The following is a 144179-nucleotide window of genomic DNA, read 5'->3' on the forward strand; positions in this document are numbered from 1 at the left end:
TCCCCGTAAGGAGAGGTTGTAATGGCTTCTACTCCTCCTATTTAAGTGAACATGGATAGTGGAATCCTTGGAGGTATGCCCAAGGCGGGGACGTAGGCTGGTTTGACCGAACATTGATAACGAATCTTGTGTCGCTCTCTCTTTTTCTTATTTAAATTTCTGCACTTTAATTTCAGCATATGTATAAATGTTTATTTAATATCATAATTATTTGTATACACACATTTGATTTAAATAAGATATACTGCACGCGTGTATGTTTGCTTTGTTAGGAACCTGTGAGCAAAAAAAAACACTCCAGAAAAATACATGACACTAGAAATTACGTGGTTCGGTCTAGATTGACGTACGTCCACGAAGTACACTACAATCCATTATAAAACTAGGAGAAAAATACAAACTCTCAGGTAGCTCTCTCTGCACTCTTCCTCACTCTCTTTTCTGCATTCTACCTCTCTTCTTCATACATTTTTCACTCGCACACACCTCTTTATTTATAAATGGCTGGAGGAATTACATTAAATTGGAGGACACAGCTCAACGCGGCTCCAGCTTGCACGCGGCACCATCTCACACACATGGGGTGAGGAAGACGCGTGGAGCGCGTGCGGGCACATGGATGACAGGTCGCCGGCGCATGAAGACACGGATGACTCCGAAATGGCTCGTGTTGGCATGTGTGGTTCCGTCTGGGCTCCTTTCGAGCTCCAGTTTGGACCATTGGTTTCGTCTTGACGAGATGAACGTGATGGTGGTCTCAAAGTTCAATTTTTAGACACTGGACATGGCTCTGTTTTTGGTGAATTTCTCCAATTTTGTGTTTATGCTCCGAACCAGTCTCTGCTACCACTTGTTAGGAATTTATGAGTAAAAAAACACACACCAGAAAAATAGATGGCACCAGAAATTACGTGGTTCAATCTAGATTGACCTACACGTCCAAGGAACACACCACAATCCACTATGAAACCGGGAGAAAAATACAAACTCTTAGGCAGCTCTCTCTGCACTCTTCCTCACTCTCTTTTCTGCATTCTACCTCTCTTCTCTATACATTTTTCACTCGCACACACCTCTCTATTTATAGATGGCTAGAGGAATTACATTAAATGGTGATGGAGGAATTACAATAAATCGGCAGATACAACTCAACGCGGCTCCAGCTTGCACACGACACCAGCTCACACACGCGTCTCCTGGCTCCAGCTACTCATCATGCTTTCATTGTTAAAATTATTTTATATACACACGTGTACATTAAATTGAGATATGATATGTGATGAATTGGCGTAAATATTTAATTTGGCCAAAATATTTTTAAAATCCAATTCACTCCCTCTTGGGATCACACCAATTCCAACAATATGCTATATATAATATATCTATGAACTATATACCATATCACTTAGACAATATAAAAAAAAATAACAAAGTATGAATATATTAGTCAATAATATTATGAAACTTGATTTCTAACTTGTTTAACTTCCCCAGTACCTTGAACTCGATTTAAACTTCAAAATTGAGTTGATTGAAGCTATAGAGTAAGTTAAGCTTAAGTAGTAATGGAGACAAAATCAACACTTGTCCTGGGAGTTGCACAAAAATCGTAAAGGACATCCTTAAGCTTCGTAAAGTACATCCTTAAGGTTCGTAAAGTACATTTAGTAGCAGTCACCATTGAGGAAGTAACTTATTCATAATTGTGGGATGTCATGAAAGTGTAGCCCTTTAAATGTCAAAACTCACTCCACATTAATTTTGGGTTTTTTAAAACTCATTAGAGGAAGCTTAAGGGAGGGGATTAAGGAGCACGTAATAGATACTCTCTAAGATTTCATCGAAGATAACTATGCCCGCATTATCTATATACTCTATCCTAACACTAACTTGAGCATTAAAAAACGCTTTTGGAGGCCACTAGAGACTCCCAAGCTTTTTATTTTTCCCTTGATTACAATAATCGTTATAATTTGTGGACGCAAGAGATTCTATTTTTGACATCAGTGATTTGTGAGCTAACTTCACTATTTTATGCTTTCAAATAATGACAAAATAATATTTTACCCTCATAAAGGGATTGATGAAGCCCAATTTTCATTTTATACCCTTTCTTATTTTTTGCAAGACATAAAAAAATTTTTAAACCTCTAATATAAAAAATTTGTAAGTTTTAAATTGTTTGGAGTAATTGCTTTTTAAATGCTAATTTTTATATTAAGAACATAATTACTAATTCTACTTCTGAATAAGCACACCATAAATACATCATAAAATCACTAGCCATGGCACCGTGATGAGTGTGCCCCACAAATTTTGAATGATAATTATAATAATATAATTTTAAAAAATAGTAATAATAAATATATATTTTGAAACTATTATTTTAAGAAAATTATGGATGATTAAGACTCTTTTTTGGAACATACATGAGTAGTTATAGGGATTTTTAAAAAAACATTATAGGTAGTTGTGGGAACATTTTGGGATATTAAAAACTAGTCCAAGAAAGGCGAACTCCTTTTATAATATTGTAAAAAATATGAATTTAGGAAAATTATGGGTAATAGGGGTATTTATACGTAGTCACAGGAATATTTCAAAAATATATATGGGTAATTATAGGGATTTTCTTGAAATTTTTATGGGTAGTTATAGGGACATTTTGGGGTTATTAAAATATAAATGGGTAGTTATAGAGGTATTTTTGAAATTTTTATGCGTAGTTATAGGGACATTTTGGGATGTTAAAAACCAAATCAAGAAAGGGGATACCCTTTCTAATAGTACATCTAATAGTATAGATTAGGTTTTTATGGTCAATAAAAATACACTAAACAATATGAGTTACGTAATCGAGCCCACCTATAATATGAAATGACCCCTTATTTGGTATATTTTTATTATATAGAAGAGTCTAATGGGAGGACCATGTTGGTCACTTTGGAGGGCTTAGAGTAACAATTATTTCGAAAAATTGTAATCTAAAAAAATTTTATTTTATACATTTTTTGTCACAAAAAAATCACATTTATTTTTTTTGAAAGTATCTAATATTTGAGTTCGAAGATTAAAATACTCCTTAAAAACAAGGATTTTCAGGCTAAAATGTAAAATCATATAAAATTTTTAAAAATTAATATAATTTAATATGAAATTTTATTTAGAACTATCAATATCCATACCAAATGTAAAGTCATTGGATGTCCCCCAATTTCCAAACGCAGTCATTGGATATCCCATTTTAGAGGCTCCATATGGCATGTGGCAACATGTGGGTTTCCTTAATGGGCTCTTATGGGCTTTCACTGAAAGCTCTATCTCCCATATTGTTATTGGGCTCGCATGGGCCCACATTGCAATAACTCGGATGGAAGGCGGCTGAAAGTAGCAGCCCGGCCCACTTGCACCACCACGCGAGAAACGGGGAGTGCCTGCCACGCTCCTCCAAGGGAAAAGACGCCATTCTGGAACTGGCGACAGTCCCCACGGCCTGACCTCACCCCGTTTTGTGTTTCACAATACAATTGCAGGTAGTTTGCGAAGCAATCGCACCTCCCCACTCACAACAAAGGCACTTTCAGCCTCCCAACCCAAGAAGGGAAAAAAACCAAAAACCAGATAGCTTTCTGTTCCCAAAATCTATCCAAAATCAAGTGTCGCTGAGTAATTTGATCAACCATATCTCCGCCGTCGTCTGATCTCACTGACCCTTTTCACCCTCACTCTTCACAGTTCCGACCAAGAGGATTGAGTTCAAAGAAGATAGAAGAGGAGACCCAGGAAGACTTCAACTGGGTCGTCTGCTTTCCTCGTGGGAGCTCGGGTGGGGGGAGGTATTTAATGATCGTTCTCGAAAATTTCACTTGGGTTGTTGTAGGAAACGAAATTCAGGAATTTTTTTGTTTTTGTGGCGACTGTTGTTTTTTCTCGACACTTTGTTGGTGGGTTTTCTGGTTTTGGTTTGAAATTGGAAAATTTCGAGATATTTTGGATTTTTTTGGTTGTTTAAGTTTGTTATTGAGGGGAATTACGTGATGCGGGGGAGCGTTGAGGGTAATATTTGAAGTCTTTCATTGTTTTTGAAAGCGAAAATTCTGTTGAAAATGGAGAGAAGTAGTAACAAAATGCTAAGGTGTTAAGGGAAGTGGGGCAGTCTTTTTGGGAGAATATAGGCCTGATTTTGGGCCTTTTTTTTTTATATTGTGTTTCTGAAGATTCTTTTTGACGTAATTGTTCATTTTTGTTTTATGATCGTGTGGCGTGTTGTGTGCAGACACTAAAGAATTTAAAGGTGTCGGTAAGATTGTAATGCTGAATGTTGCTGCCCGTTGGTGCTTTAGGGATGAATTCTGCGATGGATGATATGAACCTGATTCAGCAGGCTCAGAGACACCATCTGGTGGTTAGGGAGCTTGGAGAAGAGATTGATTTGGAAATTGGGCCTGGTGATGATGATCCTTCTTTCGGGAACACCACTCTCATCAGCGGTCCACCTCGAGAAACCTCCGCAGAAGAGCATGACGAGAGCAAGCAGATGGTAATGGTTCCACAACTAGTCAACGAAGATCAGGATATGTCAAAGCTACAACCAGCAAAAAGAAAGAAAAAGGTAGTGAAAAGATGGAGAGAGGAATGGGCTGATACATACAAGTGGGCTTATGTTGATGTGAAGGAAGGGACAGCTAGGATATTTTGTTCTGTTTGTAGAGAGTATGGAAGGAAACATAGAAGGAATCCTTATGGGAATGAAGGCAGCAGGAATATGCAGATGAGTGCCCTGGAAGAACACAACAATAGTTTGCTTCATAAAGAGGCTCTTCGTCTCCAAATGGCCTCCAAGGATAAGATAGTAATTGAGAGACCCGTGTATGCAAAAGGTTTGTATTCTATTTCTGTGATGTTTTAGTTGGGCTGTCATGAATGTGTTCATGAGCAGACCATATTTTATCAATGCTTTCTTAAACTAAACTTCTTATAGCTTGTCAGAATATGTACTGGGCTTTAATTCAGTCTTTCATCAGTATTAAAGTCTCCTGAACTGCAAGAGGTCTATATATGTTAAGAAGTTCTTGTGGTCTCTTTGGCTGTAAAGGAATGCTAGTGTTTTTAAAGATCAAGACTTCTCCAAGATTGCTTTGGGAGAAAGTTATTTTTTTTTTCTTGTTTTTGGGCTCATCCTTTTGGGGTTCCTGGGGTCTTTTTTTGCTCAATAAGATAATCATTGAGAGACCTGTATATGAAAAAGGTTTGTGTTCTATTTCTGTTATGTTTTAGTTGGGCTGTCATGAAATTGTTAATGAGCAGGCTATATTATATCAATGCTTTCTTGAGCTAAATTTCCTATAGCTTGTCAGAATGTGTACTGGACTTTAATTCAGCCTTTCATCAGTATTAAAGCCTCCTCAACTGAAAAAAAGCTCTATATATGTTAAGAAGCTCTTGTGTCTCCTTGACTGGAAAGGAATGCTAGAGTTTTTAAAGATCAAGATTGCTTTGGGAGAAAGTTATTTTTCTTGCTTCGTTTTTTGCTCATTCTTTTGGGATTTTTGTGGGTCCTTTGCTGTCCGATATTCAAAGGGATTGGAAGGCAGATTTGACATAATTTGTTTTTTTTTTTATGTGGTTTTTCTTGGAGGATTTTTTGTCCTCATTTCATTTTAATTATGTTTTATTTTTTAATTGACTTGTTGTATTATCTAAAACAAAAAATGTTAAGAAGTTGAAATGCTGATATTCTTTCAAGCTTGAATGTGATTATGGAACTAATTAGTGATACTTGTGAAAATTTTTTAGGCAACTGGATTTGTGATATACTAATGGAGAGAAAGCACAGTCAATTTTTCATTTAGAATTTGTTAGGTTTCTTTTCTTTTTTAACCTTCTCTTTCTTGTTGTTTTCTGCTTCCGAGGATCTCACTTCCTCTCCTAGTCTGTAATTTCACTCTTCTCTCTCTTAATATATTTCATCTGTTATCTAAAAAAATGAATTATCTTTTTCCTACTGTCATGTTATTTGAATCAAGCCTTGTTCTGAGTCTTGCATTGGAGTATGATGGTAAGAAGAACCAGTTTTGGATTTTGGAAATATGAGACTTTATGGTGGATGAGATCCCTAAGTAATCTTCTTGCTTCTTTGAAAGCAAGCATTGCTGTTAAGAAACATGCATTCTGTGATGTGTCTTGGTCATCCCTATCCCTCATCCACTCCTTTCAAGGGGAAATGAAAAATAAAATGCAGATGATAAAATATTTTGTTGCAGCCTCAACATTTTTTTTCTTCTTATACCATAAAATTTTTAATCCCTCATGTACAAACTCTTAAAACACTGACATAAACTTTTCATATATATATTGTTCCGTTGATCATGCTTAGTGTTAGTTTTTTTATTGTTATTTGAAATACAAACTCTCCTTTGAGCTGCATGTTCTGATATACTTTGATGATATTCAAAGTGGATATATTGGATATTTCAGACTCAATCTTTTGTGTTTTCTGTCTTCAATAATTACCCCTTTGAGATTTCATTTGAGAGATTTCCTCATGAATTTAGATGCATGCATGAAGATTTTGCCCCTTACTTTCTCTTTAAGAACATAATTATTAAGGTGTCCTCTCACAAATTTCCTCCTTCTAACTTTGTTGTGATGATTCTCTTAAACTGAAGCACTAATGTCAAAAACTGCTGGATCAATTGTTGAAGCTGTGCTGAGGAGGGATCCTCATGATGTTGAGTTCATACAATTGGTGCAAGAAACCGTTCATGCTTTGGAAAGAGTGATTGCTAAAAATTCGCAGTGAGTTGCCTTCAGTTGTAAGCGATATATTGTACATTTCATTATCTGTAATGTGCTTTATTATATATATATCTTATATTTCTATTATATATTAGTTATGTTGGCATCATGGAGCGCTTGCTGGAGCCAGAGCGTGTGATTCTTTTCCGAGTTCCCTGGGTTGATGATAGGGGTGAAACACATGTTAATCGAGGCTTTAGGGTACAATTCAACCAGGCATTAGGCCCATGTAGGGGTGGTATCCGCTTCCATCCATTGATGAACTTAAGTATTGCCAAGTTTCTTGGTTTTCAACAGGTATTTCTTGACCTTCTTGTGCTCTAGTTGTTCTTGCTATGTAGTATATTGTAACTAAGCTTTTTCTTTTTGTAGATTCACCCTCTGGTTGATTAGTTTACCTGCATGCTAGGTGAATATGGAAGCTTTAAAATATTTGTGAATAAGATACCATGACAATCTCCTTAACTGACATTGCAAAAGAGAAAAGGGCTTATTTTTAACTGATGGTTGGGCCTGTTAGGTACCAGGTGTAAGATCTGAACTTATAAGAAAAACAGTTGTAAGTTGTCAAAACTGATAATTGTTTCTTATATGTGGTGCATTTTATTACAAGCACAGAAAAAACATTTCAAAAGGGTTAAAAATATAATGTGAATAGGACTTGATTGAAAATTGGACATTTAATTTTAAATGTTCTGTGGCATTGGATATTCTGAGTGGCTTTTTTCCAATTGGAAATTGAAAGCTGTTTGCCACAACTAAACAAGCTTTAATTGTTTTAAACTCCATGAAAATAAAATGGAGCAATGCCATTTTTCAAAATAGGAAGCAGTTCAAGTCTTGTGAGTTGTGAATGCATTATTGATTTATTGCTTCATATTTCTACTTCTTTGCAGACTCTAAAGAATGCGTTATCACCATACAAGCTGGGAGGGGCGGCAGGTGGAAGTGATTTTGATCTAAAAGGAAAAAGTGATACTGAGGTATTAATTTTCATTCTTTAATATGACGAGTTCAAAAAGTGAGTTCTTTGGTGGGTTTGGAAAGTTACCCTCATTACTATTTCTTAAACCAAAACTGACAGATCATGCGCTTCTGCCAAAGCTTTATGAATGAACTCTATCGCTACTTGGGTCCAAACCAGGTAACCATAAAATTCTATTGTTGCATCCTTTTCATTCTCTCATTAGGTATAACATAAACTTCTAAATTTTTTGTATGTACACAATGTATCATTTATAATTTAGGATCTTCCTTCAGAGGAGATGGGTGTTGGTACTCGAGAAATGGGTTATCTCTTTGGACAGTATAGACGTTTAGCTGGTCATTTTCAGGTAACTAAAACATTGAAACAATAACTACTGTTACCTAAACTGCAAAATTAGTTTCTGTTTTCTTCTTTTCTTTTGACACTTAAATTGTTAATGTTTGATCGAATTCTCATAAAATTTTAATCTCTGCTGGATATTTTTTATTTTTAAAATTTATGTTATAATTAATATTGTTATCAATTGTGTACAACATGCATAAAACTATGGTTGAAGCACTTGTTTAAATTTCCATGAAAATTTCAAAATTTCTATTGAAATTTCCAGTTTCTTTTGGCCCTTGAAATCAAAGAGGAGAGCAATTACCATCTTGAAGAATTCATTGAGACCACTGATCATCCAGAATTTTTCTAATCTAGCATTGTTGAAAATTAGTCTATGAAACAAAGTTTCCTTAAAACTGAAATTTAAGTTTTGAAACCTTCCAATTTTAAAACTCAATATAGTATCATTTTTGTAAAAAATTGATGATTATTGATAGATTTGATGATTCCTGTATAGAAAATTTTGAAAAAATTCAAGAGATTTCATTAAATAAATCTCTCAATTTAGATGGGATTTTAATTATTTCAAAATTGAGAAATCTCTAATAAAATTTTTTTTTTTGGACAAATCTTCAGCTGCATTGTAAGGGCCCCTTCTCATGAGCTTTGGGTTATTGGAAACTATTTTTATTCATTGAAAGTCTTGTATTGAGTTTTATTTTCACCTTACAATTTAATAATTTGTGCGAACATTTTTTTTTAATCAGTTCCCATAATTTGATAACTTTTATCTCATTAATAAAAGTTTGTCATAACAATAAATGAATACATAAAAAAGTGAAGCATATTTGTTAGATTATAATATCTAGATTTGACCATAAATTGGCATCTAATATTTGATCAATATGTTTGTGTTTCTAAATGACCTCGTCTCTTAATCAATCTTTTTATATATAAAATCTTTATATGTATATAAAAAAGATTTGATTCTTTGCAATTCTCTTGCACGATGATTCTACCATTAGGCCGTTCACAGTTTGGGTATGTAAACCGAACTGCTCTTTACTGAACTGGATTGATTCTATTGGTTCAAGGATTTTCTGAACCAAAACCGAACCGAATACTTCGGTTATCCGACGATAGGGTTCGGATATCCGATCAGAACCGACTTGTCATAAAAATTTTATAAAAATTAATATTTTAAATAGAAAAAAATTTATAGGTGGAGATATATTCAAATTTAAAAAAATATTCAACAATACTAATTCTTGTAATCAAGATACAAACTTTATAAAAATACAACAACTAAAATAACATTTAACTTAAATAATAATCCATAGGTCACTTAGATACATGAACTTAATAAAAACTCAACAAATATCCATAAGCCATATGCTCATAATAAATTACACAAACTTCTAGCTTTGAAGTCTTTATATAGTCCAACAAAGCATTAAAAAGAAAACATAAAATTGAAATTAAGCAACAACGATGTTCATAACTTAAGCCTTCCTTCCTTCCACAAGTTCTTCATCTGTGGAGATGAATCCGGACTCTATGATTGTAATTGACATCCTTGCCAAAAAATAAATAAATGAAATTAATGCTTTATTCAAATATTGTTTTTTTTTTGAAAAAAAGGAGAAGTTTAAAGAAAATTTAAGAATATTACCTAATCTTCCTCCCGAAGTGCTTAATCATCAAGATTGATGAGCTTGGATTCCATGGTTATGGTTGACAACAACTCTACAAAAAAAAGAGAGGAAAAAGTATATTCTTAACAGTAGTACACAAGTAAAGTTTTATAAAAAGTTGAAAAGAAAATTTAAAAACTAACTTTGATTCTATTCTTTCAAGTTCATCCAAGCACTCCTCCACAATAAGTGGACCAAGTGTAGTTCGTAGCCAATCTTGTGCACAAATGATTGCTTTGACCATTCGTGGAGTCAAAGAACTATGAAAAGAATCAAGCACACATCTGCCAGCACTAAAAGCTGACTCAGATGCAACAGTTGAGACGGACATAGCTAACAAATCTTTTGCTATCAAAGAAATAATACGATATTTTGCACCATTTGTTTTCCACCAGTTCAAAATATCAAAAGATTTGTCATTGTCATCCTCACACTCATCTCTTAAATATTTTTCCAACTCTGATTTGATTTCTGTACATCCATGACCCACTTTTTGCTTTTTAAACAATGACTGCATGAAATTATTAACATTTTCCATGTTATCAAACTCCATTTCACTTGGTTTTTGAAATGAAGTATTTGATTGCATGTTAGTTGATGCTTCTTGTGAACTATAGAACTCAAATATGGATTCAAAGTTAACTTCACTTTATCACGCAATTTATTAGCCTTTTCAAGTTCATATGATTCACCAATAACCCAATTCACATGGATCAATTTATAATGAGGCTCAAGCACAATGGCAATAAAGATCATCAAATTCACATCATCATTGTTCCCCCAGTATTTATTATGTTTTTTCTTCATCCTTGAAGCCATTGAACTTACATTGAAATCATCGCTCAAACATCTTCTAGAAATTAGCATCCCTAATCCATAAATTTCTTGCATATATGCATTACTCATCACATATAAAGAACCTGAAACTTTCAAATTAGCATCATAAAAGATCCTAAGAAAAGGTAGCAAAGCACGAGCATAATCCCAATCCTCATCATTAGGCAACCCTTTTTGTTTTCGTAGTTCCTCCCTGTACTTGCAATCTTGAGTCTCTAACAAATCAAATGCCTTTTGAAATTTTATGGCGGACTCAACATCAAGTAAATAAAATTCCATCTAGTTTCAACATCCAAACAAACAAGACTCTTGTGATTTTTTCTTGCTCCACAAAAGCCTTAAATTTTTGTAATCTAGCTGGAGATGACCTCACATATCTCACCGCCCCACAAATTTTAGAAATGGAATCATCCTTCTTTTAATCCATCTCTAACAGTTAAACTCATAATATGGGCAACACATCTCATTTGTAAAAATTCACCCTTCAAAACACAGTCTTTCCAATTATTGAGTCTTCTTTTCAAATATTGAATTCCAAATCATTAGAACTCGCATTATCAATTGTAATTGTGAAAACTTTATCAATACCCCACTCAAGTAGGCATCTTTCAACTACTTTGCCAATTACTTCACCTGAATGGCTAGACATTGGACATAAGTTTAAAATTCTTTTCTATAATCTCCAATTGTGATAAATGAAATGACCAGTCAGACACATGTAATTCAAATTTTGAGATGATGTCCATGTGTTAGTAGTAAGACTAATTCTATGCGGAAAAGTTTTAAAAAACTTCCTTAATTTGCTCCTCTCTTCTGAATAGAGACCATACAATCTTTAGTCACTGTGGAGTGAAGGAACGGTAAATCGTGGTTGCATCACACCACAAAACTCTCGAAACCCAGACCATACAATCTTTAGTCACCGTGGAGTGAAGGAACAGTAAATCATGGTTGCATCACACTACAAAACTCTCGAAACCCTCACGCTTCACATGCCTAAAAGGTAGTTCACCTTTGATGATCATTTTTGCAAGGGCTTTCCTACAAGCCTCTTGTTCAGATTTCCAAGAAGTGAGTGATTGTGTACCAAGTCCTGTTTGAGCATTTGGTATTGGTTTGAAGGCCAATTCCTTTTGTTTCTTGTCCACATTGTTATTTGGGTACTTTGAACACCTGCCTAAATGATTAATCATTGCACTTGTACCACGTTTACTAGAACACCCAATCATTTTACCATAGTAATTACATGATACTTTTGAATCATCTTTATCTTCATTGTCTACCCTAGTAAAGTGATATCATGTCCAAGATCTTTTTTTAGGATCCCTAACCTTTGTACCACCAGATGCTGAAATGGATGCTTTTTTTTTTTTGATAAATCTTCAACATCTTGAACTGTTGGATTAGGAGGAACCATAGGACCAACAGTCTTGTTGCATAGACCCACTGGTGTTGATTTAGTATTCTCACTAATAGATTTCATCTAATAATGAGAAAAAAAAAATTCAAATTAGAAAACAAAATTCAAATTTGAGTTCCAATTAAAAGACAAAATCAATGCACAAATGAAGAAAATTAAGTTCAACAGTACTTTATATGTGCAAAAATGAACATTATTTTTGTAGAAATTAATGACAACTTTTTTAAAGAACAAAGAGATATATGCCATACTTTGATGTTGCAACACCATACTCTTGTACCTCCAAAATTCATTTTTTACTGCACCTAGTAAATTTAGAAACACAAACACGTGTACAAGCACTTCAAACAAATGCTACCAACTCCAAGTTTACCTTTTTTTTCATCCATTTGGTACAATTTTATACCTTAAATTCAAACAAGAAGCTTGAATTTTCAAACTTGATGTAAAATGTGCGAAATTTAATAATACCCTATATTAATTTATACTAACTTTAATTTCAAATCTAACAAATTCAAATTCAAGATTTGAAGTTTGAACTCTCCCAAATTTTTTTTTTTTTAAAAAAAAGAGCTCCAGTGTTCAAAAGATACACTCTGAATAAATAAGTGAAGAGGAGCTAAAATTTTCAAGTATTTAGCAAAAAATGTGAATTTAAACTGAAAGTAAGGTTATCTTTTTTTTTTTTTTCATATTTACACTTTACTTATACCACTCAAATCGCAAGTGAAAGTTCAATCTCCGAACTCCCAAATTAGATTTGAAAACGTAAGTTTAAAGCTTAAAAAATTTAATTATGTAAATATAAAGAAAACTCATACCAAATCTAAGTCCCAACTCTGAGCTAACTAGTTTAAAAGTACCTAGAAATCCAAATCAAGATATCAAATCCACATTCCCATACAAATATAAGAATTTGACACAGCTCTCCTATCATAAAGAAGCAACCTAGGGCATTATTGCAGCCCATAGAGCTACCAACCAAAAATAAAATTGAGAGGAAGAAAATAGCACCCATAAAATAGCTACAAAATTTTTTGGCAACTTTACCTGTAGATCCGGTTAGAGAGTTGACCCGGAAAGGCGACGATGTGGCAGCAACGGATGTGGGCTGATCTGGCAAGGCCAAACAACGAAGTGACTGATCTGGAGGTCTTAAACGAGGGACTGGCAGGCTGTGTGGTTGCCTGGTTGGAGAGTGGAGAGAGTGGAGAGTGGAGATGCTGAGATGGAGAGTGGAGTGTGGAGAGAGTGGAGATGGAAATTTGAGAGTGTAGAGTGGAGAATCTGGAGGTGGAGGATTGGAGATTGGAGATCGGAGTGGAGATTTTGGAGAAGAGGAGAGATTGAATATGGAGAAATTGAATTTGGAGATGCTGACTGGTGTGAGACGGGGAGTGGAGAAGTTTTAGCTTTTAGGGTTTGCTTTATTATATTAATTTAAAATATAATTATATTAATATAGTTAAATATTTATATAATAATATATATAATTATTAGATTTGGTTTGGTTCGGGATCAACACAAACCGAAACCGAATTGATATCTGAAGCATGGTTCGAAATCGCGGCCGCGGGTAACGTCGCGAAACGGTCGCGGGTGTCGCGGGAGACGCGGGTGTTACGTAACGGGAAGCGGGCGTAACGGTCGTGAATTTTTTTCACGCATGCACAACCATGCCAAAATTAAAAAATAAGCATGAAATCCATTAATACATGATTTTTAATGAATTTTGAAGGCTTTCATTCAACCTACAAATGCTTTTAAATAGGCATTATGATTTTTATATTAATTTTAGTGCGTTGTTTACAAAAAAAGCATATTTTTTTATAGTTTACATTACTTTAATGAGTAAAAAGATGTAGAAATGTAAGAATCAATTAATTAAAGTCATAAAGTTACTAAAAATGAATCAATACTCAATAGACTTAATACTCAATATACACATTACACATACATGAATTTAAAAAGTGATTAATATCAAATATCAATAAATAGTTGAAAATTCTTGAATACAATATTACAAATTTATAACATAACACATGTCACCACCAAAAAGAATGACATGGAGGGTCTTCATAATTTGCATCTGTATCTTGAGATTGGGATGGGAAATTATCTCCCCATCCTTGTGGAAATACATAGTTGAATGAACCCAAGTTTGCGTCATTTTGTTGTTGCTCTTGAAAATGTACTGGTGATATAAATTCTCCTGAATAATGTCTATAAGTTAGGGCAGGGGCAGGGGATGGCTCTGGGTAGTGTGTAGAAGAAGACTCACTAGATCCTGAGATTCTTGATCCACTGGGATAAAAATGTGAGTCACGAGATACATAATATGGATATGCTGGATGAGATCCATATGATTGTGATGATGAACCATCTAAACCAAAGTCGCCAAAACTACGAGCCACACCATATGAATCTTGAGTAGAATTGCTAGGGTCACCACGAGCACTCCTTCTCCTGGGTTGTGAAGATTTGTTCCCTAGAGGAATACCCAAGTCATAATGTTCAGGTATGTCATGTAATCCATAAGGATCAGAAGGATATATATCCCTTCCAAATGATGTCCCTATATCATATCCATAATTATATTCTACACCGCCGCCTCCACCACCACCACTGCCACCCCTCCCAACCCCAGCGCCAGCACCACTATTACCATCATCATCACTTGGTGGGCTCAAACCAAGATTGTCATCACTTTGTGTACGTTCAAGGCTTGAACTTGAATCATCATGCGCGTTTATTGGTGGTTGATCACCTCCTTCTGTAGTACCACCAACCTCTTCATTTAACCAATTTGAATTGTCCTGATCGTCGAGTAGTGGTGTCTCTCTCTCCTCTAACCATTGACTTAAAGGATCATCTTCTTCGAAAATGTAGTCCAAATTGATAGGATTGAAACCCTCTTCAATTTCTCGTTGGCTTCTTCTCATTGTACATCTTAACTTTAACCTCATGTTGTAATGTACGAAAACAAGTTTTTGTAGTCTCATGTACTTTAATCTATTTCTTGTTTTCGTATGGATGAGGCTAAAGGTGCTCCAATTACGCTCATAGTTCGAAGCTGATGTGGTCTGACTAAGAACTCTAATTGCTATTCTTCGGAGCTCAGGAGCACACAAGCCATAATGAATCCACCATTCAGTTGCATGAATAATTAAAAAGAGTTTTATGTTTGTATAGCGTATTTCAAAAGTCAAATTTGAACACAAAGAGAGAAAATAGAGTCATTCTCCATTATTTAGCTATATAGCCATATGTACCAGGGTTTGTTTGTTTCACTGCCCTTTGAGCCAACGGGGTTCCAAAAGTCTCCTGCCTATCTCGATATAGCAACAACTAAAAAAGGATGATTGTGAAATATAATTAATTAATTAAATGTATTAATAATTATTCTTGAAAGTATTACAAAATACTAGAACAATTCATTATTCAATTTAATGGAACCAATACTTACTTGATTAATAGCCCGAATTTGAGTATCTATATTGGGTACCAACTTGGTTATCACTTTTTTAACTCCATCCATGACTTCTCTAGCAACTTCAGGAGAGGGTGGGGCACCATAAAGAAATTGTGGGTTCAAAAAATACCCTACAATTAAATTTAGAAACATATTAATCAATAGTTTTCTAATGCAACTATGCATAATTTAAAAGTTAAAATAATAAAAAATTGTATTTGATTTACACTTACTAGCAGCGTGCAAATCTTGGTGCAACTGAAAACTCCACTGGTTGTCAATAATTTTCCAATAGTCTTTGTAAAATCGGCAATCTTTTTGAATAGCCAACTTTGCCCTATCAATTGCCTCGTATATGAAGCCCATGGTTGGTTTTTCATCACCATCAACCAATTTAAGAACTTTCACCAAGGGTTCTTCTACTTTCATTATATCAGAGGCCTTTTGCCAAAACTCTTTGCTTAAGATAATTTTCTTTGAATCATATGCTGGGGGCCTGATTTTGCCATTCCAAACCTTGAGTTTTTCCAAGCATCAGATGTAAACATTTCCCTTAGTACTTGTTTATGCCTGACAATAGTCTCCAAAGCAATGAAATTTGTGGCAAATTGAGTGATGGCAGGGCGAAGTAACTCTCTATTATTTGTGAATTTCTTCATGAAATTCACTGTCCATGTGTGGTTGTAAATAAATGAGGTTATTGTTCTTGCATCTTCTAAGACCTTCTTCACGTTACTTTTCTTACCAATATCTTCAAGAATAAGGTCTATGCAATGAGCTGCACATGCTGTCCAATAGAGATTGGGCCTCTTCTGCATTAATAATTTTCCTCCTGCCTTCATTGCAGCTTCATTATCAATCACTACTTGAACAACATTCTCCTCTCTAATTTCTTTAACCACCTCATCCATTAATCTGAAATGAAATTATAGATTCAATATGAGGACAAACTGTTCTGCTTGGCACATCAGAGGCATCTACTGATTTATGAAACACGGTGCCTCTATCGCAATAAATTAAAAAGTTTATAATGTGTTTTCTAGTTGGTCCTGACCAACCATCACACATAAGTGTTACACCTCTCTCCTTCCAAATTTCAGCAAAAGAAGCTATATAATTTTTCATTTCTTGATACTCTTGCTCCAAATAAATTTCAGATATCTCATAGGGTGATGGACCCTTCACCCCCTTTCCAACTTCTGCAGCAATATCAAGCATAGGCTGCATAAATGGAGAGTCAGCTACATTCGTTGGAATCCGATTATAAATTAGGAATTTTCCAACCGCTTTTCCTAATTTACTTCTTAAACCTTTCAGTAACTTTGTGTTGATTCTTGGTTGTTTCGCACTCTTGCTTCTTTCTAAAATAGGATCCATTGCCTTTAGTCTAGCTTCAGGGGCATCAGGATTGATCCATTGTCGTCCACTACCTCCAGCTTCTCGACCACTATAAGATCGAGCTCCTACTCTATTAAAACCACTGGTAGCACCACTGCCAGAGCCACCTCCCTCTTCATAAATATTACCCCTTCTAGTTGTTCTTGCTTGAAATCTTTGTCTCTCTTTCCATTATTGTTGTGATCGTATGCTTTCTTGTCGAGCAAATCTCATACTTTCTTCTTCCAAGTCTTCTTCATCGCTCAAATTCTCAAAATCTCCTCTAATTTGGGCTTCTGCTTCTTCTTGACGTTTTTGTTTATCTCTTTTCTTCTCAGCATACTGTTGTAGATGTTTCATCATTTGTTCTCTTACTTGTGTGGTCACATTTGAGCATCCAGCTACTTGATCCTTTTTATGTGCGAAGTGTTGTTTTAAGCGTGTAATGCCCCCTTTGATTATCTTCCCACATAACTTACACATAATAACATGTCTATTACCGTCCACTGCAGTACCAAAATGCCATCCAATATCCTCACTAGGTAAGTTTTCATTTCCTCTATCACGTGACATATTGATAGACTTAATTTGATGATCTCTACACAAAACATAAAGAAAATACAAAGTTACAACCTTCCTACAATGACAGAAATAATATAATTAGTAATTTAGTAAATATTAAATAATAAGTACTAAATAGTCCTAATTTTAAATACTTATTACGTAAAAATAAAGTATAATATTTGATTAAAAATAATATGTAATGTTTATTATTTTTATATTTAAATAAACAAAATTATAAAATATTAGATATTTTATTACAAAAAAAATATATTCCTTTATCTTTAAAAAGATATTTTTATTATTTTTTATAGCTTGATTTTATTTTCATATATAACTATAAGAAATTAACATTATAATTTTAAAGGTGAAAAAGATTTTTGCTCTACTTTCGTATACATCACAGCATCACAAATAGAGATCCATACATTACAAATTGACTATTTAATTTTTTAAGCATTTTCTCAGTATATGGATTAAAATTAAATTTTTCTACAAATTCTAGTAGTAATTAGTAAAAATCAGATTTATTAATGTATTAACTATTAGGTTAATTTTTTTTTTATTAAGTTATCAATTTTTACTTTATTTGATAACTAAAAACAAAAAATAGATGTAAATATTTATTTTACCTAATTTTAAATTTAAGCTCAAAATGATGTTTTAAAACTTAAAGAATATTAATAAACAGGGTCACCCTACTCAAGAAATGGCAAGTAGATACACATGTAACATAAAATGAGTGACAGATGTTATTTAATTTTTTTTTCTTTTATAATATGAATATTATTTAATATTTTTTCAATAGATGGGAGTGAATATGATAACTTCTTTATCAAAATGACCACTTTGTCCTGCTGACATAAATAGTATGTTAGCCAATTGGTGCCATGAATTAATTTTATTTCTATAAGTTTGGCAAATCCTAAGACTAAATATTATAATAATTGTGCAGAGTATTCCTTGGAATTTTTTAAGAATGGTGAAAAATAGAGCTCAATTAAGCCTAGATAATATAAAATGCCATCACATGGATGTCTTGTGTACATACATTATTTTAATGCTTTATTTAGATGGTGAATGCAGTAGTGGATATTCAAATATTATTATAAAAAAGGCTTCAATTATTATTGGTAAATATTAATTATTTACTAACCCTAAAAAATATTAATTATATACTATTAATAATTGCTTGCTATGTCATGGAATTAATTTTCATAATTATCTTTCAAAAAATATAATACAATTAAAATATTTATAAATTAAGAAAATTTTATTTTATATAATTATTAATGATTTCTAATTTTTTTAAATATAATACAATTAAAATATTTATAAATTAAGAAAATTTTATTTTACATAATTATTAATGATTTCTAATTTTTTACTCTATTAAATTATTATTTTTTAATTCAATTAACAAACCTATTTTACAACAAAATATAATTTTAAAAAAAATAACATAATGATAAGTGCTGTGGGTGTTGAGTGTTGACTGTTGAGTGTTAGAGTGTCTCATACGCTGGGGCTGGGAGTCGAGTCAGACCGAGAGAGGGGAGGGATTCGAGGGAACTTGGAGGAGCCTTGAAGGAGCGAAGGCTGCGAAGCACAAAGCAGCGATGACTCCAAGCTCCGAAGCTGAAATCGAGAGGCTGGCTGGTGGTGACTGCGTTGACTGGCGGGGGAAGGCGCCGACGGGCTATCGGCGACTCGCAGGGGCGGCGGAGCTGCTGCAGACCTGTCGTCGGTGACTTGCCAAGCTGCTGCAACTGCAAGTCTGCAATTCCTGAGTCCTGGAAGGCTGCGAAGTGCGAAGATGAGTAGATTTGCTCGGTGTGCTCACTCTCAGGCCTCGAAGCCTTCTTATTGCTTCGGCCAACAAATTTTCAAGGTCAGTTTGTAACTTTCCATTTTACCCTTTGAATGGCAGATGGGTGTGGGGACTGGGGAGAGGGGCAAAGCAATGCTGCTGCCTGCAGCAGAAAGCCTTCAGCGAATTTGCGACCTGTCGGCCATGTAACGGTCCGTAACGGACCTTTACGACGTGTAACGTTGGGTATCGGCTGTTACGTGCCATTATGTCTCCGTAACGGCCGTGAATTTTTTCCGAACCGCATTATCGGCCTGTATCGGTTTCGGGGCCTCCGATTTCCGTTACGTATCGGCCGTTACGCTATGTAACGGCCGTTATTTAAAACCATGATCTGACGTTTTAAAAATATTTGAATTGAAACCGAACCGAACAAATTGGTTAACTGAAATTATGGTTTGGTTCAGATTTTCGGTTTTGGATCAATTTTCAGATATTTTTGAACGGCCCTACTTTCCAGCTCTCATCTTGCTTTTTCTTGTTATAATGGTACTGTTAGTTATTGATGACGAGGTTTCATTCTGTATCCTTCGATCTGAGACTGGGTAAAGTAGGGAAGGTTGGAGCTCTGTTTGTTATTAAGAAGAATCAGCAATGTTGGAATTCATCTTCCTTCAGAGCAGAAGCAAGTTGTCTTCAATTCAGTGCTTTGCTCATCTTCTAATAAGATCCATGGTGATCAAGAGGAGAGAAGTATTAGCTCTGAAAACAAAAAAGAGAAGGTGGAATTAGAATGGTAGGTTTCTAAAAATTCAACTAATGAAGTATTCATAGTAGTCAAAGGCGCAAGGCTCACTGAGGCGCAAAGGGTACTTGGAGCCAAGGCGTGAGACGCGCACCTCACTAATTATTAAAATTGTGTACAATGCCTATTTGGTGGGTAATTGATATATGAACACATCAATAGTAATATTAGAATTTAAAATGCCAAAATATTCAATACCAAAACATAAATGCATAGAAATTTTGACAACCAAGTAACAAGTTCCAAGTGAAACAAACATAGTTCAACATTAAGTAATTACGCATGCAAGAGTTCAAGCTTCAAATTAGAAATGAAATGAAATTGCCATGCCGAAGGCCCAAAAGCATCTTCAATATGAAAAGAAAAGAGTTCAATAAAAGATTTCAAAGTCTAAAATCTAAACAAAACAGCGGCTAAATTCTGTAAAAAATGTTATATATTAATTATAAATTTGCAAAGAAGAAGCGCATCCAGGGTGCGACTCACTGTGCCTGGAGCATCAGTGCGCTTTGACCTTTTAAAAGGTAAAAAATTTCAAGGCTTGACTCACTGCGTCTGGAGCATCAGTGCGCTTTGCTCCTCTTGAAGGTCACTTTGCCTCAACCCTGATGAGGCGCTTGCCTCATCGCCCCACTGCACCTCGTGCCTGAGGTGCGCTTTTGACTACCATGGAAGTATTAGCTCCGAAAACAAAAAAGAGAAGGAGGTGGAATTAGAAAATTCAACTAATGTTCTAGAGGCTGATGTTTCTCCTCTTCAGGAGAAGAATGTTAACGGTGGGGGCTTCAGGGATGAAATTTGAGGATTTTCTTCTAAGAATCTTAATTCTTGTGGGGCTGAAATCCTAGGACTTTATTGTTGGTTCGGAGAGAAAGAAAGGGAGCCAATTTGGATAAGTTGAGGAGTCGAAAGGTTTAGGTTCACAGTAAGGAACTGCAAATGGGTTTTGAAAGGAGGAAACATACTGATGATAAGTGAGATTTGAAAACAAAAAAAATTCTTAAGAGAGATTCTAAAGGTGTTAAGTATAGTGGAGGAGCCAATTGGTGAGAGGGCTAACATGAGCAAGGATTGCGAGAGATAGGGGACATTTTGGATGATGACAGCGTAGGCAGTAGTGATTTTGAATGTGACAGGGCTTACTTTTGGATCACATTTGGGATCATGGATTTTCTTTCGATATTTTTTCTGATTGCCTTGGGAATTTATCTTATGTGCTGCCTGCTCCTCTAGAAGGTTTAGATTGAATTAATAATTTTGTGGATGATGTTTCTAAAGAAGAGCAGAAGGTAAAATATGGAACTCTGCCAACTCTGGTTTAAGAATTTTCTGGGAAAGACCTTGAAACTCACTAATTCAGAGTTTGTTGGATAACTTGGGCCTCTTTTTGTCTCATCTTGGAGGAAAGGAAGCTAGGTTTGATGGTGGTAAATCTAAGGTGAAGAAGGGTCAGAGTGGATTAGCTAATTTGAAGTGTTTGGTGAACTATGATTGGAAGGGATTAAAGATGGGTTTTTCATGGCTTATTTTAGATTAATATCCTTGAATCTATCAAAAGAAATGGTCCATGATCGCATAAATTAGCGGAAAAGGATTCATATAGCCGACCCCAGTTAGTGGGACTAAGGCTTGGTTTTGTTGTTGTTGTACTTTTATATTTTCAAATTTTTTTTCTTGCTTTTTTTTTTTTCCATTTCTTTTTGAGGATTTGTATCCTTGCACTTGTTGTATATTCTCTCTCTCTCTCTCTCTCTCTCTCTCTCTCTCTCTCTCTCTCTCTCTCTCTCTCTCTCTCTTAATATATCTTCTTTTTCTATCTTGAAAAGAAAAAACAGTGAGGTAAGGATAGCAATGATAGCTTTAAGTGTTTTGAAATTATGTGGAATACTGAATGCATATATAAACTTTGATGTTTAAGTCAGCATTTTATGTCTAAATTAGTCATATTTGCATATAAGATAATATTTTGTTGATTTATGAATTTCATTTAGAAGATATTTAATCTGCTTATCGTTTTTGCAGTGAGTCTGTGAGTGCACATTATACACCATATACTTGTCATCTGTACATTTTATTTGGTATTTAGTTATTTACGTTTTTTAAAATAAATCATGTATTATTAGTTCTATTAAGTTTCCAAAGTTTAAAAAAAAAAATACATAATTTTTTTCCACCTGAAATCAAAATTTGAATAAAAATTTCTATTGAAAATTTTGTTCTGAAGCCTTGGTATTTTAGTCAAAATCAAAATTTATAAGATTTGGGCTGAAGCAGCAGTAAAGAGAGTTGATGCACTCATAGTCACGTAGGTGGTATACAAGTACCTTTTTATTTTTTATTTTTTTTTGAAAAAAACAGGAAATTGAACATTTAAAAGAAAATATCAGTTGTTCTATCTTGTGCAATGCTAGTTTCTTGCTTAGTCACCTGATGCTGTAATACTAATCTACTATATTTAGGTGTGCTGGGTTTGAACTTTTCTCATGGTTTAAGATTTTGTATCTGAGGGTATACAAATTTCACGAGATCGGTTTAGAAGAGTAAAGGTTTTGTTGACCACCATTAGGCAATTTGTGGATTATGTTGAAAGGAATGGTCATATAGACATCTTCCCCGGGGGTTGTAATTTTAGTGGTCTTATAAAGTTCTTTGGGGGATCTGGTTGGAACAGAATGCTTGTATTTTTAGAGGGAAGAGGATGCCTTCGGTTATGCTTTGGGATATGATTCAGTGGCCTCCTTGTGGGTTTTTGCAGCTGGGTGTTTCAAAATCTTCTCGTTTTCTGATTTACAGCATAATTGGATGGCTTTGCTCTTTTCATTTATTTTGTTTTTGTTTTTGTTTTTGCTTTTGTTTTTTGTTTTTTGTTTTCGCTTTCTTCTTGTATCTTTTAAGGAGGATTTCTTATGCTCCTTGATTACTTCTTCTTCTTAATAAAGTCTTCTCTCTTGATAAAAAAAAAAAAAAAGAGAAGATGGTTTTGCTCTATCTAATTCGGATTTGCCACTTCTACTTGAGAGGACTTCTTCTGTCTTTTCATGACTTATGGGGGCGGGGCTGTACCAAATATGGCTTTAGGTAGATGAACTTGTTGACAATGTAATTTGGGTTGTGGCATTCATTATGATTTCCTTGATGTGTATTTGCCGAAAGATTGGAACCTCAGAAAAAGAGAGAGAGAAAGGAAAAGAAAAAAGAAAACACAGGAGAATAAGAAATCCTCCCTTTATATCAATAGAAACTAGTGACAAAGAACACAACCTTAAACCAGAACCAAACTCAGTGTAGCAGGGCCAGCTAATCCCGCTGTAAATCTTCCAGTGAGACGTGACAAGAAAAAAAAAAACATTTGCCGACACCCACAGCAGTGCAAGTAGCCACACCTCTGAATATTTTAGGATTCATTGTCAACAAAACATACCAAATAATAGCTATAACTGTGCATTGCCATGGAGCTTCCTTATCATTTACGTGCCAAAACCCCTAAAAGTAATGGAATAAAAGGATTTCAAAGTGTATGGACAGACCCAATTTTCACCAAATATACCAAATAATTTATTCCAAATAGCCAATGTAAGGGCAATGAAGAAACAGAAGTGCACAAGTATCTTTACTCATACAAAGGACACAAATGTCATAGGACGGGGCCTTATATTGCGGTCCAAGTAAATGCTTTTATTTTTTGGGGAACTTTAGCTTTCTAAAACAAGGGATACAAATCAAAAGGACCCGCAGTAGAATCACAAGTCAAGTATTTACAAGAGAATTCCCCAGAAGGAGTCAAACTCCAGCCATTTTAGCACTCCACTATTGAACATGAAAAGAATTGAGCAACCCTGTCAAAAGAGCCATCTCATTAATCTCTCTCATTCATATTTCTCCCAGAATGGAAGTTCCAAGAACGGCCATCTTCTTGCAAAAGAATAAAAGCAGATACAGGGGCGCCATCAAGATGTGATAACCAAAAAATACTAGGGAAAGTACTGGCCAAAGGCTTCTCCCTCAACCAATGATCCTCCCAAAAGTGAATATGGTCCCCATTACCCACTGTATAATGGACTTTAGGAAGGAAATAATCATAAATCTGAGATACAAACTTCCAAGGACTCAAATAAGTTAAATTAATTCCTGCTTTAGCATCTACCTGTTTTGTAATATTCCAAATTTACTGTGAATTACCTTATGCCAAAGAGAATTAGGTTCTAAAGGAAAGCGCCATCACCTTTTCCCCACCAAAGAGATGTTTTCTGGACACCAAGTTACCAAGATCCACGCCTGTGTACAAAGTCTCCAATCTACAGGATGTTCTTTATGGTGTGTTGGTTTCAGTTGCTTTAAGGGAATTAGTTTTCGGCTTTTCAGCGAGAATGGAGTAATCTTTGCTCTGATTACTATGTTTGTTTGTTTTTTTTTTTCATTTTTTAGTTTATTTTTTTCTAGTTTTTTTCCAGAATTTTGATGGGGGAATTCTTTTTCTCCTTTTTTGTAAATTCTCCTCTTATCAGAAAGCTTTTTTTTTGCAATAAAATTTATAAAGCGACCATAGTAATTCTAATAATGAGGAATGCAGTTTCCAAATTTTTGTTTTTGTGGGATACTTGTCCATTGTCCCTCTGGGAGGGTTCCTTTTTGGAATTTTGGCGTTTTAAATTTTATGTCTCATTATTGCTAATCTGAGTTCTGTCTTAATTGACACAGTCTTTCATTTTGCAGATTAAATATCTTTAATCATAAAGGTTTCGTATATTTTTGTATGAAATATATTTGAATTCTGACATTTATAGATGTTTTAAATTAGCGCTTACATTTTATTGGCTGAAAGGAACTCAAGTGATTTGTTTAATGGTTTCATATGTGTCCCTCATTCATGCAGGGAAGTTTTACAGGGCCAAGGATATTCTGGTCTGGTTCCAGCCTTCGAACTGAAGCAACTGGCTATGGGCTGGTAAGTACATATTTCTTCAACATTGGTACTCTCTTTGTATATGGGTGAGTCCTGACTGCTGACTGCTGACTGTGCCTGTACGTGTAAAGTATTCATTGTTTTCCTTTATTAGTTGCCTTTGTACTTGGTGTTAGTTATAAATATGACTTCTCTTGGATGTATTTCAGTTTGACAAATTCCCCAATTCCTCTGCAGGTTTTCTTTGCCCAGCTTATGCTTGCTGACATGAATAAAGAACTCAAAGGACTGAGGTTTGTTTCTAAAATTTGAAAAAAAAAAAAAAAAAAAAAAAAATATATAGCCAACATAGTTACAAAGGAATCTTTTTTTTTTTTTTTTTTCTTATCACTATTATTTGATAGGGGAAAAGAAAAGCTCGCACTAAGGCTACCAATGGGGTGCAACCCAAGTACCAAAACTGGAACTATAAAGAAGTTGTTTCAACAAAATCAGTGGCTGTCTGGGCATTAACAAAGTGCTGCCACTTGAACCGAAAATGCAAGGTTTTTGAGCCATCTACCTTATTAGACAAGATTTAGTCATTTCAAAAAGCTCTTCTATTTCTTCCCTTTGCATCCAGAAAATGCTTGGATGCATCAGCTCAAAAATTTTCTTTCTAGCTTTGTCTGATGTCCACTGCTCTTCCTCAGCTGAATCTGCTGCCATCCAAAAATTTCCTATCATAGCCAAAGTACTATCCCACATCTTTCTGGACCACTCTCAGCTAACAAGAAGATGACTCTTTGTCTCAGGCCCTTCTTTGCATAGATAGCATCTTTGTGACCATATCCCCCTTCTGTGCAAGAAATCCTTTTCCCCTCTTTGGCATTTGAGCGCGTTGGAGGCACTTATCATCTTCCTTTTATGCTCTGCCCTTCTGTGAAACTCTAGCTACATAAGGATGACATTTATTTCACAAGCTCTCAGCTGCTCCAAGGCCAAACCCTCGCCGACATAAGTGCAATTTGGTAATCCTCAGGGCTCTTTGCTGCTCTTCCTTCTCCTTTCCAACCTCCTTTGGTCCCCTTTCTTTGCTGGAAATGCTTGGCTACCAAACTCCTTCAATCAATTGACAATCCGCAATCACCCTTTAGCTTTGAATCACTCAGGGAAAAGCATCGACCTCATTTCCCCATCATTATTCTCTAGCAGGTCAAGAAATTTTTGTTTCATATTTCTCTTCCTGGAAAAATATCAGAGTTTGATCTACTTCTCGTGGCCTCTTGAATCACAGCCTCTCCATGTGGGTGCACCATAGTTCTACCTGAATTTATCATTTGAATCTTTCTGCATCCAAATTCAAGGGGATCCTTGTACTTATCTCACTTTCTGACATCTGGAACATATCCTTGGTTTCTCCTTTGAGAGTGAAGTTAAAATATTTGCCATCCACGGTGACGAACCTTCTGCTTCCATATTAATTGTGAAAGTTGGGACAGGCTCTTTGTTTAACTATGTAAGGGAAATGATCCTGGAAATAGATTTGAGCATGGTGGCTTGATTTCTGCTCAAAGAGATTGTTTTCCTGTATTCTGATCTTATAATAATATGTATGACACTATGGTGTTATTTTCACCAATTGGTATCATGAACTTTCTGAAGCTATCTCTTCAAGATGAACACTGTTTAATTCTTTATTCTCATTTGTGCTGATAGAAAGCTTTATACTCCCCTTGAATATTTTTGTAATTCTGTATTTTCCTTTTTTTTTTTTCAAATGTTTAATCTGATTTATTGTAGAAAAAATGTTGAATTTGGTTTACTCGTCATAATTACTGCGGGAACTTAATTGTAATGTTGGAATTCGTTATCTGTGAATGTTAATTTGCTAATTATTCTGTTTCCAACTATTTTCGTGTGAATTTTTTTCCTGTAGATGTGTTGTAAGTGGGTCTGGGAAGATAGCAATGCATGTTATTGAGAAGCTTCTTGCTTATGGTGCTATTCCCATTACAATATCGGGTAAATCATGAGATTCCTTGTTGAGTATTTTCAGAACAATTTAAAATGCAGTGTGATTGACCATTTATGGTAAAATTGCTACTTGATCATAGAATGCGATCATATCCTTGTCATTTTGTCGTTTGTTATCCTTTTTCTCCTGGCCTGAAAAGTTTTTCTATTTATGCTTGTGCACATGAGCATTTGCTTTGTTATTAGGGATTTGGATTTTAATGACAAGTGACAACAACTGTCACAGTAGTTGTAGCTGGCTCCATGAATCCTCTTTTGCCATTCTGAATGATCAGGGGGAAATATCCTTGAAAAGTTGGATTGTTGTCAAATCCTTAACTCACTGTCTTAAGTCCAAGTTATTCTACGTCTACCCCTTCGCCTATTACCACTAATAACAACTCACCCCCCAGTGTGTTGTTTGGCCTATGCTGCAAGTGCCTAAACCATGTTAGTTTGTTCCATTCTTTTAAAATGCTACAAATGCTAATTTATCTTTTTATACTGCTCATCCATCTTGGTTTTCTCGAATGTTTTTTTTTTTTTTTCTTTTTTTGTAATTCCATAGAGAAAAGAATTATATTAACAAAAAAGAAAATAGTACAATGAGGGGAGAACAAGATGTTCTCCCAAGAAAAATGTGAAGAACAAGCAGAAAAATTACATAAACCAATCCCTAGCAAGATCGGGCGGCAGCAAACCTGTAGAAAACCTGAAAGAATGGGCCGATAAAGTGGCCATAAAGGCTGCCTCATGTCTATCAATATATGTCTTCCATGTATCTTCTCATAACGTCATGACCATTCAAATATGCTCTTATGAGTATTTTCTCACTCCTGTATGTCTTATGCAATATTATCTATATCTTCCCAAAAATTGCCTTTTAAAGTTTTCCATTAAATCTACTTGATGGGAAGGGGGGCCTTGGCGCAATGGTAGAGCTGTCTCCGTGTGACTTGGAGCTCATGGTTTCGAGGTGTGGAAACATTCTTTTGCAAAAATGCAAGGTAAGGCTGCGTACTATAGACCCATCGTGGTCTGTCCCTCTCTTGGTCCCTACATACGCAGGAGCTTTGTGCACTGGGCTGTCCATTAAATCTACTAGGTGGGCAAATACTAATGACACTTACTATCTCTTATCTCGTCGTAAGATCATCTTAATTTAAATAATTCTATCCAATACACTTCCAAATCCACAACACTATCTTTAGGCCTTTGTACATAATGATGCCTATCCTGTTTTATGTGTTACTTTCTCACTAGGAAGCACTGGCACTCTTGAAGCCTCCAATGTCAGTATCTAGTGTTGGACAGCAACACTTGCCCAGCACATCCTTACACTTGTCCGACATGTGTAAGAAATTAATTTAATTTTTCTTTTTGGATGTGTGTAAGACGTGGCTGGACACAATGAGACATGTCCAGGACATGTATCATATGTAAAACTCTGCCTTTTGTTCTCCCCTTTGTTGTATAGGAATAACCACCCCCCACCCCCCCCCCCCCCCCCCCCCCCCCCCTGTCTCTCAAACACAAAAACAAGCAAAAAATAAATTGTGAGACTTGAGTGAATGCTTTGAGTTTGAGCCCTAGCATCATTATTGCCTTGCACTGCTGGACCTTTCAGGCTTCCCTTGTATCACCAGACCAGCAACGACTAGAGTAGTCACTGGAACAGTGACAGACCAGAGGGGAGTGGGTTGCTGGAGGAAGATTTTCCGTCTTCAGTTTCAAGCTGACTGTGTGAGCTTCTCTCATCTCCCTCTCTCTCTCAGACCCTCTCACCCTGACCAGCCATCACTCTCCCTTTGTCTTTTTTTTTTTTTTAAATTAAATTTCTTGATGAGACATGGCTCCCATCAGCCCTGTGTGAAAGAGCCTCTCGTTTTCTGCCTGATTGCTTCTTTCCCTTTTCTTTTCTTTTTTTTTCTGTAAAGTTTGATGGCGAGCTTAGTGAATGATGCCTATAGTCACTTTAAATTATGATCACCTCAATATTTGTTATCTCGGAAAAACTATGCCTATATATATATATATATATATATATGTATGTATGTATATACATGTATTTTTTCAAGATTGCTGTATCATTGTGTTTTTATCATGTTATCTGTATCTCTTGTCGATATTGATGCTTCTTAGCTTTCCCAATGTATTAAAAGTTTGAAGCACTATTTTTCAAATTGTGTAGGTTTTTCTCCTACCTACCCACCTAGTTTCTTAAATATAGACTTGATTTTTCTTCCTATTATTGTGTCAATCACCTTCTTGCTTATGTTTTCGAGCTGCTAATCTAACTTTAATCTCTTAATCTAGCTTCTTTACTTTCACATCCAGAATGATGTGAGATCCCTTGCATGTTTGACATCATACGCAGGCGCTGGCATATAGTGTCGCTTCAGGGCGATTAGTCTTGCTTATTTTTTGTTACATTCAAGTGCTAAAAGTGCTGCGCATTGCTTGTGGGGAGTGCCCCAATGTCAAGTGGGGATTCATCTGACATGGAGCCTTAACAAGTTTTATACTGGTTGTCATCTACCTGATACAATCCTCCTTTACCAGGCTTGAGTTCAGCTGTGAGTGGAAAGAGTTGAGACACACAGTACAACACATGCGGAGTTAGAGTTGACATGCTTGTAATGATCAATAGTTCTTGCATGTATGCATGCTTATTTGCTGGATGACTCGGGGAAATTAACTTATGGTTGGGGTTTGTGAGAAAAATGGAAATGTATTTAATTTGTACTGGAGAACCAGGATTCAGAATTGGTTTAGGACCAAATAATTAGAATAGCCAAGATAACAAAGCATATAACTATTAGCCTAACACTGCTAGATTCTAGGAATCATTCTTATGAAGAAAAAAAGGTCTCAAAACATTCTTGGGTTTTAAGGTAATAAATTTGCAGTGATGTTATGATGACACCTTATTAAGTTTTAGTGAAGGCAATACACGGTTTTAATAGAACTGTTAGTAGCTTTATGCTAATAACAATTAATTTCATCAGGGAGTTAGATGTGGTGGGCGAGGAAGTCAGCAGTGGTCAAGGTCAGATTGCCTCCATTATTACCAATTTCTTTCAGAACATGTATTCAGAGGACCATTGTAGACCGATGTTAGAGGGGTTCAGTTGGAATCCTATATATGTTGATTAGAAGAGTTGGTTAGAGAGACTGCTTGAGGAAGTGAGAAGGGGGGGGGGGGGGGGGTTGGTATGGAAAAGGATAAGGCCCCATGCCCGGATGGGTTTATTAGTGCTTTTCTCAAAGATTGTTGGGCTGTTGTAAAGGGCGATTAATGGAGAAGTTTAGGGAAAAGAAGAGGGACTTGCATATGGTTTTTATTGACTTAGAGAAAGCCTATGGCAGGGTACCTAAGAAAGTTCTACGGTGGTTTTAGGAAAAAAAAAGAGTATGTAATAGTATAATGTTTCATTCAGGATATGTACGATAAATTAATGACTAATGTTAGGATTATAGATAGAAAATCTAGGGATTTTCCAATCACAATAGGTGTACATCAAGGATCTATTTTTAGCCCGTATCTTTTTGCACTAGTTATAAATGAACTTACTATTTGTATCCGAAATGAGTTCCATTGGTGTATGTTGTTTGCAGGTGATATTTCTTGATTGATGAAACTAGGCATGCAGTATAATCTTAGTTAAAGAGTTATGGAGAGAAGCTTTAGAATCTAGAGGTTTTAGGGTAAGTAGAAATAGGATAGAATATATGAAATATAATTTCAGTGGTCGGAGGAATATTGGGAAAAAAATATTAAACTTGATGGACAAGAACTTAATAGCACTACTAGTTTCCGATATCTTGGATCCATTATGCAAATTGAAGGAGAAAACAAAGATGATGTTATACAATTAAAGGAGGGGTAAAATGGAGAAGTGCTTTGGGCGTGTTGTGTGATCATAGAATACCTCTAAAATTAAAAAGGAAGTTTTATAAGATGACTATAAACTAGCTATGCTATATGGATTGGAACACGGGACAACTAAGAAAAACATATCTAAAAAGTAAAAATTCTTGAAATGAGAATGTTAAGGTGGATGAGTGGTGTATATTATCAAAAAAAGGAAAAAAAGGTGGATGAGTGGTGTAACTTTAAAAGATAAATTAAGGAATAAACGTATTTGTGGTAGGTTAGACGTAGTACCTGTAGAAGATAAGATAAGGGAGGGATGACTTAGATGTTTTGTGGACTTGCAATGGAGGCCAAATAGTGCTCTAGTTAGCTAGTTATTGTGAGTGGCAGTAGTAGGGGTAGGGTAGACCTAAAATAACTTGGATTGAGATAGTGATTAAGGATTTAATAGCTCTTAAGTTGTCGGAAGAAATTGCCCATGATCATGTAAATTGGTGTAAAAGTATTTATGTAGCTGACTCCACCTTTGGACCTAACACTTGGTTTGTTGTTATATTTTTTGTTGTCATTGTTGGCTGATGTGCAATAATATAGAAGCAAGGCCTTAAATGCAGTGTTTCTTAAAAAACTTGTTGGCCCTGTTTGAGGAAGTTGGCTTCAAAGTTTTAGCAAAATAATACATCCATTTGAAGTTGAAATATCAACATCAGCTCACTTCTTCTGGTGGAAGAGAGTACTATATCCCATGTTTTCATATTTGTAGTTGTAGCAGAGTCAAAATGATATGAAGGGAGTATTTATTCATTTCTTTTCCAATTTATTTCCTATAACTTGTAGGAGCACATCGTCTTATTCTTAAGTAGATTGGTGAGGATACCGGTTTCTTTTCCTTTCTTTTTCACTAGTTTTGCACTTTATACTGCTTTTTGTGAATTCTATTCTCTGCTAAACTTTAAGGACTTAAAATTGCTATGTTATTTCATTAGAGTGGTCATGTGCCCCTTGTATAGGCATTTAGTCTATATTGAATGCTCTTTTTCTAACAAAATATTGTGCAGATTCAAAGGGTTATTTGGTGGATGAGGATGGATTTGATTACATGAAAATAACATTTTTGAGAGATATCAAAGCTCAACAAAGAAGTTTGCGGTGTGTGTTTTCCTTATCATCTTTCATCTATCTAATTCATTGCAACCTTCATGTCTCTAGATTGATTCTGTTCATACGTGTGGTATATGCAGAGACTATTCAAAGACCTATGCTCGGTCAAAGTACTATGATGAAGCGAAACCTTGGAATGAAAGGTGTGATGTTGCATTCCCCTGTGCTTCACAAAATGAAATTGATCAGTCTGATGCCCTTAATCTGGTTAATTCTGGGTGTCGTATACTCATAGAAGGTAGTAGTTCTCGAGATGATACTTTGTGGCTCTTCACAATTAAATTTTGCTTTAGTCATGTTATAACCATATGTTTCCATTTGTTTCATAGGTTCAAACATGCCTTGCACTCCTGAGGCAGTTGATGTTTTAAGAAAAGCCAATGTTCTTATTGCTCCTGCAATCGCTGCTGGTGCTGGTGGGGTATGGTGTTCTCTTTGCCCTACCTATCCATGAAATTTACTTTTTAATATGAGAAAGAGCGATGCAATTATGATTTATATTTGTGCTCTTATTACACTTAAGTCATTGTGTGTTTGTGTATGTATAAATATTTTTATGCTTAATGTTATGGTATCAAAGCTAACTTAGCTAAGCTCAATTTATCTAATAAATAAAAGGCATGTCTGCTTAGGCAACACTGCAACTGCTAGAGCTTTTGTTGAGATGAAGTACATGATTGTCTGCTTAGGCATCCTGATTTTAAGTGTCTTTGGGGTTTGCTTGGGATGCCACTAGACAACAAACTAGATAACAATTTTTCCCATTAATACGATGTTTTGTTATCATCAAAATAGATAACAAAAGTTGGGGCAAAGAACTTGCCAAGCTGTACAATGTCTGATAGATATGGAAAGTTTATTAGTTACTTTTGGATGAGACTTTGCAAATCGTGTGGCAATAATTTGATGGTTTCTTTTTTGTTCTTTTCTCCCACACTGGTCAAAATGACATTGTTAATCCTAGTTTAGGTGATTTCTTTAGGTGTTTTGTTGGAGAAAAATGTGACAATTGGAACTTGCTTATAAGTTATACATATTTACAATTATGTGAATAGGTTTGCGCAAGAGGCCATTTGAGCATGACTACAATCCCTATGCTCTAGCCTTGCAGGAACCACTTCCTTTACCACATGATGCCTGTACTTTTAAGCCTGCTGAGTAACATTTCTTGGTTCATGAGTAATATTAATTAAACTCGTTCAAAGCCCCTCGAAATATTAAGGTTTTCATTTGAATGACTGGGCTTGGTAGAATTAATAGTAATAATATGTTGCAAACCAGGAGACCTTTGAAGGCTTTATCTCCAAATGTTTGTGTGCTTTGTTATTTGGATTCTGAGTCGGCATCTCACTTGTTCTCACATTGTGATTTTTCGTGGAGCATCTGGAATAAATTATTTGGTGTGTTGTGAGAAGCTTGGGTAAGGAATGTTGGCTATTTCTTTTGAGGGTTTAGGAAGAAGCAAGGGTAGGGCTGTTCTTTGGAAATGTGGTATAGTTGCAGTGCTTTGAGGTTTATGGTTGGAGCACAATGCACAGATGTTTTCAGGGAAAAAATTGAATAGGTAGCTGGTTTGGGAAAAGATTCATTACTTGGCCTCTTTATGGTGTGATGGTTTTAGATGCTTTAAGGGAGTGAACTTTTCAGAAATTTAGTGAGATTTGAGGAATTTTTTGCCTTGATATTTCAAAGTATTTATTTGTGTTTTCAGTTATTTTTTCTAAATCTTCCAGAATTTTATGGAAGATCTTATTCTCTCCCCTTTGTAAATTCTTCTCTTTTTAATGAAATCTCTTCTTTTGCTATAAAATATATATATATATATATATATATATTTATATTAATTAAACTCATAGGAATGGATTTCAATCTAGGTGATAGTATCAAGGTATGCATTGGTCCTAAACACTATTCCAAGAACTCATTTGGAAATTGCATGCTTGTGCCGTTGAGACATCCTCTATTATTAGAAAACTTAGATCTAATGCATTGTTACTTGATTTGCCAAATCATATGATTATTAAGTCTTGTTTTCCATGTGGAGGACTTTAACACCTTACAGAGGCACCTTTAAGCCTCCTGCATTGTCTTCTTGTATTGTAGTTTCTCAGGCAGCATCCATCGCACGGTAGTAGGAAAAGATTGAGGCCATATTGGATAAGTTTGTGACTACTTCCAAAGGAGGATTTTTTTTGTTGATACATTAGCTTGTTTAGTCAAAGTAGTCGCCCTAATTCAGACTCTACTTAGATTCTTGAAGATGGTTTGTGAACTTAACCTTATCTCGTAGAGTTGTATTTGCAATCTAACTCTAAAGAGTCGAGTTCTTTCTATCTAGGGAGTGACGAAGGGCTTCATCTTTTGATCATCTTCTTTTATACGAGGCATTAGCTTAGGAAGTTTGGGATTTTATGTTAGTGTGTTTGCTTATTTAAGGAATTTTAGGGCCTGTTTGTATTGTTGCTGTTTTCTGTTTTCTATTTCTATTTCTCCACAGTGAAGACACAGATTATAAAAATGCGTTTGTTTATGTTGTTAACTTTCTGTTTTTGTTGCCGGTTTTCAGTTTGCCAAAAAATTGAAAACTAGATTTTATGGTTTTCAGTTGTTTTGACAACCTGTTGCTAGAAAATTTAATATTTAGAAATAGTTGTTTTGGGTTAAATTATTTGCTTTATACACTTTTAAATTAAAATAAAAACAAAATGATCATATGAATTTAAATATAATTAAAATAAAAATGTACATAAATTTCAAAAAATAGTAATAAAGCCAATTACAAAATACTTTTACTATTTTTCAATTGTCATGCCCAATAAAATTTTATTGTAAAGTAAAATTTGAAAGTAGAACAATTAAAGTAAAATAATTATAATAATTTTCTTTTTATCATAGTATTTTTTTTAATGTGTATTATTTGTAATTTTATTATTTTAATCATATTTTTATAATATCATTTGATTTAAAGATGAAAATGAGAAATTTTTGATGAACTTTTTAATTTATATTAGTTTTATAAATGTTAACCAAATAGGTTTCTGGTTTCTAGTTTTTGGTTTTCATTTCTCTAATTTTTGATAGCGATACCAAACGACTCCTTAGTTGTTTTGGTTTCTACTCTGGGGTTATTGTTTGTGTGTGTGTGTGTGTGTGTGTTTTTTTTTTCTTTTTTTATTACTTTGGAATTATTTGTAACTTTTGATTGATTTATCTTTTAGGTTTCTTCATTGCCTATAAGTTTAAATTCAAGCTTATGGACGTAAGGGGCCATTTGGTTTACGACATCTTTCAACCTTTCTAGGAATGTGATGTACATGTCATTCTATTCCCACGTGTGTTTTAGGGCTGGAATTTGATGTGGCGATAATCTAACATCCCCTTGGAATGAAGGATTCCTCTAGAACATGGGAATCCCATTCCTATGCTCCTCCCACGGGTAAGTTTCATGAGAATCCAATCCCATGAGTGTCATATTTTTGAGACCAATTTGCTCTCTACTTTGGGCACTTGGACATTAATGCCCCCATACTATAGTGTTATTAATAATAAAAATTGAAATCAATAAAAAGTAAAAGTAATAGTTGTATATTATAAAAAACATAAAAAAAAAATGGTTGAAAATTTTAGACCATATTGCCCCCATTATTTTGCTTACTTGGATTAGTGTGCTGAATTTTTCTTTAAAAATTGTGGTGGTTGTAATTTTTAGGACATGAATTTAGTTTGGTACATGTTCTTAGTAGGCTTTTGTGCTGAAATGTGATTATTTTTTTATATAGTGTTCATACACAGGTAAAGGGTATAATGGTAATTTTTTTGAAATGCCTACTAGAGATTTTCTTGTTGGACCAAACACTGTCATGGACATCCACATCCTGAAAATCTTAACAGTACAAACTGAATGTATATATATATATTCCCACAAGGCACGCATCATCCCATTTTTAGGAATGAGATTCTTGTGAATATCATTCCATGAGAATATTTTTGATCCCGCAAACGAAACTTTAGTAAGGGATTATTCATTTGGATTAACTGAAATGCCTGCACTCTTCTCTCTCTCCCCTCTCTCTGTCTCTCTCTCTCTCTCTCTCTCTCTATATATATATATATATATATATATATATATTATCTTCCATTTCTCTCTCTTCATTCTACTTCTTCTCCTCTCCACTCCCCTGCATCTATGGAATAGTAGGTTTTCATATTCTTCAGTTGCAATGATTTGTCAATTTGTTTTTTCTCAAGTCCAGTATGTAAAAATTGGTTCAAATGTGATTGGTTATGATCTGGTCTGGGCACCATGGCACATTGGAATTGTGGAATGCAGGGTTTTTACATGGGAACTGGGGACAGATTTGTGGTCATAGATTATAGATTATAGATCAAGGTCATTAAAAAACCTTTTTTCATGTAATTGTCATGTTAGCATGTAAAATAAGAGCAAAACTTGTGGATGTGATGTTCTGTGCAGATATTGATGGAAAAATAACTCTACTAAATTATGGTGCTATATGATTTTTCTATACCTTTTGAAAGTTTTTCTGGTTTACAATTAATACTTTTACTCGTTTACATTCCTTTTTGATGTTTGTTGACACATTGGAAATCCTATGGAATTCCTCATATTTAAATTGAATTGCAGTACGGATTCATTATATTGCTCTCACAACTTTACAATTAGATTTATGTTTAACAACTCTATCATTTCAAACCTACTGTTTAGATGGAAAAATGTGACTAGATCATCTCAAAAGTTTGTATGATTAGATTGTCATCCATCTATGCTAATATGCCCTCTTCTTGATTAATTTGTTCTGTTATCAACTTTGTTACAGGTTGCAGCTGGGGAACTTGAATTGAACCATGAGTGTAATTTAATGCATTGGTCTCCTGATGATTTTGAATCAAAATTACAGGTGAGGTTCTTTGTATCCTTCATTATCATTTATATGAATTCATGACTTCAATATTTTCTGGAGTTGAACTAGCAATTCCTTTGCCTTATGTGTTGGTGGTATGTCATCAAACTGACTAAATTTTATCACATTACTCCCTTTTGTGGAAGTTAAAGAGGATCCATTTTCCATTCACGGTCTGCAGTGAATGTAATCCCAGGACCGATCTGCCAAAAAATGATATCAGACTCTGTTACTTGATGTTGGTTTTTTTAACCCCCAAATCTTGATTAGAGGCCACTTCTATGAGCAAGGTTGATGGGGATGAATAACACTACCACAGCCCAATTTCACAATATTTGCTGGAGACTGATGTGTTACCTAGTTCTCTCAAATGTGTCTGTTGTTCAACTGTACTCCCTTGAATATTTGACTGTAATGGTGATGTAATTATTTGTTTCTCTGCTGTCTCTGGCTTCACAAAAGGTTGCTGGTGATTATGAACCACTTAATAAACCTGGATGGTAAATGGGCTGAGAATGGTTCAATGTTGAACTGAAAAGTGAAATTTATGAGCACAAGGCTCAACACTTGATCTATATTAACCCGGCCTTTGGGGGTCAAAATATGACTATGATCTTGTGAAGGTCTAAAACAATAGAGCTAGTGTTGTTTATAGACCTTTATGGACATGAATGCTTTGGTGGCTCCATTATTGCAAATTAGTAGGAATTTTTTGTGTGGCTCCTAATTCTCCCCTCGCTAGAAGAAGGTTCTTGATGGTGCATGAAAATAAATAGAATTTTTTGTAATGAGAACTGAGTATTTTGGGGAGGGAGGGGGGTGTTACAAATGAATTATTATTTGAAAGAAATCAGGCATGAAGGTTCTTGATGGCAGACGGACCTAATCTGGAAGGAAACAGTATCTGTTTGTTTTCCAGAGACTAAAAGAGGGTTTCATTTGCCAGAGGGAGAGCTACCTGTAGAAGGTAGGTGCAAGGCTAGAGGAATCATGCAGATTGTGGCAGTTTGAACCAATATTTCAAAGTTTTCCAATTGGATTTACGAAGTTTATCTTGCTGGAGCAAGATAAACTTTATGGAAATGACACGGCTGAATTGCTGAGCTTTGCTGGAGGATAAATTATTTGCTCTAATTTTTATTTATTTTTAATAAATAAGGGGATAAATTATTTGCTCTCATGAAGGATGAATTTATTTATGAGTGTCAATTATAAAGTTGAAATATCTCCCGTAATGACAGTTGCCACTTATAAGGGGCAATAAACTTGAAAATATCACTGATGAAAAGAGCTCCCAAATAAGATGCTTTTAAAAAGAACTAGTTACTATAAATACATATCAGGAATATAGCCAAACAGTAATTGTACATAGTACATAACTGAAGTGATTAGCTCGACAATTAACTTTGTTTAGGTGGGGCCAAAGGGGAGCTTAGGGTGTATTATCATGTCAACTTTGGGGCCTTTAGCTGGTCAGCCTTTCTATATATTGAGTCATGTTTAGAGGTTTTGTAATTTCTTCTCTACTTTCACTTCTATTGGCAGGAAGCAATGAAACAAACGTACCAGAGAGCCCTCAAAGCAGCAGCCGATTTTGGTTATCAGAAGGAGGGTCCTGAGTAAGTGCTTCAGCATGCAACATGATTATGGAAATAAGTAACTTATATTTTTTTGCATATTATACTTAATATTGTAATTATAGAGATATTTCTGTTAGACAATTGGACAGTGCCCTGTGTGGGAAGTCATCGCAGTGATGAACTCAATTTTCACTCCTTAATTAGATTTGGGCACTGGTGAATGAGGCCATCCTTTAGCACTCTGAAAAGAATTCTTTTGAAAAGAAGCTAGTGAGAAGGAACTGATTTGGATGGCTGTAAAAGGAGCTATTAGCTGTTGAAAAGAAAAATCTGATCCCTGGTGTTTGTTGAAAAAACTGTGAACTGACTAATTTGTCTAAAATGACAAAATGGAAATGCCATTTTAGGAGACAAAAATAATGTGAATAATTTTCTAATTATCTTAGACAAAAAAATAGGGACAGCTATGGAGTGGAATAATCTGCTTAAAAGCTAAAAGTTTGCTTTTTTAAAGCATAAAAAATTATTACCAATATATTGCACCTATACTTTCAAAAAAATTCACCCCAAAAAGGAGGCGGGGGTGGGGCTGCAAACTCATCATAAGTTTCTGAACTTGGATGGCTCGTGTTGATTTAAAAAAAATATATATATATATATATGGTGGAATATGAAATCCTGCTGCAACATGCTTGTGGCTATCTGCAGTTGCAAACTGTGGAAGTAATGGCAACTGGGTATCCAGAACTCCCTGTTGTGGACAATGCCAACCCCTTAAAAATCATTGTCCTATGATTTTTCTGTTTTTTGGGACTATCAATACCACCCCACCTCCCACCCAATAGATATTTCTTGTTATATAATCCTTCTGTTTTCCTTCCATTGGCAGGGCTTTATGTGGAAGTTATATTTTTTCTTGTTATTTATTCCTTCAATTGACAGGGCTTTGGTACATGGAGCAGCCATCTCTGCTTTCTTGACTATTGCTCAAGGTATGGCTGATCAAGGATGTGTATAGTGCAGATAGTGACAAGAACTGATACTTTATTATTCGGATGTGCTTACCGATGATCTTCAAGAAATTTACATACATATTGGCAGTGAGAAATTTACATCGTATTGCCCTGTGGATTTTTAGATTTCATACTTGTAAGCTGCTGCCTTGAACAATGGTTTAGAGCAGGTGATCTCTCTGTATCATATTGTAATGTAATGCCCAAGGCTTGAAAAATTCCAATTTGTGGATTATAATGCCAGGGTATATACATGGAGTAGTTATATAGCATTAGAGTAGGGGTGTTTGGGGGGGGGGGGGGTTGGTGTGGTGTTGGGTGGGGAGATAATTACATGGCACATTATGTTCAGGCCACTTTACATGCCTGTATGCCTCTTCAATGTTGTGAACAAGTTTGGTGGTACTCAGTAATAAGATCTTTATTCTTTGTATAAACTTGCAGGATTCAACCCCTCTATCCCCTCGTTCTGCTTAATGTGAAACTTTCTATTTTATTTTATTTTTATTTTTTATTGTCAAAGGAACAATTTGCTAGTGATCTCTCCTAACACTTGGCACCGAGTGTGTTGAGCTGTTGTAAAGTGAATCTTTCTAATTTCTTACTGTTGCTATCATTGTACATGTACTAGAAAATGTTCAAATTTTAAATTTAATTTTAATTATATGAGGTGCCTTTCGTACGTCCGGTGGCTCAATGAGGCAGAGGTTAAGCAGATGATACCTTGTCAAGAGTAGTTCCACGGGAGAGTGGGTTACTCCGATGACATCAGGGATTGGATGCGAATCAGCCCCGGTCTCACAATGGACATGTAAAGAAATTTTAAGCTCATAAATGGTTTAACCTTATTTTAAGCCTATAAATGGTTTAAACTTCAATTACTTTGGGTATCTTTTATAGGACAAGAATAAACCAAAGCAGACAATACTCATCCGAGCTTAGAACTTCAATCTTGAATTTGAACCTTTTTAAAAAGATCGAGTAGAACTAATAAAAAATTTGAATTGAATTTTCAACTAATATAAAACAACATAAATCTAAGGCTTAGAATTAGCAAATCACATTTTAAGATTTCTTATTGGTACAAATGTTACATTATATTGATTGTGTTTTCATCTGCTGGACTTACAAACCCCGATCTAGGGCCAATTTTTAACTAGCATTTAAGTTACAAAGAATCACATGCCTAAAAATAAAAAGTAAAAATAAAATTTGTGGGCAACTTAGGATCCAGGAAATATCAAGTACCTAACTCAGTTAGACACAGGATTTCTGAAATAGATGCAACATGTAAAAAGCATTCACTACGCATTTTCAAAATTAAAGATTTCTCGAGCGAAATGACTACAAGACTATCCCACCCACCCGCGCCATTAAAATCAGGTCCAGACAGCCCACCAAGCAAAGTGCGCAAGCTGGGTCTGATTGAAAACTTCCGAGGTTACAAATTTTGTTCAACAGCCAGTCAGCAAAAAATTCCCTCCACAGGATTCGTTGAATTTTGCAATGCCAGTTCTGTTTCAGGAGGGTTTCCTTTCGATAATACAATTTAATACTATTGCTATGAAGCAAGCTTTAGGTCTCGGATTTGTTTTAAAATTTCAATCCCCTGGAACACAGTAAACCAACATTACCACTTGGGCAACCACCTTCAATAATGATGTACAAATGTATGAAATCCTAAAACTCGAACAAAAAGAAGGGAATAACTATGTAAATATAATTCCCTTATAGAAAATACTAAGAATACTATAAACAAGCTCTCTCTCTTCCTCTCTCTCTCTCTTCTCTGGGATTGTGCATGCAAGGATGTGGTAGAGATGTGAACGTTGCATTCTGGTCTGCATTAACATACCAGGAATGAGCTAAAAATAGCAGTTAGAACAATGAGTCTGATTTCTCCATACCTTTAGTTCATATTTTTGAGGTATTATGTATTCTTCACTTGACTCTGGTGGAATGAGAGGATGAATCAGATTTCTCAGCAAGATAGTGCTCAAGCATATCTTCTTCATCGTCTGCCATTGCAATAATGAGTTAAAGGATCATCAAATTTCCAGACTCTAATTATTTGGTTAATATATTCATGTAATGCCAAAAAATAAAGTTTGTTTTTGGAGGGAATAATTCACCTTCAAAGTCATCGTCAAATTCAATGTCTTCCACATCTTCCTCGTCAGATCCTTCAGTGATAGGTGCCGCACCTTTCTGTCAAAGAAAGCATCACCCATTTTAATTTATCATTCTTCATGAAGGTGGATTAAATTATTCAAAAAAAAAAAAACCCAAAAATACCAATCATCTTAGTTTGCACAAAAAACTAGTTTTAGTTCCAAGTTCTTTTACCCTTGCGTGCCCATGCACATGCAGCAAGAAGAACTTTATGCCCCAAATTCTATGTTATCTACAGTCCCAGCTTGACAGACCAACACAAGCTGCATAAGAAAAAACCTATAATAATTTCAAGGGAAAGAGGTAATTTCATGGGCATGGTTCCATACTTCTATGAGAAGGAGCTGAAGATCCCTGAAAAGTTGGATCCATTGGGTAAAGGACCATCTTGGGATCTGTATGAACAGATCTTGTGTTTCCTTGTGTTTAAGTTCAGTGTTCTACGGCTTCTTATCATGGATTTGAGTTGGCAAAAATCACTGCTCTTTATAAGTGCTCAATGAAAGGGGTGATTTCATTGGCTTGGTTCCATGATAAGGAGCTGAAAATCCCTGGAAGTGTAGACACCACTAGTTAAAGGTCCAGCTTGGGATCTGTGACCAGTGTATGCACCCCTTTTTGTCCAAGTTCAGCATTCTCTGGCCCCTTATCATGGAATTGACTCAGTAAAATCACCACTCTTCACAAGGACATCTTAGGATTTCATGAGTTCGGCACCAGCTTGTCCTTTTTCTGCCATACTACAAGTTCGAAGAACAGGAGTTCCATCTGTGAATAATGTGACGAAGAGGAAAGTTTGAAGAATGAAAGTACCACTTTTCCGCTTTCAAACCACTGTCTTCCCGAAAGCCTTTTTTCCTTGGGTGCTGCAAGTGCAGACTCTGGCATTAGCCTGAAACATGCAAAGTTGTCTATCATGAAGATAAAGATTGACACTTGAAAGCGAATAATTATCTGAAGTACTTTTATTATTAAAAGCATCTACTGCCATGATATATAATAGACAAATATTTGTTTTTTTTATCGGCAAGGAAGTTTTATTAAGGGGGTCAAGGAAATCAAGGATTACATTAATATCCCTTGCAATGAGCCCATTATACCAAATTTAAAACCATAGTTATCATATGCTCCTTGACAACTTGAATGGGTGAAACCGATCCTTCAAAAGCTCTCCTGTTTCTTTCCCTCCACACCACCCAAAAAATGGTAAAAGGGGGGGGGGGGGTGTGAGGGGGAGAGCCTTCCATCTTTAATGGAGTGGACCCCTTTCCAAGCCCAAAGCTCGCCCTCCACAGCTGCTGCAGTGACCCACTTTTTCTTGATCATGGAAATGCCCAAATTCTGTAAGTTTCTATCCAAGGGCAGTGCAGGAGGATGTGCTCAACTGATTCAGCTAGCACCAGAAATAAGAAAAGACTGTTAAAAAGAGGCAAACCTTTTCTCTGCAGGTTATCAATGGTCAGACTTTTTCTAAGAGAAGCCTCCCAAGTGAAAAAGGCTACCTTTGTGCGGGCTGCTGTTTTCTAAATGAGTTTCCAGAGGAATATGCAGTCATTTTCTATCAGAGAGATGACATGTTTATAGTGGGATCTAACTGAAAAGTTCCCATCTTTATTCAGTGTTCACTTGGGCTCATTAGATGTGTTACGCTGCTGGTTTCATAGAGGCTGCACTAAAATTCCATGAAATTATCCAATCCCAGTTGAAGGCATTCTTAACCAACAGGACATTCCAGGCATAAGAAACACTGTTAAAAAGACACAAACCTTTTCTCTGCAGGTTATCAATGGTCAGAATTTTTCTAAGAGAAGCTTCCTAAGTGAAAAAGGCTACCTTTGTGCGGGCTGCTGTTTTCTAAATGAGTTTCCAGGGGAATATGCTGTCATTTTCTATCAGAGAGATGACATGTTTATAGTGGGATCTGACTGAAAAGTTCCCATCTTTATTCAGTTTTCACTTGGGCTCTTTAGATGTGTTATGCTGCTGGTTTCATAGAGGCTGCACTAAAATTCCATGAAATTATCCAACTCCCAGTTGAAGGCATTCTTAACCAGCGGGACATTCCAGAACATCCATGATCAGTGAGCTAAAGGAGCTGGCTAATAAGAACATCTTTGTGCTGTGTTCAGAGTTGCCGCACCAGATACCATGCCAAAAGAACACTTTCTCTCTGTTCACCACTTGAAAATAAATGAGAAGAAATTTTCCCATCCTCTCCAGATGAATTTCCAAACATCTACTCTGTGAGCTCTATTCAAATCTTTTGAGGCCCAGCCATTATGATGAAGGCCATGTTTGGTAGCAATGAATTCCTCCTCCACCTCCCCCCCTCCCCCCCCACCCCCCAATTCTTTTCTTTCATATATCTCCAAAGCCATTTTCCCAAGAAGGCTTGATTGACATTAGGAAGAGATTTAAAGACCTAGCCCTCCCTTATGCGTAGGTTGTTCAACACCCCTCATTTGATCAAATGATACTTGAAATCCTCCCTTGTTTCCCAATAAAAATCTCCTTTGAATACTCCCAAATCTCCTGGCAACCAAGGAGGGGATAGGGAAAAGAGACATAAAGTAGACAGGGAAACTGGAAATAGTGCTTTTGATGAGTGAGTCTTCCTCCTTTTGACAAGTAATTCCTCTTCCACCTGGTGAGTTTTCTTTTGAATCTTGCAACAATGGGGTTCCGAATTCCCTTACCATTAAATTGGTTCCCTGAGAGGGGCCAAGGTATGTATGTGGTGGGGAGAGAATGACCAAGAATTGTTGTGTTAAATCCTTTATTATTAAAAGCATTCATTGGTGTCATTTCATTGCATTTTTTGTACCATTTATACAAATTTATTTCATGAAAAATATTTATGACGCAGGGAAATAATAATAACAGTTATGGAACAGAAATATTTCTTGTAGTCCAGCAAAAAAGGGAGCTGCGGACTCTCTCTCTCTCTTTTCCATTTTCTTTTAGGAGACAGGAAACCAACCAAAGAAAAATAGAATGCAGAGCATTTACAAAAGAGTACCTACTGGGAGGTTGCACAGATTTGGTGGAGGCGATCAATGGTCGGGTGTGCACTACTAAACCATGTTAAGGAAACTCATTCCTGGAATATGAGGGGATTAAATGAAAAAGATAAAATGAGCCTATCAAATCCTTTCTTAAAGAATGAAGACGTGACATTGTCTGCTTACAGGAAACAGAAGTGGAAAATATGGATCAATTCTTAGCTAGAGATCTTTGGGGATGGGAGAATTGTTGATGGATCCCCCTTGGTGCTGCGGGCAATGCAGGAGGCATCCTTATTTTTTGGAATCTCAATGTGGTGGAGATGATCGATCATTCCATCAACTCCTTCTCTGTCTCATGCTTGTTTAAAATCTAGATGACAATTTTCTATGGGTGGGTTTTTTTGGGGTCTAAAGCCCAAACGAAGGACCTCACAGAAATTTGTTCTAGACTGAGCTCTTGCAGAATGAAGGCCGTTGGAGTGCACCTTGGGTTACTGAGGAGACTTCAACCTGGTGTTGTACCCCCATGAAAGAAGTGGGGGTGGAGTGGAAAACAAATGTATGAGAGCTCCTAGATTTCACCAATGTGAAGGCCCTCATTGATCTCCCTCTCATTTGTGGTGCTTTCACTTGGTCCAACTATAAGGACCCATCTTCCTTCTTGAGAATTGATAGATTCCTTATCTCAGTGCATCAGAGGACACTCCCTAGTCATTGTAAACATGTTTAACTTACTTGCCTCCCTTGCTAGAGACATTGTTAACGGAGTTGTTGCTTTAATGAATTAAATTGCTTCGATGTTTACTGCTTGCTTGCTACTGCTCTCATGAATTGCTTCATGCTTCCGTTTACATTTCTCTCAATGACAATGAAACTATTATGTGGGTAAACCATGATAAACTTTTGGCTGGCTAGTTAAATAGTGTGCTTTAGCTAGCAACCGCATGACCCTTTACAAAAGTGTGAAATACTTGGTCCATGACACCTATTTTCAGAGCTCAGTTAATTGTTGCATGAATTCAGTTGTCTTCATTGTGGGATTAGGAAAGCTTTGATAAGAGAGCATGACAACCAATGCAGAGATAATTGGGGTGCTAGAAGCACAGGCTGAGACGATAGCCAACAATGTGGTCGTAGAGATGGCTCGACCTACTTAACGAGTTGATGAATTGGATGGATCACAAAAACATTAACAAAGTGCTATAATGGAATTGTCAGAAGACTTTCACAATACTGTAGAGACCTTGCAGGCTAAGATAGTTGATCTCACTGCGAAGGTGAATGTGCTGGTTCTTGCTATGGAAAACTCTTAACACTTCGGAGTTTAGCAGGAGCAAGGTACTAGAACCCAAGACATATGGGGTGCCCGTGATGCCAAGGAAGTGGAGAAATTCTTGTTTGATATGGAATAGTACCTTCACATTATTAGGATGAACTCAGAACAAGTGAAAGTGAATTGCAACTATGTACTTGGTTGGTGGCGCTAAACTGTGGCGGCTTAGCAAGTACGATGAGATTGAGATTGGGCGTTGTATCATTGATTGTTAGGCAGATTTGAAGAGAGAACTCAAGGTGCAATTCTTTCTTGAGAATGTTGAGTACAGTGCCAGAAGAAAATTAAGAGACCTCAAGCATAGTGGGTTAATTAGGGAATATGTGAAACAATTTTCTACTTTGATGTTGGATATTCGAGACATGTCGGAGAAGGGCAAGTTGTTCTATTTTCTTGAGGGGTTGAAACCGTGGACAAGAACAAAACTTCATAGATAAAGAGTTCAAGACTTGTCTACTGCATAAATTGCCTCAAAATGCTTGACTGACTATGCTGGAGATAATTCTGCTTCGTCCAAAGAAAGTGACGTGGGTGGAAATACCAAGGAGACTTTCAAGAAGGGTAAATCGAAAAGTGAGGTATCCGACAGTAAGGCGTCGCGTCAACTTCAAAGGAAGCTCCGTCATCTCGAGCATCCAACACACCCAATGGTAAGGGTAAGATTACATGCTTCTTATGTCGAGGCGCTCATAGAATTGCTAAGTGCCCTCACAAGTCATCCCTTAGTGCCTTACAAGCTTCCATTACGAGGGGGCACTAAAGGATGATGAGGATGAGAAAGATACCTCGAGGATGGGTGCAATGCGGCTAGTGAATGCATTGGAGAGGCAAGCGAAAGAACCGAAAGTTACACAAGCAAAAGGGCTGATATTTGTGGATTTTAAGGATCAATGGGATGAGCACTTGTGCTATGTTTTATACCAAGGCTACCCATAACTTTGTTTCACAAGCAGAAGCGAGAAGACTTAACTTATCCTTGGAAAAAAGATTTAGGATGCATGAAAGCGGTGAACACTGTAGCCCAGCCTACTTTGAGAGTAGCCAAGCAAGTCACTGTGAAGCTTGGGTAGTGGACAGGACATGCAAATTTCATAGCTATGCCATTAGATAAATTCTAAGTCATTCTTGGAATGGAATTCCTGAGGGAGACAAAGACAGTTCCCGATTCTTTTTGTTAGTTCCATGTGTATAATGAGAGATCACCCTTGCATGGTGCAAGTCGTTGCAAAAAAAAAAGGTGACGATGAGAAGTTCATTTCTACCATGCAACTCAAGATAGGATTGAGGAGGGGTGAACAGACGTATCTAGCCACGGCGGTGGTAGATGAAGTAGGCAAAGAGCCGGTGCCTACGACCATCCAAGTTGTATTAAATATATATAAAGAGGTGATGCCGGATAAGCTACCTCGCAACTTGCCTCCACGACAGGTCATGGAGCATGAGATCGAGTTGTTCCCAGGAGTGAAGCCACCTGCTAAGGGGCCATATTAGATGGCGTCTCCAGAGCTAGCAAAGCTGAGAAAACAACTTGATGAATTGATAAAAGCGGAATATATTCATCCTTTCAAAGCATCGTTTGGAGCACCAGTGTTGTTTAAAAGGAAACATGATGGGAGCATGCAGATGTGTGTAGGTTATCTCGCACTAAACAAGGTGACAAATGTGCAATAAGTATCCTATTCTATTGATTGCCAATCTATTTGATCACCTAAGTAATGCAAAGTACTTTCCAAACTTGACTTGAGGTCAGGCTACTATCAAGTGAGAATAACTTATGGGGGATGAATTGAAGAAGACTTGTGTGACGCAGTATGGGGCATATGAATTCTTGGTGATGCCATTTGGGTTGACGAATGTGTTTGCAGCATTCTGTACCTTGATGAACCAGGTATTTAGTGAGTACCTCGACAAGTTTGTTGTGGTATACTTGGATGATATAGTTTTCCACAGTTCCATTCTAGAGGAACATATAGAGCATCTATGGCAGGTGTTTGACAGCTAAAGGAGAACAGTCTATATGTTCAAAAAGAGAAGTGCTCTTTCACTTAGTGGAGCATAAAATTTCTTGGTCATGTGATTGAACAAGGTCATATCAGGATGGATATGGCGAAGGTAAGAGTCATTCAAGAATAGAAGATCCCGACAACAGTGAAGGAGCTACATTCTTTTCTTGGTTTTTCCAATTATTGTAGAAAGTCTGTAGAGGGTTACTTGAGGAGAACTGGTTCTTTAATTGAACTACTGAAGAAGGGTATGGGGTGGAACTCGACAGAGAAGTTCCAGAGATCCTTTGATGACTTAGAGGATGCCATAACAAGAGATTCGGTACTTGCTCTTACGGACATCATGAAATCCTTCGAGGTACATATAGATGCATCATACTATGCCCTTGGGGGAGTCTTGTTATAGGAGTGATATCCTGTTGCGTATGAGAACCATAAGCTTAGTGAAGCTAAAAAGAAGTACACAACTAAAGAGAGGGAGATGCCAGCATTGATCCATTGTCTCAGCGTGTGGCGACATTATCCACTTGAGTCAAGGTTCGTGTTGAAAACGGATAACTTAGGTGCTAAACACTTCTTTACCCAACCAAGATTATTACCCAAGCATGGCCGATGGTAGAAATTCTTGACAGAATTTGATTTCTCATTTGAGCACAAGGCGCCTCGCATGAACCAAGATGCAAATGCACTCAGTAGGAAGGCCGAGTTGGCGGGCTTACAAATGGTAACACACTTGACACCGAGTACAATTGCTATGACGATGCGAGAATGCATCAAGGAGAACTTGGCTAAAGTTTCAGTTGCCCAAAACCTCATGAAGCTGACAAAAGAGGGCAAAGCAAGTCATTTCTAGATAGGATACAGATTGTTGACGACCCATGATAGTTGACTCTTTGTGTCACGAGCTTGAAATATGAGGGAGACACTGTCAAGAGAATGTCATGATACCATGTGGGGCAGAAATCCAGGATGGTAGCGCACTTTGGCATTACTATGGAGATAATATTGGTCACACATGTGTGATAATGTGGTTGATTATACCCGAACTTATCTCACTTGCCAATAAGAGAAGGTAGGGCAAAAGAAGATTGCAGGACTACTAGAGCCCCTGTCAATACAAATCAATCTATGGGAGAGTATCTCATTGGACTTCATCACCAACTTGCATAGAGAGGGAGATGCAGGGTTTGTGCTTGTGGTCATATAGATAGATTTTCAAAGCACGGTACCTTCATTCTAGCACCAAAGTATTGTTTAGAAGAGGAGGCGGCGCAAAAGTTTTTTAAATATATTATGAAATATTGGAGCGTTCCCCTAGACATGATCTATGATCAATACTCAAGATTCATTGGCAACTTCTGGACAAAATTTTTAGAATCCTCGGTTCACAGCTTGACATCTCTTTGAGTTATCATCTACAAACAAACGGACAGATGAAAAGATTCAATGGGCAACTAGAAGAGTACTTGCGCCATTTCGTCAATACCAATGAGAAGAATTGGGTGCAACTACTTGATGTGGCTCAGTTCTGTCTTAACGCCCAAAAGAGCTCAACAACCAACAAGAGTCCTTTTGAACTTGTTACAGACCAACAAACATTACCTCACACAGTGGACAAGTTGTATAAAGGAAAGAGTCCCAGAGCGTACATCTTCACCAAAGAATGGAAACAAAATGTAGAGATGCTTGAGCCTATCTGGAGAAAGTTTCAAAGCGAATAAAGTGGGCAGATGAGGTAAGAAAACAGTTGTACTTCAATGTGGGTGACTTGGTGCTTGTTAACTTATCCAAAGCATCAGTGAAGACAGTGCAACTTGACAGAAAATAAGTTGAAGACATCTTTGCAAACAGAGAGTTCACATCCTCTAAGGAAGAAGCGGTAAGAGTTCCTAGTAAAGTGGAAAGGCCTTGGCGATGAAAAAATTAGCTGTATTTTTGCAAAAGATATGCAACCATTCATGGACAAAGTTGAAGAATAGCTAGTATCAAAGTCTACGAGGACATCGATCGCATAAGTGAGAGAGCGTCATGAGCCAAGCTTGTTCAAGGCATTATGCTTCCTTGTGACCGCTTGTCTTGTGTGCTTAGGATGGATTACCACTATATATATATATATGTGTGTGTGTGTGTGTGGGTGTGTGTGTGTGTGTGTGTGTAGGTTTATTTTTCAAAAATAGTTTTGTTCTAAGCTAAATATGGGAGTATGACTCCTTAGACAAATTGATGTTTCCTAGTGCTAGAGTCAGAATTGCATAGAAAGTTTTTGGGAGAGGGTAAGTGTTCATCAATTTGTAAAACCCCCAAGACATTATAAACGTGTTTAGCCTACTTTCCCCCCTCACTAGACACACATTGTTAACTGAGTTATTGCTTCAATGAATCATGTTGCTTAGATGTTTATCACTTGCTTGCCATTGCTTTCATGAATTGCTTAATGCTTCCGCTTACATTTCTTTCAATGACAATGAAAGTGTTCAGTTGGTAAACCGTGGTAAATTTTTGGTTGGCAAGTTAAATAGGAGTGCTTTAGCTAGTGCCATACGGCCCTTCGCAAGAGTGTTAAATACTAGGTCGTGACACATTAGGATACCCACTTTCCCAAAACTCCCAAAACCACTCATGAGCTCCTGCTGAGGCCCACATTGGATCATTTCCCTATCATCGTGACATGGGTGGAATCAAATTGGGACCGACCCCATTCTGCTTTGAAAAAAATGTAGTTAAAGCATAATTGCTTCGGGGACCTCATTAAGCTCCGATGGTCCATGCTGCACTTTGAGGGGAAAGCCAACTTCATGCTAGTTTCAAAACTAAAGGGTTTGAAAAAGAAGCTCAAAGTTTGGAATAAAAGCACTTTTGAGAACACTTGGGTGAAGAAGACCATTATTCTAAATGACATCAAGGTCCTTGATGAGCATGAGCTAAGACAAGGGCTTCGTTCTAATGGAAGGGCCAAAAGAGTTTTGTTAAAGAAGGAGTTGATTGAGGCTATTAGACTTGAAGAGATCTCTTGGAAGCAGAAATTTAGAGCCCCATGGCTCAAGGAGGGAGACCATAATACCAGATTTTTTCACCAAACTGTGAATTCACGTCATAGACTGAACACCATTTCCAACATTGAAATCGGATAGAATATCTTAACTGAGGAGCTAGACATTGAAAAGGGAATATGCAACTTCTATAATGCTCTTTACTCTAAATCCGAAAGTTGGAGACTTGTAGTGAATGACATTGATTTCAAATCTCTCAATCCCTCCACCGTAGAGTGGCTTGAGAGACCCTTTGAAGAAGCTGAAATCCTCCACGCCATTGGAGATTGCAATGGAGATAGAGCGCCAGGGCTTGACATATTCTCCCTTTCATTCTTTTAATCAAACTAGGGCGACCTTAAGTAGGATTTTACTAACACTTTTGAGGAATTCTTTAGATTGGGAAGAATTGTTAGCAGCATCAATGCCACTTTCCTTACCCTCCGAAGAAACCTAGGGCAACAAACATTCAGGATTTTCATCCAATTATCCTGGTGGGAAGTGTCTATAAAATCCTTGCTAAAGTCCATGTCATGAGGCTTAAAAAATCCATTCCAGCAGCCATTGGGAAATATCAATACGCCTTTGCGGCAGGAATACAAAGCATGGATGCAGCCCTAATTGCTAATAAGGCAGTGGATACTCACTGAAGGTAAAAGAAAAACCAAAGTAATGTGCAAAATTGATATGGAGAAAGCTTTCAATCATGTCAACTGGAACTTCCTTCTCTTTACTCTTAGGAAAATGGGTTTTGGGGAGCGTTGGTGTAGTTGGATGGATCATTGCATCAACACACCAAGCTACTCTATGTTAATCAATGGGTGACCCACTGATTTCTTCTGCTCCTCCAGAGGTTTGAGACAAGGGGGGCCCCTCTATCCCCCCTTTTGTTCATCATGGTGATGGAGGTGTTGAGCCTTATGTTGATAAAAGCTACAAGAGAAGGGCAGCTCAAAGGCCTTAGAGTTGCAAACATGATAGGTCTTTGGAGGGCACGCACCTCCTATTCGTTGATGACGCAATCATTTTTAATGAGGATGACCCTCTTCATATTCTGAATTTGAGATGTATCTGGCAGGGTTTGACACGGCTTTAGGTTTGAGAGTAAACCTTGGAAAAAGTAAAATCATTCTGATTGGAGAATATGTAGATGAGCGTCTCCTTGCTGGTCTTTTGGGCTGCAAAATGGGTACTTTCCCTATTAATTACCTTGGGCTACCTCTCGACGCCAAATTCAAAGACAAAGGAGTGTGGGATCCCATATTGAGAAATTTGAAAAAAGGTCGGCTGGATGGAATGCGAGTTCCTTAACAAAAAGTGGCAGACTCACTCTCATCAAAGGCACCTTGACAAATCTCCTTGTTTACTTCATGTCTCTCCTCCCCATTCCAACTTTAGTTTCCAAGAGACTTGAAGGAATTCAAAATAGGTTTGTTTGGGGAAGCTTCAGGGCGGAATTCAAATTTCACCTTGTCAAATGGGGAATGGTGAAACAACCTTTTCATTTAGGAGGCTTGGGTTTGAAGTCCCTCCACACTTTTTCTGAAGCCTTATTATGGAAATGGTTATAGAGATTCATGATTGAGAAAGATTACCTTTGGCGGGGAATCATTGCTGTGAAATATGGACTTGAACATAACATTTGCATCTCCCAGCCTAACAGAGGACCACATGGTGTATGGATGTGGAATTTCACCAGGAAAGGCTGGAATGATTTTGCTTCCTATATTTGGCATGACTCGTGGTGCGATCAAGAAGCCCTTAGTGTCCTATTCCTAGCCATCTATAACTTGGCTTGTAATAAAAATACCAGGGTCAATCAACATCTTCAAACCTTAGATCAAGGGCTCTTTTGGAACATCCCTGTCCTTAGAAATGTAAATGACTGGGAACTCAACCAGCTCACAGATTTCTACAGCTTTCTCTGCAAGACTACAACTTCCAACACCGTAGTAGCACCAATCTCCCTATTTGGACCTTAGAAGTGAAGGGGGCCTTCATTGTTAGATCCTTCTACAAGAAGCTCTTCCTTTTTGTGTCAAAGAACTTTATTTTCCCTTGGACTAAAATTTGGAAGACTACAACCCCCACAAAAGTTGCCTTCCTTGCTTGGGAGGCAGCCAATGGTAAGATTTTGACCATGGATAACTAGCAGAGAAGGGGTCTGTCAGTTGTCAATAGATGTCCCCTTTGCATGGTTGACGCAGAATCGGTTGAGCACATCCTCCTTCATTGCACTTGGACAAGGAATCTCTGGAATACAACGCCAACTCTAATCGAATGACGATGGGTTACTGGGTGGGCAGGAAACTCTGGGCCTAGAAAGGGATTCAGGCCACAGAGGCAAAGAAAAAGGCTTTGTCCCTCAGTCCCCTTGCAATGCAGTGAAACCTACACCCTCCCACTTCTATGATAGTTCCTCCCACTTTTACTGCAATACTTCCCACCCGCCCCCGTTTGGATTTACATAGCCAGTTAATAGCACTTGTACGACAGCTCCTTCCACCTCTACTGAAATCCTCCCACCCTCCCTCATTGGGATTTACACAGCTAAAAAACCGCAATTTTCGATGATCCAGTCAACTGCAGTAACCCAATTTCCTTGCAGCCAGTGAGCTTGCCGGTGCTGAAAAAGTGGAATTTCCTCCTGTGAGTTGATTTCCCACACTCTTTTTTTTTTTTTTTTTTGACTTTTTTTAGGGCAACGTTATTAATTTAGATTTATTGCTAACATGTCAAAATGTTGCAACATATTTGGACCATACACCAGCATTTTCCCATGGTAGACTCAATAGATACCCTCAAGATAAAAATAGAAGCAGGGTAGCTTAAAATTGAGGGATGTTTGCTATAATTAAGGTGTGTATATATACTTATATACATATACACGTGTGTGTGTATATATGTATTTCATAGAAAGAAATTCACTAAGATAGAGAATCTAAAGAGGACAAGGAGTCCTGCAATTAAAAACAGAAAATAAAACAGAGAGAGAGAGGAGAGAGAGAAACTCAAACATGATCTAATTCCAAAAGAACCCTCCTTAACTCCTTTCCATGAATTCTTCAAATTATCTAGCAAAAACATTGCCCTTTTTTCATCTTACTATTACCACGGTACATCCGAACTACTTGTCCTCCAGATGCAGATAACCTCAAACCCAACTGATCATAGTAGTCAAAGGTGCAAGGCACACTGAGGCGCAAAGGGTGCTGGAGCCTAGGCACGAGGTGAAGGCACACGCCTCATGGAGGTGAGGCGCACATTTATTAAATTTGTTTGTAAAATATCCTACATAATATATTCTTGATTACAAACACATTAGGGACTAATATTTGAATTTTAAAATATCAAAAAATTCAATATTAGGAAATAAAAATGAATACTATAACACAAGTTTTCAATAATATGCAATGTTCATGCCATAAGTTGCACAAAACAGAAGCAGCAATAAGCAGCAGGGAAATTAAAAATAATAATAAAATAAAAAATAAAACAGCAAAAGCAGCAGCAGTGAAACACTGACTGATGCCAGAAATTCCAGATCACAGAAACAGAAATGCTGAGAAAAAGAAATGCTTCCAGGAAAAAAGAAACAGCTCATTTTCCAAATAAAACTGCAAAAAAGGGCAAAAAAGAACATTAAAAAGGTGGCGCAGAGCAGCAGAGCAGCTCAGAAGAAAAAGAAGAAGAAAATTAAGGAGCAGCAGAGCAGAAATTTCAGGAAAAGGAAAGGGGGGAGGGGGGTGTCTGCAGCTTTGACTGAGAGCAGCACAGCAGGCCAAAAGAAGAAGAATAAAAGAAGAAATAAGTCTGAGAGCAGCTGAGTATATATGTCAGGAAAAAGTGGCAGCAACTCCATAAAAAATAGCAAAAAATAAAGAAAAAAGAAAATTAAAAACAGATGGTTGAGATTATGAGCATGTTTGGAACTCGAAAAATATAAGGGAAAGGAAAGGAAAACATATAGGAACCTATTTTTGCATGTTTGGTTATCGAGGAAAATAAAATGTGTAACAAATCAATGAATAAACCTTTGATTTAATACACGAATAATACTTTATTTTTCTTAATTTTTAATCATATTATATTAAGTATAAAAAATTTTCATTTTCAATTTTATTTGATGTAGAGAGAAAATATGATAAAAAATGCATTTCCTTTTTATTTTCCTTTCTTTCTTTTCCCCAAACAAAATTCTAGATCCAAACAAGGCCTAAAAGAAAAGAGAAAAACAAATTATAATCTGAAGATTTGTGAGGTGCACCTCACTGCCCCTTGTGCCTTGGTGCTCTTAAAGGTCGCCTCACCTCAACCCTTGTGAGCCGAAAAGCCTCACCCCCTCAGTGTGCCTTGCACCTTAGGCGCGCCTTTGACTACTATGCAACTGATCATGCATTTGTTGAGCTTCAATATCTTTCCAATCAATCTCCTTCACATGAAGGAGAAGAGTTGGAAAAATACCTTCCCTTTTATGAGCACCTACCTCCTCTGTGTTCATCCCATCTTCCTTAAAAATAAAGACATCTTCCAAACCCTCTAACAGAGTTGTTGGCACAAGAGAAATACCACCCATAATATCAGAGGAATCTGAAATATACCAAAATGATCTTGAAATTCATCCAATAATAATGAGCTAATAAACACATTCACTATCAAAATTATTCTCGTCATCAGACTCATCACCCCATTTCTTGTTTGCCTTTAACTCACCTCCCTCATTAAGCTTATCATCTCATTCCATTCTCACATCAACTGGGATCCTCATTATACGAAAACTACTGTCATTATTATGCTTTAAAGTATTTATCATCTGCAGATCAGAATTGGGTCATTATTTAACCTTTTCGCACAACTCAGAACTTGATTGAAATAATTAAGAGGCTGTAATTTCCCCTTCGTTTATTTACTTAATAATTTATTTACTATTTATTTTAATTGCCATACTCATCTTCCAGTGACGACTTCTGTAAATACTTATACAGCATTTTTGTGTTTTGAGAGGAAAAATGGAATTCCTCCCACAACAACAAAATATTTCAAAAATGCTAGATGGCGTGCCAAAATTTTGACCACCATCTATGTGCTTCGCTATAATTAAATGCTTAGTGGTAAAATGAAAATACCAGCAGAAGATATTGCCTATTACTCAAGAAGCTTACTTGGCTCGTTCTAAAGCCAACTCTGCTTCAAATCTCTCTCTCCAGGCAAGAAATGTATCAACAGTTACTGGTTCTCCATGCGGCACAATTACCTGGAAAAAAATGTTAAGCAACTTCTCAGGTACAAGCCAAAATAGAACCTATGCATGCAATGGTCAAAGATTAAATAATGGCAATACCATAAAACCTGTCCAAACAACACAGCCAGATTTCAATTTTCATCCATTCAGTATGTGTGCTATTGATGCAAATACATGTCAACCCAGGGAAAAGGGAAATGGACAAAGGAAGATTGAATGTAATTTTATTAGTTTCAGGATACATGGAGAATTTTCTTATCTATGGTTACTTCATATAAACTTTGTAAAGGAAGGCAATGTCTAAGCATAATTAGTTTCTACCGCCCATTCCCACACTCCTCCCTCTACTTTGCAGGCATTTTTAGGAATAAGAATTGAGGGTCTTGAATCCTAATTCTCTACCAATTCTACTAATCCCAAACCCTGATTTCTTCCTCCCCCCATTTCTCTACTTCCACTCTTCTACTTCGCCTCCCATGCCTCACATTCCTTCCCTCCCCCCAAAACAAAATTTATTTTTTCTCCTCTTGTTCAACAATAAACAACAAAAAGGCCCTTTTTTGTTGTAGAAGCGTCTGGATATTTTTAAATGCTTTCAATTTCTTTTTCCATGGCATCATGGGCTCTTTTAGATTTCCAATGGCCATATGATGAAAGAAGCAATTAACATGCAACATATGCAAGCAAGCTGCAGATGTTAGAATCAAGACACTTAAAGCAATGTAGATATTCACTTACTAATGCTGCTCACATCAAAACAAACAATCCATGAAGTGCCTATTGTTTGGAGCGTGTGATTGGATTAGGTGCAGTTCTGATAGATATCACAATGCAGGGCATTTCCCATGGGCAAAAGACAACATCTCAAGGAGAAAATTGCAAGGGTAAACACTACCAATCAAGTAGAAGACGAATAACAATTCCCAAAGTCTCTCTCTCTCTCTCTCTGTTTCGGTTTTTTTTTTTTTTTTTTGCTTGTTTGAATGAAGAATAATTGGGTTTTATAACTGGGTTTGGTCCAGATCCTTCTGGGTCAGAGCTTGGCTCACGATTGAGCTTGGGCTAAGAAATTGGGCAAGGTGATGGCTTAATGAAGAGGTTGGGCTAGAACAAGCACTGGTTGGGTCTGGTTAAAAGGGAATACATTTATTTTATTAGGATTCACAAAGGGCTTTGAATTGCAATTGTAGCAGGGGAAGGGTTCTGCGGGTCATGATCAGACTTTCAGCACCAATAGCAATGATGGTCCTTGCAGCAGTGATGAGGGGTGAAGACAGTATGGTTCCAGCAAGGGTGGACTCTGCGAGGCAAATCAATCCATGGTCAGTACTTGCGTCAAGGGTCTTGATTTGGTTTGCCGTAGTGAGACACTGACAACAAAGGAGAGTTTCTGTAGCAGTGAAGTTCTGTGAAGATGTGGAAAGCAACAAGGTTTCAACTGGTTACTTCCTAAAAGACAAAGTCTACATGTTATCGGCTTCATGCCAGGGTCACAGTTTCCAAATCTCCCATACTATGCATTGAACCCTAGGAAGCATGTAAAAACAGACCGACCGACAGGTTGCTTAATAAGGGAGTTGGGGCACATTCAGTGAGTCTTGATCTGGATGCTGTCCCAGCTCTATTGACTACTAAATTGGAGGATACATTGGATTAGCTGTCAGGATCTAGGATCTACTTGAAGCTTGATATGCATAGCAGTCATACATTAGCATGCATATGGCATAAACAGCTCCAGTAACAACCCACTCATTTGTTTGAAGACCATACTCCTAAAAATGGTATGCTAAATAGAATCAGGCCAGAAAGGGAATCTCCACAACCAATAAAAATTGATTCTCTTATTCATCATAGTTACATTACAGTCTTCTTCATTGCACATCCTTACCAAAATAGTACCTTTATGATGATCCTCAACCTGTTTAAAATTTTAATATATACCTACACTACAACAACAACCTAAAACATAGGCTTACACTCATAACATACGAATTTATGTATGTGTGCATGTATCTATGTATGTATATATATATATATATGATAAATTTTTGTTCTAAATATACTTCAGTGCATGCCCTTTTAAACTGTAGGCCAACAGTCACCACCTCCAACCATCGCCATCAAGTGCAAATCATTTTGAACACTAACCAATACAAGATTGCTTAGGAAAGGGGGCAATGAAAGATCACACACACACACACACACACACACACACACACACACACACACACAAACAGAAGAAATTCTTAGCAACCCCAATTTGTGCACTTTGAATTTTAAACTATATGACCAAAATGCAGTAGAAATTACAGAAGAAGAAAAGGTATACATCATCTTTTTCTGTATCATCTTCTTCAGCATTCGTTGCACTATCATCTTGACAAAATCTTTCACATAGCCATTCCTTAACTGATGTAACCAATGTGTAGACCATAGCCATACCAAGATTCTCAGATGCCTGTGGAACATGCATATCAAGTAAAAAACTGGATACTTAGACAACTGCACATCTTTCATTGGCATTCGACATCATGGTACAAAAATGCAATATATGTTATGCCCCCGTAAAAATAACCCCTCCAGTTGTTCAAACATGTTGGATGCAAAGCAATTCAGTTCTCTATTGCTTCCATCAATATTTCTACGATCTATAGGCATGTTCTATGTATTATCTCACTTTGTGAAATTCATATGGGGTTCAAAGCTGAACTGTAAATCTCAACTTCCAAAACAGTTCATGGTACACAATGGATTTCTTTGGGTGCTTCAAGGCACTTCCAAGCCTATTTATTGGGAAGATGATTTGGACCTTCAGCCTTCGTGAAAGGGAAAAAATACATAAACAAAGAACAAATAAAAAGTTCCGCATCATACCTCTTGTTCAAGCTTTTCTTTCAAAATTTTAAGATCCCCTGCTGGTATTCCTCGTAAACTGAATAATTATCAGAATGAAAAGAAAAATTAAAATTCGTTGTCAACAACATGCGCAATTAATCAATCAGCAGTCCAACAGAATAAAATCAATAAAATAGAGCTCTCGTTATCTAAATGTTTGCACCATAAGGCTCACTTAGAGTTTGCATACACAGGAAAAAAGATCTCAGGAAGGCCCTACATGCTCTATGAACTCCAATTATCTAATTAAGAGTTCATAAGGCCCCATCAATACTCATCACTTGGTTGGCAAAATATTAAACTTTTATGAGTATTTCCCACTAGTGCTAATTTGTCATCAGGGAACCTCTCAAATAGAACACCAAGATTGTCAAGAGCTCAACACTTGGAGAAATAGCTATGCAACACCCTACAAGTAATATGAACCCCAATTATCTAATAACGAGTGCACAAGGCCCCACTAGTTCTTATCACTTGCTAGGCAAAATACTAAAAAACAACCATACAAGCAATTGCAACCAGTGCTAAACCATTATTGGTGGAGCTCTAAAGTAGAACACTGATGTCGTCAAAGGTTCAAGACGCCCTTAAGGTGCCAAGGCCTCCTTTACTTGAGGTGTTAAGCACCAGGCTTGGTGCTTGCCCGAGTAAACTGAGGTGCTGGTTACAAATAATAATGAAATTTTTTCATAAACGTTAGCTAATGTAGAAAAGCTCTCTTCCCTCTCTAGGGACGCTTGACTATGTACTGAGATTTTCCGTCCACCACCCCGCCGACACCATCCGCCTCCATCCCTTCCGGCCACAACCATCCTCTATCCTCTTTCTTCTTCATCACCACAGGTCATCCTCACCTTCGGTTTAATTGTGGATAAATTGACCTTCGATCAGCACTCGCACATCCAGATCTATTTCGTTCAAAACCCTAGGTTGTTCGTGGACAACTAAAGGTGTGGTTCTTGTTCACGCACCATCCTTCTTTCCCTACCAAACTTCTTTCAATTACCCCTTTCATGATCAGCTGCTCTCCACTTGTTCCCCCTTCCCTCTGCTCACCTCACAAACTCTTCTTCACTTCCCGACCATTTGAAGTTTTGAAATTTGAATTGTCTTCTTGAAATGGTGCGTAGAGGGGCACAAAAATCAGGGAGGACCCCCCCCCCCCCCTGAAGGATCCAAATTTGAAGATGGATTTGATTGCTGCCCTACAATACATCAAAGATGAAGGGGGTAAAATTGATGTTTGGATTCACAAGAGATTAGTAGAGGTTTTTGCTGAGGTTAATCGATTATCGAAACTGCCATCGGGTAAAAGCCAATCTGAGACGAGTGGATCGAAAGGAAAAGAGGTAATGGAAGAAACATTATAAGAGAAGCAAGGAGATCTAGGGATCACAACTATGCAAGAAGAGGAGGTATAAAGCGAGCCACGCCCTGTTAAGAATAAAGGTCGAAGAGGTGGTGAACTCCCTCGGTTCTGAAACCCGTGGCTCGGAGGACACCAAGAAGGAACCAAAGACTAATGAGGGAGTTGAATCTGTGAAAACATGTATGTCTCAAATTCGAATCGAACAGATTTCAGAAGACATCGTGAAGGATCAACAATAGGAACAGAAGGGTAGAACTTTTATGAAGAATAATCAAAAAGTCCCATGGGTCAGCCTGTTCGCAGATAATAGGACGAGGCAAAGTTGTGGGACAATTCCCTCATTTTAATCTGATGGTTCAAGAGCACATGTTCCTGCAGCAGATATGGATGACCTTGAAGGAACTTGGAGTAATAGCCTTGTTGGTTATTTTGTTGGTAAATGCCCAGGAAAAACAGCCCTCCAAGAGGTAGTTAATGCCTGGACTGTGAAGGTGGAAGTCATGCATCATGGAAGTGGATGGATAATCTTCAAGTTCAATAAGGAGGATGACTTGAGTGAGATATTGCAAAGAAGACCCTATTTGTCTTATGGAAAGCCTTTACTCCTGAAGAAGATGCCCAAATTGTTTAAATTCGATGAAAAGGAAATGAGTACGATACCTGTGTGGGTTTAGCTGAATAACTTGCCACTGGAGCTATGGACACCGAACGCACTGGGTAGAATCTGTTCAGAGGTGCGGCCCCCTCTCTATGCAGATAAGATGACTACAAACCGAGAAAGTCTTACATATGCCAGAGTCTTGGTGGAAGTGGATGTGGCAAAAGAAATTAAACGTAGGGTGAAAGTCTGGCTGCCTAATGAGAAGGTGATAACCCAGGAAGTTCTCTATGAAAAGCTCCCTAAGTATTGTAAGTTCTGCAAGGTTCTGTGGCATTCTGAAGAAGGCTGTGAAGCTAAGAAAGCTAAAGAATCCCCAAAGTTAACAGATATCCTGCCAACTGATACTAAGAACCCTTATGGAGGTGTGGAGACTTCAAAGGGTGGGGATGCTACAGAAAAGAATGACAAGGATAAGGCTCACGGCCAAGATCCTATGAACCTCACGATGCAGGAAAAAGCTATTACAGGCAAGGAAGCTAGGAAGCCTGTAGCTGAGAAAGAAAGAGGCAAAGCAGTTGCTTCCACCCCAACTGGTACAAAAGGAGCTGGAACGGGTGTAATTCAGTACAAAGAAAAAAACAAAAGCTCAACCATTGACCACACAGCTCAGTCAAAAGCAACCTTGCCTGCTACAACTGAAAACAGAGAGGAGAGGTCAAACAGAGAAGGTGAAAATGCAAAGGTGACTGTACCTGGTGATAAGACTGTCACAGGCTTGGCTTCTGTCAGAAATACTAAAGGTGAGACAGACAGGGGCAAGGCTATAGAAGAGGACATGGATGGATTTATCCAGGTGAAGAGCAGAAAGAAGATCAATGAGGCCAGAGGTCTCACGTTATATGAAAGGAAAGAGGGCCCTGCCCTCCTACCTGACCCATGAAGATAGCCTCCTGGAATATCAGGGGTTTCAATAAACCCCTGAAACATAATGGGGTGTTTGACTTCATTAAAAAGAATAAGATTGATGTGCTTGGCATAATAGAAACTAAACTCTCCCAGAACAGCCTTGAGGAGATTATGAAGAAGAAATTCCTCAATTGGGGGCAATTTACAACTTTGAGCATCACTCTGCAGGTAGAATTCTGATTATCTGGAACCCCCAGAAAGTTTACCTTCAACATGTTCAGAGCAATGCCCAGGTCTAAGAGTTTTTCTTTGAGTTTTATTTATGGTTTTAACGCAACTGTTTCAGGAAGATGTCTGTGGCAGGTCTTGTGTCAGTTTTGTGCTTCCTGTCAAAGGCCTTGGCTCCTCCTGGGTGGTTTTAACAATGTCCTGTCAAGGGAGGAGAAGAAAAATGGGCTCCCTGTGAAAACCCATGAGATTAAAGACATGCTAGACTGTTTCATTGAAACAGGGATTACAAATTTGATGTCATCAGGATGCTTCCTCACCTGGACTAATGGCAGGGTCTGGAGCAAGCTAGATAGAGTGATGGTAAATTCAGTGTGGGCTCAAGCTGATTTCAGTGCTCATGCTCATTTCCCTCCTCCTGGCCACCTCTCAGATCCCTCCCCCTGTATTGTTTCATTACTTGGAAATGAAAGTAAGGGAAGAAGACCTTTCAAGTTCTTTAACATGTGGGCTCAACATGATAATTTTCAGGATGTTGTTAGAGAAGCGTGGCACATCAGAATTCAGGGTAGCAAGCAGTTCAGGTATGTGATATATTTCTTTATTATTGGTCATGAAAATAGTGTACTCTTTTGTTGATTATCTGGGTGGTTATTAATTTTAAAAATTTAAAAATGGAAATTTTTTGTTGATGTCATGTTTGTTCAAAATTTTTAGAAAAGGTTTCAAAAGTTTTCTAGAAGTTTGTGTGGTTTGCATAATTGATTTTCCTTGCATGTGCATGTATATGCGTGTGTATACCCCAGTGATTGGAAAACGTCAATAGGAGATGAGGAAATGCCGTCTCTCCTACATGCCTAAGGGAAGGGTGCCTTGGCATCCTTTACACAATGCATTTGGTTTGTATTGTTTCATTGAAAATAATTATTTAAATAACCCAATGACGGAACTCGAAAGCGGGGCAATGGCATCCTTTCGAGATTCTATAGGTGAGGATAGCCCCTACAATGGCGGGGGGACTTATCTAATATTTGAAGGATCAATAAATAACAAACATGAAATAATTAGGAGTCTTAATTAATAATCAAACTGAGTAATCATAGGCTAGCAATTACCGTCTGTTAGGACGGGTGTATAGGAGGTGCTGAGACCTTCTCCTGACATAACTATACTCCGGAGCCCTACTTTCGTTACACAGACCAAGACTACAAGTTTCCTTGACCTAGGTCTAGTTTAGAGACTAGGAAATCTGTAGTAATTGGGTGATCTAACCACACCTTGGAAATAACAAGTTAGTGGCGACTCTGTTGAATTTTTAAAAGACTCGGTTAATCTCAACAACCACTCTCTCGACTCGCCATCCAAGTCAAGGCCCCCGGTCCCAGGATGTGTTGATAGGGATCATCATCCCTTTAATCACTTGATATTTAGCCTTGCATTTCCTTTTCTGTTACATTTGGATCAGCCTCCTCATCTTCAACATTTACTATTCTGGAACTTGAAGCCTTTGCACTTACTTTTGATAGTGTTTGCCACCTTTATGTACGTCCTCCTCCAATCCCATATGCCAATGCCACATCACCGTTTGTCATATTATAATTAAAAAACAAATCATGCTCACAGCAACTAAAGTATTGGCACTCTAGGACAAAACTCCCTAATCAAGCATTCATTGCTGTCATCTAATTTGATAAGAGAGATAGGATCAAGGATATTGGGCAAATCACAATGGACTTTAAAAGTTTGGCAAGCACCTTGGTGCCTTTTAACAACATTATTGAACACAGAAAAATATAACATTGATAACATAGGTACTCTGACTGGCCCCAAGACCACAGTTTTCACATGTACAAATGCAGCTTACCCTATGAGGCTATCGTTGTGGGTTACAAAGCAAGCTAGTCAAACATGAACTCAACAAAGTCTTCATTGTGAGCCTTGACTAAACGTTTGGAAAAATTATGGATTTTTAATTAAGAATCAGCAACTTATAGCTTTTTATCACCTTTTCCTTTGTCAGAGGTGCCGTCAGCGTAGGAAATTTCTGGTGCACTAAGTGGAGGCAATGGTGGAGGAGGCACTGTCGTGTGTGTAGCAGAGAGAATGTGAGGAAAGTGGCAGAGAGAGAGAGAGAGAGAGAGGGAGAGAAAAAAGAGAGTAAATTACCGTCATGCCCATAAATTGTTAAAATTTATGGTCATGCCATCATCTTTCTCTAGTACACCCATGTATGAGCGCCCAAACAGCAATCTTGGATGCTTTTCCATGTTCACTTAAAAGGTTCTTTGAAAGTGGTTCTTCAAAAGTACTTTAAAAAATTACTCATTTTTATACAAGCTCGACACCACTTTTTAACACAAGTACCTATTTTAAGTGATAAGTTCTATGAGCACTTTCTTAAAAGTGCTCCCATACAGAGGCTCAGTCTCAAGGCAAGCCTTGATTGAGCCTTTTTTAAAACATTGATTTAATAGCTAATGGTTATACTTTGAAGGCAATTTATTTCTAACAAATCTTAACCTCATTTGGAAACGCAAATGAGCATGGAGTTATCATGTGAAGTATTGTGGAAAATAAACCATACCTAAATGGAAATATATTAGAAAAGATGAAATAATTGTGCATCATAATCATGTGATAGAGGCAGAACAATGGTTAAAGTAGTAGAAATGGTGCAATTGAAAGGACAACAGGAAGAGTATGCAACATTTGAGGTACATCTGAATGAAGCCATGATATTGGGAAAGTTGAGTAAAGCAAACATGAAATGAAGCTTCATTAAAGAGGTAAATACGATCTCCTGTCAGTACTAATAATGTAACAGTGAAGAAAATAAACTCACTCACCTTTTCACATTCAGAAGTGGTGGTTCATCTGGATATTTTTCTGTATGCGAGAAAATTAAAGCCAGCTGAACTGCAAGAGTTTTGGGAAACAGCTTAAATTCGTATGCAATCAAAGACTCCAAAACCAAGGAAAGCAGCACATAAGGCATTCAAAAGCACACAAATCAAGAATTTTCTTTTCAACTGAATGTAACAAATATCCTTATCTTTTGAAAGCAAGACAAACAATTTTTTACAAAATATATATAATCAACCAAAATTGGATTAAAAAATTACTTTAAAAATTTTTTTATGCTTTGAACTTAAAAAAGATTACATTTAGTTAATTAAAAAATGGAGATGAAGATAATAGTATCATCAACGTCGATATTAACTAAAGAAGAGCATATCCTTGAAAACAAAAAAAAACAAAAAAAAAAGGAGCAGGATGTGTGAACCTTTTTGGCATATTTTATTTTCTAAAAAGAATAATTCAACTAAAATTAAATAAATTACATTTAGAAAGTTTATTTAGATGGGTTAATGTTTGAATTGAAAAAAAACAATCCAGGTAAACCCTTTTAGCATCTGTTAAAAAATTGTTCAGTGTTTAAATCTACATACTATATATGCAGATCATTTTACGGGCAGAAAAATGCCCTTAAATTTATTTTATTTTTTAAAAACATCTTTAAAAGTTTAAATTAAAAAAGTTTACAAAAAATTACATTTATTATTTAAATGTTTTTATGATTTTGTTTGCTCCCTATAACAATTAAGAAGGATATTATTTTCATCAGAGAGCATTAATAGTACCTCATATATTACTCAAAAAAAAAAGTTAAAAAATGATTGAGAAAAATATAACCATCGAAACTTGAAACAACTAAAATAATTAATTTTCCAGCCAGGTCCTACCACAGAAGTGAATAATATCCGAAAATAATAATCTAATAATACAATTTAAATGCACGCCACAATATAATATAATTTAGACATTTTTTTATATTATATCAAAAGTATGACATAGAAGTTGAAGTAATGTGTTGCAGTTAAAATTTTAAAAGACCAATAAAAGGGATGATAGAAAGCTGATAGAGCAATCATTATTGCAAACTAACAGAAAAATGACCAAACAGTAATTACACTTACTGATAAAGAGGGCAGAAATACACCAAAGAAAAAAAAGAAGAAAAAAAAAAAAAGGAAGGAGAGAACCCAAAATAAATACGAAGCTCCAATAACTCAAATAAGTCCCAAAACCATAATTTTTCATTTTGTTACATATTAACATAATAGTAAACACAAGAAGCTGCGAAGTGTTGTGCAGAAGTTAAGGACTCTCCTATTCAATACCTCAGCATTCATAAATTGGTGCACATAACGGAACAATATCAATCAACTAGAAGTAACCTCACCAATCAATCCGCCCTCGGTTGTGTTGCAAGTGGTAAGGTATTTACTATCAATTTCATAAAATAAACAAAAAATGAATACAGATAAAAAGTAAATAGAACTAAAAGCATGTCCCAATTACTTGTTTTCCATTGACACAATAAAAAACACACCATTGTGAAGATGTTATTCAAAGAGAATTTTAAAATTGCAGTTTCTTTGGTATTAGCCAAACAATGTAGTACATAAACATAATTGGTTACATTATACAACTCCTGTTTAGGATAGTTAACTGAAACTAATTTTATGCAGCAAAATTGAAGTTAACCTTTAATCATTTAGACCAATGGTTGAGGGGTTATAGTGGAATCCCATTTCTGGATGGCAGATGCAATGGTTAGATAAGGAGGAAGTGACGAGTGTATTTTTTGGGATGGAGAGGGATAAGACTCTAGGACTGGATGTCTTTAACATAGCTTTGTTTCAAGATTGTTGGGATGTGATTAAGGGAGATTTGATTGAAGTCTTTACCCAATTTTATGGGAACGGGGTTTTGATCAAGAGTGTTAATCTTTATTGCTTTGGTGCCAAAGTAGACTAGATCTGTTAAGATAGAGGACTTCAAACGCACGAGTCTAGCTTTTAGTGTGTATAAGATTATCACCAGAATATTAGCTAATAGGCTGAGTGCAATGTCTGATAAGGCCATTTCTAGTGCTCAGAGTGCTTTTGTTCGCAGTGGGGGGTAGACAAATAGTTGATGCTTTTTTGGTGGCTAATGAGGTGATGGAGGATATTCAAAGGAGAAAGAAGAGGGGGTTCATTTTATTTTTTATTTTTTTTAAAACAAGGAAATTTATTAGAAGACATAAGAATGTACATCAGAAGTAGGAGGAAAAATAAAAAGAAAAAAACCGTGAGAATAAGAAATCCTCCCTTTACAACAATAACAAAAAATTACAACAAAATATCATCATAATCTGAAAACCAACTCAATGAAGCAGAGTCGACCAATCCTGCTGCAGGCCTTCCAAAGAAACATGATGAAAACAGCCATTAGCCAACACCCAAAGTGACGCAAGATAAACCACTCTACTCCAAACCAAATTATTACCAGTGGCCACCCCTTCAAAATTTCTGGCATTCCTCTCCAGCCAAACACATCAAATAACAGCCATAATAGTGCATTGCCTCAAGGCTTTCCTACCCTTCTCTTTTCCAAAACCTCTAAATGTGATAGAGCAAAAAGCCTTCAAGGTGGAAAGGTAAATCCAGTCTTCACCACATATACCAAATAATTTATTCCAAATAACCCAAGTGAAGGGGAAATGAAGAAACAAGTGTAAGCCTCCCAACTTCTCAAACAAAGGAGACAAACAGAGTTAGTTGGAGTTTTTAAATTGCATATCGAGAAATCTTACAACATAGTTAGTTGGAGTTTCTTGGATAAACACTTTGTGAAAAATGGATTTGGTGAGAGATGACGTAGGTGGATAAGGGGTTATTTTTCTAATGTGTGGTTTTTGGTAATAGTGAATGGTGAACCTAATGGTTTCGTGCCTCGAGATGTATTAGACAAGGTGAACCTCTTTCGCCCTTTTTTTTGGTCCTAGTAACTGATGTTTTGGGTAGGATGGTGGATAGGGTAGTGGATAGGGGCTTGGTTAAAGGGTTGGTAGCGGGGTGAGAGGGAGTGGGGGTTTCACACCTTCAATCTTATGATGACACCATTTTTATTTTCGATGATCATGGTTTTCTTTCAAGCGTATTTTGGGTATTCTCCATGTTTTTAAGAGGGTCTATAGGCTTAAAATTAACATGGGGAAGAGCAGTTTAGCAGTTATTAATGTGCCTATTAAGCTCGCTAAAGAATGGTCCTCTGATGTGGGGTATGGTTTATTGGGTTAGCCTTTGACATGCTTAGGGGTCCCTTTGCAGTGTAATCCAAGATTTGCAGACTTTTGGAATCAAATAGTGGAAATGGTGGCAAAGCATTTAGATGGCTGGAACAAGATCTTAAATTTCAATTTCGACTAAAATTTCGAAGCTTCAAAAGTACGGAAATTTCTGTGGAAACTTCAATTTCAAAGTCAATTTTGATTTCGATTTCAAAGAATGATGGAAATTAGTAGTAAAGCATGGGATTCTTTTATGAAACTTTAGAAATTATCAATAGACATAATAATGTAAGCTCTAGGACTAATATCTTACAAATTAAATGCATCTATGTTGTGTACCAGATGCAATAGTTGTAATATAATATGTGTATTGAACATATTAGGTTAATATAAATGAAGTTCATAAATCAATTAAATATTATTTAATATATAAATAAAGATAATTTAGACATGAATGTTTCAATAAAACGTTGTTGTAAGTTTAATTTTTCATGTAATTTCAAAAGCCCTTATAATAATCTTTCATTTCAATAAAAAATAAGATAAATTAAGAGAGGAATTTCACTTTGTGTCTAAATCTCACATATGAATTCTAAAGAAATCTTTTTTTTGTAATTAAAATTTCAACAAGTTTCGCTAAAATTTCGAGATTTAGATAAATTTTCGATGATTCATTGAAATTTTGACTCAAATTATGCAAGATAGAAATCAACTGCGATTTTGATTTCGAGGGTGGTGGAAAGTGGAAATTTCAATGCAAATTTTAATAATTTTGTGGAAATTTAAAAACATGGGCCGGAAGGGGGCTCTTTTCTCTCTTGGGGGTAGAATCACACTTATTCAGACTTGTTTGTCTAGTATCCTACTATATTACTTGTCTATTTCAAGATTCCAATGGAGTTCATAGGGATCATTTAGGGAGTTGGGAAGAGGTGCAGTTCTAAATTGGAGGGTGGGTCTTGGAAACTCTATTTCTAAAAGCACATGTCTAGAAACACCTCTCTCTTAGCTAAGGAGCCATTTGGTATCACCATCAAAAATTATGAAAAGAAAACCAAAAAAGAAAACTAAAAACCAAAAATACAAACTAAAAACCATAAATTAGAACACTGTTTGTTTAATATTTGTAAAGCTAAAACAAATTAAACTTAATTAAAAAAATACTCTTTTTCATCTTTAAATCAAATAATATTATAAAAATATGATTAAAATAATAAAATTGCAAAATAGTACACATCAAACAAATACTATAATAAAAATAAAAATTATTATAATTATTTTACTTAATTTATCATACATGACAATTGAAAAATAGTTAAAATGTTTTGTAATTGGCTTTATTATTATTTCTTTAGAAATTTATGTATATTTATTTTAATTATATTTAAATTCATATGACTATTTTATTCAATTTTAATTAAAAGTGTATAAAATGAATGATTTAATCCAAAAAAAATATTTTTGAATATTAAAATTTCTAACAGGTTACCAAAACAACTGAAAACCATAAAATCTAATTTTTGATTATTTCACAAACAACTGAAAACCAACAATAGAAACAAAAAACTAGCAACATAAAAAAACACATTTTTATAAGTTGTTTCTTCACTCTAAAGAAACAAACAGAAAACAAAAAACCACAACGATATCAAACAAGCCCTAAATGAACTTGGCATTTTCCCCTAGAAGATTCTTGCCTTTGCATAGAGTTATTACTAGCAACTTTAGTTTGAGTGAGAATGGTTGGAATGCCAACTCAAAGTTCAAGATGTTCTTTGAAGAGTTCATGGAGATGTATATCTTAGATTCATCTGTTGTTCACTCCTCACACTAAATTTGTAGTCGGGAAGATTCTTATACTCATTTTTAGAAAAGGCTCTTGGTTAGGGAATGGAGTCTTATCCACATCTTTTCCTCATCTCTTCTAATTAAGCTTAGGGCAAAACAGCGTTACTTATTTCTTTGCTAGTGTTCCAGTTAGTACTTTGGCTTCTTGGAATTGTCACTTCAGGAGACCTCTTAATGATAGAGAGCTGGTGGAACTATCCTCCTTATTGACTTTATTGAATCATTGTCATCTTTCTTTGGGAAGGGATGTTCATTCTTGGTCTTTAGATCATTCAGGGGGTTTATTCTTATTAATCATATTATGAGTTCTTGACCCATTCCAATTCCTATTTTCCTCTCTATTCTATTATTTGGAAGGCCAAAGTAACACCAGAAGCTAAGGCATTTATTTGGTTGATTGTGCTTAATAGAATCAATACCAATCACTTGTTGCAGGTTAGGAGACCTTTGAAGGCTCTTTCTCCAGATGTTTGCGTGCTTTGCTATAATAATTCAGAGACAACATCTCTTTTTTTTATTTTTCATTTTATTTTGCATTGTCATTTTGCTTGGAGGGTTTCAAACAAGTTATTTGGTGTTTTGGGAGAAAGTTGGGATTGTGCAGTATCGATAGAGGAATTTTTGGCTACTTTATTTGTGGGTTTGGGAAGGAGGAAGGATAGCTATGAGTTGTGGAAATGCATATCTTTGCAGTCTTGTGGGGGTTATGGTTGGAGCAAAATGCAAAGATCTTTTCAGGGAAGAAGTTGAATTTTCTGCTGATTTGGGAAAAATTCACTGTATGGCCTGGTTGTGGTGTGTTGAAATTGGGTTTTTCAGGGAACTAAGCTTTCTGGAAGTTCACCGACATCAGAGGAACCTGATAGCTTGATTTTTTTTTCTTTTCTTTCCATGTATTTTAGTTTTTTCCTTCTGGTTTGTTCCAGATCTTTTTGATAGATGGTTTATTTTTCTTTTCTGTAAATTCTTCTCCTATTAATGAAATTTTTTCTTTTGCCATCAAAAACAAAAATTCATAAAATCATTGCATGACACATGGCTGTCAAATCTTTCCCCAAAGTTTATTTTAGAGTAAAAATCGTTTTCCAACTTATTGCATGTTATCTTTAAAGTAAATACTATTTGTTAGCTATATTACGTAGTCCCCATCTGAAATAGTTTTTCAACGGAGTTAATTTTATAGTGTGACCTTATATTTAAGTCAAAAATAATTTGGTTAGTAAATCACATTTTGAGAGTTGATTTTAAACCTAGAATCTTTATGACATGGAGTTGATTGCCAAAACTTCATCTTTGTGACATGAAGTTGGTTGCCAAAACTTTCTTCAAAATTCATTTTGGAACAAACATCATTTCTGAGTTAAATTATTGCAAGCTATCTTTAAAGCAATTTTATGTTCTAAAAATTATTTTAATTTAAAGGTCTGAAAAATAGACCATAAAAAACTTGAACTAGTTCTCGGGAACCAAAATAAATTTGTAACTTTCATCAATCATATTGCAACAATGAGTATATCTAGAGTCTAACAGATACCCATATATAAGCTTCTATCTAATTTTTTCCTGAATTTCATCTTGTGGATCATTACTTTAGAAATTTATTTGATATATTACTCACTAGCAACAATTCAAATGCAGTGCAAGTGAGAAAAATTATCAGTAAATTTTAACCAACAAAAGGAAAAATAAAATGCTCCAAACTTTAATATTAAATCAAATGGTAAACCTGGAGTGGTCACTGACTCATCTGCCTCATCATCCTGTTGAACATAGGGGGGGAAAAAGTATAAGAAACACTACTTTTGAAATCTAAGCCAATAACATAAGAAGCAAGAACACTGTCCCAGACTCTGCAAGCATATACACATGGAAAAAAATTCCAGTTGCAATTTCCTTTTAGCAATAGCCATCCTAACAATCTCTTTTAATAATTGCAGTTCTATATGTATGGTATGCATGATACAATGAACTCATAAAAGATCTGCAAACTGGTCTGTTATTAGGCTTGAAGCTGAAATTTTTAAGTTTAACCATCTTCTTCTCAGATGTCTCTTTCTATAAGTTGGGTCTTTTTGGCTGATGTCTGATGCAATTTCTAGAGAGCTTTTGGCTCTCTGGGAGTTAGAACTTGCATATAAAAGAGGAAATTGTAAATTTAATTGCTCTCAATATATTTGGGGCCATGTGGAGGGAAAGAAACAAAAGAGCATTTGACAGAGAGAAGGTGTCCTTCCCTGAGACCTGAAGATAGATGGCTGAAAACATTACATTTTTAGTATGATGGGGTTTGTGGTATTCGTGTGCAGTCCCCAATAGAGCTAGACAGCTAGTTGATTTTCTGTAATTTAAATGATTTTGTAGATGGGTTGGCACAAACTAGGTGCCACTTAATGCTAATTTCTGTTTAATATCAATAAAAAAAAAGGTAGAGATGCGGTTAGTGTTAAGTCAACACCTCCATTAGCTGGTGGGCCAACAATGTATATGAAGCTATCCAACACTCCCCATTTCACATGAGCCTGTTTACCAACAATGAACATTAAGCTATCCTACAAGCTCCCAACCCCCCCCCCCCCCCCCCCCCCAAAAAAAAAAAAACAAAAAAACCAGAGCAACCCTGTCTTGTATGTGAAGACAAAACTCAAACTTGAGCAGTTGCGAAAATACAAACAAAAGCAAGTATTATATAACAAACATAGCAGGGAAAAGCACATACAACAAGATTTGAACCCAAGACCGGCTAGGATCAGAGCTCAGATACCATGTTATGTCCCACCTCATCAAAAAACTTAAGCTAGTAGATGGTGGGGCAAACAATATATATGCTATCCAACTATAAGAATGTCATTCAATAAAAAATGGTGATGATGGTTTTGGAAAGTGAAAAGGATAAAACAATTGAATTGATGCTCAATTGGTCAATGAATTTTTTAAAATGTTCTTTGCTGGTCACTGTATTTTTTTTTTTTTATCTAATGTGGTCATTCTCTCAAGCTTGAATAAAGGAGGGTTGCATTACATCAACTAGCGTAAAACTTGGCAGATCTCTATGATGCGAATACTAACCGATTATTTTCTAGGGCATCTCCTATAAACGATAGGTTGCATCTATACCACCTGGGTGTAGCAGAAAATGGGTGAGAATGTGCTAGGTTGTTGCCATGAAGTGACACATCATGTCGATGCCTGGGTACAATGTCAAATATGTGAGGGTTCCCACTAATTTTGGACATGGTTAGGTAAAGAAGTTAGTTGAAGAGACTAGGGTTAAATTAGCAATATGGAATATAAGGACACTTGTAGGTAAAACATGGAGATGGTGGGCACAATGATTAGAAGAAAAATCAATGTAATCTGCCTTCAAGAAACTAATTGAGTAAGAGACAAAGCTATAGAAATTGAAAAATTAAGATTCAAACTTAGAAACACCAACACTAAAAATGTAATAATGGGTTAGGAATCACTGTAGACATAGACTTAAATGATAGTGTCGTAGATGCTAAAAGGGTAAGGGATAGAATATTAGAATCATAAAAATCAATATGGTTTTAGGTCAAGAGATAATAAGTATCATTAATGCTTATGCACCTCAAAGAGGCTTCGAAGAAAAACCTTAAAAGATAGTTTTAGGAGAATATGGAAAGTATTATACAAAGGGTATCAAGAATTGAGAAAATATTCATAAGAGTTTATTTGAATGGACAAATGGAAAGGATAATGAAGGTTATTAGAGAACACATGGAGGACATGAATATGAAGATAAAAATGAGTCTAGGGATATGATCATAGGCTTCGCCATGTCATATAATCTTATTACAATGAATACTTGCTTTAAGAAAAGAGAAGAAAAACTTAATAACCTTCAAGAGAGGCCAAAATAAAGGCCAACTAGATTTTTTCCTTAGCTAGGAGAGTAGATCTGTAAGGATTGTAGAGTTATTCCAAATGAAAGCTTAACTACACAACATAGAGTTTTAGTGTTGATATATGTATTAAGAAATGGAAGAGAAAGGGTAATATAAATCACTGCAAAAGAACTACGCAGTGGAAACTAAAGGTGGAAAATATAATAAAATTTAAAGATAAAATTATCAAAGATTGTGATTGGACAATAGGGGACAGTGTACAAACACTCTTTCGCGTAGAACAGCTAGCTCTGTTAAAAAGATAGCAAAAGAGATTTTTGGTGAATCTAGAAGAAGATTCTCGGATAGCAAACAAAGTTGGTTGTGGGATTAAGGTGTTCAAAAAGCTGTAAATACACAGAGAATTTGGCATAAAACATGGCAAAAATGAAGAAACATAGAAAACTTTGAAAAGCATAAAGAGGCTAGAAAAGATGCAAAAATAACCGTTAGTGAAGCTAAACATAGATTATATAATAATTTATAGACTAGACTAGATACAAAAGACGGGGAAAGAGATATATTTAAACTTGCTAGAGTTAAAAAAAGAAAGAGAAAGGATTTGGGTAATGTAAAATGCATAAAAAAATGAGGATGATATTGTCTTCATTAAGGAAGAAGACATAAAAGAAAGATGTGAAATTACTTTAATAATTTATTTAATGAGAACCAAGTATGAGATTTGAACTTAGAAATTACAAATGAGGAAAAGGCTATAAATATGAGATTTATCCGCAAAATTTGAGTTAACGAAGTTAAGCTTGCATTAAAAAAAATGAAAAATGAAAAATAAAAAAGTTATAGGATCGAATGACATCCCAATTGAAGTTTGGAAATGCCTAGGTGATAACAAAATTATATGGTTAACTAATTTTTTTAACACAATTATAAAAACTAAAAAAAAAAAAAACCGAATGGAGGAAAAGCACTTTAATACCTATGTAAAAAATAAAAGATATGTCCAAAATTGTAATAATTATTGTGGAATTAAACTTATGATTCATACAATGAAATTGAGAGAAAGGGTAATTGAACAAACATTAAGATAGAAACAAAGATCTCAAAAGTCAATTTTGCTTTACACTTGGAAGATTTACTAAAGTTATTATCTTTTAAGAAGATTAATGGAAAAGTTTAGGGGAAAAAAAAAAAAGAAGAGGAACTTGTATGTGGTTTTTATCGACTTTAGAGAAAGCTTATGATAGGGTATCTAGGAAAGTTCTATGATGAGTTTTAGGGGAAAAAAAAATGAGTATGTAGTAGGTATATCGATGTTGTTAAGGACAAGTAAGACAGACTAATAACTAGCGTTAGGACTACAGGTGGGGAGTCTAGGGAACTTCCAATCACAATAGGTGTACATCAGGCATCTTCTTTGATCCCTTATATATTTGCATTAGTGATGGATGAACTTACTTAGAGTGTCCAAAATGAGGTTGCATGGTGTGCCTTGTTTGCAAATGATAGTCTTGATTGATGAAATTGAGGGTGGAGTAGAATTTAAATTAAAATTATGGAGAAAAGCTGTAGAATCTGGAGGTTTTAGGACAAGTAGAAATAAGGTAGATATATGAAAGGTAATTTTAGTTATAGTAGAAAAAATATTGGAGAAAATATTAAACTTAATGGTCAAGAAATTGATAGCATTTGTAGATTTTGATACCTTAATAAATTGAAGAAGATGTAATACATATAGTTAAACTAGGTAGGATGAAATGGAGAAGTGCTTAGGGTGTGTTGTGTGATTGTAAAATATCCTTAAACTAAAAGGGAAGTTTTATAGGACGGATATAAGACCTTCTATGCTATAGAATCAAAATGTTAGGCAAATAAGAAATAAGATATCCAAAAAGTAAAAGTTGGCGAAATGAGAATGCTTAAGTGGATGAGTGGCACAACGTTAAAAAGATAAATTAAGGAATGAACATTTTTGCGGTAAGTTATACATAGCTCTTGTAGAAGATAAGGGAGGGGCGACTTAAATGGTTTGGGCATTTGCAGCATAGACCAAGTAGTGCACCATTGAAGGGAGCTAGTTACTGTGAGGGGCAGCAAAAAGGGTAGGGGTAAACCTAAAATAACTTGAAATAAGATAGTGAGTAAGGATTTAATAGCACTGAAATTGTCTAAAGAAATTGCCCACAATTATGTAAATTGGCAAAAAGGATTCATCTAGTCAACCCCACCAAGTGGGACATAAGGCTTGGCTTCTTGTTGTCCATTCTAAATTGTAGAAATCCAGTGCAAACTTGGTACAATTATTGGACAAACGACACAATCCAATTTCAAATATTAGGGGAGGAGGTAGTGGTTTTGTGGGGGTGGGGGGGTGGGGGAACTTACAAGGACAATATTGAGGAAAAAAACAATCACCATTATAGAAGATCTTCAAAAATTCAGTGGTCAATGGAGCATTGAACCTTAAACAATAAATATTTTTTGTGCCTACATGTGTTGATAGATAGCATTGATAGTGATTAAAAAGAAAAACCCCCTTATAAGAAATACTGCAACTTTGCCCCCTAAACAATAATCTTATATACCCTCTAACGTTAACCTCTCAAACCCCTCCCTTCCCCCAGGGCCAGCAAAACACACAAACAAACACAGATGGCATATTGCACCATTGTTTCACGAATCATAATCTAATATTTTCTTAGCATTCAAAGTTCAAAACAAGGATACATGTATGTGCGGAGCTGCAACCAAACCAAGTCGCTTGTGAGCGGCTCGGAGCTCTGCTTGGTAAGAGCTTGTTCGAGCTCATTTATTATATAAATGAACAATTCCCAAGCCCACTTTTGCCAAGCTTGTATATAGACGGGCTCAGCTAGTGAGAAGCTTGGCTAAAGGCTTGGTTAGGCTTGATAATAAGCTCAAATTAAGCTTGTTCATGGGCTAATTTAACTAGGTTAAATTATCAATTGAACAAAAGAGCAAAAATAGCTACTTAAACTCCATTTTTTCTTTTTCATTTTCTTTTCATAACTGCGCCCTAGACATTAATTCACATTTCTTCTTCATCCTCATTTAGATAAATACTTACAATGGACTTGGATTCTCATTCTCTAAGATTGATTGTAGCGTTTTGAGGAAGGCACATGAACATACCATGCCATTAATGATAAAATTTCTCAACTGCACATTGGAGAATTTTATCCAAGTCCAGTGAAGGTTCCGCCATCAATATGGATGCTCAGGCCAAGGGAGTCAACGACAGCTTTGCAATAGACAATGTCTTCACCTTCTTGTTTAGCCCTCCAATTAACAAGGTGGTAATCAATCACCTGTTGATAGAAAGCATCCAAGTCATGGAAACTTTTTCGAGCCTCCAATGGCGACTTGAATACATGTCAATAATCCAAGTTTCGATGGAAAGAAATCAGATGCAGCAAAGCTCCCCAACATGGCAAATGCTTCATGAATCACTTCTTGAAGTCTGCCATTGTCGAGTCCACTCCCTTGAAAACTCGTTCCAAGGGCAATTCCGCAAGTTACATTTGCAGTCAGAGAAAGCAATCTCTTCATATTTGTAATTCTATCATCCCACATCAAACCACACTAAATATTTGAGAGCCCATTCCTCCCTATAAAATGACACCTTGCACTAGTTAACATTCATCTTCAAGGGCAGTTATTGTAACAGAACAGGCCTGTTCCTATAGTCCACATTGTACTTTTATTTATGAACCAATTATGTTTCTGTAATTAAAAATTAATTTCTTTGTAACCAGTTAAAAATGAGCCCAGCCCAGCCTGTAGTTTAATTTTCAAGCCAAGCTTGAGCTCAAAGCTCAGCTTGTTTGCAGGCCTACTTATGTGCATACACGCTTTTGTCAACTGTGCAGAAAAGCCAAACGATGGCTCACTAAAGAGCTATAGTTAAAATTCTAATTAGAAAAAAAGTAATAGCTATAGAGAGTAAACTAGCAAACAAAGCAAATGCTACCAGAGCAGGATGCAGTGTACCTGCGGAGAAAGTGTGACCTGGAAGCACCGATTAGAAGTATTTAGCCCACTCTCACCAGAGTGAATTTCTGGGATAAAACAGCAAATGGGAAACATTGCCTCATTACATGTCAGGCATTAGGCTAAAGGAAATGGAAAATGCTCAGGTAGTTTATAGTAGACATTTGAAGGCAGGTGTTTCACAGACCTTTGAAATCATCCATTAGTATTGCTTCCAAGGCTTCAATCTCCATCTCTTGCTCCTGCACATAGTCTGCAGAAAATAGAAATCGCTGATGGCAGATGACATAGGAAGATTGCAGAGACAAATTAACAGAAAGGCACGTATAATGATGCTGAGAAAAGGCATTAACCAAATAATTTTCCTACTACGATGTTTCATTACATATATGCAGACATGCAGTATCTTTCTACATGTCCAATGGAAGGGGTAGTTCAGGGTTGAAAAGCATACATTATTTTCTTTATATTTCTCTAATTTAAGCCCTCTATTCATATGCTACCTATCCAAGTATAATTATCTTCCAAATTGTATTTTTCACTCCATTCTTAGAAATAAATAAATTGAGAGGCAGATATAATGATGTTGAGCGAAAACATTGAACAAAAAATTTTCTTACTATGTTCATTTCACAGATATGCAATATCTTTCTACATGTCCAGTGGAAAGGGTAGATCAGGATTGAAACCATACTCTATTTTCTTCTTATTTTTCTAATTTAAGTCCTCTGATCAGATGATGTTAATACATGAATAAATATCTTTCAAAATTTATTTTCCACTTCATTGTTTGTCTCAATGGTACTTTCAAGGTTTCAACATAATGACCCTCAGCATTATTGCCTAATCTGAAGTCATAATCCTGGTCCAATATCACTATTTTGATAAGTAAGATACATAAATCATAGCACGCCTCTAGTGACTACTTTCAGATCTTAAAAACAGCTAATTAACTACACTGAGCCTTCATATTGTCCTCAGGAAGCCTTCCAGCTGCACCAGAATACTCGGCTGATGTTGTAAATATTTTCAAGGTAAAGGCAGTATGTAACTATGTATAGACTATGACATCTACTGTTAAGGTAAGATCCATAAATAACAAATGAACATGACTTCCTGAGACACCATTCATACCATTCTGCCATGCCCAATTCACTACGCCACAAATTCAATCCCATTGGCCTTAATTATGGAAGACAGCTGCCCCAAAAAAGGATGCTTTTTTTTACCTGGGAAGCAGCTCATGGTAAGATCTTGACCCTGTCACCCTGAACAATTTGCAGGGAAGGGGATTCTCCATTGCCAACAGATGTGCCCTCTACACGATTGAGACTGAATCAGTTGACCAGACCCTCCTTCACTGCCCCTGAACTAGAAATCTTTGGAATGTGGCTTTGTCTCTTATCGGACAAAGGAGGGTTACTGTTAGATCTTTTGGAGGGGAACTCTGGGCTGGGAGAAGGATCCGGGCAACAAAGGAAATGAGGAAAGCTTTGTCTCTTCATTCCTCTTGCTATTTTCTGGTGTGCTTGGAAAGAGAGGAACACAAGGGTTTTCAAAAATTCAATCTCGACGCTTCAGTTCAGCAAAGAACAGTGGTTTACTGTGGTTACTAGTTGGCATACTGGACTTGTGACATATGAGTTTAAAGTATTTTTTTATTTCTGTGACACCCTACAGGGTGATTGTTTTCTTGTACTTCTGAGTTGGCATCCCCTTGATGCCTTTAATGCACACCTCTTTTACCAATTAAAAAAATAAAAAAACTCAAGGCACACATGAATTACTGGAAGTTGTTAGGTATCCAAAGCTGTGAAAAGTATTAACAGGCCATTACAAAAACACATCCTCCAAAACCTCCACAAATGGTTGAAACAGGCAAGAACCCAATTGAACTGGCCGAAAATTAAAGCCATTGCTGCTTCTTCTGGGCATCCGTAACACTCTTAAAAATGATTATAGAATGACGCGGTAAACCAACAATACTCTCTAAAGCGCACAAAGAGTCAAAAACGATCGTTCCAAAGAAGAGCGCACAAACGAATCGCATTACTACCAGAAAACAATGCCTAAAGATAGAACAAAAATCATGTTTTTGAAAGAAGGCAGCCGTATCGTACAGTGGAACTACAGCATAACTGTTCATCAATTAAAAGAATAATCATTATCGTCGGGAATTAAGTAAAAAATAGAAACTTCGATTTCTTAGCAATTACCAGTCATGGTTGCGACTGTGATATGCGTTTGAGCTGATTCTTCTCCCTTCTCACTCTTCTCACAGATGTCGTCAGGCCAGGTACAGACTTCCCCCCACAAGCTGATGAAAACCTAACTCTATGGAGAGAGCACGGGGTATCACTCTTTGTTTAGCATGTGTTTCATCACACGGAAGCTGCGGTACGAGTAGGTCAAAAGATCTTAATCATATCTCGTCACTTAATCATAGCTGTTGATTGTGAGGACTTTCCTTACCATATCAAACCAAAACATCCGAGCGAGCCATCGGGACAATAACCACCGTCAAAAAGTGGGTCCCGTCAGCGCATGTGGGACAAGTGTAGCAAAAAAATGTGATACCTGTCGCACCTAATTGAAACACTCTTTTTTTCTCTCTCTCCTCCCCCACTTCAAAATAGTCTCTCTCTCTCTCTCACTCTCTCTCTTCTGCGTGTGAAAAAAACCTCTGTCAAAAAAGATACCGAAGGTACGTCCGATCTAACAGAAGCTGTCCGTTGTTCATCTTCTCCCTCCCTCTCTTCTCTATCTGCGCAGTCTGTAAAACTCTGCGCACAAATTACAATCGGAGGATATCGATTGGGTCGCAAAAAAACTCAACAAAAATGAGAAAAATAAAAAACAATGGTTTTGCAGATTATTTTTGGGATCTTCTGTGTAAAAGCTAATCCCATCTCTTCTCTTTGTTTCTTTCTCTACATTAGATCTCCCTTCTCGTTTGTAACCTCTCTCTCCATCTCTCTTTGTGAGTGCGTAACTGCGTGTGTGAGCATGTCTGTCGGTTTGGCGGTCTAATTATTTTGTGATTTTTTTTGTGTTGCATAAAGGATTAGAAGAACTTTTCTGATTTTTTTTCTCATATGTTTTCTTCTGGGTTTTAGGTCCAAAGGGCACTGGCCTTTGTGAATGGAGGGGAGGGCTGTGGTTTGGGGACTTGGATGTTCTTAGAGATGGGAAGTTGAGAGCACAGTCGAAGATTTTTTCTTTTTTAGTTGGGGGTGGAGATGGGTAGTTCCGGTGAACCAAACACAAAGAACATTGATCCGTCGGTGGGAGGCTTGGTTTGGGTTCGGCGCCGTAACGGGTCTTGGTGGCCCGGGAGGATAATGGGTTTGGATGAACTGTCCGAGAGTTGTCTGGTCTCGCCAAGATCGGGAACTCCAGTGAAGCTTCTTGGTCGAGAGGATGCTAGCGTGTGAGTGCCCTAATTTCTTCCTTTCTCTGCTTAACTGGTTTTTGATTCATGGCTTATTTCTTTCAATCACTGCATCTATGTTGCAGTTTCTAGTTTTGTAGAGATATAACGTTCTGTTGATGCCATTTTCGTTTTACATGCACAGAACTCTATTGTTTTTAGACTCGTAGTAAGTTTGCTGGATGTGGGCTTCCAGGTGTAGCTTTGAGATAATTATGTATGAATGATTGGTTTCTCTCTCTCTCTCTCTCTCTCTCTCTCTCTCTCTCTCTCTCTACCCGTTTCCAATATTTGCTGACAAGTAGTCTTTTGGAGGATGTTGTCTAAGAATCATGTTTTGGACCTGTTTATGTTGGATGGTTAAGTCTTGCGAGGTAATGTGGTGGGTGCTGGGTAGTTTTGTGTCATAGTTTTGTTGTGTTAAGTAGATTGGAGCCAAATCAGCATCAAATCTGTGTCTGAATGTGTTGGTTAAACAAGCAAAACACAAACTAAACAGAAAGAACAACTAAAACCTAGACCGACTACCACACCACCTTGTTTCACCAAGAACTGAGTGACAGAGCCTAGATAACAAAAGTTCAAGAACTTCTCCGCATCCACTACAGTGAGCCCACTGGGCAATGATAATTTGTTGCCCTCATTATTTTTGCCAACTTTTTTTTCTTTTTTATAGGTGAATGTGCGCACATGCTCATCCCAACCCACCAAAAAATGCACACGCAGAGCCTGCCCACAAAGCGAGTAAGATTATGTCCCTGTTCAAGATGAGCCATCAGCCACTAGTCAGCAAATTGAGCAAGCATTTGGTTTGTTTGTATAATAATTCCTTTATGGCAAGCAATGAAATAATTGGTTCTTATTAGTATGAGGGCAATTGTAATGACGTTGTTGGTTCCCTTGAATTTCTACTCATCAATAATTCTGTGCTTATTATGACTTACGTAAATGGACAAGGATATATAATACATTTTATGTGGAAAACTGTGTTTTGCTTCTTCAGTTGGGAATCCATTATTGGATTTTTATATAACGTTTGGGAATAGGTGAAAATTATGACCCTATTCGCTTTTGGAAAACAGTTATATTTTCCATTTTAATATTTTCAAAATAATTACAAGAACTGCCACCTTGTTTTCCAGATTTCCAAATTTGTATAGGAAAGTTGGAAAACATCTTTTTATTGTTTTCTAGATTTTCTATGTGCATGTTGGAGAACTAGCAAACAAAGTGGCTTTTTTGTAATTATTTATAAATCTGAAAATGAAAATGAAAATGATAACTGTTTTCCACAGCTATACTGGCCCTAAAACTGTTCTCGCACTCCAGCATTTGGTTGGCAGAGAAAATGCCATGAAGCCAACTTCCCAAGACTGCGGTCATTGTTGCCTCTCTCATAGGTTACATGGACATCACTGTTCTCACCATTGATGCTGCTGTCATTGCTGCTATTGTCACTGTCATCATGCCAATGTAACGGCCATCATTTCCACTGCAGCCTCTCCATTGCCTTACTAACATAATTGCCCTATTTGTACTATGTTAACCTTTTCTACCATTCTTTGCTATGAAGCTGCCATCTCTACTATTGGCTGGGCAACTACTGCTGCATTATAGTCATCTTCTGATGTGGCCATTCATCCATCACTATGGCCACTTTTTCTTATCTAGGCAACTACATTAAGCATGTTTTCTATTTATTTAATGAAAATATTAAAAACATAATATTGCTTTATCACAATTTTTTTCCTAAGTGGAGAAAGGAATTTAATTAGAAATACTTTATTACAATGTCGTTGTCAGTAAAGAAGGGGGCAACCCCACCCAAGCCTCATCTACCTTTTATTTATTGCTGGCCAATTAGAGCACCATATTTCGTTAATATTATAATCTTGATAAAGGTTTGATAAGATTTTATTAAGTTGATTTAGATCACACTCTTAGATTTATAGGAAAGAGAGAATAACATTCTGGAGATATCTATATCTATAAATATATTATATATATATATATATATATATATATATTTGTTATCCCCAAACGGTTGAGGTACATTCTTGTAGACTGTCTCAGTGGATTGGATGGTTTGGACAATTACTTCCATAAGCTAGAAACTCCAATTTTTTGTGGCCATGGTTCTTGAGTTACTATGCAATATCTGCCTAACATGGAGATGAGGATTAAATAATAAGTTTCATGGTTGAGTGAGGAGCAAGTGTACTAGGTGTTTGCCATTGTTGCAATTCACTTGTGACAGAACCAGGATTGTTAAGCATTTGGCTAGGCTAAACTCTAGTTATCTAGTTCATTAGACTCACAATGGTGGCCCTCTCCCCTATCTTGCTTCCTTCACTTCTTGTATGTATGGCTGCCTAATGGAATGATGGTTTCTGGGAAACAGTCCAGTTTGAAGGAAAGTCTTTTGCTCTGTCTGGAAAGTGTATGTAGAGGTGGTTTTGTACGTATCATGGAGAAGAACCCATAGATAGATCACTGGGTTAGAGTTTCTTTGTAGGCAATGAGGTGGATCTTTGGGTGTTTTGATGCTGTATGGCTTTACTTGCAGAAGTTTGTTTGCTGAAAGAAGTTGGATTTGGTACTAACTGGTGACAAGATCAATGAAAGTGGGAAGGTGTTTGGAAGTAGGTTTAAGTTTGAGATGGAAAGAATTTGCAATTTACATATTTAGGGGTTTGAATGGGGATAAACAGAAGAATGGTGATGAAACTTTGTGAGTGGTTGTGGGAATGGAAGGGTCAAAGGTATTAGTGTTGTAGGTAGCAAAGATCAAATGGTGGGTGAGTGAAGTGGTGAAAAGGAATTGTTTGTTGTAAGACTTTCAGGTCTGTAACATCATTGAAGGCTATTGCACAAGTTGAAATGGACTGACGGTTGCTCCAGGACCCAAGGATGGGTGGCTAGGTCTGCTGCTGCTGAAATGAAGCTAGGAAATAAAGCGTGTAGTCAATTGCATTGGTTGGTTGTTCAGTGGAGAGGACCTAGTGCAATTATAATGCCCTTGCTTTTTGGATTTGAGCCAGCTAATTACTAGTTGGGTCCTTGTTAAAACAATGGTGGATCAGCAAGTTGGTCCAACACAATGGTAAGCCTGTAAGGTTCTTATGTTTTAGAGAGGCTGAAAGTTGCTTCCCGCATGTCATTGAGTTACATTCTTTAAAAGCACAAGATCTTGCTGCGGCCAAAAATTGACCAATTGTTTCTTTGAATAGTGCACAACTTAATCATCAGGCAGTCTGGGGCTTGTCCCCAATCAGACTGCAGTTGGAAAAATATCCTTTGCAGCAGGATTGGGAAGATTCTTGTCCAGAAAAGTAGCTGCTAAATGCAGGAGATGGTTCAAATTCAGAAGGCAGGCAAAGGTGAAGACAGACTCTCCCCAAGCTATATCTCAGGGTAGTCAACAGAAAGTTTTGGGTCATTCTAAGATTTCCACCATCTGGTGCTCTATTGAGAAGGATATTGCTTGCACGAAGGCAGTACAATCTGGAATTCAGATGAGGAATATTTTTTAGGAGCCAAAAAGGCTCAGTGGAAAATCAACTGGATACAATATTACAATGAGTGCCTTCATGGACACGACCAAGAAGGGCAGATATTTCATTTGAGTATAGTGCTTATGATGTGTATTTGATTGTGATGAATGCTGTTTAGTGAATGAATTTCAGGATTACTACAGTTGCAATTCCTTGGCGGGTATTGATTTGCATATTTCTGAAATGCCCATGCTGGATTTAGAATGGGTTCCAATTTTTAACAATGTTGATATTGATTTTTTTTTTTTTTTGAAGTTGATTAGGTGAGCTCGTGTGACAATTAAGTAGATTGGTGATTTCAAGGGGTTGGAATATACCAATTCCCATTTTCCCCGAAGTGCAGGTTAGTTGTAAGGACAAAGAAAATCAAAATCTTTACTGTGATTGACCAGTCTATGAGGTCATAGGATTGAGACAAATAAAAAAGAAGGGGCAGATGGTGTTGAATGGCTTGAAATGCTCCCTTAATTACGATGGGAGGGGTTAGGTGAAGGCTTTCTTTTCAGTAGGCTGCCTCACTCTTTTCCACTTCTTTTTTTGTTTTTTTTCTGGTTCATCAATTTAGACAACAAAAAAAAAAAACCATTCTTGTATTTGCACCAAATCTGGTGCACCAATTCAGATTTATAAAATCTGTAAAAAAAAATAATTTTAAAAAATTTATTTCTTGGATTTGCTCCAAATTTGGTGCATCAACCATCCTCCCAAATATTAGTGTGTCAAAGGTGTGCAGTGGTGAAGCCAGATCAATATTATAGCCATCATGTATTCATTTCTTACTCCAGATAAGAGGAGAAATAGAAGTTCTCCCACTCGTCGACCTGCTTTCTTTCTTCGATGACATCTTCCAGTTCCCCTCCATACACAGCCACAGCGCGGGCAGAGACAATGAGTGGCTGGGAGTGGCCTTGCGTGTTCCAGATCTGATGATGGTTATGGGAGGCTATGGCAGAGAGATGAGTGGCCAGCAGCAGCAGTTGTCGTGGGAAGCAGTGGTGGCCAATGGCGGTGTCACGGCAGTGGTGAGACTATGGTATGCTAGAGAGGAAGAGGTGGCCGAAGGTGTTGGATGAGGCAATCGTGATGGCATGAGTGCCTTTGAATGTCTTTCAGCAATTAAATGAGTGCTGAACCAGCAGGAATAAGAAGACCTTCAGATTTCCAACCAAACATAACTGATCTTTTAATTAAAAACCTCTGGTGAATTGGCTCTATTTAGAGTCTATTTAGTGCAAACAAACCCCACCTTTAATATCAAAAAATCTCTAGGTTGTAATATCTCCTCTCCCTTAATATATATATATATATATATTTTTCTATTAAAAATATGTGTGTATACACATATGTATCAAGTCCTAATTAATGGAACATAATGTCAAATCCTTATGATATTCGCGGTAAGTTAGGTGTAGCTCCTATAGAAGATAAGATAAGGGAGGGGCGACTCAAATGGTATGGGCACTTGCAACATAGGCCACATAGTTCGCGAGTGAGGAAGAGTGTTTTAGTTACTGTGGGGGACAATAGAAGGGGTAGGGGTAGACCTAAAATAACTTGGAAGAAGTTAGTAAGGATTTTATAGCCCTAAATTTGTCAAAAGAAATAATTCATGATCGCATAAATTGGCGGAAAAGGATTCATATAGCCGACCCCACCTAGTGGGACTTGAGGCTTGGTTTTGTTGTTGGTGTTGTTGTTGTTGAGTATCAAATCCTTAAGGATATATTTGGTATCATTTCTCATTTCATTTTCTATTTTCATTTCTATACAATGAAGAAACATATTATAAAAGCACATTTGTTTATGTTGCTAGTTCTGTGTTTTTGCTGTCCATTTTAAGCTTTTTTTGAAAAACTAAATACCTGATTTGGTTCCCACTTGCCAATATAATATTCAGAATTAAATTTTGTGGATTAAATCATTCATTTTTGTTCATAATTTTTAATTAAATTAAAATAAAATAACTGCATGAATTTAAAATGTAATAAAATAAAACATCCATAAAATTTCTATTTTTAAAAAATAATGAAATCTATTTATTAAAAATATTTTAAATTATATTCCTATTGTCATGTACAATAAGATTGTTCTTGCAAAGTGAATTTAGAATATAATAATTAAGCAAAATAAGAATAACTATTTCTATGTTTATTATAATATTTTAAATTTTTACTCTTTTTGTATTTTTTATTAAGGTAAAAGACACTCACCTCCCCTAAGGTTTGGCAAAAAGATAGATATCTCCGCTGAGGTTTCAAAAATTCCATAGACCTCCCCTGAGGTTTCAAAATTGCCACATACCTCCCACGAGGTTTGCTAAAAAGGCACAAACCTCCCCTTAAAAAATTTGTGTTTTTTTGCAAAATATAAGGGGAGGTTTGTGTCTTTTTAGCAAACCTCAAGGGAGATCCCTAGAATTTTTGGATCCTCGGGTGAGGCCCTTTGAATATTTGAAACCTCAAGAGAGGTCATTGTCTTTTTACCAAATCTCAAGGAAGGTTAGAGTCTTTTCCCCTTTTTATTATTGTAATATTTTCAATTGTTATTCAATTCAAGGATAAAAATGAACATTTGTTCAGTCAAGTTTTTAGTTTTTTTTGTAGCAAACAAATTGCTGATTTTTTGTTTTTGCTTTTGGTGTTTAGTTTTCATTTTCATAATTTTTTACAGTGATATCAAATGGCGCCTAAAGTTAGATCAATACATAGTTGTAAAATATTTAAATGATAAAATCTAGATAATCAAAAAGACCCTATATTATGTTTATGCCTATGGTAGACACGAAATTCTCTGTAAATGTGATCCTGATCACTTTTTCAATGTGTTCAACACTAGTTTATTGGAAAGAGAAACCTAAAATGGCAGCCATGAGCTGCTCCAAGCTGCATTTGCTGAAGCCAGGGAATGAAAATTGGTCACATTTTCCCTCATTGTCACATTATAATGGAAGTACCTGCCCTCTTTGTCTGGAGAGTGTTCACAGAAATAGAAAACATGAGCAAAAGATTGGGAGAGACTGTTATCAAGACTTGAGGATTTGAGGGCAGTGGATTTTCAGTGAGATTGACAATAGCACAGGAAGAATTTTGAGTAATGGGCTTTTGTGACCAGATGGTGGACAGAGAGATGTGAGGAAGGGAGTCGAGGATCAGATGTCAAGCATAATCATTGTGTGAAAATTCATTGGTGGCACAGGTGCTTTGGGCTATAGGAATTCAGTTGCTATCTCTTCCACTGTCATGTCATCCACAACAACTCAAGTTTTGCTTTATGGGATTGAACAACTAAGGAATTGTTGAATATTATGGATTGACAAGAATTTTATATAAATTGTGTGTGAGCTGAAGAAGGGAAAATATCAACCTAAATGGTTGAGTGGGTTGACCCACTTATAAATGTGTACGTTCATAAATGGACCAATTATTTTTTTATTTTAATGCATAGGTACATTTGTCTTGAATGACCCAACCCATCTTAATGCACTCATTTGACAATTGGCGTGCCTACTCCCATTACATCTCCCAAGTTTTACCTCTAAAATGAATGCATAATAATTAAGAAGTGTGAAGGAAATGAGTTTCAGCTGATTTATAACTGTATATATACTATTCTACAATAATACAATTATTGTATTATTTTTTTTGGGGGGTGCATATTGGCATATTTTTGTCCAACCATTTGGCTGCTTTCAGTGATTATTTTATATGCTTTATTTTAGACGTAAAATCTGCCTCGTCTCTCTCTCTCTACACACGCACACATTGTGCAGTCCCAAGCTCAACCACATAAATATTTGCTAATAATATGGCTGGAAAAGATACAACAATTGCTGGTTTTTGCATTTTTATCAGTTGACTTGGTCCTTCAATGTTGGTGTATCTACTTATGGTTTAGTTTTGGACAACTACATGCTTTTGCCTTATCTGAGGTTTGGGAACTTGGGCTTACCTTCCATGTCGGTACGTCTAGGGAACTTTATTTTTTTTTACAAAATGGATGTGTTTTTTGGCAGCTTCTTTGTAAATCCAAATTCAGCTTCAGCCTGCTATATTTTAGCTTACAGTTTTGTTAAAAGTAGTGGTATACATTTGAGGGCTTAAATTCCTTACATAAGAAAAAATTAAGGGTCACATGTATCTTTGCATGCCTTGGCCTTGCAAAGCCTCAACCCTGTGCCAAAATTTTAGTAATGAGCATTCAGTAAAGATTTTAGTAGGAAGCTTATTGAAAATTGATGAATCTTTGATCCATTAATTTTATTTTCCATGTTAGGCCATTAAAAAATTATATTTTCTATTTGAATCAATATTATAAATTCTTTCTTAGGTTATGAGGGTTTTAGCTTCTTAATTATGAGCTCATTGCCGAAGCTTGTTGACAAATCCCTTTTCCTCTGTTGGTTCAGGGACTGGTATAATCTTGAAAAATCGAAGCGTGTGAAGGCCTTCCGCTGTGGGGAGTATGATGAATGCATTGAAAAAGCAAAAGCTTCAGCAGCAAATTCTAGCAAGAAAGCAGTGAAATATGCTCGAAGGGAAGATGCCATTCTTCATGCTCTTGAAATTGAAAGTGCCCGCCTATCAAATGATCACCTAGATTTCTGTTCAAGAATGGACAATGCACGTGGTGAAGAGTCTGAAGACCATGGTGATTGTGGCAGAGAATCACCCATTATGTCTCATTCAAGCACAGAAAATGAGGATATGGCTGATGAAGTGAGTACTCCTGAGGACAACTCAAATTCAGCACAGGAAGTATCTCGGTCAGATTTATCATTTGAAGATCCCAATCAAATAAGTTCTTCTAAGGTGCATTCTGTGCAGGGAAAGAGATGGAAAACCCCAAATGATTCAGAGGATGATGGAACAGAAGGAATAAAGCGTATGAGAGGTCTTGAGGATTTGGGAATGGGTGTAGGGATGAAAAGGAAGGATCAAGCTGAAGGGGCTCTTGACCTTGTTCAACAAGGCACCACTCTATATGATTCAAACACTGCCAATAGTTTTTCTGTTGGAAGTCCACTAAATGGCAGCAAAAGTTATTTCTTACCATCAAAAAGAAAGAGATCTCAAGTGGCCCATGTTCATGACTTCTTGAAAAGGAAAAATCGTCGTCGTCAGTTGACAAAGGTTCTGGAGAGTACAGCCATGGTTTCTGTCCCAGTCATGTGTGACGAGCTTGTCAGTCCTTGTAGATCACCACTTCAGGGGGTATCTGACAGTAAGGTTTCTGGATTGGAATCTAATGAGTCCAAGAGAAGTTTTTCAATGGTTGTTAATAATAGCTCAGAGAGTACTGGAATTTCGTGCGAAAACGGAGCAACATTAAATACTACTGAGCCTGGTTATGATGCTTCCAATGGTCATTACAAGCATAAGGAAAACGAGATTTCTAGCACCTCAGAGTTACCTGAGAATGATGGTTCTGACACATTATTTGACGTGCCATTTGTTGGGGAGGGAAAAAACTCTGCAGGTGCAGGTATGCTTGGTTATCGACAGTGAACAATTGAATTTTTTTTTGTTGTGGGCCCATGTGCACTTTGTGCCTCCTTTTGTTAATTAGTAATGTATAATATGTTTTTGAACCTTGCTTGGTACCAAACACAGTGCATTTTAACTCATCCCACCCATCCTAATATTTGGGAATGTCAACAGTGCTTGATACGCCCATGTCAGGTCCAGTCCAATATTCCCTAGAACACAGAACGTTCCAGTTCATGGAACAGGAACAGACTCACAATATGACACATGCTCTAAAATGCAACGCATCAGGGGTATATTTATGTAATGTATAATGGTGAAAAAATTTGTAATGATTCTAATGACAATGTATATTTGAGGAGAATGTGCAGGTCTTTCTAAACATAGTAGAGATTTTCTTTTGTTAAATGGATAAATATTGACTTAAAATAGATTTATAATGTGAGAACTGTACACTTTTACTAATTTAAAAAAAAAATATTATGTGGAAAATATTGAATTAGAACTTTGAATTGCTAGATTTAGCATCCTAGAAAAAAAATGTAACATGTTCCAGAACTTCGGACTGGTTCATCGTCTACTAGGATGTTAGTATTTGTGGTTGACTATGGTGAGGTCCAATTGAGTGGATGGGGAAATCTCAATTGAACTGGCTTGGTCAGGTTGAAAAGAAAAATGTAAAGCCAAACTCTACTGATGCATTGTTCAATTTGGGTGTGCTGGTTAGGTGGATTTGGTGGGTTGGATTAGATTGTCTGTCTGTGTGGTGTGTATGTTAAATCCTAGCTAAGCAATGGGGTGGATTATTAAGCCCAAAAAAGTTTGGTCTGTCAGATAGAGGACCCGTTGCACTGTTATCTTTTGTGTACATGGGCACTGGTCTTCTTGTTTATTCTACCTGATGTAGGACAACTAGGGGAAAATCAGGAGATTTGATTTAGGGCATGGTTTGCAGAAAAAAATGGGGAGTATAAGAAATTAGGTTAAAATTTGGTTTGGAGGCTATAATCAGACTAACACAGATGAGAAGGCAAAAAAACTGTTGGCATCACACTAAGAGGTTTTATGAATCACTCCTTAGGAAGAAAGTCTGCTAGGGCTAAAGGCTTTGCAACAAACATCAACAATTCTTCATTCCATGCTCAGGAGAAAATCAGTACAAAGCTTAGATATGCTTCTTGGTATCTTAACTTTGACCATCTAAACTAAACTAATCTTGAGTATACAAAATTGGGTAGATAAATAAAAACTGCAGGATTTACTGAAAATAAACACCCAAATACCCCAGCAAAGGACACATTGAAATAAAGAAAAAGCCCATTTATAAGCAAATTGCCCATATATATCAATACGGACTGACACGACGATACTCATCCTCATTTATTTCAAAATTGTCATATTACCATGTCAGTATCGCATCATGTCTCAGTGTCAGTATTTGTTCTTCCTAGGTTAGTTCTATTCCAAAAAATAGGAGAAAACCAAAATTTAGGTAATCTGTTGCCTCACAGGACCTTTCTTCACTCTTGGATGAGTATAATGTTTTGCCATTAAAAGAGAGCAGATCACTAGTTGGCGAAGGTGGACTCATATTTTGCCGTTGTATTAAGATTATAAAGTTGTTTTTTTGGTAGTTTGTTAAATTATTCATCAACTTCGTTTATGTTATTTTTTCTCTTTTTAATTGAATAATTGGTGAAAGGATATGTATGAAATATGCTTTTAATTGTTGATACTTGATAAGCACTAAAAGTTTAGTTGTTTTATCATTTTTTTTCTTGATTACTTCCCTTAAACAACATGAAGTTAATTTTTTTATTAATTTTTCTTGGCTCCTTCCCGTACTTTTTATTCTAGAGAGCATACACATGAAATATGATTTTTTTTTTTTTTTTTTCTAAACAAGTGTTGCCTATATTAGTAACACTTACATACACATTTTTGTGGATGAGCTCAGGCAACATGCTTCTCCAGATTGATATGCATCAATTAGCCATGATAACCTTGCAAAAATGATAGGAATGCCTTACAGAGATGTCACGGTAACTTCAGAAGTTGAAATGGTATTTTGTGTTTGTGTATGTTGGATTGGGGATATTTTGGAGCAAAGGTGACTAGGAAGACTGCACATCAGAAGGTAGTAATGTTGGACAAACAAATAGAGTGTTGCTGAGAAGTAAGTTGGTGTGTCTTGAAGTTCGAAGCAAGGATTGGATGACTTTGAGTGGCCTTGCTTATAGTATTGTGGCATGTTTGTGCGTCATAAATTTTTTTTTTTTTTAAATTAGGAAAAAAATGGGTTTACTCTAATGATAAGTTGAAACATTCAGGGTTTGGATTAAAGCAGGCATGATTTTTCAACCATGTGTACTAACTTTTTTCTAAATTTTCTTCCTTTTGAGTAATATTTTTTGGGTAAAATTGTTTCGGGTCATTTTTTCTCTTTCAGTTGTTCATTAATTAGCTCATCTGCATTACACTATTTGTTTATTTTGCTTCATCTCATATTTGTTTACACTATTTTCATTAGAATTTGTGTCTGGGTTTGTTGTATTCCAACTCTACACTATTTGTTTATTTTGCTTCATCTCATATCGAATAAAGAACAATACTGAAGTTTCCTATTAGGTATTTTCAGTAGAATTTCTCTCTGGGATGCTTGTAGTCCAATAATTTGTTGTCTATTTTGCATTGATATGAACATGTATTTCTTTTCCTTTTTCTTTTTTCTTTTTTTTGGGTTAGCAAGATATGCACCCTGGATCTCCATTACACTATCCTAACCCTTAAACCCCTCAGCCAGGCCTTAAGGGCAATTTATACTGGTAGTCTTGGATTATTTTTGTATTTTTGTTAGATTATGACAGTGGAATAATTGTGTGAATTAGTTTTTTTTTTTTTTTTTGGCTTATTTGTCTTACACAGCAAGTTGTGAGGTTGTGCCATTATGATAGCTAGTCCTTGACTCCTTGTCCTGTCAATTGCAGCACTAAATTTTAGCTTTTCTTTATCTTGATATGGGTTCAAACGCTGGAAAATTGAGGTCTACCCCTCTTTAACACCAATATTTGATATGATCTGCCAGGTCTTCCTCCCATGTATGTGCCAAGTTCATCTGCAAAGCCTCAGGGTGATGCTGTTGGAAGACAATATTGTCAAAGTAGTCAAACTGAAATGGTTTCCTTGAAGAATGAAGAACCCAATGAGAGTGGTTCTACCAGCTCAGCAGCTGCTCGTATTAATAATGTCAGCCAGAGAATAGAGAAAGGTACTTCAAAGTGGCAGTTAAAAGGAAAGAGAAATTCAAGACATTTTAGTAAAAAAAAGAAGCAAGACTCGAGAAAATCTGTGGAGATGGATAATAAATCCAGTGCTTATTTGGCTGGTATAGAACTTCGAGATGGACTTTCTCTGGGCTCTGATCAAAGAGTTGACTCCCATACTGTTGCTAGGCCCTTTAGTTCAGATAGTTGCATCTTACAAAAGAGGTCCAGAGAAGTTAGAGAAGACATGGTAGATGGTTTACAGTATTGGAGCAAGCATATTTCATGCATTGAACCTCAAGTGAGAGGATTGACTGCTGAGGTGAAACTCATGCCCAGTTGTTCTCCAACACCTCAAAGATCACTTCCCTATCGTCAATCTCGGTATACAGTTCACCCCAAATATCAGACAACGGATTTTTCCATCCGAAATTTTTGTGCAGATTCTTCACTCTATGATGTTAATTTGGAGGTCAAAGCCAGCTATCGGCCGCAGCATGTTCCCTTGGTGTCTCTCATGAGCAAATTAAATGGCAAAGCCATCGTTGGGCACCCTCTCACAGTAGAGATGTTGGCTGATGGTTGTGGTGATCTGCTGCTGGGTAACAAATGCCATATGGCTAGTGGCAGCCGTGGGTTGAAAAATGTTTTTAGCATTGGTCTAGCCAATAGGGAAGGTGATGCAGGAAAGCGAAATCCAGAAGTTGGAAAGATTCCCAGCAAGCATTTGTCTATGCAAACACATTTTTCACCCTCTAAATCACCTAAATTGAGGAAGTGTGGGCTCGTGTCTAAAAAGACCCGGAAGCTTTCATCATTAACTGGTTCGCAGGTGCAGAGAAAAGAAGAGAGTAAGTGTCTGATAGAGAAGCCCAAAGGTGCTGCTATAGCATGTATTCCCTTGAAGGTAGTATTCAGTAGGATAAATGAAGCAGTGAATGGGTCAACCCGACCAATGCAGCAGACATTGACATCGAGTGACTTGTAAAATTTGGTTCTTTAGGGCAGCATTACTGCACCTGAAAATTTCACCCTTTTTTATATTTTACTTTAAAGGATTTTGATTTAATTAGGCAGCCTAGTATCAGCCTCGTATTTTAATATGTGCTTAAGTTTGTGGGGCGCTGTACATTCTGCCCTGAGGAAGTATCCATCTTTGTAGAATGCCTCACATTATTGTTGTAGAAAGAAAGAAGTGGGTAGGAAGAGCACATTCAATGTAGGCTGCTATGGCTGTACATATAAATGTAACATTAATTGAGGTACAAAGATGGGGATTCCATACCAAGTCCTGAAGTGATCGACTATTTTGTATGTGCTATGCACTGTTTTGACCATGCACAGGTTAGAAACAATGACAATATCAGTAAATGAAATACATAAACTGGAAATAAAAACAATGATATGTCACCAAAACCAGAGACTAAAGCAAGTGCTGGATTCAAAGCTAGTGTTAAAGATTTCAAATTGAATTATGATACTCCTGATTATAAAACCAAAGATACTGATATCTTAGCAGCCTTTTGAGTAACTTCTCAACCAGGAATTCCACCTGTGGAAGAAGGATCTGTGGTAGCTGCCGAATCTTCTATTGGTATAGACTTGATAAAAATGCATCTTCAATAATGTATTTGGTTAACCTCATTATGCAGTTGAATTTTTTTAGTTGGTGCATTTGTATGCACTCGTTTAGTAACAATGGAACTAGTTTACAAATTCCACTTTTGTTGAGCAAATATACATGATCAGCATGCCATCAAAATATCATCACAAACTTTTTGCGTTTGTGTACCAGCTTCTTGTTCTATCACAATAATTTTTATCAGAAATTTTTGTGATTTCATTTAGAATTCTTATAGACAATGCAACACACATCATCATTCATGACTAAAAGTATTATTTGTGAGGTAAATTCCAATGTCTAATATCGTTTTCCCTTACACTTGTTTAATATCCAACAAAACTCCAGTCAATATAGAAAATCATCAACATAAAGTCTAAATGGAAACTCCACATTTTCTATAGGTTTGAGAGGGATTTTAGGCAAGAAAAACACTGATCCCGTGAAATGACCTATCATAATCTCAGCATCTGCAGACAATATGAGTCTTATTTTATTGGTGTTAATTTTCAGATTGTCCCGCGAATAAATATACAAGCTCTCTTGAAAATTCTATTTAGTTCAAACGCTTGGTCCTCTATGTTAGGAAAAACTGGGAGTTTGCTCACTGCATGGAATAAATTGAATATGACATTTTTATCATCTCATTTTTAACACTCAGCTCTTCTATCACTGACCAATAAAATAAAATTAACCAATTCTAGATCATGTTGAGCCCTCATATTCTCTGCCAACTGAAGGACATGTGTATGTCTTGACTTGGCTGCATTTTACTGTTAACAATGCATCACAATAAAAAGCAATTCCAAAGCAAAATCGTCGACGGTTTGAAATTTAGCATTTATTGTCTCGTCATGTAATCGTGTATTCCCGTAGTGTTCACGGCTCAGTTATTTAAATAAAGATATCATTGTTCTTCGTCTTTCAATTTTTCTTTTTTTACCATACAAATTGTTGGCCCTAAAGTCGAGTCTAGAGAGGGGGTGAATAGGCTTTTTGCGTATTTTCATTTTTCTCTACAAAATATAAAGCTTGGCAAGATACACGTAATTATATCTCAATATGTACAACATAAATCATGTTCAAGACATAAAATATAAGAGTAGGGAAGAAAAGATCGACAAACAATTTTAATGTGGTGGTCCACGCCTTGAGACACACTGAAGGATTCTACAATCCACTACAAGCCTCCTTCACCGGCAGAGAAGCATTTACAAACGAGAACAAATCCTTTTCGCTCACCAAGGGCCGCAAGGTTCACCAAGAATCTTAACACAGGAACCAATCCCTTTCGCTCACCAAGAGCCGTAAGGTTCACCAAGAATCCTTACAATTCGGTTCACCAAGAACCTTCAATCACGATTCACCAAGAACCATTCGCAACTCGGTTCACCAAGAACCCTTTACAACAAGAAGATGAATTACAAACAAAACTCCTTATATGAGCAGATATTTGATACAACACAAATCTCTCATGTAATGAATTAACACAAGATTAGAGAGCAAGAGAGATTTTGAGCACTTGAGATGATGAACTAAATGCAAAGTGCTTGTGAATGATATACAAAGATGTTAATTACTAAGATCAATCTTTAAACAAGTCTTTGGACTTGTATTTATAAGTAAATTGGGTTACTAGCCGTTTTATGGTCGTTAGGCTAGTATATTTGTAAAAACCCAAAAAATAAAAAATAAAAAATAAATATTATTAATTAATTAATTAATTCGAATTTAAAAGAAAAAGAAAAAAAATTAATTAATTTTTTTAAAATAAAATATATTATTATTAATATTATTTAAATATGTATTTATTATTATTATTATTATTATTATTATTATATAGATATTAAATATCCTGAAGCTTCAAAGAAGCTTCAGGTGACTTCTTTAATAAATGATTCACGCGCCCCTTTATATTCTATCTTCTTCTTCTTCTTCTTCTTCTTCTTCTCCTTTTCTTTTCTTTTCTTTTATCTTCTCTGCAACTCTCTGTAATTTCTCTCTCCTCACGTTCTCTCTTCCTCTCTCCTTGATTTCGTGACGGATTTTCGCCCGATCGAAAATTCGAAGATACCACTGGACTCCATTCGCTGCTGCCGTCATTTCTACCGAAGCGGATCGGTGATAGGAGCGGCGTAAGCGTATTCCCTGGGGTAAGCCATTTTCCCTTTTTTCTTTAATTTCTTGCAAAATATAAGCCCAATTGATGAACGGACGCCACCACGAGAATCTAGGGATGATTCTCTACAAGTTTAGTGGGACGGAATTCTCGTGAAGGTGTCGGATCAAAACCCCAAATTTGGTGTGCGGCGATTATTAAGGGGTTTATTTTTAATTAATTAGTATTAATTTAGAAATGCTAAAATATTAAGCATCTGAGACTGAAGTAGAATTTCTGAAATTTAGGGCTCGGGTGAGCGCCGCAGGTGTAATTTTGGGACCCGCAAGCAAAATTTGAAAAATTAAGTGGGGATGTTAAATAATAATTTAAATGTAAATTTGAGGTATATGAAGCCTAAGGAAGGCTAGATGAATATTATTTTGAAGAAATAGATTAATTAATCTAGGAAAAAATGTAAATTGCAGGAATTAAATTTCGGGCGCCAAGGGCATGAAATTTTGGGTCCTAAAGAAATTCTCAATAGTCAGGTAAGGGAATAAACTAAAGTAGTAATTTTCCATTCAAATTATTATTGATTATGAGTAAATTTATTTTCAGAAAAACATATGTTATATTGTGTATTACGAATGAAATGTACGATTGGGAAAATACTGCTATGATGATTAAAATGTATATGTATGTATGAGATGTAAGGAATTCACGATTTTAGAATATGAAGTATGACTTTTAACAGCATATGTGTGGCATGAATATTATTTTATGTGAAATGTATTATGATGTGAAAAATTTTACGAAGCAAACATGATTTCAGGTATTATGAAAATATGAGTTATGTTGTGATGGTTTTGACGATTATGTAATAAATGATGTATTTTCAGTATATATATACCTGAAACAATTTTGGCGCGAGGCCATATATTTATGTTATCGGCATGAGACCGTATTTATGCTATCGGCACGAGGCCGTATTTATATTATTAGCGCAAGGCCATATTTACTATGATTTTGGCGCGATGCCATATGTATGATTTCGGCGCAAGGCCGTATCTATGTTTTCGGCACGAGGCCATAATGATGTTACGTGTGATCATGTATTATATGTTTTCACAACCAGGATGTTAGTTTAGTTCAAATCAGGAGCTCGGTACCGTAGCTATGGGTTCATTTTGGCACGAGGCCTTATTAGTGCTACCGTCCCACGAGGGGATGGGAGATGGATAGTCGATGTGGCTTTCAGTAGAGTGTGGACGTCCACCTGGCAGTCCGGACCAGGGTGTGGCGGGCTCATCGTACTTACAGACATATTTGATTCGGCAGTGGTCGGCCAGCCATTGTCGGGTCCCGCCTTCGGGCTGCACAACCCGTCATGGGGGGTAATACATGACACCAGCTAGCTAGTCATCCTGGGTCTGTTTTCAGTACTACAGTTATAACAAATGATTTTATGTATGATATAACAGATGTGAAAATATATGTTTACCCAGTACGATATGATGATGTTTATGGAATTATGAAATGTACTATATACGTATAAATGTATTAAATATTCATGTTGCCACACAGCTGTATTTAGTTTATTTTCCCTTACTAAGAAGTGTCTCACCCCCAAACATTAACTGATTTTCAGGAAATCCAGTGAGACCGGCGGGCTAGAGCCGTCATTAAGTGATTGGAGCTTCCCTACTAGAAGGGTAAGCATTGAACTAGGATCGGGAGTTTTTGTTATTTAATCCTAGAGTTATTTTGACTTTTGGAGGTTGTATATCATAACAGTATTTTGATGTTATAGAAAGCTCTGGTATTATATTTTATGATTGGATGTTTGAGATTTTATGTTTACTGCTGCTAGGTTTTCCGCTGTGTTTGACAGGTGTCCCCGCTACCCACGGGTTCAGGTTGACCATTTTATTTATTATATGATATTTTATGTCAAGAAATTGAGGGACGTTACAATATTAATTGTTCACTTTAAAAACTAGCCGTTGGAGCTGGAATCCCAATGCAAACGTCGACTGTTTACCCCAAATTGTCGATTATTTCATCTAGGTAGAATCCATATCTAAACCTTCTCATCTGTGAAAGTCTTCAACATAAAAGTTGTGGTTTCTTAATTTTCCGTAGATACCAAGATCACATTTTTTGGAGTTCTCTAGCAAAAGTTATGCTCTAAATACTAAAGGGTGTTTCAGAAAATTCGAGAGAGAAATGAGGTTTTAAACCCAACTAGGACTAAGTCTTTAAAAGATTATAACACTAATATGATTTAAAACTTGTCACATATAAAAATACATTTGAGTAAAGGGTATTTTTATAAAACTCTTGTTTTGATTTTGAAAACTCGTTAGTGCTAAAGTTATGACTCGGTGATATCTTATGTACTCTTACGAACTAGTATGCATATGCAATTTGCTCAACTCTTGCTAAATAAACTTGCTCGAATTAGAACTACAAGAGTTACAATAAACACTACCTCAAACACTCCTCATTATACATATGACTTTACAATTACTTTGATGGTTGTACTTGAGCTCTTCCGATTAAGTATCCTTTTGATCTTTGCCTATTTAAGTGTCCACTCGACCTTTGCCGATAAGAATGTTTGCTTGATCTTTCCACTAAAACCCATATTCGTGTGATTTCGCCACTTAAACCCACCACACCTTAGTATGCAAAGATTAGTTAAATTAAGAACCATTAATGAGTTGTTATCATCAAAATACGACAATTAGGATCATGTAGCCACTTAGGCTAACACAAAAGAATTGGAAAGACTTGACAAAAATCGCTCTAACAATCAAATTCTTAGCAGAAAATGGAAAATCAACATAAATAATAATTCTTAGGTCATGTTTGGAACATGAAAAATATGGGAGGGAAAAAAATGGGAAAGGAAAATGTAAAAGACTCCACTTTTTTCATGTTTGGATATCGAGAAAAATGAAAAATAAACATAAAATATATAGCAAACATTGAACAAATTTTTAGTTTTATGTTTATACATCATTAACATTTAGTCTTTTTACTAATTTTTAATTGCACTAGAACAAATTTTCATTTTTAACATTATTTGATGTAAAGGGAAAACACAATAGAAAAAAGATTTCCTTTTTACTTTCCTTTATTTTCCTTCCCTGATACAAAATCCATAGTCCAAACAGGACCTTAAAGTCATGAAGGAAGTTCTTTTTTGACTGATTTGACTCGAGCTAACATGTTTGCATTTTCCACTATCATTTTATACATGCTAGTTCCATGCATAAAGCTTTCTAAATCAGTTTCAATCTCTTTTATGGATGATTTGGGTATGTTAGTTTCCCTTATTTAACATGGTTGGTTGATAATTCTAGCTAAATCTTTTTTGTCTTTTTTCCTATTTTGTTTCTTGTTTATGTTTTTTTGTATTTTTAGGAAGATTTCATGTCCTTCTGTATATTACCCTATATAAATAAAGTTCTATTTTTCTAAAAAGAAAAGTCTTAATGAAAGCCTCAAGAAGCTTTCTTATTGTCATTATCGCTTCATCTCATATCAACACAATATAATGTATACATCAAATCAATCTATTTATTTATTTAGCAACTTAAATTAGTATGTTGAAAAAAAAATGATTTTTTTTTTACATTTTACTTTCCATGTTTTCATGTTTGGTAGTTAGAATAATTGTTGGAAGTATTTCAACTTGTACAATCATCGATATCTCATTCTCATTATTGAGTTGCAAATCGATCATATTCAACAATTCTTTTTGTCATTCTACGATAACATATTAATATTTAAATGTTGAGGCAACTATATATTACATTACATAAACATTTTTTGTTATTAGACAATAATGTGCAAAATTACCATGTGTTTTGAAGGAGAGAAAAACTTTTTACACCTTATGGTTGACAATTAGTATAACGAGGTTGTAATAGGTAATCTTTTAACTGCACATGTTGTAGAAGTAGCTCTTAATAAATATTGCATGATATCATCATCATTCTCTTTTCCTAATCTTAGGTTTCAACAGCTTCCCTTCAAGTTCAGTATTAGATACCATTTACATTAAGCAAAATATCGGAACATTTCATTATTTTACATGCACAATATCAACAAAATAAAATATGAAAAAAAAAAAAAAAAAAGGTAACATGCGTTTGGTACATAAACATTTTCTTGTAATAGTTTGAGTGACACAAGTTCTTAAGCTCAAGAACTTATGACAATTTGGAGAAAATTAAAGTGCCCATTAAGAAATTAATTGAAGAATCAAATTATATTTTAATTATAATGTGACCTCTGGCATATTCGAGGGATGCCATTCTTTATTAAAATATAATTTGGTTCTTCAATTAATTTTTTAATGGGCACTTTAATTTAAAATTGAATCAACCTGTCCCATAATGACACCATAAAACTTGTATTCAATAAGTGTAAAGAAAGAGTTTTATGCATGCAATGACCAATTAAAATTTATATTGCATTGAAATAGTATGTTTGCTATGTGGCATTTGTTATAAAAGAAATAACATAAAAGATGTTAGAGGTTTTGAGGATAACTATTACTGTAGTGCAACTCATAAGCTTGATGACTAATCTAGGTATAATCTTTTTTATCAAAACATATGCATCATATAAGCTAATTTATTTACATGATTTTTAATGACCAATAACGTAACGTCATAGTCTATTATTAATGGTCGAAGTGACTCACTTATCTCACACACACACACACGCACAAAAACTGACTTTATGGAATAAAATATCATGGCAATTATTATTTTTATATGCAAAAGTATTCTTATTACACATTTCATTCTTTTTATCACCCATGTATTAGAATAAAAATAAAAAATATTATATCATAATGCAAAAAGATAAAGATCACATTTGAATGATATAATTTAGCACATGCCATTTGCCATAAAAAAAAAAATGTTAAAGACTTGACGGCAACGAAAAAGTGCTTTGATACCCAATTCTTGAATATTACTTTTTTTACCAAAATAGATACAAAATACAATAAAGATAATTAAAAAAAATGGCAGTCCGGTACACAAAGCTCCCGCGTATGCGTGGTCCGGGAAAGGGGCGGACCACAATGGGTCTATAATACACAACCTTATCTTACATTTTTGCAAAGAGACTGTTTCCACGCCTCAAACCCTGTGACCTCTAGGTCACACGGTGACAACCTTACCATTGCGCCTAAGCTCCCCTTCACAAAATACAAAAAAAAGATATCTTAAAATCAAGGGAAAATTATATGTTTATTTCACAATCCATAATTACATGAAATAGTAGGTAATTATATACAAGAAGAAATTTAATTTTGGACTACACTAATTTTAAGGATAGAATTAGGGTTGTCCCTTGTATCAAGGGATTTACAATCAAGACTTTGATACAAGGGATTTACAATTAAGGTTTTCCTTAGAATCTCTCTAATTAACAACAACTCACACCAACACTCCCCCTCAAGTTGGTGCATACAGGTCTCACATGCCCAATTTGTCAAGTGAGTTGTGAAAGATTTTGCTACATACAATCTTTATGAGTACATCTACCAATTGGTCTTCAGACTTAACAAAAGGAAATCGAATTGTCTTGTCCTCAAAATTTTGTTTGATAAAATGTCGGTCCACCTCCATGTGTTTAGTTCGGTCATGTTGGACAAGATTGTGTGAGATATCAATTGCAACCTTATTATCATAAAACAGGTCCATCTCACAACTTGGGGCAAAACCTATTTCAATTAGTAGTCTTTTAAGTTAGAGAAGTTCACAAAGACCTTTTAGCCATTCGGCGGAACTCAGCATCTGCACTTGACAAAGCCACCACGTTATGTTTCTTACTTCTCCATGTTACAAGATTTCTGCCAACAAACATGAAGTACCCCGAGGTGGATTTTCGATCTGATATATTTTCTGCCTAGTCTACATCTGTATATCCCTCGACTTTGAGGTGTCTGTTTTTTGAGAACATAAGCCCTTTTTCCCTTGAGACGACTTTAAGTATCATAGAATTCTGAGCACCACATCCATGTGATCCTCACTTGGACAGTGCATGAATTGACTTACTACACTTACCACATAAGCAATAGAAGGGCGAGTGTGTGATAGATAAATAAGCTTTCCGACTATCCTCTGGTACCTTTCTTTATTTGTTGGCACGTGGTCTGGGTATTCTCCCAGTTTGTGGTTTTGAACAATTGGTGTGTCTGCAAGTTTGCATTCTAGTATTCCCACCTCAAATAGAAAGTCTAGGATAGATTTCCGTTGGCAAAGAAATATACCTTACTTTGATCTAGCAACCTCAATTCCCATGAAGTATTTAAGTCCTCCCAGATTTTTCATTTCAAACTTAGTCGCCAAATGCTTTTGGAGTCTTGATATTTCTTCCAAATGATCTCCTATAATAATCATGTCATCTACATAAATTATTAGAGTCGTGACCTTACCCTGTTGATGCTTTAAGAATAGTGTATGATCTGAGTTGCTATGTTGTTAACCATATTTATTCATTGCCAAGTTGAATCGCTCGAACGATGCTTTAGGTGATTGTTTCAGGCCATACAATGCTCATTGTATTTGCACACCACCTCAACTTCGGAAGTTGCGGTATAGCCTGGTGGAACATCCATGTAGACCTCCTCCTCCAAACCTCCATGGAGAAAGGCATTTTTTACATCAAACTGGTGCAATGGCCAATCAAGGTTTGCGTCAAAGGATAACAATACTCTAACCAGATTCAATTTTGCTACCGGCGAGAAGGTCTCTTGGTAGTCTACACCATATGTCTGAGTGTAACCTTTTGCTACTAGTCTTACTTTGTATCGATCAATCAAACCATCTACTTTGTGCTTAATGGAGAAAAGCCATTTACACCTTACAGTCTTCTTTCCTTTAGGCAAAGGAATAAGTGTCACGCCCTGAACCCGGAAATGGGTCCTAGGTGTGAATAAAGTAACCTAACCTGTCTCTGTATCAATTTAAACCATACATGATACAATACCAAAGGGAGTCCGACCTCGTGGGGTGAACGGACGCCCACAACATACACACAAACATCCATACTCATCCAACATACGCAGCGAAATACGGTCTTTTATACAATAACAGTATCATACCAGAGTCTATACTATACATGTTAGGATACACATTCCCATAATACAAACATACCCCAGGTGTCTACAAAAACATCCCGACAACCTGGATACCAAAACTCGTACCTAAAAGGTACTAGCAGTAGTTACGACACCTCTTGCTTCCCGACGCTAGGATGCTACTTACAGCTACCTGAAAGCCCTAAAAATATTGTATGTACATTCGGGGTGAGACACCTCTCAGTAAGGAAGAAAACAGTTTATATCAGTGTGTGGCATACCAGTGTCATTTTACATACTTCATAACACTATACATACGATACAGTTTGAAACAATTCATACAGTTTCATACAAATACATACAGTTCCAGTATTTTCCATAAAAACCATTTCAGTTCATACGATACCCAACATATATACATACATACATACATACATACATACATACATACATACGGTCAGTGTCGTCACACTAGTTCGCAACTACACTAGGTCACCTCGTCTCACAGCGATTACATTGCTACATACGCAACTACACTGCGACGATCAAGGCCCAATGGTGAATCCATTGCTTCATACGCAACTACACAAAGTCACCTAATCTCACAGCGATTACATTACCACACGTGCAACTACGAAGATCTACGACTCAGGCCCAATAGTGATTACATTGCTACATACGCAACTACACAAGGTCACCTAGTCTCACCCCGATTACATTGCCACATATATAACTACGCTGCGACGACCTAGGCCCAATAGTGAATCCATTGCTTCATACGATGTAGCATATAGCTCACACCACTTCGGTGACCAACCAGAATTAGACTGGTGATATTTCACACCCTCAGATATAGAGCCGGTCACTCTCAACATACGGTAATTAGCCGCCACATAGCAGTTTTACAAATACCTGGAACAAATACATATATTCATACATACCACACTTATTTGGTTTACAGAAAATCATATCATTTACAATTTCAAGTATACAATTTATGCAAATATGGATTACAGTCACCTCAATAATACAGTTTTAACACAACCAACAGTTTTCCAAACAAAATAGAAATGATACCCGAAATCCCCAATTTTCTCGAAAAATCGTATTTTTACCCGATAGATTTCACAAATAAGTAGTCAAAACATACATATGATCGTAGCCTACAAGCTTACCGATCCTGATTTCAAAAATGGACTGATATAAACAGAATCTCCTTACCTTAACCCAAAAACCAACTACGAACTCTACGGTCCTCAAAACTACGAACCGAGACTCCGAAATCTACAAACCATAGTACAAAACATGTTTACAATTTGTATACATATACCGAATTAGAAACGAAAATCGAGCCTTACCTCGATTTTGACCCGAACCCGAAATCGCTCCAAACGAGATTCCAATCCGCTAGAAACGTAGAAAAATCCTTTACTGATCCTCGCAGTAACTTTAGATTTGTGAATCAGGCAACAAATGGCGAAGGAATCGAAGAGAGAGAGAGAGAGAGAGAGAGAGAGAGAGAGAGAGAGAGAGAGAGAGGATTTCTAAAACTTAGCAATGAAGAAAACCCAAAAATATCTTATAAAGACCTTTGACCCAAGAGGCTTCATCGACGAAGTGGTGTCCTCGTCGACGAGGTCTTCAAGGATTTTGTCGACGAGGCAGCGATTTCTTTGATGAACCCTGATATTTAAATTTTCCTAAACCCCTCGAATTTTTCTTGTCAACGAAATCCAACTTCGTCGATGAACCTGCTCCTTTACCAAAATTTCCCTCTCTTTATATATTAACCCATTATCACAGTTCGGGTTCTTACAATAAGAGTCCAAGTTTTATTTTTCTACAGTGCCTCCATTTCTTCCTTCACGGCCTGGGTCCACTTAGGATTTGTTAGGGCTTCATGAATATTGGTGGGAACACTACCCGAGGAGACTTCGTGTACGAATGTCCTGAGTGGTTTGGAAAGCCTTTTTGTAGACACATAGTTGGTGATTGGATACTTTGAGTTTCATCCTCCAATGTCCGAAGAATATCTATTTGGTGGTTTTCCACGATTATGTCTGAAAGGTAAAGTGTAGCCAAGATGGATATCTATATCATTAGAGTTTTAAGGTCTAGGAGTGTGTACCTCAAGGATATTCTCAGGAGATGGGTCTTCGGGTACTGCGACGTGAGGGGGGTTTTCTATATTAATTTCAGCTTCAGGTGATGTAGACATATCTCTGGAACCTATATTTGCTTCTGAACTCACATCTTTTTCTATATTGGGTTCCTCATTGACAAAAATTCTAGTGTTGTGTTCGTTCGGCCTGTCAAAACTCAACCAATTTAGCTCGTTATTGCTGATCTCCCCTTGACAAGGAGAATTGGATAATGAGGAAGATAAAAATGCCTCAGACTCCAAAAAAGTGACATCCATGCTCACATAGGTGAGTTTGGTGACCGAATCATAGCATCGATACCCTTTTTGGTGTAATGCATATCCTAAAAAGAGGCATCGAATGGCACACGGATCCAGTTTTGTGCGTTGATTTTTATGAAGGTGGACAAATGTGACACATCTGAAAATCCAAGGAGGAAGCATCAGGATCGTAGGTAAGGGACCATATGAAGATAGGGTCTGTAACAAAGACTTGAAATTCAAGACTTTGAAAGGCATCTGATTAAGGAGATGCACAGTTGTAGCAACAACATCAGTCCAATGGTGACTAGGCACATGAGCCCCAAGTAATAGGGCTCGAGTAGTTTCAAGAATATAGCGGTTCTTGCACTCAGTGACACCATTATGCTGAGGAGTCTATCGGCAGGAGGTTTCATGGATAAGATCAGGCTGTTGAAAATAAGCCTGAAACGGGTGATTCGCATACTCATCGTCGTCATCCGATCAAAGAATCCAAATCTTAGCTGAGAATTGGGTTTGAACCATTGTGTGAAAGGACTGAAATATAGTCAGTACTTTATTTTTATGTTTCAGTAAGTAGAGCCAAGTTATTCAAGTACAATCATCTACAAATATCACAAACTAACGGAAACTAGATATTGTAAAAATTGGGGAAGGACCCCATACATCTGAGTGAATTAAAGCAAAAGGAATAGTACTTTTATTTATATTTAAAGGATAAGTAGTTTTATGGCTTTTAGCAAGAATGCAAGTCTCACATTTCAAATCAAATATCGATATATTGGAAAATAAATCCAGAAACAAATATTTCATATAACTGAAGGATGGGTGCCCTAACCGACGGTGCCAAAGCCAAATTTGTCGCTCTTTCTTGTCAAATGGAGGATGCATATATATGATGTGCATGACCCATACTGAAATCGTCAACATAATATCCCCCCCCCCCCTTTTAGTACCACGCCCAATGATCTCCTTGGTAAGAATATCCTAAAGTAAACAAAAAGTAGAATACATTAGTACAACACAGCTCAAAGCTTCAGTAACTTGGCTCACGGAGAGCAATTTATGGGAAAATGAGAGAACAAGCAAAAGTATGAGATAAGGATAAAGTGGGTGACAAATCCACGGTTCCTGCCCCTATAACTAGAGATATGACCCCATTGGCGTTAACAATGCAGGTGCGCTGGGGTTGAGATGTTTTGGAGAAATCATTTTCATCGAATGTCATGTGATCAGTGGCTCCTCAGTCAAGTATCCAAAAACTTCTGTCACCATCGCGAGACAAACTACAAAGAGCAGTACCAAAGTTACCTTGTTCTGAGATTGGTGAATCACCTTTGGCAATCTCCATGTGATGCAAGAGGGAGAGTCTGGATTCGGCTGCAGCTACTGCAACCTAACCTGTTCCTCCATTAGTAACATCTTGGCATTTTTTTGCTTGAAGTTCATTCCACCAATCAGGATATCCATGTAGTTTGAAGCAGTTATCCCAGGTATGTTTCAGATTACCACAATGGGAACACTTGGTGCCATCTAAGGGAGAGACTTTCTTCTTGGAAGAGGTTCCAGTCCTTTCATTGCCCAAAGATAGAGATTGGGTAGAATTTGAAGTTGAATGTCTAGTCTTGAAGCTTTTTTGGGCCAGAACTGCTCTTTGAGTCTCAGCGGATCCACCGGTGATCATAACAGCTTGCCGAACAGCTTCCCGGTGAACATGAGCATATGCTTGTTCAATTGTAGGAAATGGTCGCATCTGTAATATATCGCTGCAAATGTTATAAATTCTATCTTCTAGGCCATCCAAGAAGGCATACACTCGGTCTTCTTGAAACATGTCGTTAATGTTTTGAATATCAACAATGCATTCCATGGGGTTTGAGCGACGAAAATCAATCTGACACCATAACCCTTGAAGATCATTGAAATATTTCTCAAGAGAGCTACTTGCTTGTTTCAGACGAGTTACACGTCATCAGAGGTCATATACCTAGGATGTATCACTACTGTCAAAATAATTAGTAGAAATGGAGTCTCATACCTGTTTTTCAGTCGGAAACTGAGTGAAGTTGCCGATTAGTGATGGGTCCATGGAGTTAATTAGACATTCCTTGACAATGGCGTTGTTTGTGCGCCACTTTCGGAAGTATGGGTCAGTCTGTGGAGGTTGGGTAACTGTTGGGTTTTTGTGGAGCCTAGTTGTGTTTTAATTTGAATGATAACCCGACCTCTATTTAATTAGAGATTTCTATCCTAAGGCTTAATCCATAAGCGCTGCAGCTTGGGCCGTAAGGCACAAGTTGTACTTGTGGGGGTCTGGGAGCAACGCCCCCGGGAAAATTTTGGTGCCCATTCGGAACGGAACCCTAGGCGCAACATATAAAAAGGATTGCTTTCGGGTGATTAGGGTTCGTGTTGTTGTACCTACGAGAGAGCGAGAGGGAGAGCATTGTATCGCCGCACTCTCTGTGTTTTCTTCCTGATAATATTGAAATTCCTGCAACTCCGTAGACGTAGGCAAAATTACCGAACCACGTAAATATTGTCTTGTGCGTGTGATTGATTTTTCTTTGACGTTATTTTTCTCTATTTTATTTCTCACAGGTTTCAGGAATTTATTCTTTATTCCCAACAGTAACATCGCCATTGATAAATCCCTACTTGTCTTTACTGAAGATATACATTTCGATAACTTGTGACCAAAGAGCATAATTTGAACAGTCCAATTTAATACCAATTGGAGCAACAGCATCTTCGATGATCTGGGTAGGGGCTGAATTTTTATTCAAGACTTCAGTCATATTATGGTGGTTAGTTCCGTGACGATGGCAGTGGAGTGAGGGTCATTGGATTCGGCCATGGACGCGGCAGAATTGTTAGGGTCGGCCATAGGTGCGACACGCGCTGCAGAGAAATATCGCAGCAACAAAGAATGAGGAAAAAAAATACCGCACACGCCGGACGACTAAAGGGAGAACAGCAGCAGAGGGGTCTCGACTTGAGGGAGAACAGCAACAGCAAAGGGGTCTCGGATGGGTCCACAAAATAGTAGCAGAGGGGTCTCGCTCACACGCCGCACGACTTGAGGGAGAATAGCAGCAGAGGGGTCTCGGCTTGAGGGAGAACAGCAACAGAGGGGTCTCGCTCGCCCACGATGGAGTAACTCTGGCCTTCTTCGTGTCACTCGAGTGCTGCTCCTGCATCAAGAAATCATCACCGCTGATGTTGAGGACGAGGACGAGGACGAAGAGGAGGCTGAGGATCGTCCTCTCACGTTAACCGCCCAGCTCGAGATAATACCGGCTCTCGACGCCTTGCAAACGAAGCTTTGCTGCGAACGGCCGAGAGGATAGGTTGCCGGAGAGGGTAGGTTGCCGGAGTCTGCATAGGGGTTGGATTTGTGGCCCTCAGCAGACAACGGCCAGAATCACCGAAGCTATAGACGACGACGACTGGTAAGGTTAGAGAAAAAAGCTAGGTCCAAAATTGGATACCATGTTAAAATCAAGGGGAAAATTATGTTTATTTTACAATCCATAATTACATGGAATAGTAGGTTATATACAAGAAGAAATCTAATTTTGGACTACACTAATTTTAAGGCTTGTACAAAGGATTTACAATCAAGGTCTTGATACAAGGAATTTACAAATAAGACTTTCTCTAGAATCTCTCTAATTAACAACAACTCACGCCAACAAAATAGAGCTTATTAATTTGTATAAATTAATTTTTGATTCATACAATCGAATATCATATCTTATGAAAAAAATTCATACTAAGGGTTGAAGTGAAGACTGACATTGTGATATATGTTCTTTTTTTATGAGGGTATTGAGTATTTTACATGCCCAACAAAAAAGTTGACATTATAAATTACATGGTAATTAACTAGCTTCTGAATACAAAAATGTATTATTACACATTTTATTCCTTTCACTCATGCTTTGAAATAAAATAAAAAAATCTAATATGCATCATCATGCAAGACATTGGAGATGGGAAAATTGATGAGATCATTAATGTGGATGCATATATTGTTCATCTCAAGTTAAACCAGTATAATATAGAGAATATTAATTAAAAATTCATAGAATGCAGAGTTCACGATTTCAGCTTAAATTTTAAAGATCGTTATGTAATTGTGCAAGTGTTAAAGAATCAAAATTTAATAGAAGGCAAAGGATTTTAAAGTGCACAAGTAATGAATTGCATAACATCTATTAATGGTAATTTAAAATCTTTTTGTAAATATAAATAAAATCTCTACCATTAAAGCACATAGTGATCAAGGTGTAAGCTTGAATGTATTTTAGACGTACGTACTTACAAAGTCCAATTGAAGATTACAATGGTATCATCCAATTATTTTATTGAGAAATTTGTCTATTAAGAAAAATCCATTGATTAAAACTTCAAATTTTCATCTTAAAAGTCTTAGATACGAAATATATAAAGGATAAGAATAGATATGCAATTCAAAATAAGTTACCTCCAATTGTGTAATCGAAACTCCCTTTCTTACCATGAGACATCGAAACTCCCTTTCTTACCATGAGGCGAGCTTAGTCGTCCTATCATATCCATACTCTTTTCCATCCTTCTGTAGCCATGTAGGAACCCGAACCCGAAAAAGAAACGAAAATAAATAAAAGAAAAGAGAAATAAAGGAAAAGAAGGGAAAGAGAGGAGATTGGTTTAACTCAGGACCAAACCGTCGACGGTTATACTAAGCTCAGGAAATACCGTCGATGGTTTTGTAAGGCATAGGAAAAACCGTTGATGGTTTTCCTGCGCACTGGCCTTACTTAAGGGCTGAGCTAACTTCTATTTTCATAACTTAAATTTCCTCTCTCTCTCTCTCTCTCTCTCTCTCTCTCTCTCTCTCTCTCTCTCTTTACTCTCACTCTCTCGTGACTCTCTCTCTCCCGTAGGCTCACCCGGAGCCCGTCATCGGTCTCCGATCATCTCTTCCTCCTCTCTCAGCTTGTCGGTTTGCTTTCAGCGGTAGGATCGAAAAGCTATGGTTTTCCTTTTTCCGAACAAAATCAATTTCTTTTTTAGAAATAGGTAAGGAGATTAAGTTAAATCAGGTTTTTATTGAAACTGAACCGATTAAGTTGTATTATATATATATGTATACTTATGATTTCAAGGTTATTTCGGAAACTAACCGTTCAAAATGGACTTTACAAATATTGGGTTTATTATACGGTGATTGAATAAAATGAAGGGTGAAAAGTTTGGTTTTATCATACGAACTAAATATACTGTATTTTCCTGGTTGTATAATTCATTATGTTTTAATATTAAACTCGTGTGGCAAGAGAATAAACTATATGGTTTATTGTATAGCTGAACTTAAGTGTGGTGGTGATAACAATATTGTGAAATTGTGATTTATATTGGAAATGTAGTGATAAATACTAAAATTGTTTGTATAAAATACTGGGATTTGATATGACGACTGAGAGCCGAATTTTTTTTATATGATGACTTAATGCCGAGGTGTGATATAATGGCAGGTTTTATATGAAATAATAACAGTGAGAATATTTTACAATTTTTATTACTTAAATTGCATGATATGGTTTAAGAACCCTACGGACCAGTTGTGTTGAGAGCATGAAATTGTTGCTAGTGATTTGTTTGGTTAGGTGCACCCACACTATAGTGGAAGTGTAGGGGGGTTTCAGTCGGTTGGCCTGAAAAGAGTTGTTGTACCTTCCCTGAGATCCGAACCAAGAAGTGGTAAGGCAATCGGACCTGGAAATGAACTTGAAGATGTCTGCAGACGTACTTGCAGATGGTTACTTTGATTTAATTTGAGTTTATCACTCAAGCTATGTCCAGCCTTCGGGTCGCACAACTCGTCATGGGGGTTAATCATGCCGTTAGTCTTTGGGGGTGTCTTTTACCATATATGTTAATTTATGTAAATGGTGCTATCTATTATTAAATTGGTTTATATTATGGATAGGAAGGTGTATTTCAATTGGTGTGAATACAAGACACAAATTCTATTTCGGTTAAATGGAGAAATGGATGTTTTTGTGCTTCTACTAAAACTCATACTGGCCACACACTAATATTAACTTAATTTGTCTTACTGAGGGGTGTCTCACCTCAATGATCATTTGACTTTTCAGGAAATACCAGTGATCGTGCTTAGCAGGCTAGAGGGGCTAAGTTTAATCATATAGTTTATGTACGTGGATTGTATGGACAAAGTTGATTATGTCTTTTATGTTGGTTTTTAATATGGGTATTGGCGACTTCTATGTATGATGGTAGTTTAGAACTCTGGTAATGTTTTGGAAAATGTTTAAATTATTTCCGCTGCTTTTATATGATAGCTATGGTATTAGGAATACAGATGTTACTAAAGTAGCACCATGGGCTCCACGTGGCGGGTCGAGGCATTACAAGTCACATACGCGGTTTGTTTCAAGCTTGCATTAAAGGATTCAATTGCACTTCTTGTTCTATTGCACTTAAATCTTGTGTAGTATTTAGAATAGTTAAAAAGATTCTAGTTTGTAGATATTTATGTGAAATGTTGTGATTTCAAATATGCTCAATCTTGTTGTGAACTTGTGCAATTCTGTTAATTACTTATGTTGTTCTCAATAAAATGGGTTATTGTTTTCTTACACATAAAATTTGAAAATTCACTTTGAGAAAAAATAGTGGGTAGCCAAATTTATCTAATTTAAGAGCAAGTTTAGCTACATTAAACTTGTAATTTATGACTCAATATTTGATTGTTTATGGGTCACTTAAATGTGATCAATTGAAGCTAATGGTACAATGCAAGAGGACATATTCTTGAACTTAAGTTTGTACTTTTAGTACATCATGTTGATGTTTGCATGCTCTTGGACACAAGTTTGTCCATGGCTATCTTGGAAATAGAAAGTAAGATTGGATCTTTCTTATTTGGCCATCTTTGGGCGTATGAATGCTACACGTAATGGTATATATGGATATCTAATGTATTGTGCTTCTACTATAGAAACCCGAACCTGAAAAATAAAGAATTATATAAGAAAAGAAGAAAAGGGAATTTCAGTAGGCTTCGTCGATGAATCCTCTATTTTCATCGATGAATGTCCTTCTGTAATTCATCGATGAAGTTCAGGGCATCGTTGACAAAGAAATCCCAAACGACTGAAATTTCAGGTTTAGAGTTCATTAATGAAGGCCTTGTTTCATCGACGAAGGCCTTATTTCATCGACGAACTTTCTTCTGCAGTTTGTCGACGAAGGTGTCATTTCGTCAATGAAGGTGACCGAGTCAACAACTTATAAAAGGATTTTTTTTGTTTGCTTCTTCATTAAGAAAACAAATTTCTCTCTCTAACCTGCGTCCTCACTCTCTCTCTCTCTTCGATGTCTCGTCATTCGTTGCCAGATTCGACAATTGGAAGTTATCACGAGGATCTAGGGGAGATTCTCTACAAGTCTAGCATAGTGGATTTTTTATCCGAGCTTTTCAGACATTACTCCGAAATCAAGGTAAGTAGGATATTTTAAGGCTTTATAATTGTTTTGGAGTATAGAGGTCCTAGGAAATGCTAAATGAGGAATATTCTAGGGCTTGGGTTAATTTATCTGGGGGGGGAAATATGATTTCAGGATTTTGAGCTACAAACGCTGTAGGATGTGGATTTTGGGGTTTTCAGTGGGCTTTCTTTTAAGTCAGGTAACGGGATTATATTATGTCAGCTTTTCATGAAATATGGACTGATTAAAATGTAGTATATGTTTTTGGGGAAAATTATTGTGGTTGGTTGATCATCTCCTATTTTTCTATTAAATATGTAATTTGAGTTAAATAAAACTCTGGAGATGTTTAGACCTTGTTTTCAGCAATTTATGTTTTTCCAAGTTAGGTTATTTTATTTATGGTTAACAAATGAAAATTTTGTGGCATGTGAACGGTTTTAAATGGAATATGTGAATAGAAGATTTTAACTAGTTTTTATACTGTATATTATATAACGACCGGGGGCCGAGTTTTGATATGACGGCCGGGGGCCAAGTTTGATATGACGGTCGGGGGGGTTTTATTGAATTATAGTTTTATATGAAATGAGTTATAATATAGTTTTTATTACGTAAATTGCCATATATGATTCTAGAACCCTGTGGATTTGCGATATGTGATAATGTGAGCACGGTACCGTAGCTATATGTGGGTAGTGAGTGCAATCACATGGGTATAAGAAGTGTGATAAGTCAATTGGAGACCTAGGTCACAACTACTTTGAGGTTTTTGCCATGGGGCCCCATTTGTGGTATACCGGGTGACCATAGGTAGGCACAATCATACTTCAGTGACAGTTTTGACTCAACTGTGAAACTACCGACTACGAGTTAAGCCCAACCTTCGGGCCGCACAACCCGTCATGGGGGGAAGCATGTCATATGAGTATATGATAACGTGACGACGCTACTTTGGCAGTCCAGGTTGCGTCTTTTATGCATATATGGGCAAATTTACTATAAAATGGGTTATATTGAACCGATAATTATTACTGGTAAATTATGTATCTTCTGATAAACAGTATAATATAGTTTTCTTCAAAAATGTCATTTTCATATATATATTTAAATGATGGAATTTTATTTCACACAAAACCCATGCTAGTCACACATTGATGTTAATATAATTCATCTTACTGAGAAGTGTTTCACCCCATTATATAAATGATTTTTCAGGTCCTTCAGGGAACCATTCCTAACTTGCCTCGGGGTGGGAATTAGATTTTTAGGAGAAGTTATCAGTGCTGGTGAGATACCAGTTATCCTATTTTATTGTTTTGAGGATTGTAATGTAGTGACCCAAAGAATAATAGTATTTTAATAATAAAGAGGGAGGAAAATGGAAACAGGAAAAGAAGGAGGTAGTAGACTTTGTCGACGACATCGCACTTTGGGAAAATACCCTAATAAATTTATCAGGGCCTCGTCGACGAATACAGGGGATTCATCGACGAGGGTACAATAGAACCTCGTCGACGAAGGCGAGCTTCGTCGACGAGAAAATAACGAGAGGAGAATTTGGGCTACTCTGAATTTCGTTGAAGAAGGGTAAGGTTCGTCAACGAAATTACTTAAGGACTTGTCGATGAGATGACGTGGCTCGTCGACGAATCTCGCTGTATAAATAGCCCTAAACTGATTTTTAATCACACAAATTTGTCGCAGTCTCTCTCTCTCTCTCTACCCCTACGGTCCCTCTCTCTTATTCCTTCGATTTTGGCCCCATCAGTCTTCGGATCGACGATCTGAGGCCACCATGACGCTCCTAGCGAAGTTCTCTGCAAGTCTGCCGGAGTGGATCGTCGGTGGAACGAAGTCGGAATTCATCCCAAATCCAGGGTAAGGTCTTTTATTCAGTTTTTGGCATTCTGGCAGTTGTAAGAAATGATGTAGGCCAAGAAATATTGATATTCTATTCTGAAAAATGTGATTTTCAGGGTGTTGAGTGGAGAACCCTGAGGGTGTAGGACCCGTTACAGTAGGGGGATTTTAGCGGAAATCAGGTAAGGGAAATATGCTATGCTAGGCAATTTTTCTATATTTCAGTATAAACTACACGTTTTTATTAGATGATTATTCACGATAGAAATTTATATAGGTTATCATTTATGTATAATATGTTTAAAATTACTGTGTGACTTGAGAATATGAGTATGTAAAGAAACATGTTTTATAGTATTTTCAGGATATGAATTACAGAATATACAGCTAGTGGTTATGTTTTATAGTAATTACAGTACCATGATTATATAATTTACAGTACCATAATTATACAGTTTCCATGTAATAACCCGAAAAAAAAATTAAAAAAAATAATTAATTAAAATTATTAATTAATTAAGTGGTTAAATAATATTAAATTAATGTATTAAATAAACATATAAAAATAAATAGTATGAAAAAAAAAATGGAATAAAGATATATGTGTATATATATATATATATATAAGATTAATATAATATAAGTTATATATATATATATATATATATGTGTAAGTTTATTATATTATATATAAGCTTGTGGATATATATAACATATTAACTTAAGATATATATAACCTATTACCTTAAAGCTTCCTGAAGAAGCTGGATCAAATTTTGAAATTGACGTGCAGAAGCAGAAACAGAAGCCTCACGCTCTCTTTTTCTTTTAGTCCGTCTCACTCTCCGTCGTCTCCATCTCCGCCTCTCTCTCTCTCCTTAAGTTCGTCGGCCTAACGAGCACCGATTGAGAAACGAAAGGTGTCGTTGGGTTCGTAACTCCACCACCGACATTTCTACTGGAGCGGATTTGTCGTGGGAGCGGCATAGGCACCATTCCTAAGGAAAGGTATATTTTCCCTAATTTCTCAATTTCTGGTTAAATCTATTGTTGAATTGACGATCAGGCACCACCATGGGGTCCTAGTCGTTATCGTCGTCATTTTGATGTAGGTAATTTTTCAATTAGGGTTTTCTAGGCCCTACTCCAAAGTGAGAGTGAGATTTGAGAAATTTGGCAATTTGGTTAAATTTAAGGGTATATTTATTTATTGGGTATTTATGACCCTAGAGAATATTCAAATAATATTTTATTTAGGAATAATTTATTGGAGTTAGAAATTTTTTATTCAGGGTCAGGGTGAGCGCCGCAGGTATTTTTCGGAATCCCTGTTGGCGTAGTTCAAGAAATATAAAATATACATATCAAAATTAACATAAAAATATACCCTTTTTCTTATATCTTCCAAAAATGTTATAAAATCTCAAGCTCTCAAAGCTCGATCCTGAGAAATCCTGAAAAAGATAATTTCATATTCGGGAGACACATCTCAGTAAGGGAAGAAACAATATATTAAACTCAACGTGTGGCCATCATGAGATTATACATTTCATTTTATAATATTTGCAAATCACTAACATAATTTCCTGAAACCATTTTCTGATCCTAAACAAACACATGCAAATGTTTAACCCACGAGATTACCTGAGGATAGGGATGATTACCCGCCCATACAAGTAGCACCCCTCTGCTCTGATATTTAGGCAACCCAAAGGTCGCAGCTAAAGCATACCAGGGCACTCACCTTACTCGGTAAGCCCTCAAGTGATAAATTGATCTCGTACTCACACCGTTTAACAATAGCTTACCGGCAAAGGCCCTAAGGATAGGGAAATCTACCCGCCCATACAAGTAGGTTCCCTCTACCCTAATGCGTTATGCAGCTATTGTCACATCTGAAGCTACTAGTGCACTCGCCTTACTCAGCAAGCCCTCAGGTGAAGAGTATGTCTCGCCCAATCGTAACATGTTCTACGTACATAAATACTTCTAATATCATAATACATCGTTCTTTCTATCATTATTCAATCATACATATTTCTTCATGTTCATAACTTAACATTTCCTTGTGTTTCACTTTAAGTGACTCTTTCCCATTTGTATCATTCACATTTCACATTTCTTTTCATTGCATTCATTTCCCTTTTCATCTCATTTCATTTCATACCCAGCATCTTTCAACTGTTTTACCCAACATTTTTCAGTTGTCATACATTTACCCAGCCACTTTCAGTTGTAACACATTTACCCAGCCACTTTCAGCTGTGACACATTTACCCAGCCACTTTCAGTTGTGACACTTTTACCCAGCCACTTTCAGCTGTGACACTTTTACCCAGCCATTTTCAGCTGTGACACATTTACCCAACCACTTTCAGCTGTGACACATTTACCCAGCCACTTTCAACTGTTACACATTTACCCAGCCACTTTTAGCTGTTTTACTCAGTATATTTCAGCTGTTTACCCAGCATATTTCAGCTGTTTATCCAGCATATTTCAGCTGTTCACATGGTTGCATTTAACATACACAGGCAATATTGTCCATATCATATTTTATTTTCATTGTTTTACTTACTTAGCCTGCATCTCATACATTTAACATATAACTTGCACAGATTTTCATGCCACACAATTTAGCAGTAAAATTCATACACATTTCTCATAAAATAAGTCAACCCACATTTAACATTTACATGCTCAAAATACACTTCATTTCTTACATAATTCCTTAGAAAATTTCTTTCACTTTCGTTCGTTTACTTTCACACATACATAACTATATCGACAATCATAGGCTCAGAAAACATAAATTTCATGGCTGGCATTTTAAACCCACATAAAAAAACATAAATACATAAATAACACATATTCATTTTTAATTCATGAAAAACCTGATTTAATATATAAATTTCCCTCTTACCTGGTTTCTTGAACTATGCCAACAGAGACTCCGAAAAATACCTACGGCGCTCACCCGGACCCTGAATCAAAATTTTCTAACTCTAATAAATTATTCCTGAATAAAATATTATTTAAATATTCTCTAGGGTCATAAATACCCAATAAATAAATATACCCTTAAATTTAACCAAATTGCCAAATTTCTCAAATCCCACTCTCACTTTAAAGTAGAGCCTAGAAAATCCTAATTGAAAAATTACCTACGTCAAAATGATGACGATGACGACTAGGACCCCATGGTGGTGCCTGATCATCGATTCAACAATAGATTTAACCAGAAATTGAGAAATTAGGGAAAATATACCTTTCCCTAGGAATGGTGCCTATGCCGCTCCCACGACAAATCCGCTCCAGTAGAAATGTCGGTGGTAGAGTTACGAACCCAACGACACCTTTCGTTTCTCAATCGGCACTCGTTAGACCGACGAACTTAAGGAGAGAGAGAGAGAGAGAGAGAGGCGGAGATGGAGACGACGAAGAGTGAGACGGACTAAAAGAAAAAGAGAGCGTGCGGCTTCTGTTTCTGCTTCTGCACGTCAATTTCAAAATTTGATCCAACTTCTTCAGGAAGCTTTAAGGTAATAGGTTATATATATCTTAAGTTAATATGTTATATATATCCACAAGCTTATATATAATATAATAAACTTACATATATATATATATATATAAAACTTATATTATATTAATCTTATATAATATATATATATATATATACACACATATATCCTTATTCCATTTTTTTTTCATACTATTTATTTTTATTTGTTTATTTAATACATTAATTTAATAGTATTTAACCACTTAATTAATTAATTTTTTTTTTTTCAGGTTATTACATTCCAGTACCATGACTTACAGATTACAGTTCAGTTCAGAAACACAGTTGACACAATTACATTTTATTTCATTGTCATGATTTATACAGTTATTTCAGAATCATGGTAAATCAGATAGTTGTATATAGAGATGTATTATATAGTATCAAACCCTGTTGGACCATATAGTTACAAAGCACGATACCGTAGCTACATACAGTTTACAGAGTGCAACTACCTATTCAGATAATACGTGATAGTAGGTCGATCATATAGTGCCCTAGACGTGGACAGGCTCCCCATCAGATATGGGTTGAGGAGGGTAGATCAGACCGAGGGAGTATAGTGGTTTACCCTAGTCGGCCAGCTAGGGTAGATCCCGCCTACGAGCCACACAACCCTATCATGAGGGGTTAAATAATGACACACAGTTATCCACAGGGAAGTTTTCAGTTATTATTATTATATATATACAGATTTACAGAGACAGAAAGTATATTTATTTATATTAGAAGTATTTTGAGTAGAAACATAAATTACAGATATGTTAAGCAACATGGAAGTGGGGATGGTTTCTATTACTTGTACTGCATTTACAGATTCAGTTATACGTTATTATATAGCAATAGATTTTCATAATATTGTAACTCATCTGTCACACACTAGCAATAGCATATTTCGTCTTACTAAGCGTTGGCTCATCCCAATTATTTTAACATTTTTCAGGTGATCCAGGTAGGCGAACAAATCAAGCTCACAGATAGAGGGGCCTCAGTGTTGCCCTAAGAATAGAGAGAGTATTTTTGGGGGTATTTTTGTATAGCCTTAGCCAGTTAAGGATATTTCTGAGGAACAGTTATATGTGTATATTTTTGGCAACAAATTAGTACTCTGGTATTGTATATAATTACATATGGTTATGTTTATTTGATTTCTGCTTCTCGTTGCTTAGGTTAATGTTTGGGTTTAATCCAGCATGGTATCAGAGCATGTTAAATGTTATAGTATAAAAATAAAAATAAAAAACCCATTTAAATAACAGGTCATTACATGTAATATGTAGACGGATAGTGGTATGTATATATTTAGGGAATAATTAGAACTCTGGTAAAGAATGTTGATGTTTTAGTAGTCTTTCGTTGTATGGTATTATTTCCAATATTGGTAGGTGCACCCGGGATTCCATGGTTTGGGTCGGGTTATATTCCTATATATCTGTGTATGTGTGGTATTAGAGAATTTTTTTTTTTCTAGCACTCCAGGCCCACGTGGTGAGTCGGGGCACTACAGGTGGTATAAGAGCTCCTAGGTTGTTAGGTTTTGCAGACTAGGTTGAATGATTTTACTAGAGTATAGGATGAGGATAGGAATGGGTAGAATAGGAAATTTGAGTTTTGCTTTGTAAACCTAGAGATAGAAATTCCTTAACATACTTCTGCATCAATTGACGGGTTCAGAAAATCACGGCAATCCATTAATGGTTTTGTTTCCAAGCGGAGGGATAGGAACTTGAAAATTAGAACAGGAATATGAGATTGGCAGAGTAAGTCGTAGATTAGGGAAAGAATTTAGGCCGATAGTGGAATTTATTTAAGAGAGTATTTTGTGTTATAATTGCACCAGACATGTTAGGATATAGGAATTCTAACTTGTTTGGTTCTTTCTTCAAGATGGATCCTAGGGATAGTAATGTTGTCGCCGAAGCTAGTAGCAAAGAGGGATCTGCCCATGAGGGTGGCAGTGATTCTATAGTGGTGTTTCGGGATTTTGTTCAGCAGTTTATGGCCGAGGTTACGCAAAGTTCTCGGGGGCAGGATCATCCCACTGCTGAACTGGGAGATTCTAGAAGTTCACTCACCTTAAGCCTCCTACTTTTTCTGGAAGTACCATCTCGATCCTTGCAAAGAATTGGATTCAGGAGATCGAGAAGATCTTGGTTGTACTACGATGCACCAACGAGCAGAAGGTGCTATATGTCGTGTTTAAGTTGAAGGGAGAGGCCGAGAGATGGTGGGAAACAGTAAAGCTGCTAGAGGAGCAGAGATTGGTACCAGTGGTGATGATATGGAGCCATTTCAAAGAGGTATTCTTCTATCGATATTTTCTAGCCTCTGTCAGGAAAGCGAAGGCAGAGGAGTTCCTGAACATGACACAGGGACAACTAACTATTCAGCAATGATGTATCAAAGAAGGGACTCAAGTGTGTTTTAATGCAACAAGGAAAGGTTATTGCGTATGCTTCTCGTCAACTCAAGGAGTATGAGAAGAATTATCCAACGCATGACATGGAAGTTGTAACGCCCAGAAGCCGCCAAGTGGGACCCAAGGGTTATGTGTTTCGTTTGCCTATTTATGATACCATACACCATAATCATTTAGCGGAAAAGTAAATAACCTTAATTTAAATACCAGAGTCTATATATATATATATATATATATATATATATCCCATTAACAACTGCCACCATTTTTTTATATTACATACCAGTATTTAAAAACATAAACTATAAATAAGCTATTTTTACAAACTCCCCAAAATTACCAAAACACTACCCTGCTAAAGCCCTAAGCTCGGTCTCCTAATGAACCTGAAAATAAAATCATCCACTAAGGTGAGACAAATCTCAGTAAGGAAGAATAAATCATAGTAGTGTGTGGCTAAGAGTTTAAATAAATTCAAAACATATATTCATTTGTGTTTCACTAACCATAGTAGTTAAGAAAATGCATTATTAACAATAATACTGTCATTTGATATCATACACGCATTCATAAATATTTTTAATAATAATACCCTAAAATAGGAAAGATTACCCACTCATACAAGTAGCTTTCCTCTACTCTAATACTAATAACAGGGCACTCACCTTACTCAGTTGCCCTTGGACTATGTATATAGGCAAAGTATCCAAGAATAGGGAAGGTTACCTGCCCATACAAGTAGTTTCCCTCTACTCTGGTACCGAACTGAAAATACCAGGGGCACTTGCCTTTCTAAGCAAGCTCTTGGCAGAAAGTTCTACCTTTCCATAAATATACATATAATTAAATTAACATACCATTTATCTAATCAGACCACATTCCACACAAACTATCCACACAGCAAAACATTGTCCACACAGGACTCTCATTCATACAAAGTACACGATCCACACAGTACTCGTCCACACAAGACTAACATCTTCACAAAATACACGGTCCATATAGGACTGGTCCACATAGGACTAACATCTTCATAGAATACACAGTTCACACTGGACTAACATATTCACAAGAATACACAGTCCACACAAGACTAACATCTTCACAAGAATACACGGTTCACACAGGACTAACATCTTCACAAAAATACATGGTCCACACAGGACTCGTCCACACAAGACTAACATCACACAAAATTATATCGTGACCCACACAGGCACCACTAACCACCAGTACCAATCCCCATAACCTATCCGTAGTACATCAGTAGAACAACCTCCTCAGACCTGCCAATGCTCTACCCCAATATATAATGATAATATACAAACTCCTCAGGCCTACCAACATATATCATGATTACATCTAGGCAATATAACGAATTCCTCATGTAAGAATATGAACCGTGATATATGGACTAAATAAATAAGAGAAGGGTAAAACGGTAAATTAAGCAGGCTTCGTCGACGAAACCAGAATTCGTCGACGAGGGCCCTTCTTCTATTCGGTGATGAAATGAAGGTGCTTGTCGATGAGGAGAAGCCGAGAGGTTTCGGGAAATCTGAAAATATCAGGCTTGTCGATGAGGCCACCACTTCGTCGACGAACTCCCTTCGTTGACGAAGACGTCGCCTCGTCGACGAGGTTGGCTAAGTCAAAGGTGCTATAAATATCTTTCTCCATTTCTTTATGGCTAAGATATCAAAATCCTCTCCCCCCCTCTCTCTCTCTCTCTCTCTCTCTCTCTCTCTCTCTCTCTCTCTCTCTCTCTCTCTCTCTCTCTCTCTCTCTCTCTCTCTCTCTCTTTAAGAACTCAAACCTCACTCTCTCTGTAATAGCCCAAGAAATTAATTAGGGTCTCGTCAACGAACATAGGGGATTCGTCGACAAGAATACATGAAGGTCGTGTCGATGAGAATACATGAGGGTCTCGTCAATGAGATGATATCGAGAGAGGGGTTTTAGCAGTCTGAAATTCATCAATGAGGGGTTTAGGTTCGTCGACTAACTTTCTTCATGGACTCGTCGACGAGATGACGTGTCTCGTCGACGAATCCAAGACTATAAATAGCTAAAACCCTGATTTTCAGCAAGTGCTGGTGTAGAAATTCTTCCTCTCTCTCTCTCTCTCTCTAAACGTCCCTCTCCCCTTCTCTCTTTGATTTCGGTCTTGTTTCTTATCGGATCGACGATCTGAGGCCACCAGGACGCTCTTAGGAAAGTTCTCTGCAAATCTGTCGGAGTGGATCATTGGTGGAAGTGGTTTGAACTCCATCCCGATTTCAAGGTAGGGCATTTTATTTAGTTTTTTCCTATCTCATAGTTATATAAAATGTTGTACATGGAAAAATAATGATATTTTATTCTGGGAGATGTTGTTTTTAGGGTGTTGAGTGGGGAACCCTGTAGGTGTAGTACCAGACACAGTATGGAGCTTTTGCAGAAATCAAGTAAGGGAAATATGTTATGTTAGGAGTTTTAATAATGTTATTAGATTTTTATATATATTTATATTAGTTTATTATCCAGTTTTAAAAAATGTGAGTTTTAATGTTTGTGTGGCCTGAGTAGATATGTACTTGATATAGAAATTATATAGCTTTTTTTTTCAGCATATCATGTTATACAGTATATACAGATTTAGACAGATATATATATATATATATATTTATTAGATAATAATTACATATTTTATTCAGATTAGTATATTACAGTATCTACAGAATGTCATGTTTCCTAATACCATAACACTCAGATTATACAAACAAATTGTACAGACAGATTATACAGTCAGATGTACAGTTTTAGCATCTAGATGCTACAATTATATTATTCAGATATACAGTATATTCAGTACAGAATTATAGTGTTGTGATTATTTTAGAAACATGATGAAAACAGTAAGATAATTATAGTAGAATACATCTATACAGTATCAGATCCCTGAGAAAATATTACATAAAGACACAGTTATCAGAGCACGGTACCGTTACTATTTACAGAACAGAGTGCAAGCACATATCTCAGATAGTGTGTGGGTACAGTCAACCGCGCCTAGAGTGGATGCAGCTCCCCAGTTTTTGGGTTGAGGGGGGCCAGTTTGACGAGGTAGCAGTCCAGTTCCGTGCTTAGGAGAGCATGCAGTTTGGCTGGACTAGGGAAGGGTAGAGTACAGTGGCTTACTTGGTGGGCCAACCAGAGTTAAGTTCCACCTACGGGCCGCACAACCCTGTCATGAAGGGTCAAATCATGACATACGGATTTCCAGGGAAAAAACACAGTTATGTATACGTATACAGTTTTACAACATTTGATAATATAGTAAGATATTAGAAGTACGAAAAGTAGAAAAGTTCAAATGATATAATTACATTTTAAACTGTGACAAATGTAAGATATATTTTTACTAATTTATTAGCTTATACAGTTTCATATGTTATTGTAGTAGTTACACAACTTAGTCGTCACACACTAGTAATAGCATATTTCCACTTACTAAGCGTCGACTCATCCCATTACTTTAACATTTTTCAGGTGAACCAGTTAGGCGAGTAGATCAGGCTCATAGGTAGAGTGACCCATTGATTGCCCTGTGTATAGGGTAAGTGTGTACAGAGGGATTGTGTTTTTTGGATGACGATACTGTTGTGAGATGTGAAAATGTAATTGTGATTTGGGAAATACTAGATTCTGGTATTGTATGTATATATATGGTTGTATGGCTTATGTTTTCCGCTGCATAGGTATGTCTATTATGTACAAGAATACCTCAGTGTCCATCTAAGGCCTGAGATGCTATAGCAGGGATATCAGAGTAGTTTATGTGTTTTTATTTATTATTATTTTTTAAAAAAGAAATGGTGTAATTTTTAGGTTGTTACACTCTCTCTCTAGATTTCTTCGTCGTATGTTGTTAGAATCAACGATCCGACGTTACTACAAGGATCATGGAGGGATTCTCTTCAAGATTTGTGGAATGGATCTTCGTTTCGAGCGTTTTCGGGATTTTACCCAAAATCGAGGTAAGGCTCGGTTTTCATTTCCGTTTTGGTAGTTCTGTAAGGAATGGAATTATAAGTATGTTTTATACTGTGATTTATAGGTTTTGGGAACTCAGTTCGCTATTTAGGAGCCGTAGAGTTTACGTTTTGGATTTTTGGGGAAATATAAAGGGATTATGTTTATATCGGTTATTTTCAAAATCGAATTCAATAGAACTGTGGTTCACGGTCCTATGTGTGTTTTGACTACTCATTTGGGGGAATCTAATATGTGAAAATTATGGGATTTTCATGTTATAGTTTTAGGAAAAAGGGGTCATTGGGTTACATCTCTGGTTTTACTAGAAAACCGTGGATATATTGTGATATATATGTGTTATGGGGATGGTCGTGCCTTGACTTGTTTAAACTGTATTTTGGAAAATCATGATTTTTAGATTACCAAATGAGTATGGAATGAATTGTTATATGAACATACATGAGTTGTGTTTTGATGAAATGAGATAGGAACAGGGTTCTGAATTATTCCAAGCTTGATGTTTGGCTTTTGCCAAAGAGTGCGCAATACCACTAGATCGGCCAATTTTTACCGAAGGGTGTGAAAATAGCAGATCTGTGCTGATCCAACGTTGTGGGCTTATGCTATTCCAGGTTACCGGGGGCACCAACTTTTGCCGAAGGGTGTGAAATACCACCAGATAGCTTGGATTTTGCCGAAGGGTGTGAAAGTCCGACTTAGGCTGAAGGGTGTGACGACATCATATCATATTGCTTTGTATCGTTGGTATATTGGAACTGTTTTGTGAAAATACTAGAACTGTATTGAATTGTGTTTGTTTTATGTCATGATAACACTTATATGCCACACACTAGATCTTGGAAGATATGTTACGGGCTTGTGTATTGGACTTCGGTAGTAGTTGGATTTAGTTTCTGCCACTAGTGGAGTTTGCCTATAACAATAGCTTCCAGGCTAGTATAGGGATGGCACCGTTCGAGGCTTTGTATGGTCGGAGGTGTCGATCTCCTTTGTATTGAGATGAGGTCGGTGAACGTTAGGTCTTAGGACCTGAACTTGTGTATCCGGAAGAGGATTAGATCGGCTCAAAGTCGGCAGAAGAGTTACGCGGATGTTCGCCACCGTGAGTTGGAGTTCGAGGTAGGTGGTAAGGTATTCCTTAGAGTTGCTCCAATGAAGGGAGTGATGAGATTCAGAAGGAAGGGCAAGTTGAGCCCGAGGTATGTCAAACCATTCGAGGTACTTGAGCGAGTAGGTCTAGTAGCCTACAGAGTTGCATTACCCCCAGCACTCTCGAGGGTCCACGATGTATTTCACGTATCCATGTTGAGGAGGTACGTGTTGGATCCGTCGCATGTTATCAGTTACGAGTCTTTGGGACTTGAGGATACTTTAGCGTATAAGGAGATACCTATTCAGGTTCTGGACCATAAAGTTCAGAAGCTTCGTACCAAAGAGATACCATTAGTGAAGGTATTGTGGCGGAACCATGAGGTCAAGGAAGCTTCTTGGGAACTAGAGGTGGAAATACGCTGGAAGTATCCACAATTGTTCGAGTAGTATTTGGGTAGCAGGTTGATATGAGTATGTATGTATGTGTGTAATCATCTGTTATCATGTTGTATTTAGTGGTTAGTCTCACGGAGAGTCCTGTAGTGTTGTGGGCTCCTGAGATTGTGTATGTATGTAACCAAGGTATTCTTCTGCCATAGGTGAGGGCATGTATGTATGTATTATAACGGGGCTACGTATAAATGGCCGTCGTATGCTCTGGAGAGTGTATGTATGTATTGTGATGGGGTTGCGTATAAATGGCATCCGTATTCTCTAGAGTGTGTATGTAGGTATGTATGGTGATGGGGCTGCGTATAAATGGTCGTCGTATCCTCTAAAGTGAGTATGTATGTATCGTAGAGGAACTGTATATAGATAGTCACCGTTTCATCTCAGAGAATGTACGTATGAGTAGTATGAACGTATTTGTAATGAAAGATTGCAAATCTCTAGGACAAAATTTTTGTAAGGCAGGGAGATTGTAAGAACCCGAATTTGTATTGTACAGGTTAAGTATGTAAAAGAGAGGTAAAATGGGAATTTTGCAAACTTCGTCGATGAGGCCATAATTCATCGACGAAGGTAGTGGATTTCTCATCGACGAGAAAAAGCTAAGAGGTGGTAAAAATTGGAAATATCAGGGTTCGTCAAGGAGGCCACCGGTTCGTCGACGAATTTTGTAAAGACTTCGTCGACAAGAAGACCAATTTGTCGACGAAATCCCTCAGGTCAAAGGTCTATAAAAGAGATATTTGGGTTTCTTCTTAGCTAAGTTATGGATACTCTCTCTCTCTCTCTCTCTCTCTCTCTCTCTCTCTCTCTCTCTAGATTTCGAAGCTCTCTCTCTCTTTCTTCGATTCCTTCACCGTTTGTTGCCGGATTTACAAATCCAAAGTGATAGCGAGGATCAGTGAAGGATTCTCCACATTTCTACTGGATTGGAATCTCGATTTGAGCGTTTTCGGGTTTCGGGTCAAAATCGAGGTAAGGCTCGGTTTTCATTTCTGATTCGGTATATGTGTAGTAGTACGGATTGTAAGTATGTTTTGTACCGTGGTTCGTAGATTTTGGAGTCTCGGTTCGTAGTTTTGAGGATCGTAGAGTTCGTAGTTGGATTTCGGGTTAAGGTAAGGGGATTCTATTTATATCAGTCCATTTTTGAAATCAAAATTGGTAAGCCTGTAGGCTACGATCGTATGTATGTTTTGACTACTTATTTGGAAAAATCTATCGGGTAAAAATACGGGATTTTCAGGTTACAGTTTTCGGGAAAATTGGGGATTTCGAGTATCATCTCTAATTTGTTTGGAAAACCATTTGTCTTGTTTAAACTGTATTATTGAGGTGACCGTAATCCATATTTGCATAAACTGTATACTTGGAATTGTAAACGATATGATTTGCCGTAAACCAAATAAGTGTGGTACGTATGAATGTATGTATGTTGTTCCAGATATTTATGAAACAGCTATGTGGCGGTTTATTACTGTACGTGAAATGTATAGGGACATGAGTTCCCAAAATGATTCCAGGTTTTGTGAAATTGGCTAGTGGTGGCTAATTACCGTACGCAGAGAGTGGCTAGCTTTATATCCAGGGTGTGAAATATCACCAGTATGGTTCGGCTGGTCACCGAAGGTGTGATCTACACCATTTGTAGCAATGGATTCACAATGGGCCTAGGTCGTCGCAGCATAGTTGTCACATGGCAATGTAATCAGGGTGAGACTAGGTGACCTTGTGTAGTTGCGTATGTAGCAATGGATTCACTATTGGACCTGAGTCGTAGATCTTTGTAGTTGCATGTGTAGAAACGTAATCATTGTGAGACTAGGTGACCTTATGTAGTTGCGTATGATGCAATGGATTCACCGTTGGGCCTTGGTCGTCGCAGTGTAGTTGCGTATGTAGCAATGTAATCACTGTGAGATGAGGTGACCTGGTGTAGTTGCGAACTAGTGTGACGACACTGACCGTATGTATGTATGTACGTATGTTGGATATCGTATGAACTAGAATGTTTTGTGAAAATACTGGAACTGTATGGGAATGTATGAAACTGTACGAATTGTTTCAATTGTATCGTATGGATAGTGTTATAACGTATGTAAAATAACACTGGTATGCCACACACTGATATAAACTGCTTTCTTCCTTACTGAGAGGTGTCTCACCTCGAATGTACGTACAATATTTTTCAGTGCCTTCAGGTAGCGGTAAGTAGCATCCTAGCGGGTGGAAGCAGGTGTGTCGCAGCTACTGCTAGTACCTTCTAGGTATGAGTTTTGGTATCCAGGTTGTCGAGATAGTTGTAGACACCTGGGGTATGTTTCGTATTATGGGAATGTATGTCCTAGTTGTATAAACTCTGGCATGATACTGTTATTGTATAAAAGACCGTATTCCGCTGCGTATTCTGGATAGTATGGATGATTGTATGTATGTATATAGGGCAACCGTGTACCCCACGGGGTCGGACCCTCATTGTATGTTGTATCATGTATGTTTTAATTGATATAGAGACAGGTTAGATTCTTAAATTCACCTCTAGGTCCCAATTCCAAGTTCGGGGTGTGACACCCTATATACTCCATATTAATCATTAAACTAACATTTAATACCCTTACCTTAGTTTTGGGATGGTACCCCGAAAACCCAAATTAGAAATTTGCTCCGCTTAGGTTGCAAAGAATCTTCCCAGGAATCTCGTGATGGTTTTTGATCACCAATCCGGGCCTTATCGGATTCGAAATCAAAGAGAGAAGGGAGAGAGAATAGTGGGTTTGGAAGAGAGAGAGAGAGAGAGATTTGTTTTGTTAAATAAAATGACACCCTCAGTTTCCCTTATAGCGCCCACTGCAGAGAAAACTTTCGCCGATTTTCTCTGACTCTCAGAAAACTATCGCTGGTGTTCTATTTAACTGGCCCGGTTTTTACCGTTACCATTCCGCGGTAACTCCGAAAACCGTCGCCAACTTTCTCCTGAACAGGCCAAAATCCTATTTTCCCAATTTTCTTTTTATTATTATATTTTCTCGGGTCCTTATAGAAGTGACTGTAGTAGTCCATGCATTAAAGATCTAGAGGCACTACATGTACGGTGAAAGGTGTGAGATCGTTACCGACCACAACAGTCTTAAGTACTTTTTCACTCAGAAAGAGTTGAGCATAAGGTAGCGGAGATGACTGGAATTAATAAAGGACTATGACTGTACCATTAGTTACCACCCAGGAAAAACTAATGAGGTAGTTGATGCTTTGAGTTAGAAGTTAGTGCTTGCGTCATTTTTGGAGTTGGGGTTCAGCATCGGATCAGAATGGACCTGAAAAGGTTGGGTGTGGAATTAGTGGAAGGAAATCACTAGACATTCATTGCTAGCCTGGTAGTGCAACCAACCTTATGGGAAAGGATTAGGACAACTTAGATGAAAGATGTAGAGCTGGCAGAGATTGTGAGTGGAATACAGGATGGCTGAATGTAGATTTCAATGTCTCATATGACGAGGTGTTGAGATTTCATACCAAAATATGCGTGCCGAATGACATTGAGATTAAACAAACCATCCTAGAAGAGGCATATCGCTCTCTTTATACAGTTCATCCAGGAAGCACAAAGATGTACAGGGATTTGTGGGAATCTTTCTGGTGATCTAATATGAAAAAAGAGATCGCCCGTTTTGTTGAGCAGTGCCTAATGTGTCAGTAGGTGAAGGCTAAGCACCAAACGCTGGCAGGACCGTTGCAACCATTTCTCATTCCTAAGTAGAAATGGGAGCATATTTCCATGGATTTTGTCACAGGACTACCATTGACACTTCAGGTGCATAATGCTATTTGGGTAGTTGTTAACAGACTAACGAAGACTGCTCATTTCATTCTAATTAAAGTCAGTTATTCTATGAATAAGCTAGAAAAGCTTTACGTGCAGGAGATAGTCAGATTGCACGAAGTTTCTGTGTCTATCGTTTTAGATGGGGAACCACGGTTTACTTCTCGATTTTGGAAGAGTCTACAAGAAGCTTTGGGATCTCAACTCACTTTTAGTACTGCTTTTCACCTACAGACTAATGGTCAGTCAGAAAGGACTATTCAGATCTTAGAGGATATGCTGCGGGTATATGTACTGGATTTCAGGGGTAGTTGGATTAAATATCTGTCGTTAGTTGAGTTTGCATACAATAACAGTTATCAAGCTAGTATCAGGATAGCACCGTATAAGGCATTGTATGGTCACATATGCCGATCTCCGTTGTATTGGGATAAGGTTGGAGAGAGACAAATTTTAGGGCTAGAGTTTGTTCAGCAGGCCGCTGATCGAGAAGGTCCAGTTTATCAGGGAGAGAATTGAAGCAGCGCAAAGTCAGCAGAAGAGTTATGCGGATACTCGTCGATGGGAGTTGGAGTTCAAGATAGGTGATGCCATATTTTTTAGGATTGCTCCAATGAAAGGGATAATGAGATTTGGGAAAAATGGGAAACGAAGCCCTAGATACATCGAGTCATTCAAGATTCTGGAGAGAGTTGGTCCGGTGGCATACATAATAGCATTACCCCCTGAACTGTCTAGCATTTACAAAGTGTTCCACGTGTCCATGCTGAGGAAGTACATTCCGGATCCTTCGCATGTGATCAGTTATGAGTCTTTGGATCTTAGGGACACATTGGCATATGAGGAGATAACAGTTCAGATTCTAGACTATAAGAAACAGGAGTTGCGTACTAAGAGGATTCCGCTTGTAAAGGCTCTTTGGCATAATCATGTAGTGGAAGAGGCATCATGGGAATTAGAAGCAGAAATACGTCATATGTAATGCCCCGAACCCTTAAGCCAGGGTCCAACGCGTTATACATAATAAAATCCCTGATAATCCATAATCAACATATACGCAGTGGAAAACATAGATATAATCTCCATACATAATACCAGAGTTCACTAATTCTAACTATAATCCATAGTAATCATCCATCACCTGCATTTCCATAAATCTACATAACTCCCAAAACATTTCAGTATTTTCACAATCATTCTTTACTCAATAGCCTAAAACATAAAGACATAAAACATAAATACTTACACCCCAAAATTAACATAAAAATATACCATTTTCTTTAATACTTCTCAAAAAGTCTAAAAACCCTCAAGCTATTTAAACTCGATCTTGAGGAAATCCTGAAAAAGATAAATTCATATTTGGGTAAAACACATCTCAGTAAGGGAACAAACAATATATTAAAATAGTGTGTGGCTCGCATGAGTTTATAAATATCATTTTAGTAACATTTGCAAAACATTATCATAAACACTAAAATCATTTTCTGAACTTAATCAATCATATGCAAATATTTAACACACGAGATTACCTAAGGATAGAGGTGATTACCCGTCCATACAAGTAGCACCCTTCTGCTCTAATACTTATGTAACCCAAAGGTCACTACTGAAGCATACCAGAACACTCACCTTACTCAGCAAGCCCTCAAGTGTTAGATTGATCTCGTACTCACACCGTTCAACAATAGCTTACAGGCAAAGGCCCTAAGGATAGGGAAATCTACCTGCCCATACAAGTAGGTTCCCTATGCCCTAATGCGTTATGCAGCTACTGCCACATCTAAAACTACTAGTACACTCGCCTTTCTCAGCAAACCCTCAGACGAAGAGTTTGTCTCGCCCAACCGTAACATGTTCTACATACATAGATACTTCTAATATCATAATACATTATTCTTTTCTATCATTATTCAATCATACACATCTATTCATGTTCATAGCTTAAGCATTGCATCGCATTTCACTTTACGTAATTCTTCAACATTACATCATTCACATTGTCATTTCATACCATGTCATTTCATTGTCATTGCATAACATTTTCATTTCATTTCCTTCGTACTACAACTAGTCTTTAGCCATCATCAGTTAGTCTACAGCTCCTTTTAGCTGTCATCAGTTAGTCTACACAAAAGTGTGCTAGATCTGCTAACATGACTGTCTTTCAGCTATCTTACGTTTACATGATTGCATTTAACATACACAAGTAACATAGTTTATTTCATATTTTATTCTCAATGTTTTACTTACTTAGCCTGCATCTCATACATTGAACCTATATTTGCACATAATCTCATGCCACATAATTTAATAGTAAAATTCATACATATTCCTGTAAAATGGGTCAACCCACATTTAACATTTATATGCTAAAAGTACAATTTCCATTTTTTTTTTTCATAATTATCTAGAAAATTCCTTTCACTTTCTTCAGTTCATTTCCACAAATACATAACTAAATAAGTGGTCTTAGGTTCAGAAATCATAATTTTACATGGTTGACATTTTAATAATTCACACCAAAACATACATATAATATAATGTAAATTATTAGCTTTAATTTCATAAATTCTGATTTAATATATAATTTCCCCTTACCTGGTTTCTTGAACTACGCCAACAGGGACTCCGAAAAAATACCTATGGCTCTCACCCAAATCCTGAATCAAAAATTCTAGTTCCATGTAATTAATCCTGAATAAAATATTATTTTGATATTTCCTAAACCCATAAATTCTAAATAAATAAATATACCCTTAAATATAGTCAAATTACCAAATTTCCCAAATCTCACTCTAGCTTTGGAGTGGGGCCTAAAAAACCCCAATTGAAAATTTACTCATGTCAAAATGACGATGATCACAACTAGGACCCCGTGGTGGTGTCTGATCGTCTATTTAACAGCAGATTTAATGAAAAATTAAGAAATTAGGGGAAATTTGTCTTACCCCAGGAATGGTGCCTACGCCACTCCCATGACAAATCCGCTGCAATATCGATGGCAGAGTTGGGAATCCGACGACACCTTCTGTTTTCCGATCGGCGCTCGTTATGCCGACTAAATTGAGGAGAGAGAGAGAGGCAAAGACGGAGACAGCGAGAAAGAGGAGAGAGTACAGAGAGAGCTGACACATCGCAGGAAGCCTCTCTGGCTTCCTTATATTTTTTTTCCTTTTCTTTTCTTTTTTTACTTACTTTATATATATTATAACAATATCATATTATATTTTATATATATATATATTATCCTTATATATTCATATATATATATATATATATATATATATATTGAAATTAGGAATAGCTTCCCAAGAGGGGGGTGAATTGAACTATAAAATTTTCTTTTAATTCCTTTTTAAAAATCTTAAACTTCTTTTATTTCTTTTAACCAATTCATGACTTGTTTGTTTAATTTGTTAAGCACTCAAGAACTTAGTTCCTTTATTTAATCCTTAACCATACAAACATCCAATCATTCAACCAAATCAATCAACTATAATTAGAAAGCAAACAACCAAACCAATACACAACACTTATGTAATATAAAAACTCAAGATAGTTGTTTGTTTATATTAGCCAAATTTGAACCAAGCCTTGTATAAATGAATTTGCTTCTTCAATATGATGTGCAATATAAAATTCAATCACTCTTTCTAAATATTTAGAATTTAGATAAACTCTTAGTTAATTTATCTTTGGAATGTTTAACCAAGTAACGTACTCCCGTATGGTTTCCGAAAAATATGGTTTAACCAACGTACTCCCTTTCGGTTTCCGCAATCCAAATCAAAATCAGACTTCAAGTTTACTTGATTTCCAAATATACGTCGTATATATGATTTCCAATTTAAATCATCCATGCAATTTAAATATGTACTGAAAATAAAGAGTAGGGAAAGAGAGAGTGAGACGGAGATTTTTACGAGGTTCGGTTTATACCCAGCCTATGTCCTCGCCTTTGGTAAACCATCAAAGGATTCACTAAACCTATCCCTTTACCGGGCGGAACAATTCATTTACAACATTCCTTGGTTAAGGCTAGAGCCCGCTTTCTCCAAACGATATCTCCTCGTCCGATCACTCCTTAACTAGGCTAGAGCCCACCTCTCTATACAATATCCCCTTGCTTAGCCAACGATCCAAACAACCCTTGGAATCGTCAATCTACAAGATACAAATCAAATAGATGCGTACAAAGAACTTGCTCCTCAAAGAGCTGGTTAGTACACCAATTACAGCACAACTAATATATTTCAAAGTAAACAACAATATGAAAATTAACTTGAAGCTCAATAAAGTATATCATCGATTAATTCTTTCAATGATTGAAAGATTTAGAATTTGTAGCACGATTTCGGCGGAAGAAGATCAGCTAAAACTTAGTTGAATTCGTGCACAATATGTGAGCTTGAGAGTAAGAGAGAGACTTGAGAATTTGAGAGCAATTTGAGAGAGATTTTGAATTTTTTCAGAATTTGAATTCTTTGTGTGTTGATTCAATGATCTTTGAGACTTATTTATAGACTTTAAAAAGTGTAGAACTTGATCCTCAAGTGGTTTGAAGTATTCCCCAAGTTTCCACAAAATTTGAGCCTTAAACAACCCCATTTAAAAATTTGATCGTTATGAGAAAATTCAAAATAGCCGCATGGCAAATGACTGTCCATTTTGGGCAATCGTCTGTCCAGTTAAACCAAAAGGGCAGTAGGGTGTCATTCGTCTATCCAAACACGCATAGACACCTCAAAGTACACTGGCAGTCGACTGTCCAGTTCTTGACAATCGTCTATCAAGCTGTCAGCTTTGAGTACCATTCAGTCTTTTGGTCATAACTTTTTCTGTATAACTCCAAATTTGACGTTCTCAGTGTCAAATGAAATCTAAGAGAAAATCCTAAAACTTTCATGTTGAACACATTTTAAATAAGGATTGTTTGATGGAGAAAATGTACATCAATGCATATGTATAAAAATTGACAGCATTTGAGAAATCATCTTTTTGGTGTTTTTTATTCCAAAACTAATTCTAACCTTTTTGAAACAATTTTTGACTTTCTAAAAATATTTTCCAAGTATGTTCAAAAGTATCTAGGTCCAATAAATTTACTTAAGAGCTTCATGTATCCATATTGAAATTCTTTGAAGTACTTACATGAAATTTCCTAGATTTTTTCAATTCTTGAATTCCTTGAGGCCTTTATACTTGTTTCATCTTTCTTTGAGCTTTCCATGTTGATCACTTGGGCTTTCATTCTTTGAAACTTTTTCTTTAATATCAATGCTCTCATGATCTTCAGGCTTTAAACTTTAAATTCATGCTTTAAGCTTGATATAATCATCCTTATTTGAGGTACAAACTCTCATGAACTCTTTAACCTTGCATTCTTCATTTAGTCCTGAAAGTACGTCACTTCACATAGCATGTTAAGATCCACTTGTTTGTTAGCATCAAAATAAGATGTTAAACATTATAAGGCCAATATATATATATAACCACCACTTTACTTAATTTAATTAATTCAATTTAATAATGTTTAACTAATCAATTACAAATAAATAATTTTAATTTAATTTAATTTTTTTCTATTTCCTTTATTTGTTTATTTAACACATTAATTTAATAATGTTAAACTAATTAATTGATTAATAATTTTAATTAATTAATAATTTTTTAATTTTTTTTCTAGGTTATTACATCATAAATGTCCACAGCTATTTAGAGAGACTCAGCATTAAACTGGTACGTAGAGCGGTAGGTAAATGTTGTTTTTGTATATAGGTTTCTTAGAGTAAGGTGTTTGGTTTTGTCTGTGGTTTATGGTTATAGTTTATGGATGGTCTTTGAGAGAGTTTTTGTATGGATATTGTAATCTCTCGAGACAGTATATGTAACCACGGTATTTCTCCACCATAAGTGATGATATTTAATAAATTTGGGATGGGGCAGCTATATGGGTGGCCACCGGCTCTTCCTAGAGTTGGATCAGCAGATCAGTAATCATTCAATGGATGTAATGGAAATTAATTAGCAAATTTTCGAGGAAGAAATTTTTATAAGGGGGGGGGGGGGAGATTGTAGAAACCCGAACCCAAAAAATAAAGAAATAAATAAGAAAAGAAGAAAAAGGAATTTCAGCAGGCTCTGTCGACAAATCCCATGTTTTTCGTCTACGAATGCGCTTCTATCGTTCGTCGACGAAGTTCAGGGCATCGTCGACAAAGAAATCCCAAACGACTGAAATTTCATATTTAGAGTTCATTGACGAAGGTCTTCTTTCGTCGACGAATGTTCTTCTGCAGTTCATCAATGAAGGCACCATTTCGTTGATGAAGGTGATCGAGTCAACGACTTACAAAAGGATTTTTGTTTGCTTCTTCATTAAGAAAACGAATTTCTCTTTCTTTCTCTCTTTCTAACCCGCGCCCTCACTCTCTCTCTCTCTCTCTACAATTTCTCGTTGTTCGTTGCTAGATTCGACGATCGAAAGTTACCATGAGGATCTAGGGGAGATTCTCTACAAGTCTAGCGGAGCGGATTGCTGATCCGAGGTTTTCAGACATTACTCCAAAATCAGGGTCAGTAGGATATTTTAAGGCTTTATAGTTGTTTTGGAGTATAAGGGGCCTAAGAAATGCTAAATGAGGAATATTCTGGGGTTTGTGTTGGTTTATCTAGGAAGAAATGTGATTTTAGGATTTTGAACTGTAAACGTCGTAGGGCGTGGATTTTGGGGTTTTCAGTGGGCTTTCTTGTAAGTCAGGTAAGGGAATTATATCAGCTTTTCGTGAAATATGGACTGATTAAAATGCAGTATATGTTTTTGGGAAAAAATATTTTGGTTGGTTGATCATCTCCTATTTTTCTATTAAATATGTAATTTTAGTTAAATAAAACCCTAGAGATATTCAGACCCTGTTTTTAGCAATTTATGTTTTTCCTAATTAGGTTATTTTATTTATGGTTAAAAAGTGAAAATTGTGTGGCATGGGAATGGTTTTAAATGGCATATGTGAATAGAAGATTTTAAGTGGTTTTTAAACTGTATATGATATAACAGCTGGTGGCCGAGTTTTGATATGATGGTCAGGGACCGGGTTTTTATTGAATGACAGTTTTACATGAAATGAGTTATAATACAATTTTTATTACGTAAATTGTCATATTGTGGATTTGCGATATGTGATAATGTGATCACGGTACCGTAGCTATATATGGGCAGTGAGTGCAATCACACGAGGATAAGAAGTGTGATAAGTCGATTGGAGACCTAGGCCGCAGTACTACTTCGAGGTTTTTGCCGGGGGGGGGCCATCCATGGTATACTGGGTGACCATAGGTAGGCACAATCGTATTTCAGTGATAGTTTTGACTCAACTGCAGAACCGCCGGGTGCAAGTTGAGTCTAGCCTTCAAGCCGCACAACCCGTCATGGGGGAAAACATGTCGTATGAGTATGTGATAGCGCGACGACGCTACTTTGGCAGTCGAGGTTGCATCTTTTATACATATATGAGCAGATTTACTATAAAAGAGGCTATATTGAGCCGACCATTATTACCGGTAAATTATGTATCTTCTGATAAATAGTATAATACAATTTTCTTTAAAATGTCATTTTCATAAATATATATATATATATATAGTGTGAAATAAATAAATAAGTAAATATATATTTATTTATTTCACACGAGAACCCATGCTAGTCACACACTGATGTTAATATAATCCCATTTCTACGAGGGCATTCAAAGCACGAGTGCTCAATATATTTGTGCTTGTATGCAAAGTTGCTAATTCAAAATAGGGGATGTCAAATTCATGCAATGAGCCATTAGGATCTAAGGTCTTGCATGGTGTGCACATTGTAAAAGTTAAATTTTGAGCCTTTTTATTCTTGTTAGTTTTTTTTAAATGTTAAATCTCATTCTTCAACTATATTCATTATATATGCGAACTCATAAGAACCAAACACCACTCCCCCTTATGGTACATAATCATCCTTTATCTTAGAACATAACAATAAATACAAACATAATTACATTTAACTTATATAACATACATGAATAATTATGTAAGATTACATATATTATATTGAAACTACAAAGATATAATGTTACTGACCTTCTCTTGTTCAATAATAATTTTTTCCCGTTTTAGTTCCAAAATCTCGAACATCCAGTAATTCCCTATTAAGATACGTAAACACATGATATCTAATAAGTGAATCAAGCTGATTTATCTAATATAAATAAGAAACTTTATTAATTTAAATCATGAAAATTTTAAACAATATATCATTGACTTCAACGTTTTTGAACCTTAGATTAAGAATATATGAATTTTTAAATTAAAACGTGAAAAATTAAAACTTCAATAGTTATCAAGTATTCATTCATTAATGTTATAAGTAATTTTTATTATTTATGTAATATTTTTAATGGACTCTCCATTTAAAAATAAAATAATTGTGCTCCTTCTCTAATAAATATCCGTATAATATGTGTTTTTACTATAATATATATATGTTTTTACTATTTTAGTTAATTTAATTATCTTTTTATTTAAAAATAAACGATTATATTTCTTAGGAGTAAAATGAAAGGCCAAGTGTGCACAAACTCGTTAAGGCATAAATAGTGCGACTTTTTTCTTTTTTTAATTTTCTGTAACGAAATACGTGGCGTTGTACTACTGGTTAGGACTTGAGCGTCATATTGGACAATGAAATGTATATATCGGGGAAGACGGTCGCTAGGGTTATGGAGTCCATATAAAATGTAATTCCCATCTCCATCTCTTCGATATCTCTCGCCCGCCCAACCGCAGCAGAAGATCTCCTCGCAGTAGCAAACCCTACAGGTTCTCTCTCTCTCTCTCTCTCTCTCTCTCTCTCTCTCTCTCTCTCTCTCTCTCTATATATATATATATATATATATATGTGGATTCTGAATCTCGAATTGTGCAGTGCAGGTGATACTGAAATGGCGACTGTTCCGGGGTCGTTGATTTGGGAGATCGTGAAGAAGAACAACTCCTTTCTGGTGAAGGAGTTTGGGAACGGGACTTCAGGCGTGCGGTTCAGCAAGGAGAGCAACAATCTATACAATGTCCACTCCTACAAGCACTCTGGTATGGTCGTTGTCCTGCTTGCATTACACTTACATTTTCCGAACAGCCTATGGAAAAGTGAAGTGAAAACATTTTGCATTTTCCTTCTTTGGGTTTCTGAAGAAGCAAAAAACTGAACTTTAAGAAGATTAATGAGCAAGCTTTCATTGACTTAATTATTTCAAATTCAATTGGAATTTTTTTGGTATTTGAATGAAGAAAATTTTTTTATGAAAAAAAAAAAAAATGGATGAAGCCTAAAACCCTTCTGATCCTGCATTTTATAATGCTGTCTCCCGCCTTTATGGAACGGTAAAGGGGTTTGTCCTTTGTTTCAATCTGCAAGTACTATTGAAGAAAAAAAATGAAATAAAAAATGTACCCGTTTAACAAATATCTGATACGCCTAGTGTTTGCTTTTGATGGCATTGTATTAGGGTTGGCAAATAAGAAAACAGTTACGATTCAACCTAGCAAGGAGAACTCTGTTGTGCTTGCGACCACGAAGACCAAGAAGCAGAACAAACCAGGGCTTCTGCTACACAAATCTGTCATGAAGAAGGAATTTCGGCGAATGGCAAAAGCAGTTGAAAATCAGGTAGGTTTATAGGTAGAGTTCTATTAAATACAGAATTATTTGATTAGTTTATGACTGAATTTGATTAGTGCGTGCTGTTGGATTAGCAGTATGTTGATTTGGGTTGTTTGGTTATTGGTTGTTACTGGGTGGTCGAAAACTAGTGGTGTTTTCCAATTCTGTTAATTTAATATCTCAAAACAAATAATGGACGTGCTCTTAATAATGCATAAAGAAATAAATTAGTAAGAGGGATTGATATGCCATTATTTCTATGATACTTGCATAATATTAGAATACTGATTTTGGGTCCAACTGGATCATTGTGGCTGTGAATTTTTTTCAAGCACACACAACCTTGTGCATATTAGCATTCTTGCATGTTTTTAAAGTTTTGAACTTTTCTTAGAAAGATTTTAAGTGTATTTTGGATCATTTAGTTCAACTAAGTTATTTGGTAAAGGCAAGAAGTTGACATTTGTTTTAGACCACCATTGATAGAAAAATTACATTAGTGTGTATTTATACTTCTCATTTTTATTATATGTGATAAATCCTTATCTGTGCTAAATTAATTAATAAAACAAAATATATTATACACTCCGTTAATCTATTGGACACATAAGACATGCGAATAATACAAATATAAAATAACTAGAAAAGAAGGAAGGTTGAAGTTGAAAAATATAGAACATAAATATCAAATTACTAATATTATCAAAATAAAATATTTTCCTAACAAGTTAGTATTTGCAAATTGTTAATTAGTGCATCTCTTGTGAGTACTTAAAAAAAATAGTAAATTTTGTATCATTGTCATCCTTATTATAATCTTTTCCTCCTCATGCCACATATTATATTGAGAATGTATTATGAAAAGGGGGGGGGGGAGTCAGAAGAAAGAGTACAAAATAAAAATTTTTTTTGGTGTAACAGTCTTGTAGCGGTTAAATGATGGCTGTAGCGGCCTTTATGTAACAGTTGCGGTCTGTAACGGCCGCTACGACCGTGATTTTTCTTATTGATTTCGTGGTGTGTAACGGTATCAGTAACCAAAAAAACTGTTATGTAACAGCGTTACGTAATGGTTGTGGCAGTTATTTAAAACCATGGACTGGACCGTCAGGGTTCCCAATATTGTGAATTGGTTCGGTAACATGATTTGGTTGTCTTTTTGGTTCTCTACTAAGATTTGAATCGATTTGGGGTGGAATTGATACTGATTGTAAGACTCAAATCGCAAATAGTGTGATTCGGACAACTATGGTTACAAGTACAACTCATTTATGATGATATAAAATGGCATTATCCTATCAATAATAATGAATTGAAAATTCAATAACTGTTGGCTCCAGGCCTTGAAAATATGAATAATGAGCTTAATTGAAGTCCTGTTTAATGTTTTACAAGTATGACTCCATTCTCATGATATCAAGTGGTATCATCCTATCAACAATAACGTATTGAAAATTTGTACAAATCTGATTAATTGTGCTCTGCGACATATGATTTTCTGATTAATTGTGCTCTGCGACATATGATTTTGGTTCACTGCATTGATATTCTTGGTCTGTGGCTGTATTGGACATTTTGGTTAGTCCTAGTATTAATTGTAGCTTGAAAGCTTAATGAAATTGAATATTTTGTGCCTTGTAACATATGATTTTTTTTGTCATGTTAAAAATTATTGCATAAAAGGCAGCTATGCCCATTACTATTACTTCTGAGAGCATTACATGGGAACATCTGGGAGGTCCTCTGAATTTCAGTACTGTAACAAGCTGTTATGGGGATCTACAGACCACTACATTATTTGATGGACTAGGAATGACTAATAGATTTTCATGTCCTCCTTTTTTTTTTTTTTTTTGCATTTTTTTTATATCTTCCCTTTATTGATGCTTAGAAATTCAATTTTAAGTTGGTAATTTTTGTTATTATAAAATTTCATTTGGGATTTATTTTCTTTGACATTTCAGTATACGTATTTTTTAATAACTAGCCTCCCAAACCTAAATTTTTATATCTTTAAAATTACACATTTGCATATTGTAAGTTCTTCAGTTTTATTTGTTTTTATTTTTCTTACGCCTAATTTGGAGACAAAAAGTATGTCCTATTGCAAGTCTAATATAAGAACATTATATATATATATATATATATATATATATATTTATTTATTTATTTATTTATCTTTATGCTTATGATTCTCAGTTTAAATTTCACTTATAATCAATAGAGTAGTGAAAAATAGTAAATGCAAGCAACCAAGATGACGTCCAATACTTGTATATGTTGCAAATGTATTTATTCATAAAACTGCTTCAATTGCCTGCATTTTACATTCATAGTTTTGGTACTTAAATGAAAATGAGTTTAACTATTTATTCTTTTTAATAATGAATATTTCAGGTGGCAGATAACCACTATAGACCAGATTTGAAGAAGGCAGCCCTTGCAAGGTTGAGCGCGGTGCACAGGAGCCTCAAGGTTGCCAAATCTGGTGTCAAGAAGAGGAACAGACAGGCTTAAGTGACTGAATTATGTGTACCTCATCTTTTTTACATCATATTTATTTCCAGATGCTGGGTTGTTGATGTTCTTTTTGAGAATTGCAAAT

The 144179-nt window shown here is 36.4% G+C and overlaps 4 protein-coding genes across 13 annotated transcripts in view; 3 read left to right on the top strand and 1 right to left on the bottom strand.

Moving 5' to 3' along the window:
* Window positions 1–3420: 3420 nt before the first annotated feature.
* On the top strand, window positions 3421–39974 carry LOC131164027 (uncharacterized). 2 transcript variants are annotated; one of them, XM_058120934.1, is made up of 16 exons: window positions 3421–3836; window positions 4277–4880; window positions 6669–6798; window positions 6894–7095; window positions 7695–7781; window positions 7883–7942; window positions 8046–8132; window positions 24960–25031; window positions 25227–25282; window positions 26908–26993; window positions 31920–32010; window positions 32103–32260; window positions 32352–32443; window positions 36861–36941; window positions 38490–38563; window positions 39467–39974. In XM_058120934.1, the coding sequence occupies exons 2-16, from the start codon at window positions 4319–4321 to the stop codon at window positions 39540–39542; spliced, it is 1914 nt and encodes a 637-aa protein (XP_057976917.1). In that variant the 5' UTR covers window positions 3421–3836; window positions 4277–4318; the 3' UTR covers window positions 39543–39974. The 2 variants fall into 2 exon arrangements, with proteins under 2 accessions (XP_057976917.1, XP_057976918.1); XM_058120935.1 differs by having other exon boundaries at window positions 3431–3836; window positions 6705–6798.
* Window positions 39975–41007: 1033 nt separating this feature from the next.
* LOC131164029 (uncharacterized) lies at window positions 41008–81267 on the bottom strand. 7 transcript variants are annotated; one of them, XM_058120938.1, is made up of 12 exons: window positions 80633–81267; window positions 80377–80552; window positions 78348–78413; window positions 78161–78228; window positions 72013–72046; window positions 65167–65236; window positions 59196–59253; window positions 58651–58779; window positions 56242–56333; window positions 41670–41745; window positions 41445–41555; window positions 41102–41402 (listed from the first exon to the last, which is right to left on the bottom strand). In XM_058120938.1, the coding sequence occupies exons 2-12, from the start codon at window positions 80381–80383 to the stop codon at window positions 41247–41249; spliced, it is 867 nt and encodes a 288-aa protein (XP_057976921.1). In that variant the 5' UTR covers window positions 80384–80552; window positions 80633–81267; the 3' UTR covers window positions 41102–41246. The 7 variants fall into 7 exon arrangements, with proteins under 7 accessions (XP_057976923.1, XP_057976921.1, XP_057976924.1 ...); XM_058120941.1 differs by adding an exon at window positions 42523–42601 and having other exon boundaries at window positions 41102–41555; window positions 80633–81029; XM_058120943.1 differs by lacking the exon at window positions 80633–81267 and adding an exon at window positions 42523–42601 and having other exon boundaries at window positions 41102–41146; window positions 80377–80565.
* LOC131164028 (uncharacterized protein At1g51745) lies at window positions 80805–95178 on the top strand. Of its 2 annotated transcripts, XM_058120937.1 has the most exons (5): window positions 81105–81140; window positions 81277–81590; window positions 89550–89859; window positions 89968–90625; window positions 93713–95178. In XM_058120937.1, exons 2-5 carry the CDS (start codon window positions 81400–81402, stop codon window positions 94876–94878), a joined length of 2325 nt encoding a protein of 774 aa, XP_057976920.1. In that variant the 5' UTR covers window positions 81105–81140; window positions 81277–81399; the 3' UTR covers window positions 94879–95178. The 2 variants fall into 2 exon arrangements, with proteins under 2 accessions (XP_057976919.1, XP_057976920.1); XM_058120936.1 differs by having other exon boundaries at window positions 80805–81140; window positions 89550–90625.
* Window positions 95179–140613: 45435 nt separating this feature from the next.
* Window positions 140614–144179, top strand: part of LOC131164031 (large ribosomal subunit protein eL28z-like) — a 3702-nt gene continuing 136 nt past the window's right edge. The window contains exons 1-4 of one of the 2 annotated variants that reach the window (XM_058120945.1): window positions 140614–140733; window positions 140845–141003; window positions 141420–141580; window positions 143972–144179. The exon at window positions 143972–144179 is cut by the window's right edge and continues 136 nt beyond it. In XM_058120945.1, coding sequence (XP_057976928.1) covers window positions 140856–141003; window positions 141420–141580; window positions 143972–144091 — 429 coding nt within the window. In that variant the 5' untranslated portion in view covers window positions 140614–140733; window positions 140845–140855 and the 3' untranslated portion in view covers window positions 144092–144179. Of the gene's footprint in view, window positions 140734–140839; window positions 141004–141419; window positions 141581–143971 lie in introns of both variants that reach the window. The other variant, XM_058120946.1, reaches the window with a different exon arrangement.

The sequence above is a fragment of the Malania oleifera genome, chromosome 9 (assembly GCF_029873635.1).
Source record: "Malania oleifera isolate guangnan ecotype guangnan chromosome 9, ASM2987363v1, whole genome shotgun sequence".
Taxonomy (NCBI): Eukaryota; Viridiplantae; Streptophyta; class Magnoliopsida; order Santalales; family Ximeniaceae; genus Malania; species Malania oleifera.

Coding starts and splice junctions, on each gene's coding strand:
- LOC131164028 (XM_058120936.1), top strand. CDS start 81,400: ATGGGTAGTTCCGGTGAACCAAACACAAAGAACATTGATCCGTCGGTG. Junction 81,591..89,549: donor GGTCGAGAGGATGCTAGCGT/GTGAGTGCCCTA, acceptor CTGTTGGTTCAG/GGACTGGTATAATCTTGAAA. Junction 90,626..93,712: donor AAAAAACTCTGCAGGTGCAG/GTATGCTTGGTT, acceptor ATGATCTGCCAG/GTCTTCCTCCCATGTATGTG.
- LOC131164029 (XM_058120938.1), bottom strand. Junction 65,237..72,012: donor TGAGTCAGTGACCACTCCAG/GTTTACCATTTG, acceptor AAACTCTTGCAG/TTCAGCTGGCTTTAATTTTC. Junction 41,556..41,669: donor ATTTGACGATGACTTTGAAG/GTGAATTATTCC, acceptor TTGCAATGGCAG/ACGATGAAGAAGATATGCTT.
- LOC131164027 (XM_058120934.1), top strand. CDS start 4,319: ATGTTGCTGCCCGTTGGTGCTTTAGGGATGAATTCTGCGATGGATGAT. Junction 25,283..26,907: donor AAAGAACTCAAAGGACTGAG/GTTTGTTTCTAA, acceptor TTTTTCCTGTAG/ATGTGTTGTAAGTGGGTCTG. Junction 32,261..32,351: donor GTGTCGTATACTCATAGAAG/GTAGTAGTTCTC, acceptor TTTGTTTCATAG/GTTCAAACATGCCTTGCACT.